This window comes from Gastrolobium bilobum, unplaced genomic scaffold (assembly GCF_033153095.1).
Source record: "Gastrolobium bilobum isolate Gb01-03AN ecotype WA unplaced genomic scaffold, APGP_CSIRO_Gbil_v1 utg32035, whole genome shotgun sequence".
In the NCBI taxonomy this organism is placed as follows: Eukaryota; Viridiplantae; Streptophyta; class Magnoliopsida; order Fabales; family Fabaceae; genus Gastrolobium; species Gastrolobium bilobum.
The window spans coordinates 1-112,419 of NW_026897713.1; the positions used below are offsets into that span (position 1 = coordinate 1).

Genomic DNA, 112,419 nt, shown 5'->3' on the forward strand with positions numbered 1-112,419 from the left:
CAGGTGACTTTCGCTGGTATAAAGATACCTTCCTAACTAGGGTTTACACTCGAGATGATAGTCAACAACCTTTCTGGAAAAAAAAATTCTTAGCTGGTCTTCCAAAATCTTTAGGAGACAAAGTTAGGGATAAAATCCGTCATCAATCTCTAACTGGAGATATCCCTATGAGCAATTAAGTTATGGACAATTAGTTGCTTATATCCAAAAGGTAGCTTTAAAAATCTGTCAAGATGATAAAATCCAACGTCAACTTGCAAAAGAAAAAACTCAAAATCGTAAAGATCTAGGATCATTTTGTGAACAATTTGGTCTGCCTTGTACTACAAAACCTAAAAAACATAAAAAACAGGAACAAAAACAGGTTAAAACTTTTAGGAATTTTCGTACGAAACCCAATTACAATAAAAGGTTTAAAAATGAAAATCCTAAGCCAAATACTGAAACAAATAAATCACAAAATACATCCAAACCTATTAAGCCAACTATTTGCTACAGCTGTGGTAAACCTGGACATATTAGTAAATATTGTAGGCTTAAGAAAAAACTAAATAACCTAAACCTTGATCCATCTATTGAAGAACAAATCAATAATCTTCTAATCCAATCCTCTGATGAAGAATCTGGAAAAGAATCCTCAGAAGACTTAAATCAAATTCATGAAGATGATTTATCTTCTAGTGAGGACTCACAATCCTCGCAAGAAATTAATCTCCTAACTAAAGAACAAGATCTTTTGTTTGAAGTTATAGATTCAATCAGTGATCCCCATGAAAAGAAAGCTTACTTAGCAAAATTAAAATCATCCTTGGAAACCAGTTCTTCTAAATCTAAAGAGTTGTTGGTTCCTAATAAGTTTAATCTTAAAGATACTCTTAAAAAACTAGAAAAGAGTATTACTGTCAAACCTATAACTGTCCAAGATCTTCAGTATGATATCAATATTCTCAAAACTGAAGTTAAACAAATCAAAGAACAACAACAAACTCATCAGAACATCCTTCTTCAATTACAAGATGAAGAATCAACAGGAACGAGTATGGAAAATACTCTGTCTAAACCAGATGAAGATAAAAATCTTAAAGACGAAGAATTTTTAGGATTAATTAATCAATTAACAATTCAAAAATTCTATATCCCAATCAAACTCAATGTAGGTAACTTTGACCTTGAAATTGAAGCTCTGTTTGACACAGGGGCAGATTCAAACTGCATTCAAGAAGGTCTAATTCCTACTAAATATTTTGAAAAGACTTCTGGATGGCTTAGTACTGCTAGTGGTTCAAAACTTCAGGTTAATTATAAACTTCCTAAAGCAATCATTGAAAATGATAATTTAAAAGTTGAAACACCGTTTCTCCTTGTTAAAAACCTCAAAAATGGAGTTATTCTTGGAACTCCGTTCATCAAATCTCTTTTTCCTCTAACTATCACATATGAGGGTATAATTACTTATCATTTGGACAAACCTATTGTTTTTAAATTTCTTAAGAAACCCATCATAAGAGATTTGAATTTTATCCATTACAAACAAAAACAAATCAATTTCCTTAAAGAAGAAATTTCTTTTAAGAATATTGAAAATCAGTTAAAGCAGCCTGAAGTTCAACAAAAGATCAAAGTTTTGCTTGAACAAATCCAAAATACAATCTGTTCTGATCTTCCGAATGCTTTTTGGCAAAGGAAAAAACATATCGTAGATCTTCCCTATGAAAAGGATTTTAATGAAAGGCAAATCCCAACCAAAGCTCGTCCAATTCAAATGAGTGGTGAACTTCTTGCCTTTTGTCAAAAAGAAATTGCTGATATCCTTGCTAAAGGTCTCATCAGGAAAAGCAAGAGTCCTTGGTCTTGTTCTGCCTTCTATGTCAATAAACAATCTGAAATTGAGCGTGGAACTCCACGGTTAGTTACCAATTACAAACTTCTTAATCAAGCTCTTCAATGGATTCAGTATCCGATTCCAAATAAGAAAGATCTTCTCAATCGTCTGTATTCAACAAAAATCTTTTCTAAATTTGACATGAAATCTGGGTTTTGGCAAATCCAGCTCAATGACAAGGAATGTTACAAGACAGCTTTTACTGTTCCGTTTGGTCAATACGAATGGAAGGTAATGCCTTTTGGACTGAAGAATGCTCCCTCTGAATTTCAGAGAATCATGAATGATATCTTCAATCCATACTTAACTTTCACTATCGTCTACATTGATGATGTTCTTGTTTTTTCTCAATCTATTGATCAACATTTTAAACATCTTCATATTTTTGTAGATGTAATTAAGAAAAGTGGTTTAGCTCCTTCTAAATCAAAGATCAATCTTTTTCAAACAAAAATCAGGTTCCTCGGTCATACTATTTATCAAGGGACTATTACTCCAATTTGTAGAGCTATTGAATTTGCTGACAAATTTCCCAATCAAATTATTGATAAAACTCAATTACAAAGATTTCTTGGTTGTTTAAATTATGTAGCTGAATTCTTTCCTCAGCTTAATAATCTAATCAATCCTCTCCATAATCGTCTTAAGAAAGACCCTCCTCCTTGGACTGATGTTCATACTGACGTAGTCAAACAGGTCAAAGCTAAGGTAAAGGAACTTCTTTGTCTTTATCTTCCCAATCCTCAGGCTTTCAAAATTGTTGAAACTGATGCCTCTGACATAGGTTATGGTGGCATTCTTAAACAGAGTCTCAGACAAAGAGCATATCATTGCATACACTTCAAAACATTGGAATTCAGCACAGCAAAAGTATTCCACTGTCAAAAAAGAAGTTTTAGCAATTGTTTTATGTATTTCAAAATTTCAATCTGATTTATTAAATCAAAAGTTTTTAATCCGTGTTGATTGCAAATCTGCAAAAGACATTTTACAAAAAGACGTAAAGAATCTAGCATCTAAACAAATTTTTGCTAGATGGCAAGCAATCTTAAGTGTTTTTGATTTTGAAATTGAATATCTCAAAGGCACCTCAAACTCTATCCCTGATTATCTCACTCGTGAATTTCTGCAGGGAAGATAAACAGTGTCCTGTCATGCCGAAATCGGTAAAATCAACCTCTTCTAAAGAGAGGAAAGGAAAGCTAATCCTGGCTGGGTTAGCTAAAAAATTAGAAAAAACTGGGTCTCCAGCCCAACAACAATCTGGGTCATCTACCCAACCCCAAACTGGGTCATCTACCCAAAGAGTTGAGGATACTTCCTCTTCTAAACAATCCAAAGCAGACTATGCAATGACAATCCAAACACTTCAAGCCTTCCAAGACCAAGGTTTGACCCATCTACCAAAGAAAACCTGGGCTGAAATAGCTTCAGAAGATGAACAGGAAGAAAGTCTTTCTGTTTTGATTGATAATCTAAAAATCAAGCAGATCTCTAACCGTCCAAACAGGGCCCTAGAAATCCAACCCAAACCTATTTCTACCCAGAAACCAAAACCTCAAACACCATATGTCTCAAAGAACAAGTTTCTAGACGTAATCCAAATGGAACCATCCTACTGGGATAATAAACCAACCAAGGTTCCTATGAAGATCTTCCCCAAAGACTTCAAAGGACGACAATTTCATTTCAAACCACATTCTCCAACTAAAACCCAAAATTTTTATGAGTTTATTCTACTTGATTCAAACTCTATTTCCATCAAACACTATAAGAGTCCAAAAGACCCTGAGTTTATTACTCATTCAACCATCCAGATTCTCAAGGTAATCACCCCAGCAGAATATGGAAATCCAAATAAAATAACCAAATTTTCCCAGCCTTATGATCCAATCGGATATAATTATTGGGACTATGAATTAGCCTGGACCAATGTCTTCTTCATGCAAAATAAAGAAAACAAACATTCATGGTTAATTTACTTTAAACAAAATATCCAATATAATTTCCCGCAATGGTTTAATAAATGGTGGGATTATTTTGGACCAATCCTTGATATCCTTCCTCCACAAGTCTTTGAAGGAATGACAATCTTTTCCAAAAAATTCGACAATCTAGCAGATCCCTTTCCAATAGATCTGCATTTTTTCTCAAAGTTCTCTCTGGCATGGATATTTTCATGGCAGTACAATTACGGCGAGAAAACAGGCATCAAACTACCATTACTCAGGAGACAAGCTTTTGTTAAATGGTGGATAGAATTTGATGCTTCAAGAGCTTACCCAGAAAATGTCAAGCTCTGGTTTAAAAAGCATCCAAAAAACATCAAGCCAGCTGATCCAGAAACCTCCCTTTTCTTGAATCAAAAGGCTCAAATCACAGCAGCATTAGCAGCATCAACCAGCAAAGAAAACTTTGCAAAGAATTTGCAAGGTATTCTTCAATTACTCCAAGAAGAAGCTGAAAGCTCTAAACAGAAGACAGGTTCTTCATCTCCATCTATCTCTTCTTCAGTAGAAGACTTCTACCAAAATGAGGATGATTGTTTTGGAATCAACTTAGCAGAAGACTGTTGAAGAAAACCACTGTAGTGACGCTGATGGCAAAATGACATGAGCATGATGTCAGCAGAAGGTGACGCATACAATGATGTAATCAAAGTGTCGGCAGAAACTGTAGCATCACGAGTCAGTTACTGTTCACTTAACCTACACTGTTCAAACAGTACCGGTCATGTAACTTGTACTGTAGCAATAGTGATTTTTCAATCTATTTAAAGGGTTGCTTCAGTATGTTGAAGGCATCCTTTTCATTAGCTGAGTTTAGAGAGATAGTCTAGAGAGAGACTGCGAGGTACTTCTGAGTTTTCTCTTCTTCTCTGTTTTCTCTTTCAATCTGTATCTGTAATCGTTATATTTCCTTATGTTTGAATAAAATATGTTTTTATATCTGCTGATGTAAAATCAATTCTTCTCTTCTCATCCCCTCACGCTAGTGGAATTACCCAGCGTTCACCTTAAATTTATTTTATGTTTTTAATTTCTGCATTTTAATTTCAGTCATTTATTTCATATAGTAGTCTGTCTACTTTCCTGCTTTCCATTTCTGCTCTAGTTTACTTCATTTCCCTCCTCACACTTCCGGATATATATATATATATATATATATATATATATATATATATATATATATATATATATATATATATAGGGTTTTATTAATCTTCTTTTACATAAGATAGGTATTTTATATTATAGAGAGAAATTAGGTGGGTCCCATCATTACAAGAAAAAAGAAAAAGAAAAAAAAAGTGAGGTGCGGAAATGAAAATGAGATAAGCTACCTCATGTAAACGGAGACTAATATTTCCCATATATTTATGTGTGTTTAACTTATTCTAGATATACTGTTTGAGTTCAGGTTCATTATCCTGGGTCCATTTATTATGGATTATTATGGAAAAATCCTAGATTTCTTTCAGTCTCTTGACGACCATCATTTATAAGGAGTCTTCATCTCCATTGGCATAGGCAATAGGGGTACACCGCCCCCTTATTCTACTGGAAACATTAGGGAGGAATTATTCACAGCCACCTTCATCGCACTTAGTCCATAGAAACTCAAAAGTACAACCTCACCTCACATTATATACAGATAGTCATATTTGAACATAATTCAACTTACATTGCACGACTTTTTTCTTCTCCAAATATTTGCATATTAGAGGCAAATGTAATAGTTCAGGCTATATTTTTCATATCTTGATTGCTGAAATTCAAAATCATATATTGACACTTAGAGGAATCAAATCCCCTAAATACAAATGATCTGTTGGGAAAAATATTTGTCTTTTTAAAAAATATAATATTGTGTCCTTTTAAATGAAATTATAGTGTTTCACTATAATATTTAATCAATTATCTATTTATTTATCAGAATTTATGAAAAGTTTCACTTAAAATGATACAATATTATCTTCTTTAAAAGAACACATTTCTCATGTATGTTATGTGAAGAGATTCGGTTTAGTTGATACAAAAAGCTAGCTAAATATACTAAATATAATACCCTCACCGTATATTTACAAATATGCAAAAACTTTTTAGAAATTCGATCAATCATACTATATAGCCAGACAGTTACGCCAATAAACCTGCATAATTTCACAAATTATTAGTTATAAAATTTACAAAAAACTTCTTCAATAATTGTAATATCCATGTTCAGCCAAAAGAATAGTAATTATTTTCCTTATACATATTTTAGCAGCTTCCCTTTCAACCTTTCACGTAGTACTTATGAATTTCCTATTTGTTATGATGTATTTAAATTTTAATCACTATACAGTTTCCTACTGTCTATAATCATGATGACTGGGCATGATTACTTAATGTAACAGTTTTACTTGCCACACAGTCCGATATTTTCCAGTTATACATGTTAGCTGTGTCAATTCACAGTCAGATATTTTCCAGTTATACATGTTAGCTGTGTCAATTCACAGTGGCAGACCCAGGAATTTTTTTGTGGGGGGTTAAAATTAAACATTTGTTTCTCTCTTCAAACATAGTATACGAGAGGCCAAAATATGAAAAAATTAAATATTTGTTCCTCTCTTCAATCACAATATGTGAGAGGCCGAAATACCAATCTAGAAAATATAACTCATAAATACCTTTTTTAACTTGTTATAGAGAGAAAGAAGGAGACAGAGAGAAAGAGAGGTGGAAGATGTCACGCCAAAATCTACTATCAATTTAAAAAAAAAATTACACCTTTTCAACCCCTAAAATGAATATTTTTTATGCAAAGAAAACAAAGAAAAAGAGAAGAGAGCAAAGGTTTAGATTTCACAAAAAATATGTACTAATTACTATAATCTAAATAGATAATTCAAAGTAGACCCCTCTCATTTCTTAACCTCTTTTTCTATTTACTCACTATTAGCCTAACAAGAAAAAAAAGCCAAATATAAATCAGAACAGACAGATTGCCAAGAAGCACAATCACCAAAACTCTACTGCCCCTCACTTCCCTCTCTGTCACGAATCATCAGAAAAGGAGAGGGATCAAAAGAATAAGGTTCATTCTTTCATAAGGCTCTCAAACTTCTTATTTTTATTCATGGATGGGAGGATTTGTGCTAACATCTAAGCATAATAAAACTTGAAACTGGTAGTTTCAAGTCGAGGTTTAAATATAATTTAAGAGGAATGTTATATTTACAAACTTTTTGTTTAGAAAATCCTACAAACTATAATATGTCTGACCGTCATACTTTAATCAAAAGTGTATGACTGGTCATACTTAGTGTAATTTGTAAAAAAAATTGTAAACAGATCTTTTCCCATAATTTAATGCTAACTTCATATGCTAATTATTACCACCAGGTCTGTGCCAACAAACAAGAGCCATGTAGCTAAAAGAATTTGAACTAAGAGAAACCATGTAGCTCTATTGGTGGTCACTGATACTCCCAACATTGTGATGTAATCTTAAATAAACATGAGAATATAAAGAAACTCTATAAACTCTCTGCGGTGGGAGAAAACTACTTCATATTAATGGAGAGAAAAAATGAAGATTTTTTGCAATATACTTATGTTAAAAAATTTCTTCAAATTTTGAGGGGGGCGACCGCCTACCCTAGCACTCCCTCGGTCCGCCCCTGTCAATTCAGCCTTAGCACCCTTATGAAAGTTCAAAATGAGAACCCCATCTAGTCTACGCCATTCCATTTAACAAAATTCGTAGGAGCTATGGTTAGTATTAAATATGAATCAATATGATGTCCATCAATCTCACGTGAGATATAAGGACAAGTTCATGAATCGCCCAAGGGATCTAACAACTCAGACTTCAAGGTTAGGAAACGCGACCATCCCGCGTCAATATCATCCCAGTTATTCTGACATACAACATCAACAACTCAGAATGTTACAGCCATATATCATTAGCAGCTCAGTGCTCTACTACCACCCTAATAGGTAATGAATGAGGAATAAATATTTGGTTCAACCTACATCTATAAGGCTTAGCCCACAAATAGATATCTCGAATACGGGATAGTCTGTTAGAGCCACTTCAGCTGACCAATGAGATTAAATATCGCCACCATATTAAGGTGGCATAATCAAGACCATCAGCCATTATATAACATAGGCTTGAAGCCCATATATTATCATCTATTTCATCTTAACTAAAGCTTATATAGCTTACATACTAACTTGAGCGTTGAAGTACCTAACAAGCAACCCCCACGTTTGTCCCAGCGAATCAGGACATCCAGCCTCAAACTCTCCATCTTGCAGAGCATCCCACAAAGTCATTGATAACACATATTTTGTTACACTTATTTATTACTCTTGGTTGGTATTTTTATGATTTATTTGAATTAAATAAAGGTCTTTTGGGTCAAATCACAATTCTAGATTTTGATTGGGTTTAATTGATTTTCGTCATAATTTTCCAAATTTACACTACTTTCGTATTTTGACCATATCTCACTCTACATATGTCCTATTGACTCTGTTCTTGTTACGTTTTTCAGCTAACAGATAGGGATACAATCGCTATTTCAGCTAATGAAGCCCAATTCGGACGGGGAGATGGTCTAAAACTGAGCTCAAGATGACGTGTTTTTGCTGGAATTTTAGTTTGACGTTTGGACTTGTAATTCACATTAGGACCCAATGTGTTTAGGGCCCAAGGCCATGTTTTATTGTTTTATTTTATTTTATTCAGCTTTTATTTTATGTATGGGCCAAAGCGGTAAACCCTAGCCGTTCTGAATGACGACTATTTAAGGGAGACTTTAGGAAACCATTCGGTAGTCAGTTTTTGGGAGTTTTGACGACAGACAAGTTTTCTTTGAATTTCAATTCAATTCAATTTTGTTCTTCTTCTTCATCTTCTGTTCTTATTCTTTTTAATTTTTAATTATGTTTACCTTAGCCATGCGAGGCTAAGAACCTTTTAATCAACTTAAGGGTAACGGATTCCATGGATTAGTCTTGAGGATCTGCGCTTTATTTTAAATCAGTTTCGTTTCTCTTCCAAACTCAGATTGATATCGTGCGATCGTGGATATTCAATCTGAGGTTCGCGATTGCGATTATGGAAAGGGATTAATCATCAGATTTGATGATTAGATTGATTGACCCTATGACCTTAAATCAAACGGGCTGATACTCTGCGATTGTATGAGTAAAAGCATCGTATTTGATCAAATGTTAAGCGATCGCTTAGAGAGGGTTGTCAATTGGAAATAAGGATTCTGATTCAATTGACAATTAATCACGATTCTGATATCTCTTTATCCGAGGAAAGACGTCCATGGAACCCTAACCTTAGGTTGGTTAATTTTTAATTACGAATAAAAATTCAAGTTTTATATTCTGCCTTTTAAATTATTAAACTAAAATAAAAAATCCCCTTTTATTTTCTGTTTTTAAAAACGATTTTTACCCAAACAATTTCCTTGAGAGACGACTTAGGGTTTCCACTTTACTGCAAATTTTCTGAACTCTAATTAAAAAAAATAATTTTCAATTTGCACGAGTTCGACAGCTCGTGTCAGTCATCATCTTGCAACACTTATTCCAGCAAAGACCGAAATAGTTATTGAACCAGACTCAACCATGTGTGATCTCGCCCACTCCCTATTGAACTGATAAGGATACGAATGTTACGGTTATGGCTTATTCATCCTCATCTTTCATTAATTAACGTAAGATAAAAGAGTAGCTTCACTGTTATCTAATATTAAATACACATCTAATCCCCTAAAATTCTATTCTCATCACAAATCACGGCATTACACCATTAATCACGGTATGACCTTCCTTGTCGAGATTCATTATATTCACACCATACTTTATACACCAACTGTATAAGACATCCTATATGCATACAACAAAGGGATGGATTTTTAACAATCAGATCACACATAACAAAAGTTTATTATGTCGCACCCTTCTTAACATAAAACACATTACTTATACAAATACTTATCTCTTGCAAATAGAGATGAGCATGGGTCGAACCGAATTGGATTTTTTACATAACCACACCAAACCATTTTAATTTGGTTCGGTTCACATAACTGAACCTTTTTTTTAACATGAATCAGTTGAATTTGGTTCAAAATTAGTTCGAAACCGGTTCAGAACCGGTTCGACCCAAACCAGTATTTCAACATCTCAACGAAATTTAATTCGAGGAAAGCCCTCTTCTCAAAACGAAATGACAAGTCTCCCTGCCACTTTCACCAGGATGTGTGACTACACCTTCTCCTTCAACATAGGCTCACACCCTTCACAAACCATAACCCTCTACATGGACACAGGCAGTGACCTCGTGTGGTTCCCATGCGCTCCATTCGAGTGCATTCTCTGCAAAGGAAAACCCAAAACAACAAAAGCCCACGCCGTTTCGTGCCAATCCCATGCATATTCCTCACCTCACGCTTCCATGTCACCCCATGATCTTTGTGCAATCGCACGTTGTCCCTTGGATTCCATCGAAACCTCTGATTGTTCTTCTTTCTCTTGTCCCCCCTTTTACTATGCTTACGCCGATGGAAGCTTCATCGCGCGCCTCTATCGTGATACCCTTTCTGTTTCTTCTTCTAAAAAATTTCTTACTTGGAAGTCTCTGTTTGTTGGCTTATTCATAGTGCAGATTGAAGAGCAGTGAAAAACTGATTTACGGAGATACTTCGTAATTGGTTCGGTTTGAACCGGTTACAAACCAGTTTTAAATTGGACCATAACTGAGTTGTTTTAAAAAAGTTAAAATCGGTTCAAGTTCAAGAACTGTTTTAAAAAACTAGTTTTTTTGGTTCAATTCAATGTGGTTCTTAAAACAATTCAGTTTTTCTGGATATTTTGAACATCCCTACTTGCAAATGTTGCTAGAAATTGCAAAATAGAATTATATAAAATTAGAATACCAAAAGATTTAGACCTACTTGTTGAAGACATGATTCTTGATTTCTTGAAGGCTTTCTTGCATCTTGTTTGCTATGATGCTATTTCAAGGTTGGAAAGACCAGGATCTTCCTCTGCAATTCACACTACTCTCTGATCACAACCATCGATGATGCGAGTTGTGGAGTAATAATTTTTCAACACACTGTGAATACAAAGGGGACCTAGCCAAACTTATTAACCCTATTCCCCTAATTTCCATCATTGGCCTATGAGTTAGGCCTACACTGTTATCCATACAAATTAGTTTACAGATATCCAAGCCCAAATCAAAGGATCACTTAATTAAATGGGCTTTATACTGCACCTCCGTATGGATCATGACGTAACTCACTTTTATTAAAATAAGAAAAATTACAATTGATTGAAGCCTACAATAATTATAAAAAATTCTAATATTCTCTCACTTGGGCAAAATCAATTGGAAAATTAAAAAAAAAAAGTTGTATGAAAATGACTCTCGGTCTAAGGACTAAATTTTATAATGTGGCCACATTTTGAGAAAACACATGATCCAAGGTGCGTTATCTGAATAGACTCCATCCAACTAAAGTCAAATAACAATGAATCAGACGATGATTATATCCTTTACTGATATAAGACATTCCATGGTCACAAATGTTACTTGACTTCATCGACTAATCATTAGTGTGGAGTGTAGTAAGAAAATAGCATGCCAATGTGATCCAACAATAGCCAAACTGCTATTTTTTTGTCAGTCCTTAAATTTCTCTCAAATGCCTTAACGCCAAAGAAATTCTATGGTTTAACAAAAACCATCATACAATCAAATATGGTGTCGACCACGGGCCCTGTAGTCTTAATAACATCATTATGTCTCAAACTCTTATATAGTGTCAACCACAGATATGATAGTTCCAATGACACTGAATTTCAAAATCATGCCCCAAACTCCAATATAGTGTCAACCACAGGCATGGTGGTCCTAACAACATTGAGTTCCAAAATCTCAATATCATGTCTCAAACTCCATTATAGTGTAAACCATAGGCATAATGGTCCTAGTGATACTGAGTTCCAAAATATTTCACAATTGATAAATCCAAATACATGTACTCAAATTTATTTAAAGGACCTAACATAGAAGTTCATTATTAAGGCAAAACAGGAATGCGTAAGAGTAAATTACAGGGCAATATACACCTTCAATTAAATCAAGATATAAAATGAAGACAACATAATAGTACATTTCTCTTTTGGCAGAATGCACTAACACAGGTTGTCACCAAGGTCAGAATCTCAGATGAGTTAATCAATGAGCACAACAAGTTGTTATAAAAGACCAACATAATAGTACATTCCATTTTGGGCAAATACACAAACCAATGCTTAAATCAAGATCCCTAAACCAATAAGTCTCCAATAACTTCATCTACAACCTCAAAGAAAGGTTGCTCAATGAGCATACATTGGCTTCAGAGATTTGCCCCCTTTGGGCAGACAAATCATCTAGACCAACGCACCTCTATTAACTTTACCACAAACAAGTTTACAGTTATAACACATAATTATTCCCTTTGGGCAAAAAATTGCATGAAACAACCAAAATCATTCCTCAAATATTACAAAGAAATTTTCACAAATCAATATAAGTATTCCTGCTTTTGTGGCAATTACCCATAGTAATTTATGAAAATCCTTGCACATTAATTGATTTTTACTTGCCCAAAATTATGATATAGTCAATAAGAAGGTAAAACACCCCTAATCATGAATTCAAAATAATAACATTCCCAAACAAATTTTGAAATAATTTAAGCGGAAGCATGCACCTCAATAAACAAATATATTAGAGCAAGCATTAGAATCTAAGAGTAATATATATATATATATATATATATATATATATATATATATATATATATATATATATTTTATAACCACATCCAAATCTTGTCATCATTTGATACAAAATATAACATATTAATTTTTCATCATATTTTTTTCAAGATATATTTAAAAAGTAAAATAAAATATAATGTACGTATTTTTAAAAAATAAGAAAAACTTTGATTGATTGAACCCTATAGTAACTATAATTTTTTTAACAAATGTATCTTTAAACTAATACGTAGAACAACAATCAACTGCTTTATTGGTTGTATATTTGATCTCATTACCTCACACCTTAGAACACCCAATTTTTTATATAAATTCTTATGCTCTTATATTCCAACACTTGTCAATCGAATGAAAAACTATTCAGTGTATTTTATGTTAAAGTGTCAAAAAGAAAAATAATTTTCGTGTATTGTAATGAAAACTGAGTGCATTACCTATTAAGTTAGGGGGAAAGAAAAGCAATTCATCTACCGTCATTGATTCAAGTGTTAATGATCGAATCTATTCCCAAGTCTTGAATTCCAAATCTAGGAATGAAAAAAAAATGATATTGGGAAGTGTTCCGTACATATATGAATCTAACCGAGCTCGAACCGAATAAGTAGAGTAATTAATAAATTGGTGAACAAAGTACTCTATCTAATTATATTCATTCTCTTCACTCCAATTAATGTCACATTTATCTTACTTATTTTTGCTTTTAAAAGATGAATACAGAAAACTTATTCAGAAAATGAGTCGAATATTCAGATACATATGCGAATTAGACAAATGAAATTAAATCTTAAAAAATATTTCAACCTGATGCAATTATGGACTAACCCAGTGTAGGTTGACCTACAATGTGTTAGACAGGTATATAATGAGCCAGTCGACCCGTAAGCCCAAAAATATCACGATCGATTATTATAATTAATATTTTTTTAGTTTATCTAAATATTGTTTTAAAACAAACATTCATCTATTTTAAATTGCAATAAATTTCAAATCTTTTCATGAAAATTAGTTTAAGACTTTTTAATAAAAACCATTAGATAAATAATTTAAAATTAATATTTTTAAAATCTATTTGTATAAATAATACAGAAAACTTGGGCCAATATGATTTGTTAGCTCAAACTATACTCAAAATTTAGATATCTTTGGATTGATGAATTCAGAAGAAAAAATTATTTTTATTAGAATTAATATTTTATTTATAAATCAAGGGAGTTATGCCGTGTGTATAAAAATAAAGATGACTGAATGTTGCACATGATAATATCATATTCTATCCATATTCTTTTTAAAAAAATCTCAATTAATGAAAATATGTACTTAAAAATAAATTTTTTTGCCTCTCTTCCTTTTCTTCTAAACATTTCAATCCAAAGCTAACGCTAAAATAGATTAGGAGTTGAGTTAAATTCCTTGTCTCTTAATTAAATACTAAAATAAAAAATAAGTAAAATCTTAGAATATTAAAAAGGTCACGTATTTCCTGATAATAATACAAACTCCATAATATCATAAGCTTACCATAAAGTCATATTAAAATTGAAAACATTAATTTGCAACACATTCGAAGTGATCTTGTTTTACCTTACCGTATTTTTTTTTTTTGGAGGTTTCCTTATCGTATTTTTCATTTTTAAAAGTTAACGCTATTAACAATTCATGTTGGCTCGAGAATAAAATGAATTAGCTCATGAATGCGCAAGTAGAACAAGGTCTTATACTTTAAATTTTAATTATATTGATTATTGTTTAATTTTTTTATATAATTTTTTTCTGTTAAATTCACGTAAAAAATGAGTGGAGATCCCACTAGTTTCTTCTCTTTCTACTATTTATAATGGGACTCGTTTAATTTTATGTAAGTGTGTAGGCAAAAAAAATATGCAGCAAAAATATAAATATTTTTTCATTAACTATATTGGTTCAAATTTTAGAAATATTTTTATAAATTTCTTGCTTTTGAATTAAAAAAAATGAATTAATCGAGTATACATTTGAATATCACCTGAACAAATAAAAGAAAATAAAATTCACCCATTTAATCTATATTTTTTTAACCCATTTAAACTTGTATTTAAAAGGATAATGAAGAAGTAAATTTAGTTTGTAAGTTAAATCACAGATTTAATGAATGCAATAAAATTTATCGGTTTATCTTCATTTAAATTTGATAACAATTTATTTGTGACATAGATTTCTATCCTTATAAATTAAGTGGTTAGAACTCAGGAATTTCATTGTTTACAATTTAAACTCAAAGAACTTTTGTGCGAAGAGACTTATTAACAAACATCCATGTTGTTAAAATCGAGATCTGAAGTAAAATCGAAAGAGGATTAAAAAATCGTAAAACGTAAAATCATATTGTAAAAAAATCGTAAAAACATAAAATCGTAGTGATAAATTGAGATTTTAACAACAATGACAAACATAATAAAATTATTCATATCACCATTGTTAAAAAAAAATTCTATTTTTTATATGTATGAAAGAAAAGAAAGATAAAGAAGAGACCAGTAAACTTGAAGAGAGAATTTAACTTCTGCATTTAGACTTTTTGTCTTACATGCTTGTCTTTTCTTTTTTTTTTATTTTATTTTGGAAAATCATTGTCTCATTTTACATGAGATAACTATCTCATGTTTCTCTCACATAAAAAGTTATGACATCATTTTTTTCTTTTTTCTTTTTTTAATGGATGGTGGGCTCCACCATATTATGTATCTATTGTAGGAGATACTTATCTCCTACAAGAAAAATAAAACCCTTTTATTTTCTCTTAAATCAAGCGATAGAAAATTGTAAATGTTCTTTCCTCGGAGCTGAATTTAAGGATATCAAGCTCGTGTTCGAATTAAAGGTGCGAGTGGGAAAAAGACCAACATGAACATTGACCATACTTTGCCATTGCTTTCTTTGTTCGTCAAGTACTTACAAGAGAATGCTGTCAAAGACTAGTTTTGATCCACGGTACGCACCGCCATTTTCAACATTGAGCCCCCACATGATCCTGTGTATTATCAATATGACCACCGGCAAGTGCTTTATTATCCAATCAATTTGAGTCAAAAGTAACATAATGTCGTTTTCGAGCCAAATTTATGTAAACTATTTAATAGTTTATCGTGTATTACTTGGTCAATGTTCAAAATGTTTCTTAACTATGTGTGTTGCAGCTGTTTCCCTCAGTGTATTGATGTTCTGCTCTTCATTGATTATCCTTAATCAAATCAAGGCTTTTTGCATTTCTTTAGTGTGGATATATAAAGTGATAATCTAATATATTTAGCACCCTTTTTTTTATGAATGCAAAATTTCATATTTAAGTCCTGTTTAAATTGAGTGCTGGTTTGAATGAGTTTAGTTAGTCTTTAGAAAAATCATTAACAGTATACACTGATTAAAAAAAACGAATTTATAAAATTAGTAATATAATATATTAACTATCAATTTCACCATAAATGTTTAATATTTAAAAGTATATTAAATATAATTAATAATCAATATACATTTGATAACTCATTCTAGATATGATATCCATAAAAAAACATGAGTATCGGAATAATTTCTTAAAGGGAAAAACTACTCTTATGTAACATAAGAGTAATTTTATCTCCTACACACTCATTAAAAATCGTGACACTTCTTTTTTTTCTTTTTCTTTTTTCTTTAAATGACGGACCCCACCATATGTATCTCTACAACATGAGAGAAGATCTCTCATATAACATAAGATTAAATGAACCCTTTCTTAAAATAAAAATAATTAAATGCAATGAGATATTTAAGGGAGCACCTAATATCATGTTATAAGAGACACTCCCTCTTATAGCATGGACCCAATATATAGTGGATCTCATCACGTATTAAAAAATAAAAAATAATAAGACATGTTTATTGATGCATCTATAATATAAGTCAATTTTCTTTTACTATATAAGATAATAATTTTTTTTATATTTAATACCTTAAAAATTATAATATATTACTTTAATTAATTATAATGATTTGGTGGAGTTTGTTACTTTGTTACAAAAATACTTGTTATTATTTATTTTCTTTTTGTTTGTACGTGCTTTACTTTCTTTTTGAGGAAGATACCTAGGCCTTGAATTGTATCTTGGAGATTCCATAGAGCTGGGGCTCTTATTTTGACGAAAACTAAAGTTATGTTAGACAATAATATAAATTAATAAAAAAAGTTTTTAATTAATATTTTAAGTTGAAGTGATTCTTTATATGGAAAATATTTAATATGCTTCAGGTTTATGTATAATTCAGTGGTCCAAATTAATAAAAATTAAATATTTTCTGACATACTTATGTGGAGGAAAGAGAAATTTTATCTTTTTCTACAAGTGACAGTTTCTCAATGAAAGGAGTAGGTGTGCCAGGACTACTATAGATGATCTTCTTTATATGATATCAGAGTTTCAATTATCATAATATCCCGAGTTTGATCTTCATTGCTCCCTACTTGTGAAATTAAATAAGCATATAAATTAAAAAAAATTGAGCTTATACAATATTGTTTCAAGTCCAAAAGATTTTTATGTGAAAAGATACGTTAGAGATAATATAAATTCCAAAACCATTAATTTATAATTAGACTCTGTAGTTGATTCAAAAGAAACATTGTCGGTGGAACAAAATTTCCTTCTTCGTTCAATTGACATTTGAACAGAGTAATTTAACGTTATATGCAAAATGAACAAGTAAATAACTCAAACCAGATACAGGATAATTAACTAAGGGAAAAACAAGTGTACTGTTACAGGAAGATTTGTATATTATGCTATAGAGATATCGAAGAGCGTGATTTCATTTTTTATTTTTGTGTTTTTTTTTTTAAAACATGGCCCCAGAGTTAAATGTGTCTGCTGGAAAGAGAGGGAAAGTCCTGTTACATGACATTCGTAAACCCCATTAACTAAAGACTCGTGCCTTTGCTAAACCAAATAACGTACGTAGCCATTCATAAATCATGTCGATGTTAAAACTTGAAGACCAAAATCATTTATAAACGTAAAATATGTTTGGAAATAACTTCTTTAAAAATAATTATTTTTCATTTTCTAAAAAATTTTAAGCACAAATTAAATTAATAAAAACACGAATTTACACGCCCTCATTCTTTTAAATAATGATTCCTCGACGGTTAAAAGTTAAAACGTGTCCATGACAACTCAATTCTTAAGTTGACAAAATATAGAGAATTAAGAGAGAGCACGTGAATTAATGAGTCAAAGAGAAGTCCTAGGGAAACGCGGAGACCGTCTATACGTATGTGCAATGCTGGACTACTACGTAGAAAAGTTTTATGGCAATTCTGCTGAAAACGAAGTGTGTCTTAATTTATTACTTATGGAATTGTTGAAGCTTAGCATGATCCAGCTGTTCTCAAACTCTTGCAACCATCATCATATTCATATTGATTTGCTTGTTACGCATAGGCACCAATCATATGGAAATTAAGTACTTAGTATTGATTATATGCATCAGTTCATCCTACTTCCTACCCCTTTCAGATATTGACTTTAATGATGCCGTCCTGGAACCCTCTCTTTCTTATTATCCACTTAAATTTCTTGTCGCGTCGAGCACACCATCAACCCCCACTAAATGAAGTTTTTTTTTTATTAGTAATATATATTTTTCTTTTTTAGTTGTTTGGTATGAAAAGCATCTTAAAAGTATAAATTTTCTAACAAAAGAAAAATAAATTTTTGAAATAATAAATAAATCATATGTACCTGAAACTTCAATGGGATCTATTATCAAAATAATAATACTTTTTTATTTTAATTTTCGGACGGGCGAAATTAATTGATAAGTTGCTATTTGTGGTGACACTTATATAGTACACAAGTTTTGCAACAATCCCGTATGTCTAATATATTTGGGTATTCTCCAATCTATAGCAACTCTTTAGTAACACTTCTTACTATAGCACAAAACATCCTTACCACAGAATTTTTTATCAGTATCTCTCTTAAAATACCATATCATTGCAAGAGACACCTCCACGATTGACTTAACGCCCACATTCTCACTTAACCAGAGTTACTTGTGTCATGGGTCCTGAGAAAGTCCGTGGCGTGGGATCATTAACAATGGATAAACTACTCCAACCATAGCAAGTGGTTTCGACACCACATCTCAACCCAAAATCTTAAAGCATTGAGTTCATGGGTCCTTCCACTTATATATACTTCACTTAGTCTATTACCAACCAGTATGAGACTCATCACACTTGAATACTCTAACAATCTCCCCTTCAAGTGTGAAACCCACATTGATATGCTCCCCCTTAACCGAGTACCTCGGGTCCAAGTACTCAACTCACCCCCTAGCCAATCACCAGTCTAGCTTGAGCACGACCCGACTCTGATACCACTGTCAGATGAGTCCAGGGAAAGCTCGTGTCGGGGAGACCACCACTAATGGGCTAAGCTAGACCAACCATACCAAGTGGGTCCAACGCCACAACTTAACCCTAAACCTTAAGGCATTGGGTTCATGGGTCTTCCCACTTATATACACTTTACTTAGTCCATTACCAACCAATGTGGGACTCATCACATTTGAATACTCCAATAACTTATACGGTCTCAGGTTTTCTTGAGTTTCACACAATAACATATTGATATTACTCTCTATCATGAGCAGTGGTAGAGCCACGTTGGTGTCTACGGGTACCTTGGCACTAGCTAATTTAGCCATGTTTCAAGCTTAGGTCAATAAACGTAGCAAACCACATTTTAAATTTTTTTATAATTAGCCACGTTTTGGACGTAGCTATATAACCATAGCTATCTTGGCACCGACTAAATTTTTTGGCAAATTTTTTGGCATTGGCTATTGAACCATAAGTCATTAAGACTATGATATTGAAGTTTTGATGATAACAAAGCACCTACGATAGGCCAACATAGCTCAACATAGATGTACTCATTAGAAGGCATGCCAATAAGTCTTAAATGGTACTAGAAGACCAAAGCAAAGTGCAAAATTATAAGGATACTCAAATGTGCAAAGTCAAACGTGAAATCAAAGTTTTAAAGCTTATACAAGTATAAGAAGGCTCAAAGATTGTAGACAAAGTAAGATCAAAGAAGACTTAGTTAATTACTATTTGTAATAGTTATTTTAAAGTCTTAAAACTTATAGAAATGAATTTATTGAGTTTTACGTTGAGGATTGTATTAATAGGTCATAAACTCATACATTAGTGACATATACACTTTGATCGTGCAATACCAGATCACACACACATAAAAAATTGTTATATAAGTGTAAGACATGATCATACATATGCTAAATGTCACTAGGAATCATTTAGAAGTCACTTAGATTCATTAAAATTGAAAAAAAAAAGCTGAAAATTGAGTTTCTAGTGTGAAGTAATTGAATACTTTTGGAAAGTAATCGATTACTTGGGTTCTTTGAAGAAGTAATTGATTACCTGATGAACACTAATCGAATACTTTATATCTTTGAAGAAGTAATCGATTACCCCACAAAAAGTAATCGATTACTCCCTGTCTTAAGCGACTTAAAGCTTAAGTAATTTGAATTTTTAGATGTCCAACGACTAGTAACTTGATAGGACACTTATATAAACATATTTTTAGGGTTTCTGAATAAGAATTAACATTGAAAAATATAAGAACACAGATAATTATGAAATTGACCCCATTTGAGCTAGTTTTGCATATCTTTGAGGAAAATCTCAATTACTCTCTCGTTTCTCAATCTTTTTACGTTCTTTCTGTTAGAACTGAATAAAGGGAGGTTACCCTAATTCTGTTTGCATGATTTATGTTGCTGAAATTGTTGGTGAGACAATTGGAGTGATCCTAAGGTATTTAGGTTGAGTGTGATCAAGGTGTGATTATAGACTTGTAAAATTTCAATTGTAAAAATATTTCTTCAAGCACCTTTTGGAAGCTTAATGATAGTGGATGATCGACCTCACTATGTATGTAGCTCTCAAGTGGTTAGAGAATTAATCAGGATATATCCTGGTGTGATTCTTCCTAAACTTTATCTATTTGATTTCAATGCTTATTACTTGTTTTCTGAATTATACATGTTATATTGAATGATCTGTTTAAGGTATGGGAATCATTAGTTTTATGTTTGATTTCGTTCTTGAATATTTTCTTGAAAATGGTGTTAAATTACATAGGTTTCTTTTCTTTTCTGTTCTAATTTTAATTTTGTTGTTTAATATTTGAATTAGATGTTATATGTTATGTTTAAATTCTGTTTTTGAATTAGGAAAAAGATTTATACTATTTGAATTTCATTTTTGGTTGAAGTTGTATCAAAAGAATTGTGTTTTTGATTATTTCTTGTAAAATAAATAACACACAATTCACCACTCTTGTGTGATTATTTAGCCATTTTTTCTTTTCACCTATAGTAAAAATCACTTTATACACTCCTTTGACCGTTCACCTTAAAACTTTGGTTCTTTGTGAAATTGTTACCCTTTCCATCGATTCGGAGAGCAACCTAGTCATCCATATTTAGAAAGAACACTATTTACAAAATGAAAAAGACTACTTTCAATAGATTAAGCGGCATTCCATTATAGCTAATTGTACGCAACATCTCAACTTAAAATTTTAAGATATTAAATTTATGGATGCTTTTACTTATGTGATACTCATTTAGTTCATTCATAATTAATATGAGACTTCACCACTCACATTTAAATTCTCAATATTTCAATTTACTTTTTATTGTAAGATTTTTAATTTTAAATGTTGACATTAATTCTTATAAACCAACATGATAACATAAGTTATAGAACCATGGAACCTGATTGATTGTACTCATCATTTTAAGCATATTTTAGCACGATATGGGATATAATACTATTGAGCTATGTTTAATAAAAAAATGAGAAAAATATTTTTGCAGTTACTACAAATAAGTTATCTGTATTTACTCCTAAAACGACGTCGTTTTGGGATTGAAATATTAAAAAATTATAATTATAATAACTCTGAAATAAATTAAAATTATAAAAATACCATGATTTTCGTCCCAAAACAATGTCGTATTGAGTTTACTGCAGATAATTTATCTGCAGTAACTGCAGAAAAAGTGAACCCTAAAAAAATATGTGTATTATATATGGGTTTATTTTTTCTAATATTACTTTAGAAAATTCTATCTAATATTCATCGAAATGACGTCGTTTTGGGACAGAAATCATGATGTGTTTGTAATATTAATTTATTCCAGTATTATAATAGGATTTATTATTCTAATTTTTTTAAACTTTCAACACCAGAACGACATCATTTCATTTAACATTAGACAAAATTTTATAAAATAACATTAGAAACTTTATTCCCATTATATAGGATTTCTTATTTGGGAAAAGGAATGGGATGATAAGGTTTATTATGATTCGCTTAGTTTAGATTCTGATCAATTTCGAAATTATAATATTGGATGTGGTTCATAAAAGCGTAGAATCTAATATCTAAAATAGCAAATAGTTATCAAAAGGAAAACCTAGTTAATATACGATGTGGTATTTTGACCTAGGAATAATATTTATAAAATATATTGGAGTGAATATACGATCACTGAACTCCAATATATCAAAAAAAGGAAAACCTATACATCAGATATGGTCATTTGTTGTAGTCCACTAAATTCAGTGCGTTTACTGATCACTTAGTTCACTTTTATCACAGGATTCATAATCTAAAAGATTGACTTTCTTAGAAAGCAATAAGATTACAGAAGTTACAGAACCATGGAACCTGATTAATTGTCGTCATCATTTGAAGCATCTATAAGTCATGTGAGATGCCATTATCGGTTCATCCCTAATGATTTTAATGTGCATTATTCAACTCCTGTAATTTCGAATTTATCACTTTAATTTCTTGTGTTTATAATTTTTATTATTCAATTCACTCAATGTTAAAAATATCCTTATTATAATTTTCCAAAAAATATATATAAATATCCTTATTATATAAATTTTATAATATCTCTAATAAATAAAAAACTAATCTACAAATGAAATGTAAAAATATCCCTAATTAAAAACAAAATCTTAAAATAATATATAAATTTAACATAAAAAATAATTCAATTATAAAATAATGAAATAATAGGTATTATGTACTCAAATAACATGTTTAGTTTTTTCATATAATATATGAATTTACAGTATGAACAAATTTTATCATTTTTTAATATTCTTTACTTCTTTTCAATTAATAAAAAATTTCAAATTCAAATTTTTAAGATTTTTTCAAAGAATGATTGTATAAAATAAAAATTCAAACAAAATTATAAATTATAAAAAGTTAAGTTAATCTATTTAACAAAAAATTGGATAAGTGATCTCAGAAATAGATAGAGAGGTAGGAATTTATCGAATATATATATATATATATATATATATATATATATATATATATATATTATCTTAACAAAAATATCATAATATATACTATATGACAATTAATACATATTGAAAAAATTATTTAAAATTCAAATGAGAAAAACGTGTCACGTACGAAATTATAATATCAATCAATTTTTTTAATCAATATACTTGTAAGTATTTAAAAATTAAAATATTATATCCAATTATAAGAAATCTCGTATCCTAAATATGAAACCAAAATATTAATATATTTATTAATTTGAATATTTTAAATTTATAAATTAATGAATAATTTTAAAATAGAAGTAAAAATAATTTAAATATTTTTTTATATGTTATAATATTATGTTTCCATTTATATTCACATAGTATATTGACAAATCATAGAAAATAGACTGGAAGCAAGATAATATAATTAAGCATATATTTTCATTTGATAAATTAAAATAATAGATTTATAAAATTTATAATTAAGATAATTCAGCAGTAAAATGTTTCAAACATATATTATCTCGTGGCAAATTAAAAAATTCATATTTTGTAGTTAAAAATAAATATTGTTGATTGAAATCCTATAATATATTCTAATTATTTTTATTTAATAATAATATCTGATTCTTTTTACAAAAACAATTTAATTTTTATGCATTATCGGGTTGTTTTAGTTTGATTGATATATTAAAGTTTCAAATATATATTTTATTTATGTTTAATGGAAAATGATATTCTAACAATCAATTAGTGTTATTACCAATGTTACTACCAATCAATTTCACCGTTAGATCAATTATGTGGATCCAACGGTTATATTTATTTCCATATTTGTATAGTTATGATCAATGTTATTAAAACCGGTCCGGTTATTGACCCGGTCGAGGTATTGGGTCACTGAGTCACTGGTTCAACCGCATGACCCGATAATTATATGTAATTTTATAATTTATATTAAAAAATTATAAATATACTTAAATATCTAAAAAAAGATAAAAATTTCAAATATTTTAATATAAAAAATAATAAATTACATATTATTATCTAATAAAAGATCAAACAAAAATATATTGATCGTGATCGGGACTTTAAGTTAAGAAAATGACATCTCTAACTATAAATCAAATCAAAATTTTCTGCTTAGTGCATAATTGAGATAATATTAGTGTTGTAGGTACATAACTTATGTAAGTTAATAAACAAAAAAATATTCAAATATATCCATTATGATTTTTTTTTTAAAAAAATTAAAAAAAATTTGGGACCGGGCCGGGTCACCAGTTAACCGCCCGGGTCACCGGTTTTCATGAAAACCGTCGGACCGGGTGGCATCGGTTCTGATGCATAACCGGCCCGTTGCTTGAACCGGACCGGTTATATGACCGGTTTACCGGTTCCCAGGTCAACCCGGCCGGGTCGGTCCGGGTTTTATAACACTGGTTATTATTCTCCATATTTAATATTTAATATTTATTTTTACCTTTGTGTGGTTATAATTTTTCATATTTAATGTTTTCACATTAAATATGAGGAATCATAAGGTCATATGAAAATAAATATAACTGTTGGATCAACATAATCGATCTAACGGTGAAATTGATTGATAGTAACACTAATTGATTGTTACAATATCCTAACCCATGTTTAATATCTCTCTCAACAATATTAATTGATTTATTAAGTACGGGTTGTTATAATTTTTGTTATTTTCTCTAGTTGGGTTTATGTTTTGTTTATATTGATGTTACTTATTTCATAAATTTAAAATGTATGATTCACTTAATCCGTTATACAATTATTAAAGATGAATATTATATAATTTTATTTATAATATAATAAAAGTTCATATCCAAGTTTTGTTTTTAATTAAAGATATTTTTTATATTTTTTTATATATTTTTTATTGGGAATAATTTTAATATTTTATATAAAAAAATTACATTTACAAATTTTTTATTTATAAGCTCAATTATGTATTTCGGAGAATACAAATATATAAGTGTGTATTCTCCAGAATATATAATTATCTTAGTTTGTAAACAAATTTTTTATAAATATATTGAAATAACAATGAGTGTGTAATAAATTTGAAATTACGGTGGTGTCCTAGAGACATGGCTTTGGTAAATAGAGTGGGAGTTCGGTGTTCTATTCGCTCTATATGAAACAGATTATTTATTGAAGGAATATGATCCTTTGACATTGATATTAAATTTTAAAATTTGATATCAAAGTCTAATATTTAAAGGTTATTATTTATTGGAAATTAAATTTATTAATTAATTATTAATTTCTAATAAATAATAATTTTTATTGATAAAAATCAACATTAAAATTTGATATTAAATGCAAAATTTAAGAACAATGTCAAAATATCTACCCTTAATTGAGATATTAACTAAAATAATGATTCTTCTATTGCACTTTAACACCACACTAGTCCTCAGTCACGAAAAAAGGGTAAAAACTAAAACAGTATTAGGGGGACGTTTGGTTGAGGAGAATTTTTTTTAATACTAGAGAAATGTAATTACTAGGAAAATGGTTGAAAAGTGAGTTTGATAGGAAAGTTAAAAAAAAATTGTTTGGTTGATCAAAATTTTACCAGAGAAATTGAGTTAAATTTTGTGAGTCTTTGTTTGGTTGGAGGTGAAATAATGATGAGTAAATGTGTTGAAATACCAAAAATAACCCTTGATATTTTAAAGATGTAGACATGTGTACTTAGAAGAAGGTAATATGGTAACACTCTTCATTCACCTTTTTGCATTTTAGCTAGTTTTCTAAGAATACCACATCTTAAATGGTAAAGTTTTACCATAATTTGCTTTTGATTTTGCACATACTTGTGAAGGATGGGGAAAACAGAAACATAGCTAAATTTTTTTAATCTTTCTACCAAACAAAGCAATCATAGAATGCCACTTCAAAATTGATGGGAACCAAATAAAAGCCCTCAACCAAACACTGCGTTAATTAAAACAAATGCTTCATTTGGAACAAGTTGTACAGATGTTATTAATTAATGTCAGTGGGGCATTTACACTTTGAATGAGTCAATTTCCCTGCACCAACCAACGTATTCGACAAACAATAGAAGCGCAGTGTCCCGACCCGATGTACAACCCTTTAGGCTTTAGGTGGTCCTTTTCGGTCGCTTTGTTTCAGGTGACATGTTTTTTTATTTTTTTATTTTTTTGATATTAGGTGAGATGTTTATTTATTTATTTTTTCGGTACAAGAGTTGAGATCATTGTAGTTAAAATCTGGATTTAAATCTTAAAATTCTGATTTTAACGATTTATTTTTGTTAAAACGGATTAGATCTCACTTAAAATCTTTTTCAATATAAAATCCCGATTTAGACATTTACCTAAGTCATGATTTTAAGATTTAAATCCCGATTTTAACTATTAGAATGATGTTAAGCAAGTTAGAAAAATTGTTGAATATAACTTTGCTGATGTTTCATCCGAAGATGAATGGATTGTGGAAAATGAAGGAATTTTATCTCATGATGAAAGTTTAGATGAAGACAATTTTGAATGATAGTTGAAGATCACGTGGAACAGAATGTCTTCGATGATAATAACTTGAATGGTTTATTAGCTTAGACCCTTAGAGTGTGACAATTGTATGCAAATGTATAAGGATGGTGGCAGGTAGTCTATTTTTTCTTAATTCTTTTTATACATAAGCATATGTATATAAAAATTTAATTTTTGAGTGCAGGTAAAATTTACGATTTATATTACGATTTACGATTTTTTATTTACTTTCTGATTTTAGGTAAAATTTCGATTTTAACTATCTTGGTGAGATGTTTATTAGGTAACACATGAACATGGTTTCGAGTAGGAGTGATGAACCGACCCATTTTCATAACTTTTACCGATTCGAAATTAATTTGGTTAGATTTGACTCAAAATATAAGAGACTGTTTGATTATTGTTTTTAAAAATATTTTTTTGATTTTTAGAATAAAAATAAAAAAGTTTGATAAGACTTATTTTAAAAATAAAAAAACATATGTATCCATTACTATTATATAAAATAGTTTTAAGAAAAAAAACCATAAAATAATCAAACAAACCCTAACTTTCTCTAATATTTTCATGAGGGATTTTCATAATATTAATTAATTGGTTACTTTGAAATTTATGCTTAATACCTCAACCAACATCACGCACATAGCCTCTCATTTGTTTTTGTTTTTTTATAACTTAAAAGGTATCCTCATTCAACTTTATCCGGTCACTTTATTTTTGGAGTACGGCCACAAGGGTTACACTCTCATTGAAAGAGTGAGTGCATTGAGTTTCGCCACCGGAAAAAAATGAGACTAATCTCCCATTCGTGGAGAGAGGCACGTCCTCTGGACCCCAAATTTTTTCTAAAAATTTGCTTGAAGAAACCCTTGACTCAAGCAAACCCTTGGATTCTTGGGGTTGTTTCTTTTATTATTTAGAGTAAATTACTCAAACTTTTATATATATATATATATATATATAATTATTTTTATTTGCAAAACTCAAACTAAATTTTTCACATTTTATATATGACTTTAATGTTTCTATAGCGAATGTAGATAAGTTATTTACTTATAAGTTTATAACCATGAAATAAATTATAATTACAAAAAATACCTTAATTTTTGCTCCAAAAAAGTCATTTTAAATTTAATGTAAATAACTTACTACATTAACTGTAAAAAAAAATTAATGAACTGCAAAAAAACCTAACCCTTAAAATGTAGCCTATGCTTAAGTAGTTAATTTTGTTTTTTTTTTAATTGTAAACTTCATGGAGTTATTAGTCAATGATTAAACGTTATTTTTCATATGAAATTGATGAAAACATCCTCACTAACTGCAACTTTTACTCATTACACAAAACTTTATTTATTTCTTAAATATTAACAAACCTTTTTTATATGTTATAAATGTATTATAGTTAAATATCTTCTATTACAATAAAAATTTGAAATCATTAAATACTTAGACCATACAAAAAATTTAATATAACATTAAAATAACACTAGAAAATAAACAACAAGACAAATTATGGTTTCATATCTTCAAAATAAATAGAAGTGTTTTAAAATTGTAACAATGAAATTTCAATAAAAAATTAACCATATAAATTATTTTCATCTACTATAAGATGAAACAAAGCTAATTTATTAGGATCTATTTCTCATGATTAATGATAAAAAGATATTTAAACCCAAGAAATTTACACTTTATACTTTCTCAATAAATTTTATACTTATTTTCATCACTTAATTTTTAAGAAATTACTTCTAATGAATTGGTTTTGATCCACCTTATTTTTATTTATTTTTTGGAAACAATCCACCTTATTAGTTTGAAACACCAATTCATGTAATTAAATTTTTGTTGAATATTTTTGCAAAAATATTTCCCAGGTTTATATTACTGTGTATGATTGAGCTTATTTAATTCTTATGCAATTTATTTTATTTATATTTATTAATCTTCTTAGAAGATAATGAGAATGAGGATTTATAGGCTACTACGGAGTTATTAGTATTATTTTTTATACATTACTACTGAGTTATTAAATTACGATAGAGGTGGCGTAACAAATTAGTATTCGTAATTAAAAATGTCTCTACAAATATAATATTTTTCCTTCCTGTATTGCGATGAATCAACAAAGCTTGTTAATTTTTTAATGACCTCATAATCTTACAGCGTTACGTCATCTGTAAAGTTTATATATGCAAAAAAATCCAACGTATGGGTCACACCGGGAAGAAATAGAAAGCAGATGATATCACTGCCCGTTCATAAATGTAAATATATAATAGAGATTAAATATTCTTATTATCAACTTTTTTTTGTTATTATCACTCTAACCATAATTGAATTTAAAAGTTGTTTTTCTTTTTTCTACAATCCAATATAATTAAAATTATAGTGAAATGATAATAGAAAAAATTAATAATATGAATATCCTATCTCTATAAAATATATCTCCATGCTGATCTAAGATTTCCAAAACCTTTTATGAGGTTCTACGAATTTGGATTAGTGGTTTTCTAAAACCCATGCCACCTAACTAAGTTCTCAAAACGCGTTCCAAACAGGAAACTCTGTTGTCACTAAATCCAATTCTTTATTTCTTCTCCATCAAATCTGCGCCAATCCAATCCCCAAATTTCGAGTTACAGAAGTTGACACATACACACACATGGCATGCCCTCATTAATTGCTATCTTCCCAATTTCACTTTTGAAACTTTCCAAAATTAAAAAATATTCAACCCCCCCTGCAAATTTTTGGCATTTCCTTTATTAAAATAGCACAAGGGAGACACATAAAGTAGTAATAAGTACCAACATATATACCTTCAATGGATAATAATAATAATAATAATAAAGTAACAGCATACATAGATTTTGTTTGAAACAAATGCATAGTTTTAATTAATTTTAAAGTCTCTGTCAGAGTCCTGCAGCTACGAGGAAGCTCACTCAAAATGTTTTGTAGTCGATCCACGTTTCAATTCAATCCACATCTATAAATACCAATATCTGCCACAAACCAAGTTTCACATTAACACAAATAACACTTCAAATTAAACTAACCAAGCTCGAAACTTTTATTGCATGGACATGGCTTCAAGTTCAAGTTCAAGTTCAAACCAAGGTGGCAGTGCAAAATCTTCATACAGAGGTGTCCGAAAGAGGAAATGGGGAAAATGGGTGTCGGAAATTCGCGAGCCAGGTACCAAAACCAGAATCTGGTTAGGGAGTTTCGAGACACCGGAGATGGCAGCAGCTGCATACGACGTCGCAGCGTTACATTTCAGGGGACGCGAAGCCAGACTCAACTTCCCTGAACTTGCTAGCACACTTCCTCGCCCCATGAGCAACAATGCTGACCACATACGCATGGCTGCACATGAAGCTGCCTTAAGGCTGAGGACCAACACGGTGGCGGCGCCGCAGCCGGAGGAACACAGTGGTTCGAGCACGGTGACGATGCCGCCGGTGACCGTGAGACTCTCCCCAACTCAGATTCAGGCAATCAATGAGTCACCTCTGGACTCACCTAAGATGTGGATGCAAATGACGTCAGACACTTTCACGTTGGAAGATCAATCCATGATGTTTACAAATAGCTATGAGTTTGATCCGGACAACGACTGGGAGGAGGGTGTGCATGACGGTTCTCTTTGGGATCCTTAGATCATGCGTGGTAACGTATAACTATAGTCAAATACATTACATTATACTATTAATTAGTATTTGTTTTGGCCTTACATTAATTACATATACGTAACTATAATGTCATGACAAATTAATGGATTGGATATATATATATATATATATATATATATAATATATGAGAAGACAGGTGGCCATGATGGCAACTCCATTTGACTGACTAGTCCGAAGGAACAATTAATTGTTTTATTTCTTTCTTCATTTGACGAATGAAAGAAGTAAAAGGAAACGGTGAGCTTTGATAATCAATTGTCGTTGATGTCTAATCCATCGGCGCATACCCTACGAAGATGAAAGTTATGGAAATTGAGAAAGGGCGAGTTACTGTTTCATGGAATAGTAGTAAAAAATAAAAATTCCATTTGTTTGAGGGAATGCCACTTGTATTGTCAGATAAGGCAGTATTTTGGAGGGGAGTGTCCCATTAACGTGACTAGTAAAGTAGGTTGTGTTTGCGAGTATATTTATTTGTAGTGGGTGAGTTTATTTGTATACCCAGGGGGCCACAAACTCTCTCGTGTTGGCTGTGTTTTATAGGCTGTGGAAGAGTGTGGTGTGATTTATTTTATTATTAAATAAAATTGAGCTCGTGAATTGGAATTCCATCTGTCAACCAGATGAAGTTCTATTATGATTTTTTAATTTTTTTGGTCTCGGATAATTTATTGTGTGATTAATTCATCTTGTTACTGTTCATAGCATTCTTTATTTGGTACCTACCAGAAAAAAGCGCGTAGTAATTATTATTTTTTAAATAAACTGAAAGAAACGTAAACTACAAACATTAAGGCTATTACTATTTTTAAAAACAGTTTTTTAGTTTTGAAAAAAAAAAACAAAAAAAACTCGTTTGGTAAGTTCTGTTTTTGTAAAAAAAAAATTAAAAACTGTAATTATTTTTTTGTTTTTAGATTCAAATTTAAAGAACATGTCTGAGTTGTTTTTGTTTTCTGTTTTGGTTTTTAACTTTCAAAACAAAAAATAAAATAAAAAATAACTATTTCCATAATTATTCTACAAAACAGTCTTAAGAACAAAAAAAAATCAAAACACAATCAATAAGACCATGAAGCTATGAGTTTATGACTTGTGTCACTGAAAAAACAAAGAAGCTATGACTGGACAGGATTTCAACTGGAATTTTTTTACTTTGTCTTTTTTTCCTTCATTCGGGCTTTTAGTTTTGGGCTTTTCATTTTCCAATAAATTGGGCTTCACAATTTTATTTGCGAATAGTCATATAAGTGTTGAAAATTGAACTTGTCGTTTATACCTTGGGTTGACCCAAACCAAAAAAAGAAACAGTTGAAACTTGGATTTATATCAAATCTGTTGTCCATGTACCACTCGTCAAGTTGGGAGGAAGCATAAAAGGTATAATCGGTGTTGGTTAAGATTAATTAAATTTTTTATTTTCTTCGTCCATTAATTAATTACTCAATTCGATTGAAGTTGGAGGAGAAAAAAATGTTATATTTTCCCCCAAAATTAATGAAATCCAATATCATGCTATTTATACCACAAATACAATGACATATGAGAGGCAGGGAGTGGAGCATAAAATGTTTATGATGAGTTCCACGGCTTCATCTTCATCTCTGTGTTGTCCACTTTCATCACTCAGAATCCCTCCTCCTCATTCAGTTAATGCTTCTCTTACACCTTTTGCTATTCACAAGCTCCGAGGAGGAGCAAGAAGAAGAAGAAGCAGAAAATGGAGAGCAATTAACAAGAGTGGTGAGGACCACTCAGTTACCGTTGCATCACCAGCTACCACAAGCATCGAAGATGATAACGTTGTAGACTCGGCTACAGATGTGGTTAGGAATTTCTATGGAAGAATCAATGCTCATGACGTGGATTCTGTACAGTACCTTATTGCCGATAATTGTGTGTACGAAGACCTTGTCTTTCCCCGGCCCTTTGTGGGTCGCAAGGTAATTTAGACTCTCTCTCTCTCTGTTCGAAAACACAGAAAACAGTTAATTGTGCAATGAAGAAAAGTTTTCTTGATGAATGATGAATGATAGAGATTTCAGGCTTTTAGTTTGTTTTCCTTGTCAAATAATGCAGCTACTAAGATTGGAAAACAGTGATACAATGCATGACAGATTGAGTACAATTTTTTAAGACTCATATACAATGAAATGAAAGAAAAATAACAAAGGATGATAAAAGGAAATTGATTGCTTCCTTTGTTATCTTAGTGGATCAACTCCCTCCTCATTTATATTTGCCGATTCACGCAGTAGATTTGATTTTTTTTTTTTTAAATACTAACTTAATGATCTACAACTATAAAATTATATCATCTAGATGCAAGTGTTTCTATAATTAATTAGATTGTTTGTTATGATAAGTATTGTCATGTGGTGATCATTGTCCTATTTGAGGAATTATTTTTACCTTTAATTTTGTGCAGGAAATTTTGGAGTTCTTCAAAAAGTTCACTAATTCAACCAGCACAGATCTGCAGTTTGTTATTGATGATTTGTCCTCCGAGGACTCGTCGTCGGTTGGGGTGATATGGCATTTAGGTGCGTTACATATTCTAATCTTCTTTATATCTTATATACGGCTTCTATATTATTTATGAATATATGCCTTTTACTACCTTTTATAGTGTATTCAGATCAAAATAATAAAAACGGGTGCATTATTAACATTTGGAAATGGCTGCAGAATGGAAGGGAAAGCCTTTTCCCTTTAGCAAAGGGTGCAGTTTTTATCGTTTGGAGGTGATCAATGGCAAGAGACAAATAACGTAAGGGATACTTTGTGTTTGATTTGCAATAACTGGCTGAAGCTGGACGGCCTTTGAAGTTTAAGATTTTTATTTTTGAAATTTTATTTATACACGTAGCTAGCTTGACAGACTTGGTGAAAGGGGCATGTTCTTTGTGCTCTGAAAGTATTGTATCTCAGTACAAATAGCTTGCAAGATTTTCTACGGATTTCTTGTTTAGATGATGGTTGCATCATTACTTTTCTCTTTTACAGTAGCAACTTACAGATGGATCTTAAATTTTCTGAAAACAGATATGGGCGAGACAGTGTTGAACCTGCAGTCAAGCCTGGGGATGCAGCTTTGGTATGTGAATTTTTCTTCATTTCACACTAAGATTCTATCTGGGGATTGGGGATAAAGAGAAGAAGTATGTATATACACAAAGAAAAAAGAGAAGAAAAGAAAACAAGAGGAAAGATTACTGCTGTTACAGAAGATTAAGAGGAAAAGCCAAATTCTAAACAAGTCAGTTATCTTCCAAAACTAAATAATCTCCTTGTCTAAGTACTGTTATCCTCAAATCTAATAGGGGCCAGAAAAAATTCCTTCAAAATCAAACTAAATCTTGTCTGAAAACCCTTGCTCTTCTTAATTATGAACCTAAATTATGACTACCACTTAATTGATATCTCTTACATCCATACCATAATGTTGTCTGTGTATTGTTCGCTTTAAGTCTTAAATTTCCCATCTATATCAGTTCCAAATGGGCCTCAAATTCACAAAAAAAAGTTTTAAAATAGGTTCAGTCTCTTGTTCTTTCAATCTGTTTGTCAGTTCCTTTTGTCCTTCGTTTGATAAATTTAGTTGTTACCAATGTATGTAGTTGGTTTCTGCGCAAGGGTCAAATTTAATTTTAAATAATAACCATCTCCATCGTTATTTGCATAGTAAGCAGTTTTAATTTGAGGTAGCTTTCATATTGGTCATCATTTAAACTTCAGTGTAGTTATTGGAGAAGAGCTACATACAGATCATGAAGAAAAACATATATGTTGTATCCTCATGTGCATGGACGTGGATGAGAGTGTTCTCCATTGACTGAGTTTGTTCTTCTTGGAAAACAAAAAATATGCAGGCTGCGATCAGGAGTGTGACATGGCTTCTGCAGCAATTTCCTCAGTTGGCGGACCGGTTATAGTGACAAAAAGTCTTCGTTATTTTGGGAGGGCAATGTCCCTTCTTTTCCCTTACACAAGTAGTATGTTAATTTGTTGTAGTTGGACTGTGTAACATAAGCTTCCCCAATGCAGAAAAGGTGAAATGAAAGTGCTGTATATAAAAACAGAATATCTATATTTTTAACAGTCTTTAAATAGGTTCTGATGTTTTAATCAAATTTCAATTAAGTCCTTATTTGTATGGAAATTTTATAATTAAATCCTTAAAACATGTAACAACAGCACAATATGGCCTGTATATGGTTGTAAATATCAACTAAAAGATTCTATACACCATCAGTCAGTACGATTTATTTGAAAAAAATTAGAAGTATAAAGATTTCATTAACATTTTGAAATTTTAACCTATTTAAAAATTTAATAAAATTATAGAGGTCTACAAAGTAATTTCACAAAAAAAAAGAGAGTATGACTTTTATCAAGACTTGTCTTCATAAAATAGCCAACAAGTTAACTTTGCGAATGTGATTCTTAATATATGTGACGCCAACTCCAGTAGTACATTGTTTTTGTTTCGTCTTCCTCCATCTATTCTGAGTACCATGATTGTGGTAAGTGGTATCATTTAGAAACAGAGCCTTCGCATTTTCTATAATGCTACTGGTATATCCCAAAGCTTGTACTCTCTTCCCTGTATCTTGTGTTTTTGTTTCTTAAGATTCCGACACAAAAATAAAAAAGAGCATTTTTGTTCTTTTAAGAGGATGTCGTTATCTGGGTCCACCAAGTTTCGGAGAGCATTTTCGTCTTCCTCTCAATTCCGCTATGATAAGTGTGCTTTGCCCAAGAATTTTAATGCCAAAGATTCTATCCTGTCTCGTCTTTGCGAGGATAACAAATTTGAAGAGGCCATTGATGTTTTGTGTCGAGAAAAGCGCGTCAAGGAAGCGGTTGAGTTGCTCCATCGCATTGATCGACCCTCTGCTCGTATATACTCCACCCTCATTGCTGCTTGTGTTCGCCATCGAGCTCTTCTAGAAGGTAGGAGGGTCCATGCCCACACCAAAGCATCTAACTTTGTTCCTGGGATTTTCATTTCTAATCGTTTGCTCGATTTGTATTCCAAATGTGGGAGTCTCGTGGATGCCCAAGTGCTGTTTGATGAAATGGGTGACAGGGATTTGTGTTCTTGGAATACTATGATAGCTGGTTATGCCAAAGTTGGCCGGCTTGAAGAAGCGAGGAAACTGTTTGATGAAATGCCCCACAGAGATAATTTTTCTTGGAACGCTGCTATATCTGGTTATGTTAGCCATGGTCGGCCTCGGGAATCTCTGGAATTGTTTAGAATGATGCAGAAGCACGAGAGTTCGAATACAAATAAATTTACATTGTCCAGTGCTTTGGCTGCTTCCGCTGCTATTCCATGTTTACGTGTTGGGAAGGAAATCCATGGTTACTTAATACGAACTGGGTTGAACTTGGATGAGGTGGTTTGGAGTGCTCTTTTGGATCTATATGGCAAGTGTGGAAGTTTAGATGAAGCCAGGGGTATTTTTGACCAGATGGCAAACAGGGATGTAATTTCATGGACTACCATGATTCATAGATGCTTTGAAGATGGAAGAAGGGAAGAGGGATTTTCCTTGTTCAGAAACTTGATGGGGTCAGGCATTAGGCCAAACGAGTATACATTTGCCGGAGTTTTAAATGCATGCGCTGACCCTGCTGCTGAACACCTGGGAAAGGAGGTTCATGGGTACATGATACGCATAGGGTATGACCCTTGTTCTTTTGCTGTAAGTGCCCTTGTTCATTTGTACTCTAAATGTGGAAACACTGAAAGTGCAAGAAGGGTTTTCAACCAGATGCCTCAGCCTCATTTGGTATCATGGACTTCTCTAATTGTTGGGTATGCTCAGAATGGTCAACCGGACAAGGCTCTTCAGTTCTTTGAATTACTACTTCAGTCAGGTACTCAGCCTGATGAAATTACCTTCGTTGGGGTTCTTTCTGCATGTACTCATGCTGGATTAGTAGATAAAGGGTTAGAATATTTTCATTCAATAAAGGAGAAGCATGGATTGATGCATACTGCTGATCATTATGCATGTGTTATTGATTTATTGGCACGATCTGGCCGATTCAAAGAGGCAGAGAATATCATTGATAACATGCCTATAAATCCTGATAAATTTCTTTGGGCATCCTTACTTGGAGGATGTAGAATACATGGGAATCTTGAATTGGCTAAAAGAGCAGCAGAAGCATTATTTGAGATAGAGCCAGAGAATCCAGCTACCTATATCACTCTGGCTAATATTTATGCTAATGCTGGTCTGTGGGCCGAGGTAGCCAACGTTAGAAAGGCCATGGGCAATAGGGGAATAGTAAAGAAGCCTGGTAAGAGCTGGATTGAGATTAAAAAGCAAGTGCATGTATTCCTAGTAGGAGATACTTCCCACCCCAAAATAAGTGATATACATGAATTCTTAGCGGAACTATCAAAGAAAATGAAGGAAGAAGGCTATGTTCCAGACACAAACTTTGTGCTACATGATGTGGAGGAGGAGCAGAAAGAGCAAAACCTCTTTTACCACAGTGAGAAGCTTGCTGTTGCCTTTGGAATCATTTCAACTCCACCAGGAACTCCAATCAAGGTTTTTAAAAATTTAAGAACTTGCGTAGACTGCCACACTGCCATGAAATATATATCAAAGATTGTTCAAAGAAAAATAATATTAAGAGATTCAAATAGGTTTCATTGTTTTGAGGATGGAAGTTGCTCGTGCATAGACTATTGGTAGTACCCCACATCAATAGACTTGCTAAACATCAAGTGCATTGCTATCTTTCAATCTATGATTTTGCCTGAAAACACAGCCGTAGACAGTTGTATTGATCAGCTTCATTTTCCTCCTTGTCATTTGAAAGGTGTTGCTTTCAATTGAAATTATTGGATGCCGCACTGCTGCAAGATATGAAATGTTCAATAAAGATCAAGATCTATGTTTTACGGGAACAACCATTGAGAGGTCACTAAAATTGGGATCATAGAGAAGTATATTTTACAGATATATTATATATTTATGGATTATGATGGGTGCCTTGTGTCCGAAATCGCAATACTGACTACTTGCATGCATTCTGCTGGCTATCCTTTGTAGGCTTTATTTGTGAGTTCTGACTTAATTGACCAGTGGTTACTTATTAAAATTTCGAAAATGTGTGGCAATATTACTCTGTAGATTGTCCATGTTATTCATGTAAATGGGGAGCTAAAGACAATTCCTTTTTGGCCGTCTGTATTGGTCCCTCAAAGGAGTAATTGAGGTAGAAATTGGTACAAACTCTTACATTAAAGGTGTGAAGATAATAAATGTTGAATTCTAACAAGAATTGCATTTGGAATGAGGCTTCAAATTTTTGGTTGCTCAACAAAAGTAAAAAAGAGCTGATGGAATTCTTCAATGTTATTGGCAAGAATCAGCATGGAAACTCCAAGACATGTATTATTATGTTGTAAGCTCAGAAGCTGTAGGAATTGTAGAACAATGTGAAAGTTGATGACAAAAGGTAAGTAATTTTCTTTAATCTTTATCTTATTTCTGAGTTCAGAAGATTTAAGATAGTAATGCACAAGGTTAGATCTTCTTACTGGGCACAAGTTATATCTGAGAAGCCATTGGGCTAATCTTTACAATTGAGATTCAGTTTACATCTTTGTTGTTCATCGGTGGTTTGCTAATGACGCCACTAACATCATAAACAACTTATCCTTCCCTTGGGACCCTGTGACTCGCACGAATAATTGTCTATGTAGATTTCGTAATGACATAAGATTATATCAATACAGTTTATAGAGGAAGGAAATTCTTACAATTATAAATAATGAGATAATATTGTAACTATAAATGTTGATACCAGTTGATACCTCACATGAAAATTGATGGGTGAAGGATTTTAAAGCCACTGTGCTATCTTCAACTTACAACATCAAGTTAAACTTTTCCATTGGGTTGTTTATTAATTAGATTTGTTTTGGTTATAAAGAGTTAATTGTGTACAGATTAGCTGAATTCAATGATCAAGTAAAAAATAAATAAAAATGGAAGGGGGCAAAAATTATAATATAAAATTTTCTTTTGAAGTTACAACTATTTATATGATGAAAAAATAGTATAGAAATGGTACGTATACTTGGCCAATTGGATTGGTGGAACTGAGAATCGGACCATTAACTGATCCAATTGACGATGCATGCAACCCGGTGATTAATTGGGTTCAACCGGTGCTAACCGAATATCAATTTTGTAGTCGAACTTGTTTTTGAAAATTGTGGCAAAATACTTCACCATAATTACACTTTTGGGATTCAAACTTGGCACCTAAGGGAAGGGAAGAGAAATGTTAACCATCATGTTAGATCACTTTGCTTATCGTATTATTTCTATTTGGGAAATAATACTCTCATGCCACATGAGATACTCCTATTTTCCTACACAAATTCGTTTTCCGTGCCAATTAATTTTTCTTTTCATTTTTAATATAAAATATGGGACCCACATTTAATTTCTCCCTACTTTTTTTCTCTCCTACAATCCTACAACATAAGAAAAGTTAAACCCTTTCTATTTATACATTTATTATAGGGTTCACTTTTTCTACAGTTACTGCATATAAGTTATCTGCAGTAAGCCTAATACGACGTTGTTTTGGGACGGAAATCATGGTATTTTTGTAATTTTAATTTATTTCAAGGTTATAATAGTCTTTATAATTATTATTTTTTAAGATTTCAATATCAAAACGACGTCGTTTTGAGAATAAATTCAGATAACTTATCTGCATTAATTGCAGAAACATTTTTTTCTTTATTACATGGGGAAATGATTTCTGCAGTTGCGGCAAAAATCATTTCCTCTGCCACTGATACAAAAATAAAAAAGAGAGAAGAGAAAAATTTGTATCAGTGGCATGGAAATGATTTCTGCTGGAACTGCAAAAATCATTCTCCCTTATTATATATCTTTACATAAACTCAACTTAAGCAGTTCAACTAGTGGATACCAACAATCTACTGATTGAACCAATGACTCGTTAACTTGGTATTCCGACTGAGTCAATGATTGGTCCATGTTTAGTAATATTGCTCACACAACTAATGTAAAAAGTATGATATCGTTTAGAGTGCTATGTTAATAATTTCTTTGCAATAGATGGATCAATTTAACAATTGATTTATATAAATAAGGATTAATATTCTCTACTCCAGATATCTATCTTGTGCGACTTATTTTTGAGAAGAAATTGTTTGTAACAAAATAAAAAATAAAATAAAAATAGTTTTAGGGTTTATAATAGAAACTTAATTTGATTTAATTTTCATATAAAATAATGAAATTTACATTAACAATTGATTTGAATTGATTCTATTAAAAAAATAATGAAATTTAGCAGTTTAGTAATTCTAATTTTTTGTTAGAGATTTAAATGGGTTAGGTGACTTGTCAGAGGCCTACAACGTTTGTGTTTGACTTGACTTGACCTGACTCATTTTAAAAATAATATAGGTTTGAACTTATTAAAAGGTTTTTTTAATAATTAGGCTACAAAGCTATTTTAAAATGCCTGACCTCTAAGCCTCGAGGTTTGACTTGTATTTTTAATAAAATATTATAATATAAATGATTAAATTTTTTAAATAACTAAATATAATTTTCTTAAAAACTATTAAAAAGTTTCAATTAAGCATTAAAATATAGTAAATGGGAATCCAAATAATTTCATAAAACACACTTACATGTAAATTTGACTTTTAAATAGTGTATGAATTATATAATATATATTTAATGGTAGAGTGAAAATGAATTTTTTTTAAGTATAATAATTTTTTTAAAATAAATATAGATAATGTACAAATTTCTTTGTTAAATAATATATATATATAATATATATGTGTGTGTATGGGCATGAGTGCGTGTATAAATTTTTAACTTATTTGAAATTAAATTAAAATTTAATTTTATAATAATAAATAATACATATTGATTCAATTTGATTGTTAGCAATGTAGTTAAATTATTAATATTTTGAGTTGTAGTTTCACCTATAGTTTATAATAATCATAATATATAATTTTAATGAATGCAATATGTTATTTTTAAAGACTTCACAGACTTGACAAAAGTCAAACTTGTAATTTTACTTGTATCAGGTTAATAAGACAAAACATGCTTGAAATATTTTATATATATTTAACATATTTAAGCTAAAGTATGGCTTAACCTATTTTTTAATCTCTAGAATATGTGTTTCAACTATTCTCCAACGAAATTTTAGTGACTTTGAATTCAATTTTGAATAAATTTATAACAATTTATTTATCTTTTATAAAATTAGAAAACCATGCATGATGCATATCATACTAATGAAATTTCGTATTGATTTTTTTTTTAAAGAAAAAAAAGATTTTTTTCCTTATGTTATTATTTCTAGCGAGTCATCCAGATTTAATATTTAGTTTGTTTAGAGATAAAAAAAAACTAAATTGAAGATTAAAGTAACTTGTAGTTGGACTTATTTATTGATAAAAGAAAAATGTGTCAGCAATTCGAGCATGCAACTGGGCCAATTGGCGAAATCCGCGCGATGTGTCTTTAAATGGACTACCTGCGTGTCGTATAATGGCTAGGGTCAGTCTGTGAATTGCGAAGTGTGAACGGCAGGCCTAATCCAATACGACAGCCACTTTTAGGGTTTATACTAAGGTTGGAACCCTGAGGTTGAGTTTCATTTCATTTGACATCAACAATGGGATTCTGGGGTTAGTCATCGTTTTCCATTCTTCCATTTCCATTAGTTCCTCTTCTAATTATCACTGTGTTTGGTATCTGAGAAACATTGTTGAAGTACTTCTGTTGTTTCTTTTAACCCTGGCTGCGATTATCATTGTCAAATTTCCATTTTCTTTTCACCTTGTGTTACTCAGCTACTGAACTTAACTCATTTGTGTTTCTTGCACTTGATTTTCGTTTTTTGTTTTGTTTTCTTGGACTCGGTACATTTGAGGTTCATTATTTTCACGGAAAAAAAATGCCAATAGGGATTTGTTGTTCTATGCATTTCTGATTGATAATCATGGATTTTGAACTCTTCCTATTATTTATTTTGTCTTTTTCCCCAATTGTTTTTTTGTTTGAGCTTAGGGATTGAAGTGAAACCTGGCAAACCGTATCCTTATCATGCAGACAATGTGCAAGGAAAACTTCACGTGACTCAGGTTCTTCTTCATTCATAAATTCAACTCCTAATTCTTTTACTGATAATACCAGAGATTCTGGGAGGCTTTTTGTTTATACTATCTTGAATTTTGTAATACAACAGTGTTGAAGTTCCCAACAATTTTACTGGTTTTTCTGTGATGATTGGCCTTGAGCTTTGAAATTTAATTGCCACTTGGGTTTTAATTTTAGACTCTGGATGAATTTGCTTGATGTTATCTGTTCATCAGGATTAAAAATGCTTCATCATAGTCTAGATTTATTTGTCAGATATTGACTTGTACCTTTTTATGGTATGTTTTAGATGATAGTTGCGTTGACTCAGGTGACAGTATGATTCTAGCACTTGCCTAGCTAAGCATCATTGGATTTCACTATAACATTTGCATTCATATAAAATTACTTGCATTTGTTTGACACTATAGGAATCTGAAGTCTGTAGAATTGACTGTTGATATCTTTTAAAGTCGGATAAAATTTTGTAGTAGTAGCTAATAAGTACTTTCCTTCTGTTTCTCTTCTTCCTGTCCTAAAAATTCAGGCTACTCTAGGCATTGGCTCGTCGACAGAGAAAAGCATTCTTCAGTGCTCTTCTGGACACAAAAGTCCAGTTTTCTTGTGTTCACTGCTACCAAATATGAGTGAGTCATGCCCTTTGAATCTTGAGTTTGACGATGATGACTTAGTGGCATTCTCAGTGATCGGTTCACGAAGCATCCATCTTTCTGGTTATTTTGTGGCCGATGATGGGGATGATCTTAGAGATGACTATGAATAGTATCCTTTGGAAGAACTTCCATTTCTTGGTTTATTTGCATTGCATTTCAAATTTTGCTACATATAGTTTTTGATTAAGACAGAGTGCTTTTTGTACACTTCTTTTATAGTTATCTTCCTGATTTCCTACTATAATGTGAAAGTGATTCATTGGGAGAGGATATTGTGGGAACTGAGACAGAGGAATCATCTGAATATGATAGTGAAGATGATGAATATGATGATGACTTTTTCAATGATGATGATATTAACTTGTACCAATCTTCGCCAGTCCAAAATCGTGGAGGTATTTTGATTATATTATTGACTTTTCTTGAAGCCATCAAATGATTCTGTATATGTTTCTGCTCATTTCTTATGTTTCCTTTTATTTTTATTTTATATTTTTCAAACTCTCACGTGGTGTTTTTATACATATTTATCATTTCATAAATATTAAAATTTCTATAAAATATTAAATATTATCAAAGACTCTAATCCTGTGGCGATGTTTTCCCCCTAAAAAGTCTTAGCATAATCTGAGAAATTTTGCAATTGGTTGTGCACATGCAGGTTCATAATTATATAATAATAGATATGCTTTAAATATCCTATCATATATTTCTAAGTTTTATTATAATGATATAAGTTTTATCAATATATTGTCATCATACTTAGTAGTAGTGGTCATTCTTTTGTGCTGCATCCACCTCATTATTTACTCTCACATTCATTCCTGGTGTGTGAAAGTAGGAAAGAAAAACTGTAAAATGCAAGGAAAAAATTGAGTGAAATTTTACAGCTTCATTGTTCACAAAAATTTTCAGTCGAAATCAACATGAATGACATCGTATACTTTTTTTGTTACGTGACATTTCTTACAGTTGTAATTGAGGAAATAGTGGAAGATGATAAACCTGAAAATGGAGATGATTCAACTAAGAAATTGATGAAAAAGAAACAAGTAGCTCCCTCGAAAGAGAAAGACAACAAAAGTTCTCAGCTTCCAATTGTTGTTAGGGGTGAGACTGACCATGTTCTGGAAAGTGAAGATGATGATGATGTGGATAGTGAAGATGAAGATGGTTTTCCAATTTCCACTACAGCGAAATCTAAATCTGAGTCTCAGAAGGTGGAAGCAGAAATGAAAGGGGAACAGACACGTAAAAAAACTGAGAAAGCTAACAAGAAGGCAAAAGGTGTTGATCATTCTGCTAGTTTAAAACGAAAAGTTCAAAGTGCTGATGAAGATGAGCAACTGCAAGATGGGTAAGATTGATCTACCTGTTCGATAATTCTTGAAAATAATTTCATTCTGAAATTTCCCTTGACCCAGCTTTTTTTTAAAAAAGGGAGGACAAGAAAAAAGATGAAATGATAAATCATTCTGTTCTTTTGTCTTTGTATGTATGTGCTGGCTGTGTTGCACTGAATGTTTCTGGTATTGATTTCAGGAAAAAGAAGAAGAATAAGTTGAAAGAACATGGTAAAGGGGAAAGTGCTCATGCATCTGGCAATAGTAATGAGACTAATTTTACTATGCCAGATGAAAAGCATCCCAAGGTGGTTAAAGCTACACCCAACCCGAACAATGTTTCTCATGCAAAGGATGGGCATGATGGAAAGTTATCCAACAACGAGTAAGAACTTTCATCTGAATAACTAGAATACTGGTGATATTGCAGAGGGCTTATGGTGTTACAGATGGTTGATTGAAATATTTAATGTAAAATATGAAGGGTCTCAATTTTTCTTGATATTGTTGTGCAAAGCCAAATTATCATTCCCCTTTTGTTGACTAAATCCTCTGAACACCTGGTCAACTGTTCTAAAAATCCTATTGCAAATAAGACCTTGGTAACTGAGTTTTCTTTCTCGTTAGATGTCTTTACTTTCAGTAGATTGGAACTCAACTCTATAAGATGTCAAATTCTCAAGTCTTGCTTGGTTTTCTGGTGAATTTTGTACCAAGGGAGTGCTTGAGGGGTAGCTTGGAAATTTAGGAGGCTTGATTTCCTCCCGTCTGTTGCACTCTTCACATTATTTACAGTGGTGCTAACTATTTGAGTTTGTGGTATCTGTGGGCAGGGACCTTGCTGAGAAGAAAAACAAGAAGAAAAAGAAGAAAAAGACCAACGAGTCTGTAGAGGTAGCTACTGTAAATGAAATTGATCCAACTGTTGAAAATCAGAATTTGTCCACCTCAGAGAGAAAAGGGAAGAAACAAACTGAAGCTAAGCCATCTCAAGTGAGAACCTTTCCAAATGGGTTGGTTATAGAGGAGCTATTTATGGGTAAACCAGATGGCAAAAGAGCCACTCTCGGAAAGAAGGTTACACATCATCTACTGATTTTTTATGATTGAATTGTCATAGTTTACTGAAGAGTAATTTTGTTTATTTTTTAATGTAATTTCTTTTAACAGGAATTTATTGTTTGTTTTCAGGTCAGTGTTAAATATATTGGGAAGCTGCAAAAAGATGGGAAAATATTTGACTCAAACGTGGGAAGAGCACCCTTTAAATTTCGCCTTGGTATATATTGTGTTGTGTTGAATTTGCAGGCACATTCCTTTCTATACATGCCTTTACCTATTTTCTTTTGTTTTTGCAGGTGTAGGACAAGTCATCAAGGGGTGGGAGGTTGGGGTCAATGGTAATATATAGTATGAATATTTTATGCAGAGTCTAATGTTTTTCATACTTATATGTTGTTAATACTTATCGTAATTTTCTTTTTCTTTTTTTTTTGTCAGGGATGAGGATTGGCGACAAAAGAAGAATCACAGTTCCACCATCGATGGGGTATGAAATTGCCCAATGTCTTTTTTATTTTATTTTTGTATCTGAATGGTTTGGGTGTGATTAAATTCAATTCACTATCTGAATTGTCTCGTATTATGCCATATACTTTGTTGTGTGGATGACTATGATGGGTTTAATTTGGTCTTACTGTTGAAAAGCACATCTTATGTTGTTTATGCAAAGTGTTTTGTTTTATGTCACACAGATACGCAGACAAACGTGTTGGGAGTATACCACCAAATTCGTGGCTTGTATTTGATGTCGAGTTAGTTGGTGTTGATCGCTGACTTCAATTTTTACAGTTCTTGCTTCCATTTTCCTATCCCTCACTGTTTCAGCTGCGAAATAGTCCGAACCCATCAGGCTGGGAAAAGGTTGACATCACATTATACATTCACCATCTTTGATAAGAAGCTGGTTGTTTTGAGACACTATCAGAGCTAAAATTTTGTAGGAAATTTTGGATTGAATTAGGAAATTCACAGCTTTAAGAATATAGACGTGCTATTATTATATAGTTCTTGTTTACTTTTCATCATCAATAGTGTTCCGCGTTTCCGTCCATGCATTATGACAAGGATTTAGATTTGGGTTTAATTTAAAGTTTAATACTTTAATTTATTACGCTGTCACTGGCCAAAATGTTCTCTGTACTACGATTTTATTCTTTAGATATTTCGCACTTGGTTTCACTTAAGACTTGGGTTTTGAAATTAAATCACAAAATATCAAATTCATTTTTTATTTTTTTTATTTTTTGGTTTGAGCAATTATTACTGTCTTTTGAAGGTTGATAACTATTAATTATGGAGCAGTTGATAGACACAGGCATGTTCTTTATAAAATGTTGACTGACTCAGTTTAATGAAATGGCTGTTATTAAGGAACACAAATGAAATCCAATATACTGCAGAAGTAAAATGGCCATTTGGAAATTGACTCGTGATAGTTTAACAGTGCAGAGCTCACATGGATTTCCTGGAAAGCTGGTTGACTGTTCAAGGGATTGATTCGAAGACAATTTTGAGGAAGCTATTAATTTTTGGCGAATTTGAAAAATCGACAAAAGATCCAGGAATGAATATCAAATCGAGGGATTCACATCTGAATGACGTTTACTAATATATCTAAAACTTGGCAAGAAGTGGAGGAACGATTGTAGGAGGTTTGGTTATGCAAATTATGGATGAAGAGATGGAGTCTTTTTTTTTTTTTTTTTTTTTTTTAGATAGGTTATTCTACTTATCATTTTTTTTGTTAATCTTTTTTTTTTTTTTATAACATTTTTTTTTTTTTTTTTTTTTTTGTTAATCTTTACCTACTACTTTTTAACATCATTAGATTATAATCTTAATTATATTTATTATTTTTTTCTATTGAGATTCTGATCTAACGATGTTAAAAATTGATAGGCAAAGTAGACAGAAAGAAAGATAAGAAGAATAACTTATTTTTTTTATGTATGAGATTATTTTGTGCCAAAGCCTATCCACCGCCAATATATCCATCGGCAATCCATGAAAATGATTGTTCTGCAACGACCGCCGAAAGAGGATACACATATTAGAGTGCAATCTTGAAAACCGGATTGCTTTCTTTCCTTTTGTTTTTTTTGTTTTTATTCTTTACCCTATCAAAGTTTAGAATGCATACAGACAATTCTAATTTAAAATAAGAAAAAATGGAGATAATTCTAATTTAAAATAAAAAATAATATAATATTATATCATTTTAAGTTAAATTATAATATTTTACTTTTTATTATAATTTATATTTTACTTATTTTATTAAATTGACTAAATATTAAAGTGAAATAATTTCACTTAAGACAATATTAAGTTTTTTTAAGATAAATAAATATTTCCCCCTTAAAATAATGCATATACAGCACAACATCTGTGGAATCCATTCTGAAAGGTAGAATACAATTTTCTGTGAGCGTCACTTTGGATTTGGTTTAGATAACGACCGTAACAACACATTTTCACATTAAGGAAAATATATATTGCATGGTTCGAAATGATCTCTATGAGATGCAAATCAATGAAGCATGAAGAAATCATACCTAGATATCACATTGCAGACCAATTACAAGTATTTGAGAAACTTAACGAGAGATATTCAGGTATTACACAAACGAGAGTACATAACGGGAAAAAAAAAACGTGTATTACACAAATGAGAGTTCAATATCATAAATGTTTCGTGTAACAGTTGAAGCTTGAGAATCTTATATTCACCAAATATCTTAGATTCAGGATGTAAAGATACTTGACTTCATACCTGCATACCAAACAACTCCTAAAGGCTATCCTCATGTATACTCAGAAATCAACGGCTCACAAACTATGGACATGAAACTTGTAACCATTTGTAGAGGAGAGATTTAATGAAACATGGTAGGAAATAAAATAAAAGTATGTATAGAAGGGTAACTGAAGAAAAAATAAAATTTGATAACATCAAACTGTGAAGGCAACCCCATCCCGAATAAAATAGAAATTAGATAAGTGTACTCAAGTCTTGCTTCCATGGAAAGAGATGACAGTATCCTGAACAGTCCATCTGGATTATCAGCATGTACCTGTTGATAGACAAAGTTAAATGATGTCACGAGCAAGCTCCACATAAACCATATTAGATACATACCCAGTGGCCAGCATCTTCAAGAACATGCATTTCAAGTTCAACTCCACCTCCTTCCTCAGCAGCATGGATTCGCGGACGATCTTCAAGAGCCCATCTATGTAAGCTTCTTTCTGCTTTCAAAAAAGTTAAAAGTGCACACCACGTGGTACATCTTCACCAATTCTCCCATAGACAGAAGCATAAAATATTATTGGCTCCACATGTTCTTCTAGTATGGAAAAATTAGATTTCAAAATTCAATGTAATTGCACATATCATTAATCCCGGCATCAGTAAATACATAAAACATTAAATTATTTCTTCAGCTATACAGACTAAATATCAAATTAACTGCCAAATTAACTAGTCTAATTCATACTATCAATATATTAACAGCTAGCATGGTTATCATAGATCACAGTAATTACCACAAATTTGTTTCTACACAGATTGATACATTTCCCCATTCCCCCTCAGGTCAAACACCCATGAGAAGCTTGAAGATGGTGAATCAGGAGAGCCGGTATGTTGTAGGTTAATCACAACCCATTACAAGCACAACATAAGAAAAACAAAATTTTAAGAAATAGAGGGACATAAAGTGCCAGTCAAATGAACACATCTATTTCTTCTTTCTTCATTAAGTTTTGAGTATATTATGTCTTTCTCCTAAGGTCCAACTTGTTGATCAAGGCAACAAAGCTCTTCAAAATATTTTAGTTATTTAATCAGCCATCAGATGAAACGTGTGCACACAGTTACGACAATTCAGATAGACAAACAAACTGAACTTGCGCAAGGAGTAAATCCCTGGGGTTCATCTATGAGTATTTAATACAGATATGTTCAACATTGAACCAAATGTCAGATGATAAAGGTGGATAGTCATTGAAAAGCAGAAGAGTAAATGGATAGTATAGTCAAATACAGTATCCAAGGACATGATACAGTATCCAACTATCAATAAACATGAAAATTTTAACACTGCATAAGCAAGAAAGAATACATGCAGAAATTGAACAGTTGTCAATATCAAAGTATGACATAGTTATGTACCTGAGACACATCACTGGAAAATCCATGTTGAATAAGAGCTTTGACTAAAGCCCGATTTGAAGAGACCTTCCTTCAGGAAAGGATCATAGAAGTTAGAACAATAAAAAATTTGCTTATAACACAACCAAAAAAGTAAAAGTGTTCTGTCAGTTTATTAACATAAAAGAAGCCAAAGTGTAGGGGAAGATAAAGTTATTATGTTATTGAGATGACAACCAAAGAAGCAAAGAGGACCCAGATAATGTTAATATATTAAAAAATGTAAATTAGCACAGTGGGCATGCATAATTGTGAGTTTGTGACCAACTTTATTCCTATAGTTCCCTCAATTCTTCTTCTATTCCATTCTCTTCCGCCTTACCTTTCCCCAAATTCTTACTTGTATTTGATAGTGATATGTCTAAGAAACCAATGTTTAGGAATAACACATGCCCATCAATAGATGTTTAGATAAATACTAGTAATCAGGGGAAAAGCTTTTCAAACAAATCACACACAATTTAACATGGTTGGGCCCAACATGCCTACATCCACGGATGAGAAGAGATCAAATCTAAATATCAAAACAAGATTATGGGAAAATGTTTATCACATTCTTGATCTCCTATATTTCATAACTACCTTACCACTTATTCCTATATCTCCGCTAAGCTATATGAGGATCTCGCCCTAAGGTGATCTTACAAGACAATCTTTCTCACACTCTTATTCTCATTCTCTACCTCTAACAATTCCACAATACAGGCATCCATAAAATCACTCCCATTAAACCTTGACTAGCGATGGCAGGGGTGAAGATAATCCTTGTACGCAGCCTTACCCTTGCATATTTGTAAAAAAACTGTTTCCCGAATTCAAACTTGTAACCTTTTAGTTACAAAGGAGTAGTTTTACCACTGCTACAGGCTCGCCCTCTCTAATACAAGCATCCATAGCTCAAAAAAAATTGGTTTACACTCTCCTTATGAGTTTCCTTAATTTCCTATTAAAAACAAATATTCACATATCTCTCACATATCTTGATGTTAATTACAATTCAAAAAATTTATTCTACACAAAATAAACTGTCAATATTTATCCAAATAAGAATTTAAGTCAAACCCAACAACTAGACCTTGGGAACCTGTTAAGGAGTGTGATAAGGAAAATAGATGTAATAGCTGAAGAGGTAGATTGTTAATTTTAATATGACATCTGAAATGCTAGTCAGTTAGAGAAGCTTTAACTGATTGGGAAGGAAGAGAAGGGGGGTTATAGGCAAAGTTATCAAATGCAGATTGCGGCATATTGCGCCCAACCCCGAAAAACGCTATAGCCTATAGCGGGTTGCGGTTACGGAAATAGCGGAATAGATATATGACAGAAATAATGACAAAAAGAAACATTTTTTAAAGGCAGATATAGCATAAATGACAGAGAAAGACACAGATAGACTAAAACACCCTTAAATTTTCTAATACACATTTAAATTTAGGACAAAATTGACATTTTGCCTTATGGCAGCAATATGCGATAGCAATGACCGCTATTGCATTCCGGTGCAGCACAGCGCAATTTCTTGCGGCGAGGCACCGCAACGCTCATACGCCGCGGCTCGCGGTGCTATTGCGGCACAATTAACTACTATGGTTATAGGGCATACCTAGCAATAGAGGGAAGATTGTAATTAGTTTTTTGTTGTTGAGAGAAATTGGGAGGAAGAGAACCAGGTCTCTCAAATACCTGGAGAGATAGAGAGAGAATCCTACTTTGGTATCATTCTTGACCTGTGTTCTGTATCTCATTAATACCGAACAGAGTTTTTTCAGTAATAAAGATTCATCGTTCTTCCTATTTCTGATCCAGTTCTATCAAAGCCAAACCAAGAGCAACATATTAAATCAAATTAACATCATTGTTACATTCATTTTCTAAATCTACCTCCTTTTGCAGTGTACTTAGAAAGGATATGAGTTCTGCTGGGTGGTCCTCTCCATCTCCACCTACTCGAATTTTCCAGGGGTAGCATCTAAAACCCAAGCCTTAAAATAGCATAGGAATAAGTATGAAACAACTCAAAGGCACTCATACATAAATACAAGCAAACAAGAAGACAGAAAGTAAAATCATAATCCTCGTCAGCTTAGACTTTTACTCCCTACCAAAATTTTGAAAGGCTTACTTAATTTGTTATTAAGTTCAGCTTTTTAAGTCCCCTTTTGCAAGATCTGCAAATGGGTTTTTAAAAAATGATATACATTCAATTTCTAGGTCATTCCCAGGAACCAATCTGAAAACAAATCTGACAGATGAACCAATATTATTTTCTGATAACTCCTTAATGTCAAATATGATACACAACCTTGAGGAGTAACTAAAAGCAAACAGTCTCAACCTCAGGTATTTGGGGCCAACCAAAAGATCCTTAATTGAATTTAATGAGGACCTTATTGATAGAATTAAATGATTTACAGCAAATGTATGTAATAATGAGTAGTTTTAGTTATTACTCATTATACACGTGTTGATTAGTTCCTCTTGTAACTAATGCTCGATGTAATATAAATACCTACCTGTGTAGGCTGATTACACAGATTTTTAATCTCAAATCTTCCACTAAATTCAATACTTAAAATATGCATTTTCTCAGGTATTTAATCCTTGTATCTGGAAATTTAAAATATTCATCTTCTCATGTATTTAATCCTATCTGGAAATTCATTTTGAAAAATTCTTCCATCATAACAATTTCATGAATAATATAATACATAGAGACAGAGACACCTTATCATGTGCATTGTGCAGATCTAAGTTCATCTACCGTAACAGTAAAGTAAAAGAACTCCATGCTGAATAAATTCTTATCAAGATAGGAGATTCTCCAGTGGCTCCCTTCAGAGCTTTCACCGTCATTTGCTTCCCACGACTCCTCATTTTAATGAAATGGCTGTCACTAAGGAACACGTACTAAAGAAGTAAAATGGCAATTTGAAAATAAACTCATGATAGTTTTACCGTGCAGACTTCATTTTTCTGCTTGATCTAGCAACTGATTAAGCAATTTTCTGCATTTTAAGCCGTACATTTGGGATTGTAATAACAAACTGCCAAAGGCTAAAAGTGCAAGAATAGCCGTCTATAATTCTATGTATAACTTGTATTTAGTATAGATTCCCTACGATATTCATCTCCTCGAAATCTTCCTCGGATGAAACAGACCCCTCGCTAGGTACATAACCAGCATCTTTCATTAGCTCATTCAATCCATCCATCAAGGGGTAAATCTCGCACGCATGAGGGTTGGAAGTGTCCCCCACCAAAAAGGGAGAAAACTCATTACCAACATCAACCCAAGCACAACCAGGAACCTTTCTCACACCCAAATTCCTCATGTAAGTCCTCACGTCTGCTAATTTGCTCCAACAACCAGCAGCAGCATACATGTTGGCAATCAACACATAATAACCTGAATGATCAGGCTTCATTTCCAGCAATTTTCCTGCAGCCCATTCCCCCATCACTGTATTTCCATGGATTCGACAAGCTCCTATGAGAGTGGCCCACATTGCTGAAGTTGGCATGTATGGCATCCCTGTAATAACCTCCTTTGCTTTGTTTAGAAGACCAGCCCTCCCAAAGAGATCAACCATGCAAGAATAGTGCTCAATGCAGGGAATAATCCCATAAACATCTATCATCTTTTTAAAGAGCAATTGCCCCTGGACTACAAGACCAGAATGACTACAAGCCGTTAGAGCCGCAACCATAGTTACATGATCTGGTTTAATCTCAAGCTTGCACATCTCTTCAAATAGTTCTAGAGCAATTTTTCCATCTCCCTTCATACCGTATCCCATAATCATGGAAGTATATGTGACTTCATCTCTTTTACTCAATGAATCAAACACTTTTTTGGCTTCTAAAACTTTGCCAGACCTTGAATACATGTCCACAAGGGCATTCCACAATAATAAATAGTCCTTAAACTGTTCACGCTTCATAATGTAGCAATGAAACTCTTTACCATGCTGTAGATTTGCTATGCGAGCACAGAGGGGAAGAACACTTGCAATGGTCACAAAATTAGGTTCAACACCCTCATGTAACATTTTTCTAAAGAGGAAGGACGCCTCCTCGGATCGATCCATATGAGCATATCCAGAAAGCATGGCATTCCAAGTAATCAAACCCTTCTCTTCTACTTTATGAAACAACATATATGCATGCCCAAGGTCCCTACACCTGGAATACATTGTAATTAATGCATTCTTTACATTGTCAAACACATCAAAGCAAGTTCGTACAGCATGAGCATGAATCTCCTTCCCCAATTTAAGGGCTCCAATGTGGGAGCATGCATTTAATCCGACAACCATTGCAACAGAGTCCAAATGAATGGATGTTCTCATCTGAGAAAGCAGCTCAAGTGCCCCCCTGAAATTGGCTGAATGTAAGCACCCTCCAGCAATGGTGTTCCATATAATTATATCCATTTCAATACCCTCCTCCTGCATGCTTCTAAATAGCTGAAATGCTTCCTCCCACATACCTCTAGAAGCATAACAGCTGATTATAGTGTTCCAAGAAACAGCATCTCTTGCTGGCATATTATCAAACAAGTGACGAGCAACCTCCAGTTTCCCAAACCTACCATACATGGAGATCAGTGCATTGTGCACAAACAAGCTCCACCCCATCGAGCTAGCTTCAATAGATTTGTGAACCTCCACGCCAGTAGTGCAATCTAATAATTCGCCACAAGCCTTGAGAACAGATGGGTAAGTGAAATCATCCGGTTTAATCTGCTTATTCAACATTTTCTTATAGGCAGAAAGAGCCTCCACAAAAAGCCCATTTCTAACATATGACGAGATAAGCATATTCCAATGCAAAGGATTCAAACTATTAGAATTCTCAGTGACAATGTGAGCATCAACAAGGAGATTGACGTTTGTGTAAAAATTAATAAGCCTAGAAACCAAGATAGGATGTTGATCAAGACCCAGTGAAATGATATGGGCATGAAGCTGCTTACCCTGTGGCAATGACTCAAGGTTGGTGCATGCCAATAGAAGAGAGCTAATGGGGTGTAAAATAAGATAGAAAGAAGCAGAAGAAGCTGCATGGTGCTGTATATTAACAAAGGTTTTGAATGCATTTGATAAATGCCCATGGGTCACAAAATCCTTGAGAGATGCAATAAGAACACCAACCATAGATGCATCAGTAGACGCGAACGGTTTCTGAAATGATTTTGGTTTGGTGGGTTGTTTCCATGATTTTGGTATGAACTTCTGCAGCCGAGACAAGAACAGGTCTCTGGGTACATAAAACAATGTAGAAGCTGGCATAAACTATCATGACAAATAACAACCAAACACAAGTCTTCACCAACATTTGAACGATGTGGTTTTGAAACTGCCTCACTAGTCTCGTTTCCAACATCAAATATTAATACGACATTCCAAAGCAGTGTCTTTAGCGGTGACGGCAACTTGCAGAGAAACCCGCACACTCTTTATATTAAGTTGCTTCCAGAAAATGGGTAGTACATTAAGTTTGTCCACAAACTGGAAAACTTATTCACCCTGAAAATGAAGAAAAATGGTTTTTTTCATATAAGACAAGTAATTTCTATAGAATGATTACTTTTAATAGAGGTAAGAGTTATAACTTTATTTTTCACCTAAATAGTAACACCAACATACGTTATTTACAAAATTATACGAATCATAACAAGTTGAAACTTAGCAGCAGTTCACAATTCATATTCAACAGTCAAACACGGATGGCATTGCAATACAATTACATTTTTGCACATTCAAGAGAGAACTTGAGCAGAGAAATAGAGTGTTAAACCAACCGTAAGCGAAAGTTAAATCACCATTCAAAAAGCTCAACCTATTATAAGCAAAATAATAAAGCGATAAGTTGGACAGAGAATTACAGGTTTAACGCGGAAATTAGACAGGTCACCGTTAACCACCGTGAAAACCGCCGTTGATGGAAGGAGAGCAACGCCGTGAGTTCACCGGAACTGAGAGAGCATGAGATTTTGAGAATTTGCTTTTGTGTTGTGTTGTGAAGGTGCCACGTCACCCTGCGTGCCTCCAACCCTAATTCTTAAACCGTGAGAACCAAAACTTACAGGGATGGCATATTGTTACTTATTATCATATTTATGTTGATTTTTTGTCAATAATGATTATTATTTATTATAAATTAATAATTAATTAATAAATTTAATTTATGAAAATTATAATCGTTGATTGACAAAAATTAATAATTAAGATATGAAAATAACATTAATAATAACATTATTTGATAATAACAATATCCTATCCGGCTATCCCTTTGTTACTAAATTTTTTTTCTATAATTGTAAATTAAACTTATACACTTACTCTCTCTTTTTTATGATGAATATGATGATAATTGGGAAGAGGCCTTTGCCAATATGGTACCAGAAGAGATGCCCTTTGAGTTACCACCCATGAATGATGTTTAACATTGTATTGATTTCATATCAGGAACAATTGCCATTCTCAATCAAGCAATATACAAAAATGAGCCTAGAAGAACTTGAAGAGTTATAGCGACAAAAACAAAAGCCGTCAGAATGTGCACTATAGGAAAGCAGGAGTATCGTGCAGTACTAGCTTTGTTGGTTCCTAAGAAGGATAGGTCATGAAGAGTGTGCAAAGATGGCAAAGCTATCAACAAAATCAACATAAGGTATAGATTTTTTATCATATGTTTTGATTATTTAATTGTTCAATTACATGAAGCAATTATCTTCTTGAAGATAGTATCAAAAGAAATGTCACCTGAGTTATCACCTCAAAAGGTTAATATAAGTGAAGATAAAGCAAATTCGAAAGCAAATATTTTTCTAGCAAAGGAGGATGATGTATTTAGAATTGACTTAGAATTATACATGTGAGCGTATATTATTTTGGGATTTAGATATACCTTTTTTTTATTTTAATCTAATTATTTTCACAATTTAGATGTGTTTAATGTTGATTGTTTGTAATTAATTATACTTATTTTTATATTATTTGCTTATTTTTTGGATTTTGAATATTAAATTAATAATAATTGCTCTATAAAATGATATTTAAAGCCATTATTTTAGAATTGAATATTTTGTTATTTTGATAATAGAAATTGAACCAAATTGTTTCTTTTTTATCAAATCCAATTTATTATGTTTAACCACTTTTTTATGTGATTTCAATATTAGTATCATTTCAAAAATTCAAGCATACACAACTCGATATTACTTCAAAAATGAATGAGTATGCAAGAATAATAAAATATTAATAAGTTTTACGAGTGAAATAATAAATCAATGTCAAGATAATATTTTTTGAATATGTAAGAAGGATTAATGACCAAATATTACAATGAATGAACATTTCAAAAAATAATAATTCTTACTAAATTAGTCTTCAGAGTGTAAACCACTATAAATCAAATCATTCGGTCAGTGAGAAAACAAACACAATATATATTTAAAAAAATTGATCAATAATGATATAACATCAATTAATAAAAAGATGCTTCAAAAGACTCACACACACTCTCGGTCAATATTCAAGAAAAGAACTTCAATAATACTTAAAAGAGGGGGGATATTTTGACTACCAAAAATGTTTACTACCTTACAACCTATCAAATCACCATTGGATCAAGGAGAGAGAATGTTAAAAAAAATTTGAAGAAAGAGAAAATGTTAATCCAATGGTGATTAGATAGGTAGTAAGGTGGTAGTGGAAATTTTTGGTAGTCAAAATATCCTCCTCTACTTAAGAATGGATTCAATAATTTCTTACAAGAACTCAAACTTTATAGGAAAAACAAGATGTGAATCTTTGGGTTTTAGGAACCCTTGCTTAGAGTTCTACGAATAACTGCAAAACCAAATGAATGTTTGAGCAATCTCTCACAGAATCTTAATGGTTCATGTAATATTAAAAAAAAAAATTGTTCAAAAACAAAATTGGTATTGTTCCGGTGCCAAGTTGGCGCTAAAATCCTCACCCTGGTTCTAGAATCTTCAACTTGGCGCTAAGAGTGCCAGATTACAATAGGAATGAATTTGACATTGTTTTAAATAGCTTTATAACTAATAAATAAATAATAACAATAAAATAAATAAATAAATATGTATAATATAAAAATAATAATATAAATGATATAACTAGTTATAAGTCACGTGGTGAAATCGTGCAAGCTACTAAGATAAAAGTATAAGATTTTATGTTATCAAAAAAAAAAAAAAAAAAAAGTATAAGATTTTTAACTAAATAATCATTAGTTAGTTAGATTTTTATTCGAAAAAAGTAACGATTATATAATTTGAGTTTACATGTTCAACACGTATAATATATATATATATATATGAAAGAAACATATCTGACGCGAAGAAAGAAACAGAGAACAAAAAGAAAAGGGGAAAACAGAAAATAGAGATAGGAGAATTTGAGAGAAAAGAAAATAAAGGAGAAAAGAAGAAGGAGAAGAGAATGAGAAAGAAGAAAAGGAGTGGTGGAAATAAGAAAGAAGATAATATTGGGAGAAAACATTATTTTCCTAAATTAATTATAAGAATGATCTTGAATAAAGACTATAGGACTAAATAATTCCTTTGGTACTAAATGGATATTAATAGAATATGTAATATTTTAATGAATGATTTTGATATGACTAACCCACAAGAAGATCAAGATATTTATAAGATAAGGGACGTCTTATTATAGCTTGAGTTTCGCCACAGAGAACCTTTCACATTCAGAGACTTACAAAATTTAGGCACTAATAATTTTAGTTAAATTTTACACAATTTATTACATGTGATTGTTTCTACTGTAATTATTTTATCCTTATAAATTTTCTTAAGAGAATGATATTTTTCACTAAAGTGGTTGGATTGGTAATAGTTCGATCTGTTTGTTTTCATGCTAACTTTTCTAGAGAATAAACAGCCCAATATGTATTGCTTTGTAGTAGGAAGAAAGCACTATGAGTAAAGATTTTGGAGACCGTACAAAATTCGGTGGAGTGAATGATAGAATAAAAATATTTATTTTAAATTTAGATTATGATGTAATTTAGGCTTATTCAGATGTAATAGTGAACTTGACTTCAGTTAAATGTATAATTAAATTTTAAGTATATTTAGATTACCAAAAAAAAAATTAAGTATATTTTATCATATGTCTTATTTTATATCCGATGCATTAGGATCTCAGTATAATTCTTGTCTTTTATTTAAAATAAGAATTAAAATATAATGTAATATCCTCTATGTCAGTCGATTATATGGGATGTTACAGTTCAGCCTTAGGTCTTTGTTAATCTCAATATCATTTAACACTTCACAATACATTTTCTTTTACCCACTTACAAGTATATTTTTTCATCAATTTTTTTATTTCGTAATGAAATATCTCGATTTTCAATTTCGACAATTTGGAATCTTGAAGTTCTTTTGAAAATGTGTTTCAACAGCTTATATGTTTCATGAAGAAAGAAATATTATTATTATTATTATTATTTTGGTAAAGTTGGTTCCTTGGTCAAATTAGATGGATCGGAGTTTAGGAAAATTTGTATGTAATTTTTTTTTCAAAATTGTGCATTATTAAAAAGGGTGGGTTGATATAAGAGAGGGGAGGGTTTACTTATTTCAAGTAGTAGCCCAAGCCTCAAAGAAAAAAAAATTAAAGAAAAGGAAAAAATAATTTTTTGGTAAACCAATGATACGCTTATTATATAATATATGATTGAATTAGGAGAAAAAAGATTTTTTTGGCAATTAAATATATTCATATTTATAAAGTGATTTGGAAATTAAATACGATTCAATAAATTTGAGAAATTTTTGGCAAACAATTTAAATATAATATTTATTCTGAGTTGATATAATAGGTGAGAGAATAAATTATATTAATTAAATAATTTAAAAAATTACAGATTATCAAATAAATATTTTTTTTCACTTTCCACGTCAACTGAAGTGATAAAAGAGAAAAAAAATAATTTTTCATATTATAACTATGTACTACGCGTAATACATAGTATTAAAAAGATGTAATTTATCTTTTTTAAAAGAACAAATAATTTTTCCTTTATTAAATAGTAAAGTGAAACACTTCACTTAAGACACAATATTATGTGCTTTAAAAAAATAAATATTTTTCCCTTAAAATAATGCACATACAGCACAATTTGTAGAAACCATTATGAAAGGTAGAATGCAATTTTCTGTGAGCGTCACTTTGGAGTGACTTAGATAACGCCGGTAATACCGCATTTTCACATTAAAGAACCTATATATTGCATCATTTGCATGGTTCAAAATGATCTCTATGAGATGCGAATCAATGAAGGATGAAGAAACCTTACCTTGGTTTCATCCCCAAGAGCTGGAATCTTGATTGCTATATTATATTGCAGACAAAATCTTCAAATTAAAAGTATCTTAGAAACTTGGCGAAAGATATTCGGGTATTACACAAATGAGAGTTCAATATCATAAATGTTTCGTGTAACAGTTGAAGCATGAGAGACTTATATTGAAATATCTTAGATTCAAGATGTAAAAGTACTTGACTTCATACCTGCATACCAAACAACTCCTAATAAATGTTTCGGCTATCTTCATGTATATATAGAAATCAACGGCTCACAAACTCTGGACATGAAACTGATAACTATTTGTAGAGGAGGGATTTAATGAATAATGATAGAAAAAAAAAAATTGGAGATGTACAAGAAGCAAAAATAAAATAAAATAAAAGTATATATAGAAGGGCTAACTGAAGAAAAAGAAAAAAATTTGACCCGAATAAAATAGAAATTAGATGAGTGTACTTGTTAGAATTTGGATATCTACACAGATTTGCATCTGTTTGGATATTCAATTCTAACAGTACTCAGGTCTTGCTTCCCTGGAAAGAGGATGTCAGTATCCTGAACAGTCCATCTGGATTATCAGCATGTACCTGTTGATAGACAAAGTTAACTGATGTCACAAGCAAGCTCCACATAAAGCATATAACTTACATACCCAGTGGCCAGCATCTTCAAGGACATGCATTTCAACTCCACCTCCTTCCTCAGCAGCAAGCTCCTCAGCAGCATGGATTCGCTGAAGATCTTCAAGAGCCCATCTATGTAAGCTTCTTTCTGCTTTCAAAAAGTTAACGTGCACACCACGGGGTACATCTTCAACAATTCTCCTATAGATAGAAGCATAAGATATTATTGGCTCCGCACACATTCTTCTAGTATGGAAAAATTAGATTTCAAAATTCAATGTGATTGCACATATCATTAATCCTGGCATCAGTAAATACACTATTAGTGTATAAATGGAAATCATTTCCATTTATACACTAATATACACAAACCATGGAATTATTTCTTCAGCATTACAGACTAAATATCATATTAACTGCCAAACAAGACCTCTGGCTATTACTCTAATTCATACTATCAACATAGTACAGCTAGCATTGTTATCATAGATCACAGTAATTACCAATAATTTGTTTCTTCATAGGATTGATACATTTCTGCTATCCCCCTCAGGTCAAACACCCATGAGAAGCTTGACAAAGGTGAATCAGGAGAGCCAGTAGGTCGTAGGTTAGTCACAACCCACTACAAGCACAACAAAAGAAAACAAAATTTTAAGAAATGGAGGGACATAAAGTGCCAGTCAATTGAACACATCTATTTCTTCTTTCTTCATTAAGTTTTAAGTGAATTATGTCTTTCTCCTAATGTCCAACTTGTTGATCAAGGCAACAAAGCTCTTCAAAATATTTTAGTTATTTACGCAGCCATCAGATGAAATGTGCGTACACATATACGACAATTCAGATAGACAAACAAACTGAACTTGCGCAAGGAGTAAAGCCCTGGGGTTCATATATGAGTATTTAATACAGATATGTTCATCATTGAACCAAATGTCAGATGATAAAGGTGGATAGTCATTGAAAAGCAGAAGAGTAAATGGATAGTATAGTCAAATACAGTATCCAACTATCAATAAACATGAAAATTTTAACACTGCATAAGCAAGAATACAAGCAGAAATTGAACAGTTGTCAAATATCAAAGTATGACGCAGTTATGTACCTGTGCCACATCATTGGAAAACCCATGTTGAATAAGAGCTTTGACTACATCCCGCTTTGAAGAGACCTTCCTTAAGGAAAGGATGATAGAAGTTAGAACAATAAAAAATTTGCTTATAACATGGAACCGAAAAAGTAAAAGTTTTCTGTCAATTTATTAACATAAAAGAAGCCAAAGCGTAGGGGAAGATAAAGTTAATATGTTATTGAGATGACAACCAAAGAGCCAAAAAGCACCCAGATAATGTTAACAAATTAAACATGTAAATTAGCATAGTGGGCACACATGATTGTGATTTTGTGACCAATTTTATTCCTATAGTTCCCTCAATTCTTTCTTCTATTCCCTTCTGTGTACTCTATAGTTTCCTGCGTTACCTTTCCCCAATTTTTGTATTTGATAATGATATGTCTAAGCAACCAATGTTTAGGAATACCACATGCCCGTTTATACGGTTGGGCAGAATACGAGAGGAAGAGGCACAACAAATTGGATGACTCATGTGCACAATATATGTTAGAATTATGGAGTGAGTCAGCATTGGGGGATGGAGGGGAAGTTGGTTAGGGGAGTCACGTTGATTGCAATCAGTTTGTTACAAATAGGAAGGGGGAGGCTGAGGAGGAATCATTTTGGGATTTTGGGAGAGAACCAGAACCTCTCTAATGTTTTTGGGAAGTAGTTATAATTTGCCTTCATTACTTTCTTGTTTTTCATTACCTGTAGTTTCAATTCTAGTTCTGTAATTTTCCCCTTTAAACACTATATTGTAATCCTTCATTGGACCTGAATTAAGGTTCCAATATATCAATATACATCTTTCTTCAATTTACCTTTCTCAGTTTCTGATAGCTATCACCTTTAATAGATGTTTAGATAAATACTAATAATCAGGGAAATGCATCACAAACAATCACACACAATTTAAAATGGTTGGGGTCAACATGCCTACATCCACCGATGAGAAGAGATCAAATCTAATATCAAAACAAGAGTATCGGATAATGTTTATCACATTCTTAATCTCCTATATCCCGTAACTACCTCACCACTTATTCCTAAATCTCCGCTAAACTATATGTGGGTCTCGCCCTCATGTGATCTTACAAGATGATGGGCCATGGGCCTAGTTAGTGAATTAGTTAGTTTATTATGGAAGCTATTCTAGAATATTCCTAAAGTATAGGATAAAAGATAAGCAGTGTGTGTAGTGTGGGTAGGCATGTATTCAGAATTGGTTAGTGGGAAAATTTGGGGATCTCTGGGAGTTGAGGTCTCTAGGGGTTTACTTTTTGCATTTTATCTTTGTAAGGAGCTTGGCTCCATTTATGTTTTCATCATTTTCAGTATTTTAAAAGTAGGTTCCATCAATTTGGTATCAGAGCTTCAGATCCTCGGAATGTTGATCTAGATCTAAAAAAAAAAAAATGATTCCAAAATTTTATGGAGAAGAAGATGGAATTAAAGCTTGGGGATGGTTGCTCGGGCTTGAACAAAATTTTCAAGCACATCAAATTCAAGACGCTAATATGTTGAAGGAACCTGTGAAGGGGTTGAGAGGTCGTGCGCTCAACTGGTACAAATTTTGGAGTGGGCTTAGTCCCCATGTAAGCTGGCGGAGCTTTGATAGAGCATTTATAGGGAGATATATACCTGAGATCTATTTGGTAGAGAAGGATGAAATATCGAACAACCCAGAAAAAAGAGAGGAAAAAAAGGAACAAAAAGAAACTGATGAAGAGGTTGAAATCACAACGGACAGGGTGAATAAAGTCGACAGAAAAAAAAAAACGCTGACACAATGGACGAGAAAGAAGAAGACGCAAAAACAGGAGACGAAAAAAATGAAACAGATCCAAAAGGGAAGGAAGATAACATTGCAGAAGATCAGGAAGCTGTAGAAGACAAAGAGGACAGATCGGAAAAAACAGAAGAAGGTGGAAGCACAGTAGAAGAAAAGGAAGAAATCGAAATAGAAAAAGAAAAAGAAACAAAGGTGGAAGAAAGAAAAGAAGAAGAAGAAATGCAAGAAGACAAAGAAGATCAAGGGCGAGATGAGGTGATGGAGGTAGCCTTCTTAAACGGTGTAAAGAGGGAGATTAGAGTTAAATGTAAAAGAATACGTTGTGTATTGATCTGTGTCAGGGAGTTACAATATATAGAGACCCTAATGGGCTTAAGTGTAAGGCCCAAACCTAATCCAAACCTAATCCTAATACAGTCAAAATACAGTCAGACTATTTACGGATAAGACAGAATCCAATCATATCTAATCATATCATATCTAATATTCTAACACTCCCCCTCAAGCTGGTGCGTATATATTATGAGCACCAAGCTTGTTACAAATGTATTCAACCCGAGGACCTCTAAGAGCTTTAGTGAAAACATCTGCTAGTTGATTAGACGAGTTGACAAAAGCTGTCTTGATTTCTCCTGACTGAATCTTTTCCCGAATGAAGTGACAATCAATCTCTATATGTTTGGTCCTCTCATGAAAAACGGGATTAGAGGATATATGTAGCGCAGCTTGATTATCACAGATGAGTGTCATGGGTTGTTTCTGTTCACAAAGATGAAGCTCCTGAATCAACTGCTTTAACCAGATCAACTCACATGTAGTATTTGCCATTGCACGATACTCAGCTTCTGCACTAGATCGGGAAACAACAGGTTGTTTCTTACTTTTCCATGAGATTAAGTTTCCTCCGAAGAAGACACAATAACCAGAAGTAGAGCGTCTGTCCGAGGGTGATCCTGCCCAATCGGCATCTGAGTAACCACAAATTTCTGTATTTCCGTGATCTGAATACAACAAACCTTTTCCTGGTGCTCCTTTGATGTATCGGAGGATCCTCACAGCAGCATCCCAATGTGAATCACAAGGGGAATCAAGGAACTGACTGGCCGTACTGACAGCGAAAGAAATATCTGGCCTAGTCACAGTAAGATAATTGAGCTTCCCAATTAGCCTCCGATAACGTCCAGGATCAGATAACGGCTCCCCCTGTCCGGGTAATAACTTGACATTAGGATCCATAGGTGTATCAACTGGTTTACTCCCCAACATACCAGTTTCTTCTAGGATATCCAAGGCATATTTCCTTTGACAGATAGAAATGCCCTGTCTTGATTGCGCCACCTCAATTCCCAAGAAGTAACGCAGCTTCCCAAGGTCCTTTGTTTGAAATGTACTAAACAAATGCTGTTTTAACTGACGAATTCCGTCTTGATCACTTCCGGTGAGAATGATGTCGTCAACATAGACTAACAAATAGATACACTTATCAGGAGATGTAATCCTATAAAACACAGAATGGTCAACTTTACTGCGGATTAAGCCAAACGCCTGAACAGCAGAACTGAAGCGACTGAACCATGCTCGAGGAGACTGCTTGAGACCATATAAGGATTTCCGAAGACGACACACATTTCCAGACTCCCCCTGAGCAACAAAACCAGGTGGTTGCTCCATGTAAACTTCTTCTTGTAAATCACCATGAAGAAAGGCATTTTTGATGTCAAGTTGAAGGAGTGGCCAGTGACGAACAGCAGCAAGGGCAAGAAAGAGGCGGACTGACGCCATCTTAGCGACCGGAGAAAATGTATCGCTATAATCAAGGCCAAAGATTTGAGTAAAACCCTTGGCAACTAAACGTGCCTTGAGACGATCAATATGGCCATCAGGTCCAACTTTCACAGTAAAAACCCAGCGACAACCAACTATAGACTTCTCTGGAGGAGCAGAAACAAGGTCCCAAGTGTCATTGGAATGAAGTGCAGTCATCTCATCAAGCATTGCTTGGCGCCACCCTGGATGGGAAAGTGCTTCACCTGTGGTCTTAGGAATAGAAATAGAAGAAAGACTAGAAACAAAGGTGAAATGAGGTGAAGAAAGACGGTCATAACTCAAAAAGGTATAAAGAGGATAAGGGTTACGAGTAGTACGTGTACCTTTTCTTTGAGCAATGGGAAGAGTCTCTGATGAAGGATCCGGAGGGGAAGAAGCAATAGCAGTGGGCGATGAGTCAGCAAGAGTCGAGTCGACAGGAGGCACAGTTTTGCGACGCTGATAGGTGAGAAGTGGACGGTCCTCAGGTATAGAAGCAATAGGTTGCTCATCTGGAATAGAAGCACCTGCAGCTGGCAAAGACAAGTCAAGAAAAGGGACAGGAAGTACATGATCAACCTGTGACATCTGAGATGGGATAGAATTAAAGGGTTGTTGATCAAGAAAAGTGACATCAGCGGAAACTAAGTAACGCTTAAGGTCGGGAGAATAACAACGATAACCCTTTTGAAGACGAGAATAACCAAGAAAGATACATTGAAAGGCTTTGGATGTTAACTTATCCTTACCAGGAGTGAGATCATGAACAAAACAAGTACAACCAAAGACATGTGGAGTTAGAGGATAAAGAGGAACATCTGGAAGCAATAGATTATGAGGAATGTCATTGTGGAGCACAGATGAAGGCATGCGATTGATGAGAAAACAAGAGATGAGTACAGCATCTGCCCAGAAGTGAAGAGGAACCTGCATATGAATAAGTAGGGTACGGGCAGTTTCAATGAGATGTCTGTTTTTACGTTCAGCCACCCCATTTTTTTGTGGAGTGTGAGGACAAGTAGTTTGATGTAAAGTACCTTGTGTGGCCAAGAAATTAGAAAAATCAATAGAAACATATTCCTTAGCATTATCACTACGTAGAATACGAATAGAAACACCAAATTGAGTATGGATCTCAGTAGAAAACTTTTTATAAATGGAAAATAACTCAGAACGATTTTTCATTAAATAGGTCCAAGTGCAACGGGAAAAATCATCAATAAAGGTAACGAAATACCGAAAACCTAAGACAGACAAGGTACGACTTGGACCCCAGATATCTGAATGAACAAGAGAGAAAGGGGCATCAGCTCGTTTATTGACTCGACTGGCAAAAGAGGAGCGTGTATGCTTCCCTTGTTGACATGACACACAATCTAAAGACTGAAGACCGGACAAAAAAGGAACCATTTTCTGCAACTTTGAAAGACTTGGATGACCAAGGCGACTGTGGATAAGTTGTGGAGATTCTGTGAGAGAGCATGCTACTGAAGGACGAGGCACATCCAGATAATAAAGCCCCAGTGACTCACGACTCACTCCAATCATTTTCCCCGTACCCGGATCCTGCACAGAAACAGAATGGTTAGAGAAAGTAATGGTGCAAGTGAGGGAGTGGATCAACTTACTAATAGAAATTAAGTTATAAGGGATGCCAGGAATGTAATAGACAGATGTCAGGGCCAAGGTAGAGGTCGGACGAGCTTGTCCAATCCCACGAACTGGGGCTTTGGTTCCATCCGCAAGGGTAAAAGACGGTAAATGATCAGAATAAGTAAGAGATGTAAAGAGTTACTTATTACCACAGAGATGATCGGTAGCACCGGAGTCAAATATCCAAGTGCCAAGTGATGTAGAATGAGGAACACAAGCAACGGGATTACCAGTATAAGGCTGAGACTGAGGAGAAGCCTTCCTGAGAGGGGTTTGGAGTGCAGCACAGTCCGAACCTGAACCAAATGATGCTTTGTCTGACTGAGCTATATTTGCATCAATAGAAGGAGAGTTAACCTCCGAGAGATCAGGAGATGTTGCTGCCATTTAAAGATAAAATATAAAAGCCGTAAACGAAGGCAAACGATATCCAATCAAGAAGAACCACGCGTCTAAGGTCAGACCCACAGAGAAACAATCACAGATCCAGAAAGGGGAGGAGAAGGCGAGCTTCTCTGTCCAAGACCGGCCGGAAAAAGCCGCCGGAATAGTGCTCACGCGCTGGCAGAAGGTGGCGCGTGAAGCCCACGCGCAGTGAAGACAGGTGGCGCGTGACGGCGCGTGGGATATGCGGTGCTGACCGGACCACCACAGACCTGGTCGCCGGGAAGAGAGGGTCCTGATCGCGTGAAGTTTGGTCGGAAAAGTCGCCGGAAAAAGTCTCCGGTTGCCTGAACAGTGATTCTGACGGCGGGCGGTGGTTCCGGTGGCCGTCGGAGGTGCTGACGCGTTTGGAAAAATCACTCAGAGGCTGTTTACAGCCCTAGAAGGCTTGCCGGAAGGACGCACGGCAAGAAAGAGGACTCCTAAGCAGTGGGCTTAGGTTTTTAAAGCAAAAAACAAGGTTTCTGAGCGGAAGCGAGGGTTCCTAGAACGAAAGAGCTCTGATACCAAGTTAAATGTAAAAGAATACGTTGTGTATTGATCTGTGTCAGGGAGTTACAATATATAGAGACCCTAATGGGCTTAAGTGTAAGGCCCAAACCTAATCCAAACCTAATCCTAATACAGTCAGACTATTTACGGATAAGACAGAATCCAATCATATCTAATCAAATCTAATCATATCATATCTAATATTCTAACAATTAGTGCAGAGGTCAGATTGCATTTCCCAGCGATGACGTCTTTCTTTTCAACGGAGCTCAGCCAAACGATGATGTTGGCTCAGCGCATAGAGGAGCGAGAATGTGAGTTGGGGAGGATGAGTTCAGTTGGGAGCACTTGGGGAAATGGGCTTAGCAGTGGACAATTGGGCTGGTCTGTATTGGGGGTTTGAGATGCCTAAAATGGGCCAATTCGAAATGGGCTGCAAAATAACACCCATATATCAGGAACCCAAACCATTAGAAGTACGGGTCAGGGTACTTCTGTCTCTATTCAAGGTAGCGTTGTTGGCACAAGGCCTAATCGAAACGAGGGGCCACCTCAAGGAGGAGCGACGATAACAAATCAAGAGAGGGTCGCGACCACAAACGGGGACCAGGACTCGGGGAGAAATTCTCGTTACCGGCAACTTACACGAGATGAGATGAACGATCGACGGAGACGGAGACGGAAATTATACTTTCGGTACGATGGTCCTTTTTCCCCAAGTCATTTCTGCCCAAAATCGCAGTTGAGAGTGTGGAGGAGATGGTGAATGAATCAAAAGGGACGATGATGGCAGACAACATGCAACTAAGCGTCCAAAGCATAATGGGTCTTACCTCCAAAAGTTCGCTCAAGCTTTGGGGAAAAGTGCGAAGACAGCAAGTGGTGGTCCTAATAGACATTGGAGCTTCACACAACTTCATAACCGAAAGGGTGGTGAAGGCACTCAACCTGTTAGTGGACGGTGAAAAGCAATTCATGGTGGAAGTAGGCGTTGGACATCAAGTTAGCAGACCGGGGCTATGTAGGGACAGGTTGGAGCTTTCCAACATCAGTGGGATTCAAGATTTCTTCGCCTTTGACTTAGGAGGAGTGGACCTGATTCTCGGGTACGACTGGTTTGAGGGGTTGGGTGTGATTCATGGAAAGCAAATGGAATTAAAACTTCCAATGTGGTCTAGGTGCTTTAAACAATGGGATCCTGGTGGCAGTCTATCATATCACTAGTCCTTTTCCTTCACCTTGAGGACAAGGTGAGCTTTGGAGGGGGAGTATTGATGGGCCATGGGCCTAGTTAGTGAATTAATTAGTTTGTTATGGAAGCTATTCTAGAATATTCCTAAAGTATAGGATAAAAGATAGGCAGTGTGGGTAGGCATGTATTCAGAATTGGTTAGTGGGGAAATTTGGAGATCTCTGGGAGTTGAGGTCTCTAGGGGTTTACTTTCTGCATTTTATCTTTGTAAGTAGCTTGGCTCCATGTCTGTTTTCATCATTTTCAGTATTATAAAAGTAGGTTCCATCACAAGACAATCTTTCTCAAACTCTTATTCTCATTCTCATACCTCTAACAAATCCACAACACAAGCATCCATAGCTAACAAAAAATTTGGTTGACAAGAAACCACCTGTACACCCTCCTTATGACTTTCCTAATTTCCTATTAAAAACAAATATTTCACATAACTCCTCACATATCTTGATGTTAATTACAATTCAAGAATGTTATTCTACACAAAATAGGAAACTGTCAATACTTGTCAAAATAAGAATTTAAGTCAAACCCAACAACTAGACCTTGGGAACTATTTAGAAGTGTGACAAGGGAAACAGCTGTAATAACTGAAGAGGTAGTTTGTTAGTTCTAATATGACAGCTGGACTGTTAGTTAGGAGAAGCTTTAACTAATTGGGAAGGAAGAGGAAGAGTAGGGGGGTTAGGTATAACTAGCAATAGAGGGAAGATTGTAATTAGTTTTCTGTTGTTGAGAGAAATTGCGAGGAAGAGAACCAGGCCTCTCAAATACCTGGAGAGATAGAGAGAGAATCCTACTTTGGTATCATTCTTGACCACTGTTCTGCATCTCATTGATACTGAACAGAGTGTTTTTCTGTAATAATGATTCATTGTTCTTCCTATTTCTGATCCAGTTCTATCAGAATCAAACCAAGAGCAACATATAAAAATCAAATTAACATCATTGTTACATTCATTTTCTCAAAAGACAGTAAGACACATTAATCAAGAAAAGCAATAGAAGAATCAACTAAAGATCTACCTCCTTTTGCAGTGTACTTAAAAAGGATATGAGTTCTGCTGGGTGGTCGTCTCCATCTCCACCTGCTCGAACTTTTCCAGGGGTTGCATCTAGAACCCAAGCCTTGAAATAGCATAGGAGCAAGTATGAAACAACTCAAAGACACTTATAGATAAATACAAGCAAACAAGATGACAGAAAATAGAATTATTATCCTTGTCAACTTTGACTTTTCATCCCAACCTAAATTTCAATAGGTTTCATTTGTTATTGAGTTCAGCTTTTTAAGGTCCCTTTTGCATGATCTGCCAATGGGTTTTAAAAAAAATGATATATATTCAATTACTAGGCCTTTCCCAGGAACCAATCTGAAAACAAATCCCATGGATGAACCAATATTATGTTGTAATAACTCCTTAATGTCAAATATGATACACACCCTTGAGGGGTAACTAAAAGCAAACAGTCTCAAACTCAGGTATTTGGGGCCAGCCAAAAGATCCTTGATTGAATTTAATGAGGACCTAATCGTTGGAATTAAATGATTTACAGCCAATGAATGTCTTAGATTTTAAGCCCATGAATAATGAGTAGTATTAGTTATTACTCATTATACACGTGCTGATTAGTTCCTCTTGTAACTAATGCTCTATGTAATATAAATACCTACCTGTATGGGCTGATTACACAGTTTTAACCTCGAATACTCCTCTAAATTCAATAGATAAAATATTCATTTTCTCATGTATTTAATCCTATCTGGAAATTTATTTTGAAAAATTCTTCCATCATTACATTTTCATGAATAATATAATACATAGAGACATAGACACCTTATCATGTGCATTGTGAGGGTCTAAGTTCAACCACCATTACAGGAAAGGAAAATACTCCACGCTGAATAAATTCTTATCAAGATAGGATATTCTCACGTGGCTCCTTTCACCATCATTTGCTTCTCATGCATATATTCTAAAGTATTGGGATGATTAAAGGAAACCCCTTTCTTTCCTAAGTCCTCCATATTATCACCCTAAAAGCCTTCTAAATTTTGCAGTGCGCAAAGGATTTAAAACACCCAAAAATAAATAAATAAGACTAATGCGTTGAAACAAAAAGATCAAAACAGTTTAAAGCTAAATCCAAAATTAGTCCAGAAAAAGCAAACAGCAACCAAATTTGGGCTTACTCTCACTGGCCGAGCAAGAGGTTTTGCAGCTTGGTCCACCATGCTCAGAACAACTGAGAAAGCAGAACAATCTAAGTAAAAATAACTTATAACGGAAGCTACTAAAAAAGGGCATAAAGATTAAGTTAAAATGTTCAATAACTAACCTTTTCCTCCAAAACTATGACCAACTAACACACGAGGCGTTATTCTTAGCTGCCGAACCTATCCAGAAGAACAGAGAGGATATCATTACCAGAAAGGAAAAATAAGTTACATGTACACATTACAATATGAATCTCATCGATTCTCTTAAACAATATCCATTAAGTACAACAAGCAAGTTTGATTAAACATTACAACAAGGTTTTGTATCAATAGTAGAATAATCCTTAAGCACATAGAACATATTTTTTATTTTAAAAATATCGTAAAAGGTTCTAATTCCAACAATTGGTATCATTTAACATTTCAATGTAAAAGAAGGATGATGGGCTAGGACAAGTGGGCCCATAGTCTAGCTATTTGGAGTTAGTTAGAAGAGAGAGATTGAGAGTTTATATAATGTACATGGGTGGGAAGGGGAAAATCATGTTGATTGTAATAGTTGGTTATTGATAGTGGAGAATCCATGAGGACCTCCAAGGAATAGGGGTACAGTGGAGTCCCCCGGTTATCTTTTCTTTTGGTTCTTCAGTATTTCGTTTGTTTTTAAGGCAGCATCAGCCATTACTGTAGTGTTGTCTGGTAGGAGTGTCAGGAGCTTGTCTCCTTTTTAATCTGTCATTTTAATCTGTAACTGGATTTCTTTTAATTCCAAATTGAGGTTTCATCAAAGGAAATCCAATGAAAAATCAAGGAAACTAAAACGGTAAAGCCAATAACTAATTGAGAAATTCACCCAGCCTAGACGGAGATCATAAATCATGAAAGACAAAAGAAGGGCCAGGATTGGGTTGAGAGCCCCCAGGAGTATGCCCAAATGATTGAGCACTGGGTAATCCATCTTGAAGAACCCAGGTTCAAATCCCATTAGGATTTAGTGATGAAATATAAGACTGAAATGTATTTTTCATATATTGATTGACACTCAAAGGGATCTTTATATACAGATTACAAGGTAGTTAAGGAGTTGAAGTAATAAATAAAATACACAGTAACCGAAGAGGCATCACACTACTCAAAGGAACAAGTAGCTAGAAACAAGTAGAAAACTCTAGAATATTCTACACTCCCCCTCAAGTTGGGAGATATATATTGATCATCCCCAACTTGCTAATTAAATCCTCAAAGATGGGTTTGTGTAATCCTTTGGTGAGAATGTCGGCTGTTTGCTCCTTGGTAGGTATATATGACAAACATACACTACCCTCCTCCAATTTTTCTTTGATAAAATGACGATCAACCTCCACATGTTTGGTTCTGTCATGATGTACAGGATTTTGAGCAATACTGACTGCAGCCTTATTATCACAATAGAGTCTCACAGGTAGAGAATAAGATATCTTTAATTCTCCAAGGAGCCTTCTTAACCAGATTCCTTCACAAATGCCATGGGCTAGCGCCTGAAATTCTGCTTCTGCACTGCTTCTGGCAACAACAGTTTGTTTCTTACTTCTCCAGGTCACAAGATTTCCCCAGACATAGGTACAATATCCTGAAGTGGATCTTCGGTCCATAGCAGAGCCAGCCCAATCAGCATCTGTATAGATTTCTATCATCCTCTTGTGTCCCCTTTTAAAGAGCATTCCTCGACCAGGGGTGTTTTTGAGGTACTTGAGGATTCTATAAACAGCACTAAGGTGTTTTTCCTTAGGAGAATGCATGAATTGGCTAACTATGCTAACCGCAAATGCAATATCAGGCCGAGTGGGTTGACATAGGCCCATGTCCCATTTTGAAGCATGCTCACCATATAAATTAGATTTATGGAAAAAGTTAAAGAAAGCGCACCAGTTTCAAAACATCAAGAGCAGCAGATGCAACAGTATGTGGACCTCTCTTCTGGATCGATGCTGAATCGCCATGACATCGCAGGTCTACTAAAAGAAACTATCAATACAAACAAAAGAAACAAACAGGATTCAGATTGATGTAAATGTAAAGTGTTCTTGCATTGCAATCCCTATAATCAGAATTTAGGATACCCCAAACACAAACTATTACCGTAACAATTTGACCCAAATTTATTACACCATCAATAAACAAGAAAGTGCTGCATCATTGTAAAAACTAAGGTTTTCACTTTAACTAAAATCATTTGAAAATAATTTAAATTCTTAGCAATACATGGTTCATTGATGGCGTAAATCTTTCTCTACCATTTGTGGATTAAATTAAATCCATAGTCATAATGCCTAGTATAACTATTAGAGAAATATAATATAAAAAGTAAAAACCATTAATGTAACCTCATCTAACAGCTTAAGTTTTTGAATTGAATTGGTTGTTTACAATACCTATAAAATATTTATATGGAAAGTAATACCTAACAAAGCTTAGTACAAAAAATGTATAGCAGAATACCTGCCACGTAGGAAACTCTTGTGCCAATCTCCTAGCAAAAGTTCCTGCAGTATCATTCTTTCAGCGGTGAATTATGAGACTAACAACTCATTCTTTCCCATTTATATTTGCCTGAGAACTAGACTTGCTTCCTTGTAAATTTAAAAAGATCTAAGTATCTAACCCAAATATCAGACACCACATGAAAAGTGAAAACTACATCAAAAGAAGAAATGCAAACACAAAATTAAAGATTTACCATCATTTAATAAGAAAGCGAAGTGTAAGTGACACAATTATCATTTTGATCAACATACTACAAATTATTTCCGTAACAAAATCACATATCGATGCAAACAATGAACAACCTACAAATATATATAGATATTTATATTTCGATCATATCCCATGGTTGGCTTAGTCTCCAATCTTCCACCCAACAAGGGACCTTTTAGAATTAAAGAAGGATGAATAAGTTGAATTAAGGTTATTTACTTTTTACACCAGGAAAACTAAGAGCCTTAGAGATCAAACAATCAGACCAACTCTCTAATAGGCTGAATGTCCACCAACAAAGAAATCCTTTAAAACAAAACATGTTTATAACCCACAAGGAATCCCACAAAACCTACAACTTCTAAGTTTTAGGGAACTCATCTTTGCACTTGAGTCTCAATAATTTCAACTCCACCAATACCATCCTTAAATGTCACATTTTCATGCAATGTGGGCCCTAAAATATACATGAGCACTTAGCATGTTTAATTAACAGCAAGGAAAATATTAATGGAATTAAAAAATATGGAACCATACAGATGAAGTTAGAAATATAAGAACCAAAATGGAATTTTTTGAATAAAAAAAGAAGTAAAATACATGAAATAAATGTGTATTTTAAGACCATTACCAAAAAAAAAAAAAAAAAAAAAAAAACACATGAAACAAAAATGATAGAGATAATATCTCCCTTTCATTTAAATCGTCAAAATCAAACTCTGTATAGTTGCAAAAAACTGATCCATATTCATCATTGAAACTCAAAAAAAAAATGGTAAAGAATTGTGAATATTATGTAAACAGAAGCTCGCACCCCAGTTTTTCCTGCAACCTAGGATCCCATGCAGAAATACAGCTGTTGGTGGATCAGGTAAAGATTTGTCCATAACAGAACTCCATCTCACCTGTATACCAAATTATTTCAGCATATTAGTCTTTTGAAGAGAATTTGCTACCATTGCCTCTTTTCATCATTACATAAATTGAAGATGATGAGACTCCTTAACTTCTTAAGCATGAATCTACATAAGGTTTGCAACCGCCCAAGTTCACTTTACAAACTTATATCTCAATATTCTCATACAGTTTCAAATCTATTTTGTTAAGAAGCCTTTTGAACATGTTGATAAATAACTAATGGTTTTGTATCGTTAACAATTTTTTGTTGTTTATATTAGTATTTAGTATCATAAAACAATCAGAGGCAATAGTTTGATAATAAAATCTTCAATTGAGGGAAAATCCAAGAAAAGTGAACCATCCTCTTTTAAGGACCAGTACAGTGAATTCGCACTTTTGGTTCTTTTTTTCATATTGTTCAAATTTTAGGTTCTTCAAAAATCTTTTCTCCCTTAAAAAATAACAGTTTTTTTGCACAAAGCTTATATAATTTATGCTTAACATTCTGCCATAAAGTAGCCGAAAGCATCATGGTACAGTGACATTAAAGCAAATGAGGGCAGATCTTCGTGTATTGTCAGCAAAGAACAACTAAACAAGATACAAATCTAAATATGAATACACCACTCTCGCACACACAACTAGGCCCTAATGAGGGCAGAACTTCTTGCATTGTCAGCAAAGAACAGCTACACGAGATACGAATTTAAAATGAATACACCACTCTCGTGCATACAACTAGGCCCTAATGGATTGAATGGAATGGAACACAATATGACATTTAGATAGTGAGAAGATTAACTATATGCAAAGTGCTAACAAATTCATGTCAGAAGAAATGGAGAACCAAGAAATGCATAGTACTTACAAGTGCCCCTTGAATCAAATCATATGCCTGCAAGCACACACATGAAAAAAAAAAAAAAAAAGAGTCTTAAGTTATAATAAATAAGGATAGAATTACCTACTTTTTTATAGATGAAAGAATTAGATATATTTTGCCATTAGTAATTTAGAAGTTTTTTAATCTGCCTACTCAGCATGTTAAACAAAATTCATTGTTAGCTTACTTTACGACTAAGAAATTATTATAGACTTTTTTTTCTTATGTCGTTATGTCTTCTCATATTTCAGTGCCAAGTGTTAAAAAAACCATAGCAAATAAATTAACAACAAAAATGCATGCAATAAGCTGTCAGGTTACCAAAATGCTAGAGGAGCTTGCCACATCTCCCTTTTGTCCTATAGTGTCGCCCACCAATGCCATTGATATAGTCCGGTCTTTAACTACCCGGCTAGACTGGCTAATAGCTAACCGAGAGACATTGAATTTGTCACTCTGCAGCAAAAAAAAAACAAAAAAATCCATAGATAACTTGTGAGGTACCGAGTGTCAATGTGTCACGCTACTTCTAAACAAGATAATTGATAAAAACGTGTGACTGAACACGATGCTGATAATGGCAACATTGGCAACCTGATACTCGATTCTCTAGGATTATATAAACCGATTTAACATTAACATAGCCATTCCACCATTCAAAATTTGTATCAACCCGAGCAAAGCTCGAACGCGACTGTGATATATGCCAAATTTCCAACGCATAGGAAACATCGAAAACAAAATAAGAAAAACGTTAAGAAATGGAAGCGGAAATGCACCTCCGAGAGCCGCAGAATTGGAGACGTGGCTTTTGAATTCTTCCATGAATTAGACACAAACCTCGTCTTCCTCTCCGACGAGTTAACCGCGGCGGCGACGGTGGCGGTGCAGCACGGCGAATAATTGGAGATCAGCGGCATCTGAGAGAAGGAAATGGAAAATGCAAAACGGAGAAAGAGTGGAATGAGAAAGAAAAGGGGCGACGGAGACACCGAAAGATGCGGTGGTGTCCCCGAATTTCCCTGGCGGAGAAATAAAGAGACTGGGGCGCGAATTTAGCTTTAACACACACACACACACTCTATGTACAAGTACTGAAATACACGCGCTCTTTCTTTAGATGACCAGCGCCGTCCATTGCCAACGCCCAACTGTTATAGTTGTACACTTGTACTTGTAGGACAATGCCACGACCACGATCACTCTTACACGCGCTGTGGCTTTGGGCTTTCTCATGGATCGGGTCGGTAGACGACGGATCACCCACCTATAATTTCTCTCCGTTTTCACGTTCTGTTTTCTGTCACTCCTGGATTTAATTGATACTCTGACTATTTACTATTATATTTTTCATTTTATTGTGTCTAAAAGGTTAAACGGGGTTATAAAAAATGTTTTTAAAATATTCATACTTAGATTCACAGTAAATAAACTGAAGACTTTATTTGCCTACTTCTGTGATAACAATAACATGAGCGCCCAGTTTCTCCTATTAAAAAAAAAAACAACTACTGTGCGCAAACCATCTTAATGGACGAAATTATATTTGTTTTTTATTTATTTATTTATCAACCGATTCATCGATAATTGATCTATAAAAATTACATGACCATTGTTTATAGATCTCTACAAATCACGAAATATAAAGAAAACCATTCATAAGAAATCATATAATATATCTTAACATAAATTGTAGATCATATTTGATATGTTTTAGAAAACAAAACACACGACATAATATAGTAATACACGGTAAACTGGTCAAAATATCAATATTCTAATACCGAACAAAAATATTTAATGGCCATAATTCATGTAACATACATTCAAGGCTTTGCTTCTCATCGTTACAGCGTGGTTCATTTATAAGTTCCTAATCTAGATCTAGCGGGATTCATTTATAAGCTCCCTAATCCAGATCTATAAAAGGTATGGAAAATGCAGTCCAATAATAGTCTAACATAAGGTTCAAAATAAAAACTTCAATAATTAGAAAATGCATTAAAAACGTGTACACACTATCTCACAATTTCCTATAACAAACCGTCCCCAAAAATATAAGACTGACAAACCTCTCTGATGACCAACGACTGAATGACAGAGACAAACATCTAGTCCTCCTGGCCCATGAAATTTTGGATGTTCCTTCTCTCAAAACAGAGTGCAAAATAAGAAAAGAAAAAAATAAGAGGGACAAAAGTAGAAATAAAAACTTCTTCATATAAGAGGGATCACCAAATAATTAAGTGGATCTGGACCACTTAATTATTTTTCTTAACCAATATAGTCCCCCGAGAGACATCGCACCGAAAAGGTATGTTAACCAAGCCAACCAATTAGGAGATATGTTAATTATGCAATTATACGAAGGTTACATTATGAACCAATTAGGAGATTTAAAACTCATATATAATTATCTTATCCCAATATATTTAAACTTATCATGTAAATACTAATTTAAATGTTGGAGTGTCTTAGAAATCATCTCTTCACATTTAATCAAATCACACTAGTAACAACATTAGAGATTCCATCCCACTAATATCATGGCGGAGTAGAATGGGAGATCCCGCCACTTCAACTCATCATTTGGACAAGGTTCAATGGTCTATGATTGGACCCAACACTTTGGGCAAAAAAAATTAATATATAATTATTTTAATAAATAATTATGGATATATATTTATTTTGAACTAATTTATGGATCCAGCACTCTATTTCGTCCAACTTAGGCGAAACAACTAAGAGAGTTTTACCCAAGCTAAGTAAAACTAGTCTTCTCCAATCTAGATGAAAACAATCAAAGGAGTTTCAAACTAAGCGAAACTAATTTCGTCCAATTTGAGAGAGACTCGTGTCTTTTACATAACTTTAATTTTATCAATTGATCGGATCCAATATTAATCGCATTGTTCTTTGTTCTTTTCCAGATTAAATACCATTCCAATTAAGGGACAAATTAAGGCCACTGCTCACAGATCTAACTCAGTCCATAAAACCAACATCGTCACATCTTGATCCTAAATTTTTTTGAACTCGTGATTATTTCAAAATACGTGACAAAAATGAAGGAGAAGAAAAAATATGGAACATCCATTAACAAACAAGACAACAATACCTTTACTTCAAGTTACAAATTGAAATAGCTAAAACCATAAATTTTGTAGAATTATCTAATCATAACAGATTATGTCCTCCAAGATTCGAAGAACAGTGTTACAAATTCAGGAAATCTTTAAGTACAGATCCAATCTTCAAATTCCAATGAAATTAAAAAAAGGGATAAGATCTATTTACAATTTTTTTTGTAAATTACACTAAGTACGATCGGTCATATATTGCATAATTAAAGTATGATCAGTCGTACTTAATGTAGTTTGTAAGAGCTTGTAAACAAAAAAATTTATAAATATAACCTGCCCGTACAAAAAAATACCAAAATGAGATTAGAAGAGAAGGTAAATCCTATTAACTAACAAAGACCCAGACACGTGATAAAAAAAAATGGTAAAAAGTTCCTCTGATGTGTTCCCTCTGCCTTTTACAGTCCCAAGGTTTTGATTTATTCTTGACCATTCACTTCATTTGAATCTCTTATGATGTGTTTTCCAACCACCCCATCTCCAAGAGAAATTTTATTGTATAACGGAATTATGATTAGTGGAAATATAATCAGAAATTGAATTTTTCAAGAATGTTATAAAAAAATTATTTGGTTAATCAAAATATTATCGGGAATATTAGGTAAAGATCACTGATTTCATGTTTGGTTTACTGTAAAATATTTCTGATAATAAATGTGTTCTTCAACTGATCCAAACCAATTCAAACAGCGATAATCGAACCGAAAAACCGATAACCGAATAAACCGAAAAGTAAAAAATCAAAAACTTAAAAAAAATTGCAAATTTTAATTGGAATGAATTGGTTTTCGAATTAGTTAATGAAAACCGATCAAATCCAAACCGATCCAATATATTAATTTTCCTTTACCTACTTGGGCCTTTCCCCAAGCATAACCCAAACATTTATAAACCCAAGACCCATTAACCCATCAACTAAATCTAAGAAAAAACTTAATCACATCTCATCAACAAAATTGCATCTGTGTAGAGCTTCATATCTCATTGCCAAAAAAAACTATATTATCGTTTATTGATGCTTTTGTATTTCAAAAAAAAAATTACAAAACTTATAAAAGATGTTATTTGCACAATAATTATGACACAAATTTTATGATTTTCAAAAAACCGAAAATCGATTCAATACAAAAAAAAAAAAATTTGATTGGATCAGATCTGATTTAAAAAAAAAATTCAAACCGAATGGATGATTACATGATCAAACCAAAGGACTTGGATCAGACGATTTTTGTTTCCAAAACCGATCCAATTCAGATCTCAAACACCCCTATCTTAGAATATGGGTTATTTTACAAAAAGTAACCTTCAATGCACTATTTCTTTTGCACGGTTACCTAGGTTTCAATGTGTGCTAAAAAGTATTTTTGTCTCACAATTTGTTTTTTATTTTCCCTTGACGTGGGGATTGTGAAATATCATATTATTTTTGATAATCTGAAATAAGACTTTTGTTTGTAAATCAAAATATCGGTAAACAAAGATGTCCTGAAATATTTTTTGGTTACATTATACCAAACATGACATTTTATGATTATCAACATAGCTTTCTCAGTAATTTTAAAAATTACTTTGTACCAAACACACTCTTAAAACCTGCCAAATAACTATTGAGTGGCAAAAGTCGTACAGTGATGCATTATGTAAAAGGCACGAGCCTCGCCTGAATTGGATGAAATTAGTTTTGTTTAATTTGGGCGAAATTTTCTTGGATATTTTGTTCAAATTTGGAAGAAATATGTTTCGTTTAAATTGGACGAAATTGAGTACAATAATCAAAACGACTATGTATCGTAATTAATTATTAAAATACTAATAAATTAATTTTTTTGTCCAACACCTGGTGATCTAATTCGCTCCCATGCCATGATCGTCGGGTGCTCCATGTATACTACTTTGATGATATTGTCGGTAACAAAAGCCACGATTTTAATTACGAGCAGTTGTTAGATACACTTGTACTTCATTTTGATGTAAGGGACAACTAAAATTTTCATGCAATAAAATATAAATCAGATAGTACGTTTTAGAGACATATAAAATAAGAGAAATATAATTCTCCTTTTATGTGAGATAATTTTTTTCATGCTCTCTTACTTTGATTTTTTCACTTCATCTTTTTTTTTATCATTTTTTTTTGTAATTGTGGGACTCATCTATTTTCTTTCTGTAACATAAAATAATTATCTTATGAGAAATGAAAATAATAAAACTCATAAAATAAAAAGTAAATTGAAAAAAAGTTAGAAACATGATCGTGAAAAAACCTGAAATGTGTTTTCATTATATAAACCGGGAGATTTTTTAAGAGCTAATTGATCGCTGCCATCACTGAATGCCCATGTACGGCATACTGTAAGACCAGAAGCTGAAGCTTGGACAAAGACAGTAGAAATTTTGTACCTCTGAGTTGGATCAGCTCCAACCGTCATCATCCAATAAGAATTGAAGCCATTCAACAAAAACGATGAGCCATTCAATACAAAGCGGGTATTGCTAGTTTGAACAAATGGTGGTGTGGTAATTCGAGATTGAACAATCAACACAAGACTAAGAAAAAATAGACCCCAAGGCCCAAACGCAATTGATATTCCTAATGCATGCCTTTGTGGTTAGCTAGGGGGGGAAAGGGAATCATAAACTGAATACAGTAAATTGTATTGGGTCATGGTGATATATATAGAGAACTTTGATTGATTTAATTTATTTTTACTTTTTGCTAATGGTTAAAATGAAATTAATATCTTTCATTAAAACATCTTTTTTTTTTGGTAAGCAAAACAATTTTTTTTATTTACCTAAGAAATAAGTGTATTTTAAAATTTCAATATATTAAACATTTTTTTTAATTCCTTAAAGGAAAATTATACGTTCATGTTACATGAGATTCATATCTCATGTTACACTTAAATAAAAAATGTGTATCTTTTTTTTTTTTTTTTTAATTGGTGGCCCTCGCTTTGTTTGTTTCACAACATAAGTGACTCATCTATTACTATATAAGAGAAGTAAAACCCTTCCTTAAATAATAACAATGAGTGGTACTATATACGCCTAACAATTTTTCCTAACGTCTTCATAATTGCTTGAAATAAATAATATGCCTAATAAAGTTTTCATAACATTCTATTGATTACTAAAACTAAAAAGTATTACGTAAAAAAGGAAAGCAATTAATTTTTTTTCCTTATACAATTAGAAAGATTACTTCAAAAAGTTCACTAAGAAAGGTACCTTTTTTTCTTCACAGGTATTCATAATTTTTTATTGATCCCACCTACTTAATATCTATTAAGATAACGGTAAATAAAAATTTCAAGTGACAATATAATATGACTAGATGAAATGAAATTTTAACACGAATTAATTTTCATAAAAGTGAAATTTGTTAAAGTTGTCGGTAACTATATAAGACAATAAAAAAAAATAAAACCATAAAAGAGATTTATGAAGAGTAAGTGATATGTTAAAGACATCTTAATTTTGTTCAAAAGGAATTGATGACATTTAACGTTACCAAACGGTGCTGGTTGAACATAATTAAAATAAATGTGGGCATTTCACCAAATAAATAAATAAATGAGGACAGTTTTATTTTTATTTTTTTACTCTTTCAATTCTATATCCATTTTAAGATAGTTGCAACGGGAGGAATCATCGTATGTGGGTTATATTTTATGTTTGGTGCATTTTAAAAATTAAATAAAACAGGACATATAGTTAAAAAATAGAACATTCTGATTCCATTAAAAAAGGTGTAACTAACGAAAACAAAACAGAAATATTCTATATTTATTTTGTCCGCGTGTCAAACGCAGCCTAAAAGTTATTTGAAAAAATAAAATATATATACAAGTGAAGCGAAATATGTTATTAAATATAAAGTATTTAATAACAAATTAGCAAATAACTTTTTACGTGGATCAATTTTGAAATAAGATTGATTTTAAAAAACCATATTAATTTTTTTTAAATTATATTTTTTGTACCTTTTTTCCCTTCTTTAGCTAGATTTAAGGAATATTATTAAATAAAATATACTTGTAAGAACCACTTATTCATCCAATGTTCAATAAACTGAGCCAATTTCTTTTAATTTAAATAAATCCAAAATTAGATTAAATAAATAAGTTATTTTTTAGCCAAATCAAATTTAAGTTGAAACTAGTTACTAAATAATCTAAATTTATATGATTAATTTATCTTAAACATTTTTGAACCAATACTGCCAAATTACTCTTAAATATATTTATCGAAGTAAACATTTAATTCGGTGATGATTAAATATTTATCTGAAGACATTTAACAGTTATTAGGATGTAAATTTCGCCCTAACATACAAATATTTCCCTTAAAAGGGTGTTTGGTTCAAGTTTTTGGAGAGGATTACCGGTAATCCTTCTTTGGTAAATGTAATTACCATGTTTGGTAGAAGGAATAAATTACGATTCCCGGATATCCAAGGATTACCGGTAATTTGATTTATAAAGAAAAGTCACTGTTCAGATTACCAAAATAATATGGTAATTCGAAATACCAATCAGAATACCAAGTAAAGGGAAAGCACAACAACAAATTTTGAGACAAAAATACCCCAATACACATAAAAATCTAGACCCAATCTATCATTTACAAAAGTAAAAATAGTTTGGGGTTATTTTTGTAAAATAACCTCATATTCCAAGTCATATTTCGTTCTAAACCAAATATGGAATCAGTAATTTTTACCCAGTATTCCCGGTAATATTTTGGCGAACTAAACACATCTTTCGTAAGATTCCAAGTAAACTCAATTTCTACTGAATTCCCATTAATCATGATTCCCGGTCACCAAAAAATTTCTCCTGTACCAAACACAAGGAACATTTGGTAGGAGTTTTTCTCCTAAACAACCAGGCAAATCAGATTGGGTTTAGGAGTTTACCATGTTTGGTAGAGGAGTTTAAAAAAGTGAACCTGGCAAATAGCTTAACCCAGGCAAAACTATTTGTGTGTAAATTTTCCTCCATTTCACTGTTTCAAAAAACCACAAGCTAGGTGGTATTTGGTGTTAACAGGGCAAAGAAGGAAACAAGCGAGAGATTTATCTCGAAAATGCCCCTCTTCCACGAAAAGCTATTTTTCAACCAACAAATCAGACATCATTGGCTACCTGGAGTCTTCAAGTGACAATGCATGTTTGGTTCTCAATTTCAAGCATAAGTGAACAACTCAACATGGATCTGGATCCTCTAATGTGAAAAATCATATGATCATGTAATGTGGGAAATGGTAGATCAATGGTAATAAAGGAGGAGAAAAAAAATATATTAAAATAAGTAGTTACAAAATCATAATCGTTGATTTACTTTTGTATGATTGTAATCTTCTCACATTATCATGTCATATTTTTTTTCACATTAGAGGATCCATTTCCACTCAACGTACTTCAGCTTGCTGGGACTTCAAGTAACGAGGAGATTTGGTCAATATAGGAAGTCAAACAACTCAACATACTGTTTACAACACACGCTCAAAACATTGGAGATTTGGTTGCCGGTTTTGAAAGAGAGACACAACGAAAGACAGAGATTTGAAAAAAGGAACATCATATTTTGGAAGATAACCCCAACGACCGAATCACTCATATTTTAGTCGAGGGTATATTTTTTTCCAGCTTCAAAATTAAAAGTGCCAATTTTGATAATTTATACTCATTATCCCATCAATATATTATTTTCAACCAAACATGAACTTTGGAAACTTATATCAATTTTTTTGATAATATTTCGGTCTGTCAAACAACTTTTTCTAAACTTTCATACCAAACTCACTTTTTTATTATATTAATAGTAAAAGAATTTCCCTGATAAAATTTTTTTTTCTCCTCTACCAAACGTCCCTTGAATATATTATATTGATAAGAGAATCTTTATCAATATAAGCACGAAGCAATACATGGTAGATTTCTTCATGTAATTCATGATAAAGTTCTTTCATATCATAGCCTCAGCAATATACGAGAGATTTCTCAATGCCATATATGGTAATATTTTTCTTTTAAAATGGTAACAAGAATAAAATATTTTAAAACTAAATATTTTATTTTTTAAATTTTAGTACATGATTCCATTTTTATAAATGTCCTATAGACACTTCATTAAATATAATAAGGGTTTGTTTTTTCTGATGTTACTTTAGATAACTTTATCTAATGTTCATCAAAACGACGTTGTTTTGGGACGGAAATCATGGTATTTTTGTAATTTTAATTTATTTCAGGGTTATAATAGTCTTTATCACTCTAATTTTTTAATTTTTCAACCCCAAAACGACGTCATTTCGATTAACATTAGATAAAATTATCTAAAATAACATCGGAAACTTTTTTCCCATATAATAAATAGTTAATATTTTTTTTCCTTTTTTCTCGTGTTACTGTAAAAAAGAAGTTCTCGTACTATCCTTTATAACTATATAGTCAGAAAAGTACGTAATTATAATATTAAAATTTTTTTTCTCTTCATATTAGTTAATAATGTCTGATGAAAAAAATAAATAAATTTAATATTAATTATATATTCTCTGAAGAGGAAAGATCCGTTTACAAATCTATAAATTACACTATATCTGACCGGTGATACTGTACTCAAAAATATATTACCGATCAGACATAGTATAATTTGTAAATAAAAAAATTTGTAAATATAATTTTTTCTCTAAAATATATTATAAGGGATGGCTAAAAAAAAAATTTGCACCTGTTATCCCCTTTTTTTTCATATGATTACATTTATGAGATATGGCATGATATAATTTTGTGGTGTCACCTTATCCTAATGTCAGCAAAGATAAAAAAAAAAGGAAAGGAAATGATAGTTGTGGACTTGTGGTGTTTGGTTGAAGTTGCAAGTTGCAAAGAAAGAGTGGGTGGGTGGCATTGAGATTGAGAGAGAAAGGGAATTAGGGATGGACGCACGCGGGGTGACGTGGCATCTCCAAACTCAATTTTACCCAAATCCCAACACAACACACAAAGCACAAACAAACTCCCAAAATCTCATTCTCTCTCAGTTCCGGTGAACTCGCGACGTTGCTCTCCTTCCGTCAACGGCGGTTTTCACGGTGGTCACCAGTGACCTCTCTAATTTCCGCGTTAAACCTGTAATTCTCTGTCCAACTTATTGCTTTATTATTCTTATTCTTATTATTTTGCTTATGATAGGTTGAGCTTTTTGAATGTTGATTTAACTCTTGCTTTCGGTTTTAACACTCTATTTCCCTGCTCAAGCTCTCTCTTGAATGTGTAAAAATGTAATTGTATTGCAATGCTAAGTTGTGATTTGTAAACTAGGATGTGTTTGACTGTTGAATATGAATTGTGAACTGCTGCTAAGTTTCAACTTGTTAAGATCCGTTTAATGTTGTAAATAGCATATGCTAGTGTTACGATTTAGGTAAAAATAACACTCCTCATATCATCGTCGTCTTATATTAGCAAAAGAATGATAGTTATACACACTCCAGGCTAGGCTGGTTTGGTTTGGTTTGAGGTTCCTCAACCCGAAACTAGCCTGTGAAATTTTAACACTTTATAACATTAATGAATCCTGATTGTGATCAAAATGCAGAAAGGAAGAAATATTTTATGCTCGTTGCTTTTGGAGTTGCCCGAGTCTCTAGATGATTTAGATTGGCCTTTTCCAGTCCTGCTTTTTTGCATTCCCATTTCTGTATACTGTTATGTTTATGAGGAATACTACTATTTTCACAGGCTTTTAGTTTTATCATCTTACATGGTCTGTAGTGTAGATTAATGTGACATGCCAAGGTTATTGCAATGCATGGACTGTGAATGGTCATTTTGTAAAAAAAACTGCCAGTTTTGTTCATACTGAATGCATCTTAAATCGTAATTTTTACTTAATTCAGTTCTCTTTTTTGAATTCCTGAATTTTTTTTACTTTTTATATCTCTTTTTTTCCGAGCAAACTTGAAGCAGTGGTAAAGCTGCTCCTTTGTGAATAAAAGGTTACGTGTTCGGATCCAGGAAATAATTTTTTTGTAAAAATGTAAGGGTAAAGTTGCATTCAAGGATTTCCATCACCCTACTCTTGCAAGTGGGGATTTCATGTATCTCTCTTTTATCCTCAAATTATGTAATGTATATATTCTTGCCATTTCTCTTATTCTTAATTAAATATTTCCGGATTCAAAGTGATCTAGTCTATTTTGGATTGACGGAAAGGAAAGGAATGGAATAGTATGACATTAGTTTCAATCGTTTGAGGGCAAGCCTTGGAGTAGCGGTAAGGTTGCTCCTTATGACCAAAAGGTCACGGGTTCAAGTTTGGGAAACAACCTCTTTGCAAAATTGCAAGGGTAAAATTGCGTACAATCGACCCTCACCCCTACCCTTGCAAGTGTGGGAGTCTTGTGCACTGGGGTTTTCCTTTTTTTGTTGTTTCAATTGTTTGGATTGTTTAACATATGATGGAAATGGAAGGGAACCTGATGGGATGGAATGGAACGACTTGATATTTTTCTTTATTCCCAATTGGGTGGAGTGGTATGGGATGGAACCAGCCGATATCATAATAATGAAGTTATAAATCTTACCTCTATTAAAAATAATGATTCTATAGAAATAACTTGTCTAATATGAAAAAAATCATTTTTCTTCATTTTCAGGGTGAATAAGTTTTCCAGTTTGTGGAGAAGCTTAATGTACTACAGAAGCAGCAATATTGTAGCCAGGATTTTTGAACGTCAAATTTGCACGCCTGCTCCTGGCACTAGTGTAATTACTTCTTACTACCATATGTATATATTTAATGTTGTTTCATCTGGGAATTCTTCAAGTCTGGTCTTCTTTAGCCTCTTTTTAGTTTACTATCTTATTTGGTGAAATAATTTATTTTTAAAATCTGGGGTATGGAATAATTAATACGAATAAAGAATTAAGAATGTCTACAAGATTTATGCTTTGCTGCATGAGTTTGTGCATGAGTTTGTAAGCACTTGAGAATAGGAATTGGTCTTTCTAGTCTTTGTTTTTTTCCTTTTCCTTTTTTTTTTTTTGGAGTTGCACAATTATTGGGAATGTGATTATCCCTGATGATACTAGTTACTGCCAAGGACATGTGGGAAGATAAATAAGCATAAGTGGAGTTATGCTATTTGCTTTATTGCATCTTTTATATGCACTGAGGTTGGACAGTTTATTTGATTCTACAGTGTCCTGTAGAACATATATATATATATATATATATATATATATATATATATATTTGGGTACAATAGAACATATTGTTTTTAATATTGAAATGCAGTGTGATTTTGAATAATTTACTTTCACTTTATCCGAGGTAAGAACTAGCTTAGTGGGAAATTTATAAAATCGTTGTCTTGTTCCTTTGTTGAAGGAACCTGAATTGAATTTAATTTTTGCAGGTGTAATTTAATTCTTGCAGGTTCATCATGCCCGCCGATTCTATGAAAATTTGGTACCAAATTACACAGTATATGAGGTTGAATGCCCAGACCATTCATTTCGTAAATTCACTGATGATGGTCAATACCTTATAAGTTTCAGCAGAAATCATCAACAGTTGATTGTTTATAGGCCTAGATGGCTTTCTTTTTCATGCAAAGATGAAGATTGTGATAAACATGATTTGCCATCAAAATCAAAGAGATTTGAGAGTTTTTTCACCCAATTATATTGTGTACCACTTGCTTCTAGCAATGAACTTATATGTAAAGATTTCTTTCTTTACATGGAGAGTAATCGATTTGGACTGTTTGCTACTTCTACGGCCCAAATTCATGATGCACCTGCGGTTGGAGGAGCCGTCCAGGGTGTTCCCTCGATAGAAAAGATAACTTTTCACCTCTTGAGGTTCTTACTTATCTTTTTTTTTTTTCTTTTTTCAGATCTGCAAAATCAAAAAGACCTTACTTTGTATTTATCTTTTTTTTTTCTCTCACCTATTTTATTTAGATTGGAAGATGGATTTATCCTGGATGAGAAGGTCTTCTGTAATGACTTTGTTAACTTGACATATAATATGGGTGTCTTCTTGTATGATGACCTATTGGCAATTGTATCACTTCGATATCAAACTATACACATTCTTCAAATTAGGGACTCGGGGAACCTTGTCGATGTACGAGCTATTGGGGAATACTGCCGTGAAGATGATGAACTTTTTCTCAATTCAAATTCTCAGGTCAGCGAGCTTTGGGTATTGACGTTATTCTGCAAGGGTTTTGCCGTGCTTGCCATTAAATAAACTGTTGTTTCTTTTTGATAGAAATATCTACTAGTTTTTTTAGTTAAATATTCTTTCAAGGTCTCCTTGAGTCAGCTCAGTTGGTAGAGCTGTGGCATATGCAATGAGTGCGGGCAGTTCAAACACCTGCAATACGCTCTACTTCCTTTCCCATTCCCTTCCTCCCTTCTCATGGAGCTTCTTGTGGGCTACTCCCAGGGCTCATCACCTCAGTGGTGGGTCCTGTTTACCAACAAAATAAATCTTCAAAGAATGTTTTTACTTTTCCATTTAAAATTTTTTAGGTACATTTGGGTAATGCCTTGGGAGTGCTTTTCAAATCTGTTTCGGTTGTTCAAAACTAGTAATTCTATGGTCATCTTTGATTGTCATTACATCCGAATCATTCTTTACCAAATGTAAAGCCATATGAGCTCAATATATATATATATATATATATATATATATATATATAGTGTTAATCTAATATCTTTATGCAGTAGCTTTAATAATATATTGTCATACACAATTCTGATTATTTTGTGGAATATTTGAAGCACTAAACTCATACAAGACAGTCATTTTCTGACAGGTCATGGCATTGTCTGACAAAAATAAACAACATCAGTTGCCTGGACACCACATTGAAAATCATATGCATCAAAGCCAGCCTAATCTGGGGAATTCTTTTCTAAGTGGTATAAAGCAGCGATTGCTTTCGTTCATTTTCCAAGGACTATGGAATGAAGAAAGAGATGATTCCTTGGTTGGTGTTCTAAATTTACTTCTTATTCCACTATCTGCTCTTTCCATTTGTTTTATTTGGCTCTTCTTCCATGCTTAACGTCTTTCGGGCAGTTCATATATTATATTGGAAGGGCATTGGCACATGACCTGCTTTAAAATTTCAGTTTCTTTTTCTTTTCTTTTCTCTTTGATTCTGAAAAATTCAGTTTCTTTTCTTTTGTTCTACACAGCAAATTGTTTTAAGATCTTCTTGTGTCTTATACTCTCACTGTTTATGGACATTATTTGTTGCTGTACATTCTTATTTCTGTATCTCCACAGGCATGTGTGTGGGAATGCACAGGTTTGTTGTCCAACATGGCCAATGTTGTGCACACACACTTTTTGCAATAATTTAGAAAGGAGAAATTACAATAAGGAATTCTTGGTAGAAATATTTCCAATTTGAGAATAATTGACCGCTCACTGGTTGACCATGTTCAAAGAGTGGTTACCGAGTAATCGCTTATTGACTTAATGAACCACCTGTATGTTTTATTAATCCTAACCTAACCTAGAAATGTTTTTATCAAGAATTCCTTTTCGTTAATTTTCCCTTGTTTGCATTCCCAAATAACCTATCATTAGTAGGAAATTGTTAAGCATGAATATGAATATGGAAATGGAAACATTCTAAAATCTGAAATGGCAGGCCCGTTGTCTACACTCCGTAACAATGCTTTTATAAAAGACTACATCAATGGTGCTTGTTATATGAGTGTGTAGACAAGTATTATATCTTGATACCTTGTCAAATGTTTACCCCCGGTATTTCTCGTAATTGCTGTTCTGCACAATTTTTTCTGTCTTGGATATCTGTGTTTCTGAATTGTGGTTCTACAAGACATTAGGCTGTTTTTATCTATATGACTCGAGCTCTGTATCTTCCTGATTCTAATTTTATTTCAATATGTATAAATTAATTATTCTAAACTTCTACTCATTCTGTTTTTTTTTTCCCGGTTCACCAGAGGGTCCAAGGACTTAGGAAGAAGTTTTACTTTCACTTTCAAGATTATGTTGATTTGATTATTTGGAAGGTAGGGTCTTTGCGACATTTTATACATCTTAAATGACTCTTATTGCCGCTTTATCATCAGACAAGAACATTTCACTAATGATTTAAACCTTCTTTACACATTTTTTTTATATATATATAATATATATATATATATATATATGTTTCTGTGCATATGATAAGGAATGTAAAAGTTACATCTATTCTACTCCTGTGCAGGTGCAATTCTTGGACCGACAGCACTTGCTAATCAAGTTTGGTAGTGTAGATGGAGGGGTGAGTTCTCTGTATATATTGTCTTTTTTCAATTTCATTTTGATAATACCATTCACAGTCCCTAAGTGAGTAAAATTGAAAATTACTCACAAGAAATTGAGGAGAGGGCCAAAGCCGAAAACAGTAATTGTCAAGGATTTGCTATACGGAGAGCTCTGGTTTATAGCAGAGTCATCCTCTCTTATCGGAAACAGTAATTGTCAAGGATTAACTCTTCTTAAATTTTAAGCTGATAGCTAAAATGGCTAATATCTTTTCACAAGCCCCCTCAAAGCATACTTCCACCAACCTTTTGCTGAAGTTTAATTTAATTACCGGAATGGGGGAACAAAGATTGCACTCTCGATCACTAGGTCATAAAGTTTACATACCATGCTAGGGACTAACTCTTAATTCTTACAGCTGTTCAAGTGAAGGCCCAAGAATGTTTTTTATCTCTGAAAATTTGATCCAGGTAGTAAAAAAGTGGTGGGGTGCATGTTTAGGTCTTTGTCTGATTAAACATTCCACAAATTTTCAACTCGAAAACTGGAGTGAAATCATTATGCCCTCTATTGAAGTACTATAACAAATGTGTTGATCTTTCATGTTTTGAAGCCTCAGGTTTCACGAAATGCTGATCACCATCCAGCTTTTGTTGCTGTTTATAACATGGATACAACTGAAATCATATCTTTTTATCAGGTAAATTTGTTTTCATCCTGTTTTTTATTTTGTTGGGCTTTCTCTGTGTTACAGACTTACAGTGTCTTGGTATTTTTCCTGACTTATCTTTACATCCTATCAGAATTCAGCAGATGAGCTTTATCTGTTGTTTGAGCATTTCTGTGACCACTTCCATGCAACATCAAGAAATTCGATGTATATGAATTTCATATCATCTCATTCAAATAATATTCATGCTCTAGAACAGCTACGGAGCATAAAAGATAAGGCGAGCAACTCTTCACAGGTAAGGTGTTGTTGCTGCTGTAACCTTATAATAGCCTGGTCACTCCCTTTCTCACTTCCCAAATAATTGAAAAAACGAAAGCAATGTACATGGCATTCTAATGTGTTATTGTGTAAAATTTGTTGTTTTGCAGTTTGTGAAGAAAATGCTTGCCTCTTTGCCTATCAGTTGTCAGTCACAGAGTCCTTCTCCGTACTTTGACCAATCTCTTTTCCGGTTTGATGATAAGGTTTACTTTAGATGCTTGTTTGCTTGTCTAATTTCCATGCAGTGACCAGAGTTTCTTTTATGTATATATATATATATATATATATATATATATATATATATATCTATATCTGTGTGTGTGTGTGTGTGAGTGTGAGTAGGGTTATATTTACAAATTTTCGGTTTACTAACTACACTATGTACTATGAGTAGTACATACTACTTGTAAATATAACCTATCCCTATATATTTTGGGACAAAGTTTGGTATTTACTGGTTAAAGTGGAGTTCCAGCTGTTAGATTAGTGTTAGTAAATAGTTATTGGGGATGGGAATCAAATTAGGGACCTCCTTCGGAGACCGGCCATAATGCCAGCCTTTCCATCCTGTTGGGAAGTTCTGATGTCAATCTGAACGCTCATTTCTTCAATGTTGTGGTTATTAGATATCTGGAAAGCAATTTGAATTTGAGTTTCTCTTGGTGGAGTTAATGGCAACCTTTGCAACACTGATATTGACAACCGGTACATTAAAATGATATGGTAATGGGGGCAAATATTCTAGAAGCTGATTACTGGTTGATTCCATTTTAACTTGAAAAAGAAGGGTGAATGGAGGTGTAGATGTCCACTTTAAGTTACAGTTGGAAGGATGATTTTCTACAGTTTCCATACAAGTTATTCATTCATGTGCAGAATGGGATAGGTTTTATCTTCATCAGTATATTCCACGGAAGACTTACTGCCCAATTTACCCCCCCCCCCCCCCCCGAAGGGAGGGGGAAGCAAATTTGACATGCTCATTGATGGCCCATATTAAAAGGGTTTTTGATGAGACTTTGGGATGCATCACCCGAAAAGACAACTCAAAGGGTGGGAGTGTCAAAGACTTTATAAACCTCATATTAGTTGCTCATACAACCAATTGTACCTTGCAAATGGATCCCAACATTCCACCACACTTCCCTAGTGCGTGCCCCCACGCACAGCTCCACGTTATGGATGCTCTGATACCATTTGATGAGATCGTGGGATATACCATCCCAAAAATCAGCTCAAATGGTGGGAGTATTCAAGGCTTTATAAACCGACATTAGATGCCTATACAACCAATGTGAGATTCCAAGTCCCATACTTTGCAAATGGAATCCAACATTTTTCAATTTGAATTTGTCATGTACTTTAAAGGGTTTTCAATTTAATTAGTAACGGGGGCAAATATTCTAGAGTTGGAAGAATGATTTTCTACAATTTTGGTACAATATATTTTAAGTTATTCATGTGCAGAAAAGGGATAGGTTTTCTTTTCATCAGTAAATTCCACGGAGTAATTACTGCCCAATTTATCTCCGGATGGAGGGTGGGGAAGCAAATTTGACATGCTCATTGACGGCCCATATAAAAAGGGTTTTCCTTGTATGCGTGCAGCTATACATTAATTATTCACATGCACACAGTATCTCAAGATCTGCTAAATAATGGATGAAAGTTCTAGGTCATTTAATTTAATTTTCTTTCTCTCCTTTATAATCCCACACAAAATATAAGATTTTGCACTTAATATGGGTTATCGTTTTAATTCTTCCCATCCTTGCAGCTGATTTCTGCAACTGATCGGCATAGGCAATCAACTGACCATCCAATCAAGTTCATTTTAAGAAGGCATCCATATTCTCTCAAATTTAAGATCAAACCAGGTGCGCTTTTTCTCTTGTTCAGGCTTGCCTTCTAGACATCAAAACGACAATATAAAGATCCTCCCATTCTGAGAGTAAAATGGGGGTGGGATCAGGCTTTTCTATTAGGAGGATGCTCTAGAGAGAGAAAAATGCAAGTGGCAGTCCTTAATGAGAAAAATCAACAAGATTTTTTTTTATGTAAAATACAACTTGTATCACCAAACCAGAGATTTGTGACAACCTACTATATTGATTTTCTCATCCAATGTTTACCACGTGCACTGTTCCCGTACGAAGAGCCTGATCCTAGATAAGCCTATTGACACTTCAATTGTCTGGAGTGGGGGTTATATACTAAACCCCCCTCCCTCCCTCCCTCCCTTTCTTTTATTTAATTTCTATTTTCTTGTATACTTTTGTTGATGCTCAGTAATGTTCTACTGGGTATGCCATTATAATTGTTTTTCTTATATTAGTAGTTGTGCTAACCAGTAATCCCTCCTATGCAACTTTGATCTCATTTGTGAACAATAACTTTGCGGACTTTATTTCATGCTTGAAATTTATGACTTAGGTCCTGAAGCTGGTAGCATGGATGGTCGTGCGAAAAAGATATCTTCATTTCTTTTTCATCCAATTTTGCCCCTTGCTCTTTCTGTTCAGCAGACTATGTTCTTGCAGGCTTCAGTTGTAAATATTCATTTTCGAAGATGAGCGTAGGTTTGCTTTGTCTTCCAATATAAACTGTCTTCACTGAATCAAGAGGATGTATATTCAGTCGGTACTTGCAAAATGTATGTGAATTAGATTCTAATGATTGACTGCTGTGACAATTGACATTCGCTTTATATTTTGGTCAAAATTACTTTTTCTTGCATGAGAGAAGAGAGTAAAGTAGGAGAGAGGAGGAAAAAGTCACGAGCGAGGACAGAACTCAACATTCAAAAAACAAACTTAACTGACAACATAAACTGATAACCATTAAACTAACTATGGTTATAGTAAATTAACTAGAGTTAAAAGTAAAACTAACTCTATGAAACTCCCCTCCAAGATGCAGAGTGAATATCTTTCACTTCCGTTGATACATATGGCTAATTAGTATATTGTTAGACGAGTGAGAGAAATTAGGGAGTGACTTGAAAGGTTGTTATAGCTTATATGGTTGTTATAGCTTATATGGTTGTTATAATTGATAGGTGATAGGATTTTATTGTTAGATTCTGTTGTGTGAGTGTGTGATGCAAAATGTGTATTTCCCTTGTGAGCATTTTTCTGTTTTAGGAGGGAGAGTATGACTATATAAGACTGTAATTTCTCTATCAAAAGGAACAAAAAGTATTTTCCAGAACCATTTTGGTTAAGGAGGAATTCTCCCCTCGAAGTGAGATAGTTCATTCTTATCAATTGGCGCTTTCATTGAGAGTTGAACTTTCTTCTTTTCACCATGTTTTCATCCTCCATCTCAACCCCCATCAACGATACTCAGCAGCAATCCGTTCAATCTATTTTTGAGGAGATGAAATCTAGTTTTGCAGCAATGAACTCCACATGCGAGAACGTTATACACATGCTCCAGAACTTGATCCATGAACGTAAAGAACAAGCTGCTATCAAGATTCAGAAGGCCTTCCGCAAATATTCATCGCAACAGGATGTTACAAAAAATGAAATTAATTTGGGCGAGACGAAATCTGAAGCTATCTCCACAACTCCTGAGTCGTTGGAAGTCTCGGCAAAATTGATTCAACAATCGGAAGAAAATCGACTGCTGATGGCGGATCCAGAGCATCAAGAGGTAGTGGATTTTCCAAAGCACTCTGATGGAACCATTATGCGTATTGTTGCATGTGACGAATACTCATCCAGCCCCTTTGCGGACGAATTCAAATCTTCGTTAACCCATTTCATCTTCGAAATACCACTTGTTCTCCTCAGCTTGGGTAGGTTTGATGTGCACTTCGGTGATCGTCCCGATCTCAAAGTTGCGCGCCCACCTCCAGCAGATCCACCTTGGGTGCTTTCAAATTTCGACCTCTGTCATGTCCTTCACAATCGGTCTTCAAAGGCTAACCTCGTGCTCACGGTCTTAGATGCGGGTGTTGGAGATATACAAATAATGGAACATAGATTTGCATTTATGGCACACATTATCACCAAAGAAATGTGTTTGTTAAAGACAATATTGCCTCATTTCGTCAATTCGGTGCATTCTATACGAAGGCAACAACAAGGAACCCAGGTGCATTCTGATCTTCTTTCACTTTCTGTTGTGATACCGAAGATGGGGTGTGATTCCAATATTGTGTCATTTTGCACCATTATTGATGTCTTCCTTGCATGTGACCACCAAGTTAAGGCACCTGATTTGTTTGATGAAATGCTTAAATGGTGTTTGTGTCCTATTATTACTTCTTTTAATAGGCTATTGCATGGGCTTTGCAAGCCAAGCCCAGATTCTTCTGTATACCTGATAGGATTAAGCTTGTTGACTATGTCTCATTTCATCTCAAGTCTAAAGCCATGCAACACTAGTATATGTCAACGGCCTAGGAAGGTTTATGAAATGGTTTTCTTCTTTGCCCTTTATTGCATTTGGTTGGGCACGGGAGGATACAAACCATGCTTGCAAAACGTTGAAGCTGATCCATTTGCTGATGATCACATGGAAGAAAGGAAGAAGATGTCTTTCTTCAACTGGTGGAACTTTGCACTTTGCTTTGCATTACTGCGTAGTGCAACAATGGTTGTTTATGTTCAAGACTTTCACGACTGGGGGGCTGCTAGTCATATCCTCACTACTCTTAGGGCTCTCTTTCTCATGGCTTTCTATGTGGGGAATTTTTTTTATAGATACCGGAAGCCAAAAGGATGCCCTTTAACATCCATTTTTCAAGTTCTGATTGCAGCCATAATAAGGAAAAGGAATTTATCTTGTCCTTCAAATTATGCTTTACTATATGAAGTCCCAAAGTTAGAGAAGTCCCAAGGAAGACTTCTAAGACATACTAGCAGGCTCTGGTTTCTTGACAAAGTTGCAATTATTGAAGAAAAATATATTGAGCAGAAAGGCAATCCATGGAGATTTGCAACACTCACAAGAGTGGAAGAGACAAAGCTTATTCTGCATATAGTTTCCATATGGCTAACTTCATTAGCAACTGGAGTATGTGTAGCACAAGGCTCAACACTTTTTGTTAGACAAGCACTTTCTATGAACTTAAAGGTCAGCGATAGTTTCAGCATCCCACCAACTTCCATTACCTCTGTTGTAGCTATTGGTGCCTTAATATTTGTCTCAATATATGACAAGATTATTGCTCAAAGTCTGAGGAAAGTCACTGGTACTGAAAGAGGCATCAACATCCTTCAAAGGATTGGCATTGGCTTGACATTCTCAATCATAGTTATGGTTGTTGCGGCCTTAGTAGTAGCAAAAAGACTAAGAATGGCTGCACATGAAATCTATATAGCAGGGGAAATAGTGCAAAAGACTATGAGTGTGTTGATACCCGGTACTTAGTTATTGGCTTTGGAGATTCATTTTCTCTAGTAGGTTTGCAAGAATAATTTTGCCAAAAGACTATGACCAAGTTCCTGACTCCATGAGAAGCTTGGGAATGGCTTTATATCATAGTGTTATTGGGGTGGGAAGCTTCTTAAGCAGCTTTCTAATCATCATTGTGGATCATGTCACGGGGCATAATGGCAAAAGTTGGATTGAGTTTTGGCAAGTCTACCTATCCACCTTGAGGACAAGGTGTTTGTTATGGGGTATGGAATGATACATATGGCTAATTAGTATATTGTTAGACAAGTGAGAGAAATCAGGGAGTGACTTGAAAGGTTGTTATAGCTTATATGGTTGTTATAATTGATAGGTGATAGGATTTTATTGTTAGATTCTGTTGTGTGAGTGTGTGATGCAAAATGTGTATTTGCCTTGTGAGCATTTTTCTGTTTTAGGAGGGAGAGTATGACTATATAAGACTGTAATTTCTCTATCAAAAGGAACAAAAAGTATTTTCCAGAACCATTTTGGTTAAGGAGGAATTCTCCCCTTGAAGTGAGATAGTTCATTCTTATCATCCATCTAGAATAGCAACAAGTGTAAAGAAGGAAAAGCTAAAGGGTTAGTGAACATGTACAAGTTGGTGTTGTTTTGGGATCGACATCAATTTAAGCAATCCTGCAGACACTTGGTCCCTGACGAAATGGTAATTAATTTGAATATGTTTTGTTCTTTCAGAGGCAGTAGTGGTCATGCTTTGCTTTTTGGCTTTAGAAGAGATCATTGCATCACCCAAAAAGATGCAAAAACAAGCATGTGGTTCTTGTGGTTGTGGCAATGTGGTTCTTTCGTGTGAGAGAAGGTTGCAATAATATTTTTATAGATCAAGAGATGAGGAGGAGGATTCTAAAGTCGGAGAGCTCTCTATTATAGGAAGAGTATGTTCTTAGTCGAGCAATTAATTGTTGTCAGCGAGTGATGTGGCACTACTAAATCATGAAAAATTTCTAGTGGAGGTACCGAAATCATCGTAGAGTGAAAGGGGAAAAGAGCTTTATGCAATACAACATTTCTAAAGTGAAAAATTGTCCATATTGAATGTCATAGAGGTTGTAAGCTTTCATACCAGCTCGATACCCCAAAAAAACACATGCCTAAAAGAGTGGAGGCAAAGGCCAAGCATCCAAAAACCCTAAACTTTGAAAAGACATTTGGCTTAAGAAATAAAGGTTCATATGGAAATTGATTACCAAGAAAGGGGGAAGCTGTCCAGTTAATAAGAAAAACAATGGCAAAAAAATATATAAACCAGAGACCGAAAATATAAAGCCTTGGCCACATATTATAATGAATTTTGCAACAATCGGATGATAGTTCAACACAAAATCATGTGGAGATGTTTTTTTAGTGAATTTTGTTTAAAAAAAAAATTAAATTAATTACTGAAAAATTTATCCTCTAAAAATTATTAAAGCACTTATTTGCAACGGATCATCTTTCGAAAAATATTTTGGCCCATAGTCGGGATTTTTTCGGACGAAGATAAGAGTTGATTATATCCATTACATTGTAAGAACTAAGGAGTCTTATATAACATTTTTTAGTTATTTTTCATAAACAGCTTCCATTGAAATTTACTTAGGATGCCTATAGCGGAACAAGAGCCTGAACAAAAGAAATATCTAGTGATTTAGTATGCATATTGTAACATCCAAAATTGACATTTGATCTTGAAGTTGAATACGTTCATGATTCAACCAGAATATCTACAATTTAAAATTTAGTTACTGCATAACAGCAGATGATATATGCTATTCTAGCTAGGCGAATATATTACATCATAATCCACCGGGGCATCAACTCCTACTACTAAAGAGGTTTTGAGAACAATCATTTGATGGACTCGAAATTTGTTTTCTTTGTTTTTCATTAACAAAACCGATTGTCACTGGGGTGCAGTTGTTTGTTTACAAATTGTTGTTTCTAGCTTCAAAAAAAGTTCTAGCTTAAACAGAAGTGGCATACTGATATATAACGTGACAATGTAAAATATGTCTACTTACAAAGAAAAGCAATTTTGCCATCTTAAATTTTCAAAGCTTGTTTCTTTTCTCAGACCACATATTTCTTTCCGCATGCTATGATGCTGGTCAACTTATAAAAATTGGACGGCAAAACTAAACTATAAAATAAACATATGATGCTACAGTAGATCAACTGTTATGTTGAAGAAAACATGATGTTACAATAACTTGACCAGCAAGCCCGTGAAAATAAAATCAATAATAAGAACAAGTAAAACAAACCATGTTTCCATAATTAAGCTACGAAGTAGGTAAATAACCGTAAAGAAATGGATGAAATTACAGCCATTTATGCATATTCCTATTTCTTTTGAACGGCTTCCGTTGAGGTGTTTCCGTGCTTCCATCAGAGTTCCTAGGGAGTGAAAGTAGACTCTCCGTATACGTTGCTATTCTGTATCCACACATGTCATTACAATAATATTTGCATTGTTCTAGCAGTTCTCCTTTGTCATTAAATTTCATCAATTCAGCAACACTAGCATGGTATAGTACAACAAGTTCACCAGCTATGGCGATTCTTACATCGGAAAGGTAATCAGGAATCTCGAACATAGTCCAAGATGATTTCACTTTATATTCTTTCATCACCCACACAGTTTTACTATCGCTGAGATTACATAAACCGAGACATTCTCCCATCTTTACCAAATTATAAAAATACAAGCTATCGGTGAAATCACCATCTGGTAGAGATATCTCGTAGAAATTCTTTTTTACAAAATCAAAGGCAAGAATTACTGCATCTGATTTATTTTCAGATAAAGCCAACCAATGAATAGCATCATTAAAGACGAATGGTTGCTTTTTAACATAATAAGAGGGAACATGTAAGCCCTGAATTTCTTTCCATGAATTGGTTCTGAAGGAGAAAAGCATCAAACTGGTTTGCATATCATCATGATCATAGATGGTGTGGAACTTACCCCACAACACAACTATCAAATAATCATCGGTGGATGGATCATACCCAAAACCAATTAAGAGCACTATCGCCGGATAGTGATGTTGTTTCCCTATGTCACAGTGCGACAGGTGTCTGCGGAAACCTGTTAATGGGTTCCAAATATAAAGATTTGGATATCTTTCTATAAGGACAAACCCTCGGCACGAACCCCAAATCCGAAGAGTAGGCACAAGTTTACCTTTACGACCCTTTAGAAGTGGGGGGATGAAGCTTACCTTGGCATCATGAAACGATGAATCAAAATCGATGGATCGAGCTTTAGTACCAGAAAGTGTTATATGGAGAAGCCTGTGAGAGGGTGCGGCAGAGAGCTCGTAATGGGATTTTGCAAAATGAGGATCAGAGATGTGAGAATGCCATGATCTGCGCACGCACTTGAATCGAACAAGAGACTTCACAGGTAACCTCAACAGAATTTCTTGAATCAAATCATGGGGGAGCTCACTCTCCATTGCCACGCTCCTCCTTTTTTCTGTTTTCATCTCAGTATGGTTACGATTCCTCTATATTTATAGGGAAAGAGAAATCATAATAATACAAAGGTATCAGTATGGTAGAAATAAATATAAAATATTAAACATGAAGAATCATAACCATATAAAGATGGAAATAAATATAACCGTTGATCAACATAATCGATCTAATGATGAAATTGATTAGTAATAATATTGATAATAACACTACTTGGTTGTTACAATATATATATATATATATATATATATATATATATAGTTTACATTTCTACAAGCTGCTGTACGTGCAGCAATCAAATATTTGCCATATATATATATATACGTGAAATATTAAATGCGGAGAATCATAACCATACAAAAGATGAAAGCATTAAATGTGAAAAATCATAACCATACACTTATCGTTGATGTACATAAAGCGACTGCAGAAATAATTTTACCTATATATATTATATATCTGTGTGTGTGTTTTGCAACTCTCCCACGAGACCACGACTACAAAATTTGAGAGTTTGCAGCTGACACAAAAATATGGTGGACCCCACCAATTTTTAAAAATAAAATAAAAATAAAGGAAAAATGCTGGCGAGTGTGGCAGGAGGAAATCAATTCTGTAGTGACATGAGAAGTGATTTTCCATATATATATATATATATATATATATATACATATATATATAAAAGTAAAGATATTCTTACTACCAAAATTTTCTACTACTAACTTACTACCAAAATTTTCTACTACTAACTTACTACCTATCTAATCACCATTGAATCAAAGAGAGAGAATGCTAAAAAATTTTGAAAAAAGAGAAAATTTTGATTCAATGGTGATTAAATAGATAGTAAGTTGGTAGTAGAAAATTTTGGTATTAAGAATATCTCTCCTATATATATAGATATATAAGCCAAATCTGGTGAGAACGTGGTGTCGTGTCATCTATGATGGGAATAACCGAATAATTATATAGGATTGAATTAGGCTTAAAAAAGAAAAATATCATAATATCCTATAATCAAAGTTATTAAACACTATCCGGTTATTGACCCGGTCGAGGTACTGGGTCACTGCTTCAACTAGTGGGTCACCTGTTCAATCGCATGACCCAATAAGGCAAAAAAATTAAAATAATGTTTTTTAATTAAATAATTACGCATTTATTGCAATTTTAGAAAAAATTACGGATCTATTACACACTGTGACGCCTCTTTTGGCGTCACATTGAGGCGTCTCACCCTAAGGGGAAGACGCCCAAATGGAGCGTCTCTCATGAGGTGTTGACACGTGTCACTTTTTTTTTCAAAAAAAATAATTAATTTAATAATAAAACTTTTAAAGGTCATAACTTTTGACTCGAGTATGCAAATCAGGTAATTCTTTTTTTGATTCCACATAAATTTTCGAGATCTACGCAATGACATCTCATTTGATATATTTTATTTCTCACCAACATAATTTAAATTTAAATCAGGTAATCCTTTTTCTTTAGATATTTAGAATATTTATTTAATTATTTCCTTTATTAATACAGATTTTTCAAATTGATTTTTGAGTTTAAATCACAAATCAAATCTTTATTTTGTTTTCCTTATTAATAATAATTGTTACTTTTAATTTAAATCACTAACCAAATTTTTTTATAATAAAAATAAAAGAATTTATTTTTTTAATTTAAATCACACATCAAATCTTGATTTATTTTTTGTATTAAATCATAAAAGCATAACTCAGAGGCTTCTGAGTTTACAAATATGACACGTGTCAACACGTGTCAAAACCTAACACATCACAAATCACGTCTAAATTGGGTTTCAATCAAGAGGCAATCACGCCTAATTTAGATAATTTTATTTTTGAAAAACATTCATAAACCATCATTAATTTCAGACCACGAATAATAACCCATAAGCTTATAACATTAATCATTAATTTTAAAAATAATATCCTTCTTTCTTAGAAATTTAGAATATTTATTTAATTATTTCCTTTATTTCTACATATTTTTCAAATTGATTTTTTTCGTTTAAATCACAAATCAAATCTTTATTTTGTTTTCCTTATTAATAATAATTTTTATTTTTATTTTGAATTTAAATCACAAACCAAATTTTTGTTATAATAAAAAAAATTAAATCACAAATCAAAATTTTATTTATTTTTTATATTAAATCACAAATCCAGAACTCACAAGCTTCTGGGTTTAACCACTATAATACCATTCTTGCAAATTAAAATTGTGTTTGTGAGAAATAAAATATGTCAAATGAGATGTCATTGCGTAGATCTCGAAAAGTTATGTGGAATCAAAAAAAAAAATTACCTGGTTTGGATACTCGAGTCAAAAGTCATAGCCTTTAGAAGTTTTATGATTAAATTAATTTTTTTTTTTGGAAAAAAAAGTGACACGTGTCAACACCTCATGAGAGACGCTCCATTTGGGCGTCTTCCCCTTAGGGTGAGACGCCTCAATGGGGCGTCACATGTGACGCCCAAAAGAGGCGTCACAGTGTGCAATAGATCCGTAATTTTTCCCAAAACTGCAATAAATGCATAATTATTTAATTAAAAAACATTATTTTAATTTTTTTGCCGACCCGTTAAATATATATAAATCTATAATTTATATTAAAAAAACTATAAATATACTTAAATACATGTAAAAAATGATACGAATTTCAAATATTTTAATATGAGAAATAATAAATTAAGCATCCTTGTCCAACAAAAGATCAATCAAATATATAGTATTTGTGATACTGGTGTTTCAGGTTCATTAAATGACATCTCTAACTATAAATTAAATCAAAATTCCATGCATATTACATAACCAAGATAATATACAATGTTGTATGTATATAATCTATGTAAGTTATTACTCAAATATTTTAAAGAAAAACAAACCATTTGTGTATGAAAGTGAAAAAAAGGAAGGTTTGATGAGAACAAATTAGTTTTTTTCGCTCCAAAAATGATGTCGTTTCAAGTTAAAAATTAAAAAATTATAATAAAAAAGACTATTATAATCCTGAAATAAATTAAAATTACAAAAATACCTTAACTTCTGCCTCAAAAAGATGTCATTTTGGGCTCAATGTAGATAAGTTATCTACATTGACTGCAAAAAAGATGAAACTTTTTTAAACCCAATATATGAAAATTCTAATAATTTGTTGTTGTCATTTAACTTTTATTTTATTTTATTTTATTTTATTGTGAGGGGCTATTATCTATAACAAACTGGAAAGAGAACATCATACTTATAAAGAATAAGAAATACTTCAGCAAAGTTCCCGAATTATAGTTTTTTTTTCTTAAGTCACTAATATCAAAAAACATCAAATATGACCAATTCCAACAAATAACATAGATGATCTGTATCAAAAAATAAAACTCATGTTAATTAGTCTACATACTGGATATAGTTTGTTATTGATATTCATCTTCAAATATTTTGTAAATTCGATCGTGATCCTTGAAATGACAGCCATGATCCACGAGTGTAAGAGTTAGAAAGTAGTAAAGATTCTAAACTCTTTAATTTAGCCAAAAAAAAGTTTAAAAAAAAAATATTTAAGATGTTATTGTATTTTTTTTATTAAAAAAACAAATAGTATTTGTTACGATTTTTTGTCAATGTCTTTGATCCCTGTAAATCTGTAATTATTTAAATTCCTTATTTTCTTTTGATTACATAGTATATTTTATATTTGAGTTCTCTTTCTTTAGCTAGCTAGATTTAAGGAATATTATTAAATAAAATATACTTGTATAAGAACCATTTATTCATCCAATGATCATTAAACTTAGCCAAGTTTTTTGAATGTAAATAAATTCAAAATTATATTAAATAAGTAATGTCTTAAAACAAATATTAGCCAAATTAAATTTAAGTTGAAACTAGTTACAAAATAATCTAAATTTATATGAATAATTTTTTTTTTTGGTGAATTATATGAATAATTTATCTCAAACATTTTTGAACCAATACTGCCAAATTACTCTGAAATATTTTATTATTCTTATCTCATCAATCAACATACTTGTCACTTAAAACTGTGGTCTAATTATATTTATTGAAGTAAACATTTAATGCAGTGATAATTAAATATTTATCTGAAGACATTTAATTGTTATTAGGATGTAAACTTCGCCCTAACATATAAAAAAATATTTAACTCGCTTAAATGTATTATATTGACATGGGTTACAGTAAACCTTTAAATTCCTTTATGAAATAATTTTGTCTTAATTGATACAGAAACACTTAAAATTGTAATGCATTTTAGAATTTATATTAAAAATTAATGAAACTACGAATGAAAATTTATATTAAAAATTATTGCTCTTTCTGTCCAACAGACTTCTTGCAGGCTTCAGTTGTAAATATTCATTTTCGAAGATGAGCGTAGATTTGCTTTGTCTTCCAATGTAAACTGTCTTCACCGAATCAAGAGGATGTATATTCCGTCGGTACTTGCAAAATGTATGTGAATCAGATTCCAATGATTCATTGCTGTGACTGTGACAATTGACATTCGTTTTATATTTTGTTCAAGATCACTTTTTCTTGCATGAGAGAAAAGAGTAAAGTAGGATAGAGGAAGCAAAAGTTTTCATTTCAATTCAGACTAAAAAATCCCGAGTTAGGAAATGAACTCAACATACCAAAAACAAAATTAACTACAACATAATCTAATAACCATTAAACTAACTATGTTTATAGTAAATTAACTAGAATTAGAAAAAAAAAACTAACTCTATTAAGCTCCCCCTCAAGATGGGAGAGTGAATATCTTTCACTCCCATCTTGGATAGCAACTAGTGTATAGAAGGAAAAACTAAAGGCTTAGTGAACATGTCCACAAGAGAATGGCTGAAGAGAGGGTCCAGTGATGATTATATCATTACCATAGACAAGCAAAGCCACAAAAGAAAACCCAGCTCCCTTGGTAAACAATGAGTAATCTAACTTGGATATGATGAAAACCATGTTGTATTAGGGAGCATGAAAATTTCGAGTGCCATTGCCTAGAGGCTTGTTTGATACCATACATGGCTTTGTGCAATTTGCATACCTACTTGGGTTGAGAAGGAAGATGCTCTCCCTGAGGATGATAAGCTAATGACAAATCCATGTACACTTCCTCAAATTAAGTTACTATTGAGGAAGGCATTATTAATATCAAGTTGAAAAAGTTGCCAACTTTGGTGGGCAGCAAGTGCTACTAGGCACTTGACAGTACCAAGTTTTGCCACAGTTGAGAATGTCTCTACACCTTCTTGATGGGTATAGCCCTTGGAAACTAACTGTGCTTTGTACTTATCTTATCAAGACTGCCATTGGGAAGACATTTGATCTTGTATATCGAGTGACAACCCACCACTATATTGGCATTTGAACAAAGATGCACAACAAACCATGTCTTGTTGGCTTCTACGACACTAAGTTCAGCATGCATGACTTCATGCCATTGCCATTCTGGAAATTTAACAGCCTGGTGATAAAATTGAGGCTCAAAATGAAAGGAAACATTGAGAGAAAAGTCACGATGAAGAAAAGCTATCATAAGAGATCACAGAAGAAAGTGAGTAGTGAATTTGTGATTGTGGTTCTTTCGCATGAGAGAAGGTTTAGTGCACTTATTGACTCGTTGCACATGGCTCCACCATTGATTCTAGAAGTTCAAAGTCAATCAGAGTTATGGCCCAATAAGTATGATTCAATTGTTGAAAGTAGCAGTAATTTGAAATATAACAAATTACGTTCAAATCTAAGTCCAAATGAAGCAGCAGAAAAGTTGCGTTCAAATCTAAGTCCAAATAAAGCAGCAGATACGATGGTGATTTATTTGACAAGAAAAGAAAAGAAACACATTTGACATTATTTGAGATCTAAGATTTGGGACATATTTTGAATGATTTAATTGTAATTATTTATTTATGAGTTCGTTTTTTCTGCAGTTACTACATATAAGTTATCTCTGCAGTAAGCTAATACGACGTCGTTTTGAAGCGGAAATCATGGTGTTTTTGTAATTTTAATTTATTTCAGGGTTATAATAGTCTTTATATTTATAATTTTTTAAGATTTCAATACCAAAATGACATCGTTTTGGGAATAAATGCAGATAACTTATTAGCATTAACTGCAGAAACATTTTTTCCTTTATTTATTTTTAGAATTTAATTACTGTTATATTTATTTTAGAAAGTTTTCTTATTTTTAGGATTTTAAATTTTGGATTTATTTGTAATTAGTTTATAAAGGGATGTTTTAGACCCTTATTCTAGGAGTTGAATTTTGTTATTTTGATAATTAGAAATTGAGAACCAAATGTTTACTCCTTTATAAAATGGAAAAAATGTTTGTCCTTTTAAAAGACATAACCTATGTCATTTTACTCTCACAAAGAGGTGAGACTTACATCTTTATTTTTTTTGTCCACTCTTTCTTCTCTATAATCTATCTCTTTCTCTCGTTTAAAATTACACAATTTTATATCCCTTAAAATGATACACACTTCTCCCTTATAAAATTCTAATTTTGCCCTCGACGTCAAGGTTGCAATGATATTGTTGTAGATAAGGGCCATTGGAAATCCTAGTAAATATGCGAGGTACGTGTGGAATGAGTTGATTAATCTCCTCTGAGGTTTGGCGATGAGGAGAGGAGGAGGAGGATTCTAAGGGCATGGTTGGTGCATAGTATAGGATAAAGCCTGATAGTATAAGACCTGATAGTATAAGGCCTGATTGTATAAGACCTGATTGAATTTTAATATTATCCAGCGTTTGACACGGTATTGTATAAAATAATATATTGTATATGAAAATATCATCTAGTATTTGATAATGCACTGTATAATACTATATATGATAAAAATATCCTTTAATAAAGAATTATATAATTCTTTAAAAAATGTCATATGATATTAATTTTTTAAAAATTTATTGATCAGTGTGTCCAAAATATAAATTAGTTTTTATAAAAATAAAAATATTCGATATTTTAAAAATTAATATATTGAAAAATTAATTTTTATTTTAATAGATTAATATTAAAATAATATATTAATTTTTGAGAATTACATTGGTCAACGATGTTAATACATCAATCTCTTATCAGGCCTTATCCATCACCCTTAGGCCAGATTAAGTTATACATCATTTTGATGTATTAAGAGATTATGCTGTATAAACTTATACTATACGATGGTCACACCAAACAACTGAAAATGTCATAACATATAGTATAAACTTATACTATCATACCTTATACAGGAGCGGACCTATTTGGTCACCGACTTGCGGACATGAATTTTTGATTTTTTTTTTTTTTTTTTTAAGTATTACAATGCAGAAAGATTCATCAAGTATCTTGAATGTTCTTGTTCTTCATTTTTGGTAGGAGCTGATGTTAATCTGAAAAACAATGGGGTCGCACTGCTTTACACTATGCTGCCAGCAAAGATTGGTTGAAGATTGTTGAAATACTGATCTCTCATGATGCCAAGATTAATGTAAAGGACAAGGTTGTAGCATGGACAGATTTGATACATATGTGGGAAGATATATATTTTATTGAATATTTTATAATGCTATACAACAAATCAGTTTGATTAAAAAAAAGAAAGCGTTAAAGTCGTCGGAAAAGCAGTCTGACGGCGGTGAACAGTGGCGGACGGTGGTTTTGTGGCGGTTTCCGGCGATGAACGGAGGCTGACGATCTTTTTCCTGATGATACGAGGTTGAGGACAAGAAATTTGTGACTAAATAAGGGTTAGGTGTGAAAGGATGGTTGCCGGTATGATGCACGGCAGTAAAAAGAAAGAGAAAGATATATATGCGGAAGCAGAGCCCTCAGATCGAGAGCTCTGATACCAAATTGAATCTGAAATATATTGTATATTCAAGTATATGAGTCTGTACAAGGAGGCTCTCTATTTATAGAGACTAAAAGACCTAATGGGCCAAGCCCACAATCTAGATTATTCTAGACTATTCTAATAATAAATTAACATTATTTCTAACAAGAATAATTTTTTATGTTAAGTTGAAGTTTTTATTTATTTATATTTTTGAGAGTAAATACCCTTTTTGGTCCTCAGCAAATTTCACGATACCCGTTTTAGTCCCTAGCAAATAAAAAGGCCCATCATGGTCCCTAAAAAATTTAAAATGGATCCATTTAGTTGAAATCGTGGTCCCTCACAAATTCAAAAAAGATCCATATTAGTCCCTAAAAGGACTAAAATGGGTTCATTTTGAATTTCTTAGGGACCACGATGGGTCTTTTTATTTGTTAGGGACTAAAGCGGGCATCGTGAAATTTGGTGAGGAGCAAAAATGATATTTACTCTATTTTTTATTTTTTATTTTTTAATGCATTTTTGAAATTTTCTTTAAAAAAGTTTTCGGGGGAAGCCGCGTCACTAAATGTGCGGACATAAAATTTGTATTCTAGGTCCGTCACTGGTCTTATACGTCACACCAAACATGTCCTAAAGTGTGAGAGCTCTCTATTGTCCAAGCAATCATGATTGTTAACGAGTGACGTGACAACACTAAATCATGAAAAATTTCTAGTGGAGGTGCTGAAATCATTGTAGAGTGGAAGGGAAAAACTTCTTCATGTAGTACAACATCTCTATTCTCTAGAGTGAAAATTTGTCCATATTGAATGTCATAATACTTGTAAGCTTTCGTACCAGCTCGATACCCCAAAAAAACACGTGCCGGAGCTCTAGGCTGAAATAGGTGGGCAAAAATTCCGTACTAGCGTAAATTTTCAAAAGAATCTCCGCGCTGAGACACATCTGTAAAGAATGACGAGAGTAAAGCAGTCAAACACGTAGGTTTGACTGGCGGGACTGGACTCGCCACATACAACGACGTGATCAGGAGCCACGTAGGATGTCTGCATCTCTCCCGCCACTTGGTCTGACTCATTTGAGTCCCGCCATATGAGTTGGCGAGACACACTAGCCACATAGGATGTCTGCATCTCTCCCGTCAATAGGTCTGACTCATTTGAGTCCCGCCATATGAGTTGGCGAGACACACTGTCATCCGCCACGTGCCTTGACGTGTCTCACTCATTTGCACCTTATCCCTGCGCACCTTCAAACCGTCTTCTTCTCTCCTCTCTTACCCGGTTCCTCCATTTTCATAGCTCGGTTGTGGAGCAATTGTGGGAAACAAATTTTCGTTGGCCAAATTTTCTTCTCCCGTCCGTTGGCACCTGAGCTGAAGCAAAGTGTGCACGTTCTCATTTTTTCCCCTTCCCCGTTTAGTACTCTCTGGACCACAGGTACTTGATTCTTTTATATCTGTGTAGTATTATTTTTTAGGGGTTAAGGTGTTGTGTATCTGCATTATTTATAGGTGGATGTAGTTTGTTTTTTTTAAGGGACCACAGGTTTGGTGGTTTTTTTTTGTGTATCTGCATTATTCCATTTGTGTATCTGCACGTTCTCATATTAATTTTTTTGCATGTGTTTTTTAATTAATGAATGTTGCATGTGGTGTATTCATTTGGAGAGATATATGTGTTTTGAAATTGTTTTGATAATTAAGACAAAAATAAGGTGGCATGAAAGGAAACTGATGTAGCCCTAACATTATATCCATAAAATAAAATGAAATGGTGTTTTAGTAATTAATAAATTTGTTTTAATTAGTAAAAAGTGGCTCATTTGTTTTGCCTAATTAATAAATTAATTACTAATATTAAGCAAATTATGTAATTAGTAGTATTGTTGTAATGTTATTAATTCCCCTTTTCAAATATTTTGCATTAATGAGGAAAAATATTTTTGGAAACCTTAGGCATCAAAAAATTATTCCTAACATAATTAGTAATCAATGTAATTTGGCTTTTGGAAAACAGTAATTAATGTAATAATTATGTAGTAATTTTAATTAGTGTTTTAATTAATAGTAATCATATTTAAATTTACAATGCTTTATAATCCATGTTAGGAAACTAAGTTTTTAACATTGAAAATTATAAGCATCAACCTGAAATAGTAATTTTGATTTAATATATTTATAATTATTACAATTTTTATTTATGGGAATCGTAATAATTGTTTGAATAAATATATAATTGCAGTTTACATGTTAATGAATAAAACCTTCAAAAAAAAACATATTAGCTCAAATTAGTAACAACTAAAAAAGTAATTAAATAGTCATTACAATTTATTGAATTAGTTAAATACATGCAATTAAATCTTTTATACAAAATTATTTATTAACATTACAATGTTCCAGTCATTTAATTACTGTATATTTGCCAAAATTAATAACTTCGACAATATACAGTAGTAAATACATTGTAATTATTTTCGATATGTTGTTGTAATTATATTTGCAGTCATATTTTATTAAATAGTAATTGTAATAGTAGCTTAATTATGTAGTCCGTATATTTATTGATTAATTTTGCAAATTGTTGTTAGTTAAATGGCTAGTCATCAACCTCGCATTGACCCCGGTCCGAAAGAGTGGGGTGTACTGGATGAAGATGTGCAGCAATGTCACAGATCGCAGGTGGTGTGGAATGAGGGACATTTAAAGTCTCTGAGAGTTAGACGAGCCTCATAGGGTAGGGGAATTAGGGATGTGCATAACCCAGATGACATCCCCCAAGACCTGCAGCAGCATTTGATGCGTGCAGGTTTCTGGCATGCGGCTCGCATGAGAAGATTACCGGTATGTTTCAGTTATGAATTTTATTTTGTTTATTACAAGTTACCAATAATAACAACCTTTATATTTTTTTACTTAAATGATTGTTGGCAGATTGACCATAGGCTGATTACTGCACTGGTCGAGAGGTGGCGGCCAGAGACTCACACATTTCACATGCCTGTTGGAGAGATGACTGTCACTTTACAGGATGTTGAGGCCATTTTAGGTTTACGCACTGAGGGTCGGGTGGTTTCTGGCTACACCCATGGGAACTGGGCGGACGTAATCACGCAGTACATGGGAATATCTCCACTTGCAGCTGATTTACAACATGGGAACCTTAAGATGGGTTGGTTGACTCAACATTGGGGTCAATGGGCTGCGCATTCAGCTACACACGAGGGACAAATTAGGTACACTCGTGCGTATCTTATGCGTCTCTTTGGAGGTTTTTTGCTGTGTGACAAGTCAAGTTCAGTAGTCGCTTGTCGGTACATTCAATTATTAGATGGGGACTTTGAGGATACCAGTATGTATAGTTGGGGATCTGCGGTACTCGCAGTACTTTTTCGTGAACTATGTCAGGCAACATCTTCAGGGGCCAGTGATATTGGGGGATGTACGTTGTTGTTGCAGATATGGGCGTGGAGCAGATTTCCTACCATAGCACCGCCTATTCCCTTACCAAGTGACCCAACCGATCACTATGGACGACGGTACACTATAACAATTGTTTTCACCATCATTTTAAATTTTTTTGTACCATTTGCCTATCATTCATTTGTGTGGTTTGTTGTATTATGTTTTATAGGTTTAACAATGTCGTATCGCGGCGACACCAATTTCACCTGAAGGATTATCGGATTGAGCTTGATCAAATAGGAAGAAACACGGTACGAATGATTAATTTTGTTGGTTTTTATTTCCATCCTATTATATCGTGTTCTGTGGCTTACAAATATTTGCTTCTTATAGGTTGTCTGGGAGCCATATAAGGAGGTTGGCTATGAGTTTCTCGAGGCAAATCCTCACATGCAGAACTTGTGGAGGGCTGTTACACCTGTACTCGCCTTCCACATTGTCGAGATGCACCAGCCTGACCGTTGCATGCGGCAATTTGGCATGCATCAACACATCCCTAGACCTGCCGGTCGGTTGAGAGGTGCACATGATCTTACGTTACGTGGTAAGATCAACATGACCTGGTACTCGACGGTTC

The 112,419-nt window shown here is 33.1% G+C and overlaps 8 protein-coding genes and 1 pseudogene across 19 annotated transcripts; 6 read left to right on the forward strand and 3 right to left on the reverse strand.

The window, feature by feature from the left end:
• The first annotated feature begins 29,789 nt into the window (after positions 1–29,789).
• On the forward strand, positions 29,790–30,365 carry LOC133309414 (ethylene-responsive transcription factor ERF021-like). Its single transcript, XM_061510178.1, has one exon. It carries the CDS (start codon positions 29,790–29,792, stop codon positions 30,363–30,365), a length of 576 nt encoding a protein of 191 aa, XP_061366162.1.
• Positions 30,366–31,855: 1,490 nt separating this feature from the next.
• On the forward strand, positions 31,856–34,540 carry LOC133309410 (uncharacterized). The gene is made up of 5 exons (XM_061510164.1): positions 31,856–32,341; positions 32,827–32,941; positions 33,087–33,168; positions 33,444–33,495; positions 34,271–34,540. Exons 1-5 carry the CDS (start codon positions 31,934–31,936, stop codon positions 34,331–34,333), a joined length of 720 nt encoding a protein of 239 aa, XP_061366148.1. The 5' UTR covers positions 31,856–31,933; the 3' UTR covers positions 34,334–34,540.
• Positions 34,541–35,077: 537 nt separating this feature from the next.
• On the forward strand, positions 35,078–37,326 carry LOC133309406 (pentatricopeptide repeat-containing protein At4g37170). Its single transcript, XM_061510162.1, has one exon. The coding sequence runs from the start codon at positions 35,078–35,080 to the stop codon at positions 37,118–37,120; it is 2,043 nt and encodes a 680-aa protein (XP_061366146.1). The 3' UTR covers positions 37,121–37,326.
• Positions 37,327–41,025: 3,699 nt separating this feature from the next.
• On the forward strand, positions 41,026–46,350 carry LOC133309412 (peptidyl-prolyl cis-trans isomerase FKBP53). 2 transcript variants are annotated; one of them, XR_009751325.1, is made up of 12 exons: positions 41,026–41,139; positions 41,522–41,595; positions 42,138–42,373; positions 42,517–42,659; positions 43,237–43,621; positions 43,807–43,992; positions 44,441–44,684; positions 44,799–44,886; positions 44,966–45,007; positions 45,108–45,156; positions 45,362–45,530; positions 46,114–46,350. XR_009751325.1 is itself a non-coding variant. In XM_061510175.1 (11 exons), the coding sequence occupies exons 1-11, from the start codon at positions 41,127–41,129 to the stop codon at positions 45,441–45,443; spliced, it is 1,542 nt and encodes a 513-aa protein (XP_061366159.1). In that variant the 5' UTR covers positions 41,026–41,126; the 3' UTR covers positions 45,444–45,743. The 2 variants fall into 2 exon arrangements, 1 of the variants encoding a protein (XP_061366159.1); XM_061510175.1 differs by lacking the exon at positions 46,114–46,350 and having other exon boundaries at positions 45,362–45,743.
• Positions 46,351–47,262: 912 nt separating this feature from the next.
• On the reverse strand, positions 47,263–54,928 carry LOC133309411 (pentatricopeptide repeat-containing protein At1g71490). 9 transcript variants are annotated; one of them, XM_061510169.1, is made up of 6 exons: positions 54,767–54,928; positions 51,604–54,407; positions 50,761–50,861; positions 48,841–48,906; positions 47,806–48,013; positions 47,263–47,740 (listed from the first exon to the last, which is right to left on the reverse strand). In XM_061510169.1, the coding sequence occupies exon 2, from the start codon at positions 54,168–54,170 to the stop codon at positions 51,981–51,983; it is 2,190 nt and encodes a 729-aa protein (XP_061366153.1). In that variant the 5' UTR covers positions 54,171–54,407; positions 54,767–54,928; the 3' UTR covers positions 47,263–47,740; positions 47,806–48,013; positions 48,841–48,906; positions 50,761–50,861; positions 51,604–51,980. The 9 variants fall into 9 exon arrangements, with proteins under 9 accessions (XP_061366153.1, XP_061366158.1, XP_061366156.1 ...); XM_061510174.1 differs by lacking the exon at positions 50,761–50,861 and having other exon boundaries at positions 47,806–48,010; positions 51,835–54,407; XM_061510172.1 differs by lacking the exon at positions 50,761–50,861 and having other exon boundaries at positions 48,841–48,910; positions 51,835–54,407.
• Positions 54,929–59,321: 4,393 nt separating this feature from the next.
• Positions 59,322–76,237, reverse strand: LOC133309408 (uncharacterized). The gene is made up of 13 exons (XM_061510163.1): positions 75,940–76,237; positions 75,482–75,616; positions 75,146–75,172; positions 74,192–74,282; positions 73,123–73,166; positions 72,550–72,648; positions 70,764–70,821; positions 70,618–70,670; positions 69,450–69,551; positions 60,976–61,041; positions 60,371–60,492; positions 59,897–60,068; positions 59,322–59,831 (listed from the first exon to the last, which is right to left on the reverse strand). Exons 1-13 carry the CDS (start codon positions 76,078–76,080, stop codon positions 59,763–59,765), a joined length of 1,179 nt encoding a protein of 392 aa, XP_061366147.1. The 5' UTR covers positions 76,081–76,237; the 3' UTR covers positions 59,322–59,762.
• An 8,944-nt stretch (positions 76,238–85,181) lies between these two features.
• LOC133309405 (light-mediated development protein DET1) lies at positions 85,182–94,303 on the forward strand. Of its 3 annotated transcripts, none has more exons than XM_061510161.1 (12): positions 85,182–85,443; positions 86,971–87,079; positions 87,753–88,180; positions 88,427–88,511; positions 89,146–89,319; positions 90,311–90,379; positions 90,577–90,633; positions 91,231–91,317; positions 91,421–91,585; positions 91,719–91,814; positions 93,389–93,488; positions 94,045–94,303. In XM_061510161.1, exons 2-12 carry the CDS (start codon positions 87,005–87,007, stop codon positions 94,182–94,184), a joined length of 1,476 nt encoding a protein of 491 aa, XP_061366145.1. In that variant the 5' UTR covers positions 85,182–85,443; positions 86,971–87,004; the 3' UTR covers positions 94,185–94,303. The 3 variants fall into 3 exon arrangements, with proteins under 3 accessions (XP_061366145.1, XP_061366143.1, XP_061366144.1); XM_061510159.1 differs by having other exon boundaries at positions 85,188–85,443; positions 88,283–88,511; XM_061510160.1 differs by having other exon boundaries at positions 85,190–85,443; positions 88,283–88,511; positions 91,237–91,317.
• Positions 94,304–94,917: 614 nt separating this feature from the next.
• LOC133309407 (protein NRT1/ PTR FAMILY 5.6-like) lies at positions 94,918–97,255 on the forward strand (annotated as a pseudogene).
• Positions 97,256–99,224: 1,969 nt separating this feature from the next.
• Positions 99,225–100,502, reverse strand: LOC133309413 (F-box/kelch-repeat protein At3g23880-like). Its single transcript, XM_061510176.1, has one exon. The coding sequence runs from the start codon at positions 100,482–100,484 to the stop codon at positions 99,345–99,347; it is 1,140 nt and encodes a 379-aa protein (XP_061366160.1). The 5' UTR covers positions 100,485–100,502; the 3' UTR covers positions 99,225–99,344.
• Positions 100,503–112,419: the final 11,917 nt, after the last annotated feature.

What these genes read in the sequence shown, in the direction of transcription:
- LOC133309414 (XM_061510178.1), top strand. Translation starts at nt 29,790, where the DNA reads ATGGCTTCAAGTTCAAGTTCAAGTTCAAACCAAGGTGGCAGTGCAAAA.
- LOC133309410 (XM_061510164.1), top strand. Translation starts at nt 31,934, where the DNA reads ATGACATATGAGAGGCAGGGAGTGGAGCATAAAATGTTTATGATGAGT. An exon ending in TGGGGTGATATGGCATTTAG is followed by an intron (nt 32,942 to 33,086) that starts GTGCGTTACATA and finishes AAATGGCTGCAG; the next exon opens with AATGGAAGGGAAAGCCTTTT. An exon ending in AATGGCAAGAGACAAATAAC is followed by an intron (nt 33,169 to 33,443) that starts GTAAGGGATACT and finishes TTCTGAAAACAG; the next exon opens with ATATGGGCGAGACAGTGTTG.
- LOC133309406 (XM_061510162.1), top strand. Translation starts at nt 35,078, where the DNA reads ATGTCGTTATCTGGGTCCACCAAGTTTCGGAGAGCATTTTCGTCTTCC.
- LOC133309412 (XM_061510175.1), top strand. An exon ending in CTTAGAGATGACTATGAATA is followed by an intron (nt 42,374 to 42,516) that starts GTATCCTTTGGA and finishes ATAATGTGAAAG; the next exon opens with TGATTCATTGGGAGAGGATA. An exon ending in GTGGGAGGTTGGGGTCAATG is followed by an intron (nt 45,008 to 45,107) that starts GTAATATATAGT and finishes TTTTTTTGTCAG; the next exon opens with GGATGAGGATTGGCGACAAA.
- LOC133309411 (XM_061510174.1), bottom strand. Translation starts at nt 54,170, where the DNA reads ATGCCAGCTTCTACATTGTTTTATGTACCCAGAGACCTGTTCTTGTCT.
- LOC133309408 (XM_061510163.1), bottom strand. Translation starts at nt 76,080, where the DNA reads ATGCCGCTGATCTCCAATTATTCGCCGTGCTGCACCGCCACCGTCGCC. An exon ending in TCATAGTTTTGGAGGAAAAG is followed by an intron (nt 70,671 to 70,763) that starts GTTAGTTATTGA and finishes CTGCTTTCTCAG; the next exon opens with TTGTTCTGAGCATGGTGGAC. An exon ending in TTTCCAATGATGTGGCACAG is followed by an intron (nt 60,493 to 60,975) that starts GTACATAACTGC and finishes TTGTGCTTGTAG; the next exon opens with TGGGTTGTGACTAACCTACG.
- LOC133309405 (XM_061510159.1), top strand. Translation starts at nt 87,005, where the DNA reads ATGTACTACAGAAGCAGCAATATTGTAGCCAGGATTTTTGAACGTCAA. An exon ending in ATAACTTTTCACCTCTTGAG is followed by an intron (nt 88,181 to 88,282) that starts GTTCTTACTTAT and finishes TATTTTATTTAG; the next exon opens with ATTGGAAGATGGATTTATCC. An exon ending in TTTTCCGGTTTGATGATAAG is followed by an intron (nt 91,815 to 93,388) that starts GTTTACTTTAGA and finishes CCATCCTTGCAG; the next exon opens with CTGATTTCTGCAACTGATCG.
- LOC133309413 (XM_061510176.1), bottom strand. Translation starts at nt 100,484, where the DNA reads ATGGAGAGTGAGCTCCCCCATGATTTGATTCAAGAAATTCTGTTGAGG.